Source organism: Aegilops tauschii, chromosome 3 (genome assembly GCF_002575655.3).
Source record: "Aegilops tauschii subsp. strangulata cultivar AL8/78 chromosome 3, Aet v6.0, whole genome shotgun sequence".
Taxonomy (NCBI): domain Eukaryota; kingdom Viridiplantae; phylum Streptophyta; class Magnoliopsida; order Poales; family Poaceae; genus Aegilops; species Aegilops tauschii.
The window spans coordinates 493,021,392-493,165,570 of record NC_053037.3 but is presented as its reverse complement, the minus strand read 5'-3'; positions in this window follow the sequence as shown (position 1 = coordinate 493,165,570).

Sequence of the window (144,179 nt, the reverse complement as noted above, 5' to 3'; positions counted from 1 at the left end):
CAACAAGAGGGGACTCGGGAGCCGGCGCACTACTTTTCTGACTTTAGGAAAAAACTTTCAATATAGCTCAAAGCGGCCAGTCCCCGGGCCGACTAGTCGAACCCGGTGCCGGACAAGAATTGAAAATGTAATAATACATTCATAGATATGACACTCGTCATTCATAGATAAATAAAAGGCAGTCCCCGAGTACTGTTCGGGGGGCCTGTTGTTTGTACTTAATACAAAAGGGGAGCATGATACATACTGCTTTTCAGCTGTAAAATCGTCTTAGGAGGTTTGCATTCCATGGTCGCTCCGACTCCTTGCCGGAGTCGTCTCTCTTGCGTGCTCTTGGTTTTTGCGCGTCGATCAAGTAGTAGGAGTCGTTGCCGAGTGCCTTGCTGACGACGAAGGGGCCTTCCCAAGGGGCCGAGAGCTTGTGCTGGCCGGCTGTTCGCTGGATCAGCCGGAGCACAAGGTCGCCCTCTTGGAAGGATCTTGGCTTGACCTTGCGGTTGTAGTAACGGCGCAGCCCTTGCTGGTAGATGGCGGACCGGCTGAGGGCTAACAGCCGGCCTTCTTCCAGCAGGTCGACGCCGTCTTCTCTTGCTTCTTTGGCTTCCTCCTCCGTGTACATGGTGATCCGAGGCGAGTCGAACTCGATGTCTGTTTGGGATGACAGCCTCGGCACCGTACACGAGGAAGAATGGAGTGAAGCCGGTTGACTTGTTGGGTGTAGTGCGCAGACTCCAGAGGACAGCCGGCAGCTCTTCGAGCCAGCAGCCGGCCGATTGCTCCAGTGGTACAACCAGTCGGGGCTTGATACCGGAGAGGATGAGTCCATTTGCTCGCTCGACCTGGCCGTTTGACTGCGGGTGGGCAACGGACGCTAAGTCCAGTCGGAAGCCCTGCGTCGTGCAGAAACGTGCCAGTGCTCCTTTGGCGAAGTTCGTGCCGTTGTCGGTGATGATGCTCTGTGGCACGCCGTACCGAGTGGTGATGTCGGTGATGAATGTTACGGCAGTCGGCCCATTGAGCTTCTTAATTGGCTTTGCTTCAATCCACTTTGTGAACTTGTCCACAGCAACAAGTAAATGTGTCAGGCCACCGCGGGCTGTCTTGAAAGGGCCCACCATGTCCAGTCCCCAGACGGCAAAAGGCCAAGTAAGGGGAATGGTCTTGAGGGCAGAAGCCGGCAGGTGTTGCTTGGAACTAAAAACTTGACATCCTCTGCAGCTCTTGACTATTTCTTTGGCATCCTCCAAGGCAGTCGGCCAGAAGAAACCGTGGCAGAAAGCTTTGGCCACGAGGGATCTTGAGGCTGCGTGATGGCCACATTCGCCTTGGTGGATGTCTTTGAGGATTGCCACTCCTTTTTCTGGCTCGACACAACGCTGGAAGACTCCGGTGGCGCTGCGCTTCACAAGCTCTCTGTTGATTATTGTGTATGCTGCGGCTCGTTGTTGCACTAGTCTTGTTGAGATCTCGTCAGCCGGCAGCTCTCTGCTGACTAGGAACTTGAGGATGGGCTGGGCCCATGAGGGAGCTGTGACTTCTTCTTCTGTTAATGTGGCCACCATGACTCGGGTGGGTGGGTTGGGTGTTGCATTGGAGTCGGCCACCGCTTCTTGTGTCGTTGCAGTCCCCGGGCCGACTGCTGCAGTCCCCGAGCCGGGTTCTGAAGTCCCCGGGCCGGGTGCGACTACGGCAGTCCCCGGGCCAGTCATCGAAGTCCCCGTGCCGCCTGCGGGATTTCTCCAGTCAGATCCGGCTGTTTCTGGCGCAGGCGGTACGAAGATGGAATCCGACTCTGGAGATGGCTTGATGGACGGCTTGAGGAGGCGCTGGAGGGAGATGCCAGTCGGTATGGCTTGTCGGGTGGAGCCGATCCGTGCTAGGGCATCTGCTTGGTCGTTGTCGGCCCTTGGCACGTGAAGGAACTCGCACCCTTCGAAGTATCCGCTTATCTGCTGGACGAGGAAACGGTAGCTCGCCATGTTCGCGTCCTTGGCGTCCCAGTCGCCAGATGATTGCTGGACCACCAAGTCTGAGTCGCCGTAGCACAGGATCCGGCGTATGCCGAGTTCTTTGGCTAGCCGGAGCCCGTGTACGAGTGCCTCGTACTCGGCGACGTTGTTGGAGGCGGCGAAGTGGATCTGCAGCGTGTACTTGAGCTTGTCGCCTTTGGGAGAGGTGAGGACGATGCCGGCTCCCAAGCCGGTGCGCATCTTGGACCCGTCAAAGTGCATCCGCCAATGGGTAGAGTCGGGAGCCGGCGGTAAGTACTGGGTCTCGGCCCAGTCGACGAGGAAGTCGGCCAATGCTTGCGACTTGATGGCAGTGCGGGGTTGATAGAAGATCGTGTAGGGCGCCAAGGCAATGGCCCATTTGGCCACCCGGCCGGATGCATCCCGGCTGCCTATGATCTCGGCGAGCGGGGCAGTGCACACGACCGTGATGGGGTGCTCTTGGAAGTAGGGCTTCAATTTCTTGGCAGCGAAGTACACCCCATAGCACATCTTCTGGTAGTGCGGGTAGTTTTGCTTTGAGCTGGACAGTACTTCGCTGAGATAGTAGACCGACCTCTGGACCAGCTGGGCTCGGCCTTCCTCCGGGCGCTGGACCACAACAACAGTGCTGACGACTCGGCTAGTCGCGGCGATGTAGAGGAGCATGGGCTCCTTCTCAGTCGGCGCAGCCAGGACATGCGGAGTGGTCAGCATTTTCTTCAACTCATGGAAGGCTTCGTCGGCTTGATCATTCCACTCAAAGTGAGTGGACTTCTTCATGAGTCGGTACAGGGGGAGAGCCTTTTCTCCTAGTCGGCTGATGAAACGATTCAGGGAGGCTAAGCAGCGAGTGAACTTCTGCACATCTCGCAGCTTGGTGGGAATCTCCATCCTCTCGATGGCCCTGATCTTGACGGGGTTGCACTCAATGCCGCGTTCGGAGACCAGGAAGCCTAGCAGCTGGCCGGCTGGCACTCCGAACACGCACTTCTCGGGATTGAGCTTGATTTGGAATCGGCGCAAGTTGGCAAATGTTTCTTTCAGGTCTTCCAGCAAGGTACCGCGCTTCTCTGTCTTCACCACAATGTCGTCTACATAGACGTGGGCATTTCTGCCGAGTTGTTTCAAGAGACATTTCTGCATGCAACGCTGAAAAGTGGCACCGGCATTTCTCAAGCCGAATGTCATTGTCAGGTAGCAGAAAGCTCCAAAGGGTGTGATGAAGGCAGTCTTCAGGCGGTCAGCCGGGTCCAACTTGATCTGATGATACCCTGAGTATGCATCCAAAAAACTTAACAGCTCGCATCCGGCTGTGGAGTCTATCACTTGGTCGATCCGTGGCAGAGCAACCGGATCCTTTGGGCAGGCCTTGTTCAAGCTCGTGTAGTCTATACACATACGCCACTTGTTATTCTTCTTCAGAACTAGAACTGGGTTGGCAAGCCACTCTGGAAAGAACACTTCCATGATGAAGCCGGCTGCAAGGAGCCGGGCTATCTCTTCTCCCACGATTCTTCGCTTTTCTTCAGATAGTCGGCGGAGGGGTTGCTTGACCGGCTTCGCATCAGCTCGGACGTGTAGCTTGTGCTCGGCGAAATCCTTCGGGACACCCGGCATGTCCTTTGGGGACCATGCAAAGATGTCTTGATTCTCACGGAGGAAGTCGACGAGCTCGCCTTCCTATTTACTGTCCAAGTTCGCCCCAATCACAGCAAACCTCTCCGGGTTCTCCGGGTCCAAAGGTATCTTCTTCGTTTATTTTGCAGGCTGGAAGGAGCCCTGCGCATCACAATCCTTGGGGTTGGGGGACAAGGCCGGCTACTTGCCGGCCATGGCCACAACCCGTTCCAACATCTTTTTCTCTTCTGCCACCACGAGGGACTCGGCCAGCCGGCTACTGGCCATGGCACACTCGATGGACTTCTTGTAGTCGCGGGCTACCGTGATGATCCCCTTCGAGCTCGGCATCTTAATCTTCAGGTAGGCGTAGTGGGGCACAGCCATGAACTTGGCCAAAGCAGGTCGGCCAAGTAGTGCATGATAGGGGCTCTCCAAATCCACTACCTCGAACCATATTGCTTCCCGGCGAAAATGATCTTTGTCTCCGAAGAGAACATCCATTTTGATCTTGCCGATTGGAGAGCAAGACAGGCCGGGTACGATACCATGGAAGACGGTGCGGCTCGGCATGAGCTGCTTCGCTTTGATGTTCAGCTTCTCCATGGTATCGCGGTACAGTATGTTGATACTGCTTCCGCCGTCTATCAGGACGCGGGAAAATCTGGCAGCTCGCCTCTCCGTCGCGAGGGTGACATCCAAGACCATCGCATAGGAGCCAGGCGAAGGCATCACCTCTGGGTGGTCGGCCTGGCTCCAGCTGATTGGCTTTTCTGACCAGTGCATGAACTCGGCGGTGCTAGAGGCAACTGCATTTACTTCTTGGTGCTGCCGGCGTCGGCTGCGCTTGTCGTCGGCTTGAATAGTGAAGACAACGTAGGCGGCGTGCTCTTCGGGGAATTCGTCTTGGATGGCGCCGACTGCCGGCCGAGCCGCCGGCTGCTGGGGGGCTGGAGGCGGCTAGCCGGGAGGCAGAGGCGGCAGCATTCCCTCACCCTTGGTGATGCGGGTGAGCCAGTGGCATTTCCGGGTTGTGTGGTTGGATGGCTTCGCGCCGCTATGGAACTTGCAGGGGGCATCGAGTGCTTGCTCGTAGGAGAAGGACGGCTGCCAAGGCGGCCGGCCACCCTTCTTCTTGGGAGCGGGCCGCTCTTCGGGCTGCTCGTCTTCGACTGTGGCCACCTGCCGACTGGAGGAAGTCGGCATGGGGCCCTTGCGCTTGTGGTCGTTCTGGTAGGGGCGCCGATTAGGGTCGCCAGCCGGCGTCTTGGGAGCCGGAGCAATTACTTTTCCCGAGGCGTCTACTCGCAGCTCGGTCTTCATCGAGGAGTCGGCGGTGGCGTACTTGTCGGCGGTGACCAGCAACTCATCGAGGGTAGCCGGCTCGTCGTAGAGGAGTCGGTGCTTGAGGAGGGTGCCCTCTCGGCACCCGGCGGTGAAGTACTCGATGGCCTGGACCTCGTGCACTCCCTCGCAGGAGTTCCGGATCTCGGCCCATCGCGTGAGGTAGTCGCGGGTCGACTCGTTGGGCCCTTGGACGCAGAGGGGGAGCTGGCGAGGCTTGGGAGGCCGCTTGTAAGTGCTGGTGAAGTTGCGGACGAAGACTTCGGTGAAGTCCAGCCAACTATTGATGCTGTAGGGCTTGAGGCTGTTGAGCCATGTGCGCGCAGTGTCTTGCATCATGAGGGGGACGTACTTTACGGCGACGCGCCGATTGCCGTTGGCTATGCTGACGGCCGTGGAGTAGTCGATGAGCCAATCTTCCGGCTTCACCGAGCCGTTGTACTTGGGCGTGTCTCTGGGGAGCGAGAACCCTTTGGGGAAGGGCTCGTCGCGGATGCGGGGTCCAAAGCATGGCGGGCCGACATCGTCTTCTTCTTCTAACGCCAAGGATCGAGCAAGGCGGTCGATCCTGTGGCGGGCGTCGTTCTCGCCGACTCCTTCTCGGCGGCCGAGTCGGTCGCCAAGAGTCGGGTGTGTGATAGGCGGCGGAGTGAGGCGTCTTTCTCTTCGAGGCGGGGGAGGAGGCAGATTTCCTTGGTGCTCTACAGCTCGAGGGCGGCCATCCGCGTCGCGCTCGATGGTGAGGCGAGTCCGGCTGCGGCTGGCAGCCGGCTCCTTGTCTTTCTTCAGGCGCGCGCCGCTCGCAGTCGGCGAGCGGGACGTCGCGGCGTGCTCCCGGCGCGGGGGATGACTATCAGCACGGGCGCCGGCTTCGTGCCGTTCTGCAGCCGCGTCGAGCAGCTGTTGGATCCGTCTCGTCATGTAGGGGAGCTCATCGGCTCCCAGCCCATTGAGCTCTTCTGCAGCCGCCTGAGCGGCTCGCAGATTCTCGAGCGGGGTGGCGTAGACGGGGCGATCGGCGCCCAGCATGCTAGCAATGGCCGCGCTTCTGGACGAAGCCGGCTCGGCTTGGGCCGCTAGGCGGCGCGGTCGACTTCGCGCTGGTGGGCCTCGGTGAGGCGTCTCATTGAGGCTATCTTCTGGCCCTCCGCGATGAGGGCAAGGCGGCGTGCCTCCAGGGTCTCGGCGTCGGCCGGGATGGGGACGGACAGGTCGTGCATCGCCGCTTGCTGAGCGTCGCGGGCATTCTCGCCCGAGTTGGAGACGTGGCTGATGACCAGCACTTCGGTGACAGCGCTGCTGCCGCTGTCAGATCGAGGGAGGGGGTCATCGAAGACCACCACGTCGGAGGGGTAGGCGTCAAGCGACGCGGTGTCGGAGTCGATGAGCATCGGATCGGTGGAGCCGACCGACTCCATGTCCGCAGCAGGCTCGCTGGAGACGTGAAGTTGGTCGAGGAGGCTGACGAGGCGGCTCTCGGGGTAGTCGGTGCCTGCGTCGGACGCAGGCTCGTCGGAGATGCGAGTCTCGCCGAGCAGATCGGCGAGGCGACTCGCTGCGCAGGCGTCGTCGATGCCTTGCAGCGCGTCGAGGCAAACGCCATCGGGTGCAGCAGGCTGGCTGCGCTGGCGGGGGAGGAAGAGGGTTCCCGTCCAGAACAGGTCTCCGGACGACGGTGCACCTGGCCCCACGGTGGGCGCCAAATGTCGGGTGGTTGGTGCGACATATGCCAAGGGATGGCTTATCATTGTGGGAGCCAATAAAACATCGCCGGTGCCTGGAAACGGGATGAGGCGAAGACATGCACGCCGGCGGATCTTACCCAGGTTCGGGGCTCTCCGAGGAGATAACACCCGTAGTCCTGCTCTGCGGGGTCTCCGCATGATCACTAGATCAATGAAAGGTAGCTACAATCGCTCCTAGAGCTGTTGGGATCAAGGGAGAAGAAGAACAAGGCTAGCTCTCGCTTCTCTCTATCTATGGTGTGTGTGCTATACTAAGAAGGCAACTCTATGCTCATAGGCCAACTATGCTTAGGTGCGAACCCTTTGCATGGGTGCTCCGGGGGGTTTATATAGGCCTACCCCCCGGGGGTACAATGGTAATCCGGCTGGACTCTGGTCCCAGCCGTCAGTGTCTACGCTCACCGGCTTCTCCGCCGGCTGCTGGGTCCTGCCGGCTGGTGGGTCCCGCCGGCTGCTGGCTACTTGGTCGACAGGCCGGCCCCACCACCTAGGGTCTTGTCGGCGGCTGCTTACTATTGCCTCGCCTGTGATGACGAGGGCTTTGTCGAGGTAAGCATGGCTAGAGTGGGCCGCCTCGGGGGCTATCACTGTAGCCTTACCTCGTCTTATCTCCTTAATGGGGCTCCTGCTTCGAGGAAGGGAGTTGCCGGCTTCTGGAGGCCGGCTACGCTCTTGGCCGACTGGGAAAGGCCGGGCCGCCTTCACGCCTGTCTCTAGCTGAAGGGGCCCGCCGCCCGCGGGCCGTACGGGAGTCGGTCGTGGGTGACGTCGAGGCTAGCATGGCTACAGTGCCGAGCCGCACGGGAGACGTCCGTCCCGTACGGCCTCCTGTAGCCACGCCCGCCTCGGGCTTCGGGGGTAGTGGGCCGCACTGTGGCCACACCCCGTCACGTCGCCGTTATGTGGGAGTGGTTTGGAGTGGTTGTGGTCTTGGCCGGCTCCTAGGAGTCGGCGTCCTTCTTGGCCGCCTTCTTGGAGTCGGCCACCCTGTAGTCGTCCTAGGGATGAGTTGGTGAGGCTGGGTCGCCTTCCGGGAGTCGGCTTCAGAGGTAGCCGGCCAGGGAAGGCGGCCCAATGCTCGGAGTGCTTGGAGGCCCAAAGGCCTGATAATTTTTCTGAAGAACCAGGGGTAGTCGGTTGGGCTACGTGGCCATTTACTCCGACATTCACAAGAAGAGTAGTTTAATGTACAAACATTGTCGACAAATGGAGATTTAATGAAGAAAAGGATGGGCTAGATATCATTGAAATATATGATGCCTGGTTTAACAGGATGGCATTGCACATTTCACATATATTATGGCTGGCTAAAAGACATGAGACTGCATAATTCCCATATATGATATTGAAACTAAACAGGTGGCATTACAGAACATGTCTAAACTAAGCAGATGACATATATGATGTCGAAAGTAGGCACTGCAAGACAACATATGCATGATATGACTAACATCATCATGCCAAGTTAGAGCAAACACCTTGGGGGTAAATAGGAGTGGTCAGATGTGTCCGAATCCGCCTCAGAACAGATATCTTCCTCTGGATTACAATCTGGAGAGGGAGGGGGAGGGTTTGCCATTGAACCCACCATGGAGCGATGTCTGGATGACATTGTATTGCCGCGCAAAACTCTTCTCTTTTTCTCTACATGTTCAGCATGACTGTGTACAATATCTGACATGCATACAAAAAAATATAGTGAGATTATGTAAGGACCAGTGGATGGACCCAAAATTATGATAGCAGGCTGATGATTGCTTTAATTTAATAAAAAACAGATGATGGTTGCTTTACTATTTGTTTGCCACCCAAGATGAACAAATAGGCATACCCTAGGTGAACCAGATATTAGACAGAGATACTATTCATTGTTGCCTCGATATGTGCCCCACAAATAATTTAGAACTCAAGTTTGAACATCAATTTGGACCTGACTTGGAGTGTAAGAGGTGAACAGGACAATAAAGTAGCAGGTAATATTAAGCAATGCATAACATAAGCAGAAACAAAAGAGTGCGACCTCTCTTGTGGACCCGTGTACTCCTCAGGTTCATCTGTTGAGTCGATGATGGTGATGCCATTGTGGTGGGTGCCGGCGGCAGGGAAGGAGATCTGAGGCGGTGAAAGACAGTCAGGAGTCGTGATGTCTGGTTTGGTGGATGCTTTTGTCAATGGAGCAGCTCAGGTGAGGTGGACGACATCGTGGCAGGAGCAGGACAAACCCAACAAAGTTTTCTTCGACACCTACCTGTAACTGAAGTAATTCTATAAGGGCTCATTTGGCTTGCATGATTCTAAAAACGCAGGGATAGGAGGAAAAACACCGGAATAGGATAGGAATGCACATGTGAAACAGAGCATTTGTGAACACAGGATTTCTGTCAACTTAGGTGTTTGGTTCACAGGAATTGGAGGAGCAGAGGAATGCAAAGAAACATGGCCAAAATAAAGTGAAACCATATGAAAGCGTGTACAGTTAGAATGTTATTGTTCCACTAATGCACTTGGTCTTGTTTTCATGCATAGGATTTTGAAAAGTAGGTCCAGGTGGAAGTTTTGCTCCATTCCTTTAATAAAATGCATGAATACTTGAATAGTAGAGTGCCATAGGAAAATTTCCTATTGCTATTTTTTCCGTTGAACCAAAATAGCCCTAATAGATCGACATGAATGTAGAGTAATAAGTGATGCGACAAGTGTACAACCCCTTTGCCATAGCCGTGTCGACCTTAGCATCATTGGGTTGGTCGCTGAAGAAGTGGAGGCAGAGGTGGCTGTCGGAGGTGTGGAGGAAGATCTGAGGAATCTGTAGACGGCGTCCAGGGCACTCCTCTGTTGTGATGGATTTTCCGTCATTGGAGCAGCTCCGGTGAGCCGTAAGACGTCAAGGCTGAAGCAGCACAAGATAGACATCATTAATCTCAAGTGGGATTCTAATAGAATCTCCAATAGATGTAAAATGCATTACCAAAAAGTGATAGATGTAAAATTTACATCACCAAAAACCACCTGACTACAACAGATGAGGTAAAAACTGTTGACTCTGAACTTAACTGTCGAAACTGAAATTTACTGTGGAATCTGAATGTTACTGTCGAAACTGAATGCAATGGTAGCAGAGAGGCACTTCACATGGCATAGTTTAGGGAGGGCCTGCAGTTCATCTTCAACCTGCACCCCCTGAGCCGCCAGCCACCACCGGCCGAATCCCGTGCCACCTCGCCGCCCCGAAACAACTCCCCACCGCCGGTCTGCCGCCACCTCAACGCCCCGAAACAACTCCCCACCACCGGTCCACCGCCGCCTCGCCGCCCCGAAACAACTCCCCACCGCCGGTCCGCCGCCGCCCCAGCTAGCCCTCTAGCCCCCCCCCCCCCCCCGCGCCGAGCTTTTTCTCCGGCGATCCCCATGCCACCGCCCCACCACCGTGCCCCCACCGCCGGCAAGCACTGCCCCCACCCAGAACCCTAAGATTGATAGTGGGATACCTCTCTGGCGAGCCATCCTCCTTGCTGTCGGTGGTTCTTCCTTAACTCCGGCGAGACCCCCCACCCCCTGAAGATCGACTGACCCAAAAGTCGATTCAGTCGACTGAGGTGTAGCTAAATCAGAGCAGAGTAGCAGCACGAGCGAGGGGGAGAGCAGCAGCAGCAGCCAGAGAGAGTGAGCAAAAGCTGGAGCAGCAACAGCAGCGCGAGCGAGCGAGCGAGAGCCAGAGCAGCAGCAGTAGCGCGAGCGAGCGAGAGCCAGAGCAGCAGCAGAAGATCCAGCTGGTATGGATGCTGCCGCCGAAGGGGTCTCACACTGGGGGAGAGCCGCTGTGGAGATGTCACCCAAGGCGCCGGCTTCGAGGTAGCCGCTCCATGGGGGTGCGGGATGGAGCACCATTGGCACCGGGAGGTCGAGTTAAGGAGAAGGTGCGATGTGATGAGTGTACAACCTCTTTGGTGGCGCCGATAGGCCTCGGCTCGTCCGCGGAGTCGGTGAGGATGCTGCGGTTCCGGTGGAGCAGGTTAAGGCGGCGCTGTGGGGATGGAGCAGCCGCGATAGACGAGGCGGTCATCGGAGCAGCACCTTGGAGGTGGAGGACGGGGCGGCTGAACCAGCGGGACGACGAGATGGACGACGGATCCTCATCCGGGGAGGTGGATGAGGGACGTCGAGCTGTTGTGGTGGATGACGTCGTCGGGGAAGAGGCTCCGGCTGGGCAGCGGTGAGGTTTCGGACAGAGGAGGGTGGGGTTTCGCGGCTGGAGTGGAGAGGTTATGGTAGCCAGATTTCAAATGGCGAAAAGGAGGCAATGGGAGGGGGGAACCATGACTTAGGGACGCGCTTGTCCAGAATGTAGGGTGTGTTACAAAAGTACCCCCACCAATTTGAACTAGCGGCTCTTTCGGCTCAGGGTTAGAAGGGGGATTTCACATGTCGGGATTTGACAGCTGGAGGGAGTTTTCGCGTGTGTTGTAATTTCGGGATAGCAAGGCGTGGGTTGTGAAGGCGCCAGTTTTGGGAGCACGATATCTGAATTTTCGGGATATAACAAGGCGCGGGTTGAATTTTAGGGACAAGCCTAACGTGTAATATTGTACTTGTACGTACCAAATCAATTCGCACTTCCCATAACAAAAAAAATGAAAAAAATAAAACTATTCACACCACACAAAGAGAGAGTCTAGTCCCGTTTTACTATACAAATGCTATTCAAAGCTACTCCCTCCTTCCTTCTATATAGGGCCTATTAAGTTTTTCGAGGCTAACTTTGACCAAATATTAGAGCAATTATATATGACATGCAACTTACACAAAGCACAACGTTAAATTCGTGTGTGAAAGGAGCTTTCAATGATATAATTTTCACATTGTGCATGTCATGTACTATTTATCTTGTCAATAGTCAAAGGCGGTCTTAAAAAATGCATTAGGCCCTATATAGATGGAAGGAGGGAGTATGAATCCATGTTATGTCCAATTAAATTTTTTCGCTGGCTGTATAATGCATGTAACCTACTCATACCAACATTTTAGTGCATTTGAAATGTTTATACTACCGCTGCAATTCGAACTGAATTGGAATTCGTTTCTCTATTGCATAAGAATCTACAATCATGATTGTTGGCAACTTCAACCATCATTCGTGTATTACCTTAACAACACACCACATGATTACTATATAGGTAAATATGGAATGTGTACTATATGAACTCGAATTCAATTTTTTGAATACACTTGATGTTGATTCCAAATAATAGTACATTTGATGTACTAACTATATATTCATAATCTAAACCATGTTCCATACGTACATCGTGTTTATCACACAAAGTATAGTGCCCCGCCCCCTACATTATGACAACTATTTAGCCCTGAGCTGCAAAAGCCACACATTAGCCCAAATTATAATCAATGTTCTATATATTATATGTAGTACTAGCAAGATGCCCATGCATTCCACGGAACATCAACATGATTAAGGGGAGGCCTTATTTGCAAATATGGAGAGGGGTGTGGGTATCTTTTTTCAAAATTTCCATAGTTTCCTTCCTATCCGTCAGATATAAATTGGATGGCCTATATTGCAGGATGGCAGGCACACCATCATCATCAACTCTGTTTTTAATAAGAGTAGAGATAAAATATATTATATGTAGTATAACATGTTCATAACCACACCATGTGTATCACATTTATATATATTCACGCATGCGTTGGTTTAAAACACTATGATAAATTCTTCAAATATCCAAATTCGCTTTTTATAATGAATTATGATCTCTATTCGTCTTTTACACCCACACAATCCTCTTATCTTTGCAGCTAGCGCTAACTTTCTCTTGTGCATGCACATGCCCGCATCCCTCTCACCCTCCCTCAGCATTCTCTAGCTCCATCACGCAAATTCGTCTCTTCACTTTAGGTCGTTCACCCATGGTGTGTGTAGCCCCCCAGCTCCTTCTTTATGGCACACATCGACCGATATGCCTCTCTAGCCAGGTGTGCCTACCACAAACACAAGCTTCCCCTCTTCTCTTCTCACCATCCATGCCTCACCCCCACCACTCTTTTCATCGATCTCGTACTCGCACACTCCGTCCCCCTCGATATAGTATGCCTCTCGCACCACCTCCTAGATGCATCCCTCTCTCCGCATCCTTCTCCCCGGGCCTTATTTGCTTCTAACACATACATGCATGTATACCGATCGAGCTCCCTACATATACCTAGGTCGAGTTTAACTATTTTCCCCCCACCCATCGATCGACGTACCTCACAATTTATGTCTCTCCTTTCTCTGACAAAGGACGATTGATCTTCATATGTAGTTACGTCTGCTTACCACAGCCATATCGTCCCCCCTCATCATTTGTGCATGCCTCCTGACCCGTCTCTCACACGCACGTGCACAGACAGACAGCCATCCCCTCTCTTGTTGATATTGCAGGCGTGCCCTCCGTTTGTCTAGCAAGCCTCTCCCACCATTTGTTAGAAGCAACTCCACTACCACCCCCTCCAACACTCTAGCTCTGTCTCTCTCCCAACCTTATTCCTCTCCTACACATATGCATGGATGCCGATCGAACTCCCTTAGTACATAAGGTAGGCCTCTCTCCTCCTCCACACATATACCAGCCATTGTACCTCTATAATTTATTAGGCCTCCCCCCACCACACACCGATAGTCGAGCACTGTAGATAGGTATCCATGCCACAGAGACAAACTGCACCTGTTGCCTCTCACGTTCCAGTAGGCCAACCACTCTATATCTTTGATGTGGGCACACACAAATTCGATGCCACTCTTTATCGATCGCGCGCGCGCACACACACACACATCATCCCTCTCTTTGATTCTATGGATACCTCAAGTCGATGATACCTCCACTCTCTTCTCATGGATCGCCCCCTCTATATATATGATATATCCAGGACTCTATTTCACATACATTGCATATGTTACATTTTTTGATTGACCCCCCCCCCCCCAAAAACACTCACGAACCCACACACTATATCTCTCTACGTTTGTATCTCTCTCACACAACCCCACGTAGGTGGTGTATGTACACGAAGACAATAGGTGCACGTACTCATGCTTCGTGCCCAGCCACACCCGCGCGGGTACATGGTGGAGCTCATTTCTGTACAAAATGGCAACCCACATGCTAATTTGAATGCGTGTAGCGGTTGTTTGCCTACGGAGGTCGTGTACCACGCGTGCACGAAACAAAGTTCGACTTGATGCGTTGGCGCATTATTTTTAAATAAAGTTATATCGCTCAATGGCATGTACATAGAATATAAACGATTTTTATGGAGAAAATGGTAGTCCGCTCCACTATATACAATGGAGCCTGCCTGCCTGGGTTTGTCTCTCTTCAGAGTATCTCACACAAGGCGGCGGTGGCCTCTCCTCTATCTCTCACCTTTGGTCACTGATCCGGCCGCACCCCGTCCGTGGCGGAAAGAGAGGATGTGCACCGTTTCTCCATTCAACGGCTCCGAGGCAGCACGTCCCGATCTGCGGTACCTGCCGTTCTTTCTGACCAAGCTCCGGCGTGGTAGGGCCTACGCCACCTGCTCGCTGCCGCAGTATGGGCAGACCCCGCCCGCCCTCGCTCACCTAGTTATATCCCGACGACCCCCAGGTATCCCCTCCGGCCTTGCTCCACTGCCCGTCTTTCCACGTCGCTACATGTGGAAAATCTTGCATGTGGATCTTCCATAGTTCTTTGCCGAAAACATAGCTCGTCCTGCGTACTTTCCATATTGCAATCTTGTCCTCACACCGTTTTAGACAAACACAACCGTGTTTTTATCTTCCCTTAGGACAAGGAATATGCTTCTTTTTTGTCGTCGTATGTGTCATCAACTGTTATTAGCCAGTAATTGTTTCCTTTCTACCTCTTTTTTGCAAACAGGGCTATCCATTTCACCTCGTTGCTATTGTGACCTTTTGGTGAACTGCACAAATCACTTTTTTCTTAAAAGTGTTTTGTGCAGTTGTACTAAAATGTCACACGGGCAACGTCTCTACATTTCAGTGCAACTGCACAAAGGGAGATTGGTTTTCCTCTATCCTCCTCATCCAACTCCGAGCCTAATCTTCTCCAACTATTTGCTTAATCTTCTCCAACTAGTTAGTCTTAAGAGAGACTGCAAAGGTGACCGGCTTCTATTTGTGTGTTTATTGTTTCATCAGCAGTCCTCTATTATATGTCGTAATCACACTTAATATCTTTGGAACAGGACGCTCAGCTCTATTTTAGTGGAACTGCACAAAATGATCGGAATGTTGCATGCTCCAGGCAGCTACTTTTTCCCAACATGCCTTGTTGATTTAGACAGAGCTGGGGGGATGTTGCTGCCAATGAAAGCATGGATCAATTTTAATTTAACACCTTCTCACAACTTTGTCTTCGGTTGTGATGTAAATATTAGCTCTGATCTGCTAATCATTGAGATACACTAGCAAGGAAGTTAGTTTTTTATTGTTTCCGAACGAGCATCGATGGCAAGACACATGAAACAAAAGCTGAAAGCTCAGAGAATTGTACAATTTCATGTGGGTGGAAAATTGTTTGTATAGTATGTCAATTATGTAAACAAATGCTGGAAGCTTGATAGCATTGCCAGAAGCCTCTTCAGCATCTGGGTCCATGTGCCATGCACAAAATTATACTCCTCCGTTCCTAAATATTTGTCTTTTTACAAATTTCAAATGGGCATATTTTAGAGTGTAGATTCACTCATTTTGCTTCGTATGTAGTCACTCATTGAAATCTCTAGAAAGACAAATACTCCGGAGTATATTTAAGAACCAAGGGAGTAGTGCACAACCGCATGGGAGACTCAGCCCGGTCGTTGCGCCACATTAATAGTGAGTAATGAGCAGTCAAATCATAAGCCCCACCTTTCCCACTTTAAGTTGCTTGGAAGAAGAAACCATCAATAAGCTCTTCTTCGAATCCGCTCATACTACTCCATCCGTCAGTGTTTATAGAGCGTGCTTCAAAAAAATCTCTGGGACCAAGGCGACTAGCGGTCGGCCTGAAAAATAGCATTGGTAGTTATAGAATGGTGTCTATTACTAGAGGAAATAATGCGTACACACATGCATGCAGTGCTTCCACCCCGGGTACACACATGCATGCACTTACTCCACTATGTAGTACATCGAGAGAAAATTGTGGACTTGATTGCGGTTATCACGCCCTAATTAATTGAGCATTAAACCAAACGCGTCTAAAGTCTCTCTGGTGGTGGAAATGCATTGAGAGAAATGAATCAGAATGTAGCGCGCCCTGTAAACTATGACGGAGGGAGGAGTAAGATGAAGGTGCAAAACCAAGTACGCATATGTCCAGTCGGTCAACTCACCTCCTCTTGGCATATCACTGACATGTGGGACCGTAGTGTGAGCAAACCGATCTCAATTGATGGCAAAATGGCCAACCCGCTGCTCCTTGAGAGAGACGAGGAGCGAGAACACAAAGACGGGCTCTCACGGAGGCCAAGATATATTCGAGCATGGTTGATCGATATCGTCATTACATGCTCGATGTTTTTTAATACTGTACTATTGGGCTGCCGTTTTCCGCCCTTCTCCCGAATAAATGTGTACTTTATCAGAGATTGAAATAAAATAAGAGTACAAACGCTCCACCATGCGGTTCTAGGAGTAGTACTACTCGTACTAGTAAACCTTTGTGACAGCCTGGATTTTTCCTTCTCTCTTTTTACCGGACTTGCCTTCTCTCTCTTTCCGAACTCGGTTTTCATCGTGGTTTTTGCCCTGATTTGATTTGGATTTTTGGATCAATTCAAATGGACTTGTCACTTGGGCATATCCTTGGCTTTCACCCAAGTGACCTACCTACCTTATTCCTCCCACAAATTCCCAAAATAATAAAATGAATATTTTTGCTAAAAGGAAAATATTCATTTTTCTCTCTTAAGCTCATTTAAGAACTTTGTGCTCCAAAGCAACCTCAATTTTTCATGCTCAGAAAAATCTGAGATAATTCCTAAATATTCTTAGGACCATGGCACATCTTCCCATGCAAAAATATTGCATCACTTTTTGTAATATTTTTGCTGTAGGAAATCTTTTCACTTCTGGACCAGAAATGCACTTTGTACAGCAAGTGCATTTTTCCGTGAGCTTTTGGCCTTGAGATTTCCTGAGCTTAAAGACCTTCCTAAGAAACCCTAAACCCCAGGAGATTAGCCCTAATGCCTTCTAGAAGGTGGCCAAACTTGGTGACCAAGTTTCTGACCAGAAACTTGCCAGCTTGGTAGAGTCCCGTCTGGTCGGCCTGGGTATGATCCATCACCTCTCCTAGACGTAGCACTGCACGGTCGAGATCGTAGACAAGGTTTGGCCACTCCTGGCTGTCATTTTGCCCGTGCCAGCTTGGTGACCGCGTGAGGACACGGCGCCTGGCAGCGTCTCGACGCGCTCTGGCTGGCGCTTTGCGTTCTGTTTCGCGTGTGTGCATGCAAGCGCTCGCCTCCGACTGCCGCAACGTGCCACAACCCTCGACCCATCACCCATGACCCCTCCCTGGTGCTCGCCAACGCCGGAGCCGCCGCAGCAGGCCCGGTCAATTCGCGGCCAAAATGGCACAGTGCGCGCGTGTGCTTGTCCCCATCTCAAACTGCCTCCTGTGCTCGTCCGCGAGCGTGGGCAAGCGCCGGCGTTGACGCTGCACCCTGTCCCCTCGTGTTGGAGCCTCTCGTTGACGTTCGCCGCGTGTCCAGAGCGCTCCGGCAGCCACAGGTCCCCCCCTCTGCTCCGGCTATATAAAGCCACCCTGCCTCCCTTGCTAGCCACGCACCACTCCACACCACCTCCACGAACACGTAGACGAGCAGAAGCCGGCCGGGCAGGCCTCTGGCCGTCGCCCCGACCAGAGGACTCCGGCGATCCCCGCAGGCCAGCTGCCGCTCTCCAGGGCCTCTCGATCACAAGCAGCTGCTTGGGCAGGGCCTTGGTGGTCCACTGGAGCTGCCTGGACCCCGCCAAGCCCTCGGAACTGCCTCTAGCCACCGTCTTCCACCTCTCCGGCGAACCCCGTCCGCCACCGAAGCTTGCGAGCTCGACTAGAACCAACTCCGTCCACCTTTCTCCAAGCCACGGGTACGGGCAGGTGCGCCGCGAGCCCCGCTTCCGATCTATCCCTCTAGCCTAGCCCCAAACCCCCTCGTCGCCGGCATGAGCTCCGGCGAAGCACCGCCTCCCCTCTGATCTCGATCCCCTTCCCTCTCTCCTGACTGGTGGGCCCCAGTGTCAGCCTCACCACCCGCGCCCAAAGCGGTGCGAGTGGAGGCGCACTCCCACTTTACGGCTTCGACGTCACCCCCCAGGATTTTCTATTTATTCAAATTTAATTCAGAAATTTGACTAAACTTTGACCAGCCACCATTTCTAAACCATAAGTCCAAATGAATTGATTCTTTTTGCATTGTCTTTGTTACAGAAAGCTCTAGCAGCACACTCGAAAGTGGATTTTTCCTTGCTGTCTAGAATTTCTGGTGATTTTCAGAATGTGTTTTGACATTTATTTTTGTGGTTTTAAAATATTTTCAGAAGGAGTATCTTGCCTTGAAGCTAACCAAGAGGAGTGTGACCCTCCTCTGCACTAAGGCAAGCCATAGCATCATTTGGATGGTGTTATTTCAATATCTATGATTTTCTACTTGAATATGAGTCTTTATTTGCATCTAAAATTTGAAAAATTAATATGGTTAATTGCTAGTGGTTTTATGATGCTTGATATGCTTATTTTAGCTTCAGGTTGAGTTCATAGAATTGTTTGGCTAAGTAGAGTAAGATTTTGCACTAGATATTTTGTTATGGAAAGTTATGGTAGCTATTTTTGCTAGTAATAGTTTTCAACTAAATGATGAACTAATAAAAATGTTGTTTGTAGATAAAAATGAGTTATAACCAGAGAAGTTTCTGATCTTAGTATTGCAAGATAGTTATGTTGCTTGTTTTGATCCATGCTTAAGAGTTGCTTGCTTAAAATGTTGTTAGTAATAAAAAAGTTTTTCTGAAAGTTAATACTTGATTAAGTTCAACCTGAATATGATGTTAATCACATCATGGTGCCACTGAATCGGGTTTTAATTCAGTGCGACCACATTTACCTAATGGGAAGGTATTGATTCGGTCCTTTGTCGTGGCTCTCACCGGTGCCTCCCGCGAGGGAAGGTTATGGGCGTGCATACCCTGGCCCGGTAGGCAGGCATAACCTTGTGTGCTCGTTTTGTTTTTATGGTACCTTGTCCCCATTTGGGACCGTTTTGCCACGGCGGTGGCCGTTGGTGTCTTTGGTAGACACGGGGCCACCCAAGACCTAGCCCTGAGAGGGAGATGGTCGGAGTGGCCGGGGAGAGTGCATGGCAAAGGGAGGGTTTCGTCGGAATATCTTGGTCCACCCGAATGGGAGTACGAGGCCAGGTATTCCGTAGTGTGGGTTAAGTGCACTACCTCTGCAGAGTGTATTTAATCTATCGATAGCCGCGCCCTCGGTTATGGGCAAGACTCGGGAGTAAGTCACACCATGGATCAACTTTTATAATTAATCTTGCAAACTAGTAATTGTTGTGATGCATTGTTTCATGGTGAACCTTGAACACTCGAGGTGTTCATGAGTGATTGGTTTCAGGTGTGACCCCGGTGTGGTGACCGTTTGGTTACGAGGTAACCGTCTGGTAAGCGAGTCCGTGTGACTCGGTGCGCTGTTTGGTTGCTTTGCATAGCTTTGCATTTCTAGTAATTTCTTGCATTAATTTAACTTGATTAATTATCATGATATTGTCTGTCATCATGCTTATGTTTGTTGTGAGCTTGCAAGTACATTCAATGTACTGACCTGGCGTGTCATGCCAGCTTTCAGGCAAGTTGATTCGCATCGGAGCGCATCTCGTGTCTAGGCCGTGTCCACGTCGGTGCCCCTGTGCCATGGAGTTCCGCTACGTCGTTCTTCCGCTGCAGCGTAGATTCGTGTGATCGAGGCCCCAGCCATGTTCATTAAATAATGTACATACTGTCCAGCAGCACCGTGTGTGCCGCTTGGCCTCGAATCTCGATGTAATATCAGACCTTTGTACCACGCTAGTATCAATAAAGCGGTTATTTCTGTACCATGTTGTTGTGTATTGCCAGAAGACTCGATCTCTGGGCTGGCAATGCAGGGTAAACCGGTTGCTCTGAGCCGGGGTGCCACAACCTTGCGCTTGGCTCGTCGCCTCTTCGTGAAGTCGAACAGTGATGGTACTCCGCATCTTGGATACTATAGTGTAAAGTTGTGGCATTAGTCTGACACCGAATGAACTGATGCATGTCCACCGCCTGGGCGAGGGTAGGTTGCATTAGTCAAAAGGCGTAAGCGAGCTTCACCTTGTCCTGCAAGCTTCTCTTCGTTCTGCGAGTTGACGGGATACACCAAAAAGTAGTGCTAGTCCATACTCCCTCCTTTCTGGTTAACATGGCTTAATCTTTTTTGCGGGTAAATGGGAGAGCTTTATTCATATATAAGCATTCTTAGGACGATCAGCCAAGAGACTGGTCACTAGGAAGTGAGGTACCCCGCAAAAAAGAAGAAGGAAGCGAGGTGTTTCATCAAGCCAGCTCTCGGCCACATTCAAAGTGCAGCAAGCACGGTTCGCGCAAAGATGCGCCGCAAGGTTTGCTGACCTATTTACATGTTGAATAACAAAAAAATAGGAAATATTACCGAGCGCTGCTATTTGTAACAGGATATGAGCCAAAATTAAGCGAGAATTGTGGCGAGTGTTCCATGCAATCAACTTCCATTATCACATGCGAGAACCCTCGAAGAGAACCAAATGTGTTGAAGATTGCTTTATCACATTTTTAAAATATAATAAGAGTGCAGACACTCCTCCATCCGGTTCCTAGTAGTATAGTACATACCTCTATAATAGTAGTACTAGTACTAGTAAACTTTGCGCTTGGCTGTTCACCTCTTCGGGAAGTCGAACAATAATAGTACTAGTATAGTGTATGCTTCTGGTACTCTGACACCGAATTAACTGTTGCACGTCCACCGCCTGAGCGAGGGAGAGCTTGCATTAGTCAAAAGTTTCTCCTTATCCTACGAGCCACCGCGCGCAAGCTTCTCCCATCCTGCAAGCTTCTCCTCGTTCGGCAAGTTGACGGGACACAGCAAAGTAATGCTAGTCGATACTGCCTCCTTTCCGGTTAATATGGCTTAATTTCAAACGAGACAAATACACTGTCTGTCACTATATATTTGTTAAAATACGATCAATGGACCTCATAATAAGCTCATTGTGCTCAATATATACATTTTCCGGTGTTTATACGGTCACTAGCTCACCCTGGCTGAGTATGTGTGTGCATGAACGTGTAGGTTGAGCACTTGAGCGTGACCGTGTGTGTTCCTCGTGTGCTCGGACATGCATGCATTAGGGAGTCGCGCGTGCTTTTGCGTCCATGTGTACGTGTGACTGTTGCATGCATGCACGAGGTTGTAGTCCCTCACATTCACATGTTCATAACTCAATGCTTTGTCAAAATGTTGCATGCAAGGTTTAATCATTCGTTGTTCACGCATGCATTCCCGATATCAATATGTTGGTAAAGACAATTTCTTGAGGAAAACGAGCCCATGAATTGAGTACAAAGGGGACCAATAAGCCAGGACAGAGGGAGTACCAGTAGTGAACTGGAAGGAGGGAGTAGGTACTAGTAGTACAGTACTACATAACAACGTGCAGTAACGAAATTCCTCTATGTGCATCCTGTCTACGTGTAATCCAAGAAAATAGAGATAAGTACAAGTGAGACTCAGGAACGGTCATACATGTAGGGGGAGTACGTGTAGGGCCACTAAGGAGAAGTCAAATCACACAGTAAGTTAATCGGAAGAAGCAACCATCGTTTCACTCTTCAATGACATGTACACAATATGGAGAGAAAAAGAAAACCACTATATATACACTAGCAGGAGCCTAAGCTACAAGCCTGCTTGCTTGGGTTGCTCTCTTCACAAGCATAGAATGACGATGGCCACACCGCTGGTCACATATCCGGCCTGATCCCGCCGCTGGGGGAAGGGAACAATGTTCTGCGTAGACGCGGTCGACATCGGCGAGGGAGAAAACCCATAGTCGGTGCGTCCCAATCGGGGGTCCCCGCGGTATGGGCTGATGCCGCGTCCCAACCGCAGCTCCCCACGTAGCTACAGCCCGACGTCCCAGGTATCTTCCTTTTGGAGCCGGCTTGCTCCACTACCGCAGCTCCCCATGTAGCTCCATCTTCATGTTGATCTTTCTTTACTTCTATCGGCTTCTATTTGTGATGAGTTTATGTCTCATGAACTAGTGCCAGTACTATTATTCTAATCACACTTCTTCAATATCTTTGCCATCAGGGATGCTCAGCTCAATTTTAGTGGAACTGCACAAAAGCATCGTATGATCCGAGGGTGCCAGCCGTCTTTCCTTCGACATGTTCTACCTAGAAAGGAAATTAAATCTTGTTTAGGGTTTAGGGTTTAAGTCGTAGTGACCCCATCAGTAGTTTTTCTTTTGTACACGCTCTCACAACTTTTGTCTTTAGTTGTGAGGTAAATATTGGCTATGATCTATGAATCATTGAGATGCATCAGCATGCGTGTTAGTTTTCCTTTGTATTTGATGGAATGTTGTAACGGGGCAACCTTGGAGTAGGAATGAAAATGGAGTGGAAAGTTTCCGTTTTTCCGGAGAAAAAATGGAAACGGAGAGAAACCAACGTTTCGTTTCGTTGGATTGTGCCATCGAGCAAAACCAATGTTTAAATCACGTCTGTCGTGTTCGTGTCTCACCCTCCTTCACGGCTCCACCCCACATGGTCGCTCGGCATGCCACTCACCGCAAACCGAGTATATGATAACTTTCCCGCCTGCTTGTCAATGGATCGCGCCATGGAGTACTAGCACTACTGGAAGAGATTGACGAGTTGGGGGATGACAGCTAGCTGTAGCACTGACTCCCAAGAATCTTTTACATGCATGTTGTGGCCGGCTATTGCAACCTTTGAACGCGGAGCAGTCGCATGCACCGGGAAGCGGCGCGGGCGACGCTCTCTCGGCCGGCGCACCGCTTCAATGCCGGCGCCAGTGAGAGATCGGGTCAGCTCTGACCGGGCATGAATGCGGCACTGACCGTTTCGGGTGGGAAGCACGCGCGGGTGATGAAGAGGGGTTCGGTTGGTCAGGAGCGGGCGTGGCAGCGGTCCGGATGCCCGCAAACAAGAGATGATGTACGTTAATATTGCTGCGTACATAATTAACAACGTAAATTATGTGCCAGTTGGACAAATAAGATTGGAGATGGAGATGGAATTTTACGTAAACACGGATATGCATGTCTATGTCTATGTGTGTGTGTGTGCGCGGCGACTCTCGCGACCTGGAAGTGGGGGCGTGTTTTTGATCGTGTTTTCTTTCTTGGTACGTTAAAAAATTGTCCGCCGGTTTTCGTTTCTTTTTTCCGGGAACACGTGTATTCTATTTGAAACCACTGCTATGGAGAGATTTTTTTACTCCATTGTATATATAGCCTCTTGTTTGATATTGTTTCTCGTGTCTCGCTCTCTCACCCTCTCCATATCAAAACAAGATGACAGTGTCCACTCTATCTCTCTCCTCACCGGTGGTCACACATCCGGCCGAATCCCATCCGCTGTGGGAGGTGAGGAGGTGCAGCATTGACATTGTCGCCATCGGCGATGGAGGAAGCCGATGCACACCGTCCTCTCGGAGCCGGCGCTGGCGCGGACGAAGGTCCTCCACACCCTTGTTCGCTGCCGTCGTGTGGGCAAATCCCCCCTGCCTAAGCGACATCTCGCCCACCTGTAACTTTTTGTACTAGTCCAGCTCCCCAGGTCGTTGCATGCGGGTTTTCTTCTATGCGACTACTCCCCAGCTCCCCATGTATAGTAGCTAGTGTTCGTTGGTTGGTCCAACATCACCTACTATTATAAAGGAAATAACACTCGAAAAGTTGTACTGATTTATGCCTCGGTGGAGGTATACATGTTGTTTCGACAAAAAGTACATGGTGGTTGTGCGGTCATTGTCCATATGCTCCTATTGCTGCTGCTAATCTAATACTATCACTGGTTAAATGAAGAAATGCATTTTTTCTCGGGTATCCTAGTTTAGTTCCCATCAAGATAATCATGATGCTTTTGTTTGTTGGTGTACTTTTCATTAATTCTTATTGACAATTGAGATGTCATTGTTAATCTTGTACCACTACCAAAACAAAGTAAAAACACTATATCCCTTTTTTATATGTTTGCAAACAGCGATGCGTATCTCCATACCCGGGCATGTCTTCCTCAATTTTAGTGGAACTGCACAAAATTGGATGGCCATTGTTGTTCCGCCTCACTGTCCTCTGCCACGTGGTTCTTCCTTCCTCGAGCTTGATTAATGAGAAGAAACAGACCACAGTGAGGATTTGTCGAACTTCATAGGTGCCTCGCCCAAACTTGATGCTAAAGGGATGATGCATCACGACGATGACCTATCGATGCTCATGGTTGCGCCTCATGGTTGCGTCGGCTGGTGAAGTTGATCGATTTTCCATGAAAAACAATCTGTCTTCCATCAGTGCTCTTTGCTTGTTACCCACAAAGATGATATCCTTCATCAGTTCACCTTGGTTGCGTTGGAGACGCAGTCGTCTTTCACGTTGGTGCAATTTTATCACACAATTGGCTATGAACCAAATGTTTCCTCGAAGAAGGATCGACGTTGGTACTAAGAGCATAAGTTTTGTATTGATTTCTAAGCCTTCTCACAACTTTGTCTTCAGCTCCCCTGTAATTTTATTTGTCCAGCTATTAAGTTTGATTAAAAAAATGGTGTGGACTAAAAACCCGGATGGACGTAGTAGCCCTCCATTTATATTTACTCCGCATATTAGATTTGACTGAAGTCAAACTTTGTCAAGTTTGACCAAGTTTAGGCCGAACACAACAAACCATAATTATTGAGAGAGGGCAAACTGTACATACTCTCAAACCTTTCCGATAATTGAAATTAAAATTCTTTATTTGTACACACTCCCACATGTTTCCGATAATTTGGCGCATGTGTGGTTGTTCACTTAAGGGAGGGTAGTGTACTGCACGTGAAGGACAGGAAGTGCGACCAGGACGTGTGGATCGTTAGTTCATCGGAAGTAGTAGTTTTCTTCACTGGTACGTTAAATAAAGAGTTTCGTTTCGTACTTACACAATTTAAAAAAATTGTTATGGAGAGAATAATAAAACCACTCCACTATATATTAGTAGTATACACGAGTACTATATGGACGCAGCTTCATTGGCTTAGTGGACCTGCCTTTGGGTGTATGACAGGTGGGCCCAAAATGTGGCTGGCCCACCTGTCATACAACCAAAAGCAGGTGCAGTTAAGGTACCAGAGCTCAGTCCGTAATACAGAGTATATGTAGTACACTATATAAGCTGGAGCCTCAGCGCTTGTTCGCTAGGGTTTGCACTCTCCACACTCTCGCCGCACTACATATAGATACACGTTGGAGGCTCAGCGTTCCCTTGCTAGGGTTTGCTATATTCACAGTCTCTCACCCTCTTCACCAGATCTAAACAAGAATGCGTTGGCCTATGTCTCTCTCTCCCCCTCACAGCTAGTGAAGGAGGGGTCCGGATCCCGTCGCACCGGGAAGGGGAAGAGGTGCATCGTTCACTCTATCACCTTCAGCGAGGGAGGCAATCCACTCCCGGCTGCGCTGTTCTCTTTCACCCAGCGCCTGTGCGGGAGGGCCACCGACCCCTTCTTCCTCGCTGTCGTACATAGTGTGGGCAGATCCGGCCTCTCGCCGCACGCCTTGCCACATCCCGACGACCCTAAGGTATACGTTTCTTTGAAACCGTCATTGCTCTAGCTGCATGCGGATCTTTTTCGATTCTGTAGTCGAATCTAGGACTTGGTTCAAAGAGGAAAGAAGGGTGCGGTGGGGTGGAGCATGAATCTAGGCGTGGTTCAATGAGGAAAGGAGGGAGGGAAAGTAGTATAGACTGGCTATCCAGCAGCTTTGTTGGTTGAAAAGGGAAAAAGGGGGTAACCCAGTACACACATCTGCAAGAAACTGATCTGTTTGTTGAAAAGGGAAAGAAACTGGGGGGTCGGGTAGTTTGTGCAGGACTAGATTTGCTGCCCTCACATAGGAAAAAGGTTCAAAGAGAACAAATATGGGACCAACACAGATATGCTGCTTGGCTACATACTCTGCATCACCCATTTATACGTGTGGACGCACATGGTGCTGGCATGTCCCATGTCCCATACAACTATTTTGCTGTTATTAATCTAAGAATGCTGCTGGAAAATTGAAGCAATGCCACTGTTAAAAGTAAATTACATTTTTAACGAATGTTGTTTTAAGAGAATGTTTCTATTAATATGAATCAATGCAACCATTTTAGAAATGCTACTAGATAACCCACAAGTATAGGGGATCGCAACAGTTTTCGAGGGTAGAGTATTCAACCCAAATTTATTGATTCGACACAAGGGGAGCCCAAAGAATATTCTCAAGTATTAGCAGTTGAGTTGTCCCTTCAACCACACCTGGAAAACTTAATATCTGCAGCAAAGTATTTAGTAGCAAAGTAGTATGGAAGTAACGGTAACGGTGGCAAAAGTAACAGTAGCAGCTTTGTAGTAATTGTAACAGTGGCAACAGTAAAGTAACTAAGCAAAGATCAATATGTGAAAAGCTCGTAGGCAATGGATCAGTGATGGATAATTATATCGGATGCGATTCCTCATGCAATAGTTATAACATAGGGTGACACGGAACTAGCTCAAGTTCATCAATGTAATGTAGGCATGTATTTCGAATATAGTCATATGTGCTTATGGAAAAGAACTTGCATGACATCTTTTGTCCTACCCTCCCGTGGCAGCGGGGTCCTATTGGAAACTAAGGGATATTAAGGCCTCCTTTTAATAGAGTACCGGACCAAAGCATTAACACTTAGTGAATACATGAACTCCAAAAACTACGGTCATCACCGGGAGTGGTCCCAATTATTGTCACTTTGGGGTTACCGGATCATAACACATAGTAGGTGACTATTGACTTGCAAGATAGGATCAAGAACTCACATATATTCATGAAAACATAATAGGTTCAGATCTGAATTCATGGCACTCGGGCCCTAGTGACAAGCATTAAGCATAGCAAAGTCATAGCAACATCAATCTCAGAACATAATGGATACTAGGGATCAAACCCTAACAAAACTAACTCAATTACATGATAAATATCATCCAACCCATCACCGTCCAGCAAGCCTGCGGTGGAATTACTCACGCACGGCGATGAGCATCATGAAATTGGTGATGGAGGATGGTAGATGATGACGACGGCGACGGATTCCCCTCCCCGTAGCCCCGAACAAATTCCAGATCAGCCCTCCCGAGAGAGATTAGGGCTTGGCGGCGGCTCCGTATCGTAAAACGCGATGAATCCTTCTCCTTGATTTTTTCTCCCTGAACGTGAATATATAGAGTTGGAGTTGAGGTCGGTGGAGCCTCAGGGGGCCCACGAGGAAGGGGGCGCGCCCCAGGGGGGTGGGTGCACCCTCCACCCTCGTGGACAGGGTGTGGGCCCCCTGATGTTGATTCTTTCGCCAGTATTTTTTATTAATTCCAAAATATTCTTCGTGAAGTTTCAGTTCATTCCGAGAACTTTTATTTCTGCACAAAAATAACACCATGGCAATTCTGCTGAAAACAGCGTCAGTCCGGGTTAGTTCCATTCAAATCATGCAAGTTAGAGTCCAAAACAAGGGCAAAAGTGTTTGGAAAAGTAGATACGATGGAGACGTATCACTACTGTCCTACTTTGTTTTCCATCGTGATAAGTTAGATGCTTCTTTTTGTCGCCGTTTGTTTCATCCTCCTTTATTGGCCAGTAATTGTTTCCTTTTTTGCCTCTGTTAAAACAGGGATATCTATTCAACTTGTTGTTATTGCGTCATTTTGCTTGGCTACGCGAAACACTTTTGTTTTAAGAGTCATTTTGTGCTGTTCAACATGAATGTCACACCGGCGACTTTGCTTAATTTTGGTTGAACTACACAAAACGAGACCGGATTCCCATTATGTGTTGAGAGATTTCGTTCAAATCCTCCTCGCGAGTTGTTTCAAATCTTGGTCGACTTTCATCCACATTATGGTGCAGAGTGCTTTGAGATGTTGTGCTACTTTTATTGGTACTATTTTGGATAAATATTGAATTGAAGCTATTGAACTGCTGTCTTTTACCATTAAGTGAGCAAAAATTGTTCCAACCCACACATGATGCTTGTTTCTTTGTTACAACGAACTCTGCATCACCCCCTTTATAAGTAGATGGAAGCACATGGTGTTGTTGTGCCCACTCTCCCCTGGAACTGTTTATGCTTTTTCTTAATCTAATGCCGCTAGTAAAATTAAGCAATGCCACTCTTAAAATTAACTACTGAACTATTTGAAGAAAATTTCTCTGTTAATATGAATCAATACAACCGTTTTATAAATGCTACTGTCCTATATTTTGTTTTCCATCAAGATAAGGTAGATGCTTCTTTTAGTGGCCACATGCTTCATCCTCCTTTATTGGCCAGTAATTGTTTCCTTTTTGCCTCTATTAAAATAGGGATATCTATTCAACTTGTTGCTATAGCAAATTTAAATGTCACACCGGCAACTTTGCTTGATTTCAGTGCAACTGCACAAAACGAGATTGGATTTCCTTTTCGTGTTGGTAGATTCGTATTTTATGTTGGTTGTCTCATGAAAGGTCAGTACAGGCCTTCAAACACATGATTGTGCAGTGTGCTTTGAGATGCTGTGCTACTTGTATTGGTACTATTTTAAATAAATTTTGAATTGAAGCTATTGTATTGCTGTATTTTCCCATTAAGTAGTGAACAAAAATGGGACCAACCCAGACATGATGCTTGTCGCTTTGTTACAACAAACTCTGCATCACCCCATTTATAAGTAGATGGAAGCACATGTTGTTGCGCCCACTCTCCCCTGGAATTGTTTATGCTTTTTGTTAATCTAATGCCGCTGGTAAAATTAAGCAATGCCACTCTCAGAATTAACTACTGAATCTTAGTTCAAAACTGCAACACTTTTTGCGGATTGGCGGGATCACCATTTTTATGGCCGTATGTTTCATCCTCCTTTATTGGCCGGTAATTGATTCCTTTTTTGCCTATGTTAAAACAGGGATATTAATTCAACTTGTTGCTATTGCGACATTTTGCTTCGCTACGCAAAACACTTATGTTTTAAGAGTGTTTTGTGAAGTTCAACATGAATGTCACACCGGCGACTTTGCTTAATTTTGGTGGAACTGCACAAAAGGAGATCATGGATTTTCATATATGTGTTGGGATTTCTTTCAAATCCTCCTCACCAGTTGTTTCAAATCTTGGTCAAGAAAGGTCAGTACCGACTTTCATCCACATGATGCTGCAGTGTGCTTTGAGATGTTGTGCTACTTGTATTGGTAATGTTTTCGATAAATGTTGAATTGAAGCTATTGAACTGCTGTCTTTTACCATTAAGTGGGCAAAAATTGTTCCAACCCAGACATGATGCTTGTTTCTTTGTTACAACAAAACTCTGCATCACCCCCTTTATAAGTAGATGGAAGCACATGCTGTTGTTGCGCCCACTCTCCCTTGCAACTGTTTATGCTTTTTGTTAATCTAATGCCGCTGGTAAAATCAAGCAATGTCACTCTCAGAATTAACTACTGAATCTTAGTTCAAAACTGCAACACTTGTTAGGGATTGGCGGGATTACCATTTTTGCGGCCGCATGTTTCATCCTACTTTATTGGCCAGTAATTGATTCCTTTTTTGCCTCTGTTAAAACAGGGATATCTATTCAACTTGTTGCTATTGCGACATTTTGCTTCTCTTAATTTGGGTGGAACTGCACAAAATGAGACCAGATTTCCATATATGTGTTGAGATCTCTCTCAGGTCTTCCTCACGAGTTGTTTCAAATCTTGGCCTTGAAAGGTCAGTACCGACTTTCCACAGAATTAACTACTGAATCTTAGTTCAAAACTGCAACACTTGTTAGGGATCGGCGGGAGTACCATTTCTCTTTGGGATCGGCCGGAGTACATGTTTAAGAAATGTATTGTTCAGATAATGTCTCTGTTAATATATATCAGTTACACCGTTTTACAAATGGTATTATCCTGCTTTATTGTCCTTTCTACATGTTTACCCAAGGTATTGTTAAGATAATGTCTCTTAAAATGAATCAGTCGCATTGTTTTAGGAATGGTACTTTTCTGCTTTGTCGTTCTTTATACATGTTGAAACAAGGCATTGTTAATATAATGTCTTGGTTAATATGAATGAATCACACTGATTGTGAATTGCTACTCTCCTGCTTTGTTTCCCATTAAGGTAAGTTAGATCAGTAGATGTTTTTCTTCTGGGAGTACAAGTCATCAACCGTTATTTCTCAGTAATTGTTTCCCTTATACCTATTGTTGCTTACAGGGATATCAAAATTAAAGCTCGGTTTTATTCCGACTTTGATTTTAGTTGAACTGCACAAAAAGGAGCCAATGTGTGTAAGGCAAACTGCTGCATTAGTGGGTCCAGTTTGTCTTACCACTTTGTAGAAAGAAGGAGCCACTGTTTGCACTACATTACACAAGGAATGATCAAGAAGCTTTACAGAGTATTAGTAGAGGGTGGTGACATGTCTAGTCTACAGAGATGTGACACCCAAGTTTTTATTTGGATTTTTTTTAAAGATTTTTATTTGACTTGAGGGGAGTGATTTAAATTTTTCTTCAAGAGAACTCTCACTCTCAAATAATTTTTCTTTATGGCAAAAGTTTTATTTGGATTCAACCAAGATCTGTCTTTGGTCTTGGAGGTTCTTGCTTTTCATTTGGACTCAAGACAAAACACTTTTCACTTGGGAAATTAACTTTTGAAAATCTTTTGCAAATGCACTATGGCTTTTGGAAAGTCCTTTGCCACTTTCAACAAATTCCTTCTTGCCATGGCCCTAGTGCAAATCCTCTCCCCTAACCCTTCCCTCACCTTTGGATCATGTTTTACACCTAATCCAGCAAGTTGAACGTCCCCATGTATCTATTTCCATTTAAATCTTATTCAAACAAATTTCTGCCTTCTCTTCTAGCACTTGGAGAGTTACAAAGGAACTCCATTTTCTGTTTTGATTTTTGCCACCAAACCAACTCTCCTCCCTAGTCCTTTGAACCCTCAACCAAGATCCATGAAGATCCACTGGTCTTCAGTTCAAAATTTTCAAACTACACCTGCTGCAAGTTTGGACCAGATTTGTCAAATTTGGTGAAATTCATTCAAAACCTTCTCCAAAAATTCCAAGTAAAATCAGGCAGCCTCTGGGTGCATTGAGTGGTCACCTCACCAAGTTACAGCTCCAGAAAAATTTATCTCATTGCAAAATCCTCCTGTCGAACACCTGCAGTGCACTATCTGTATCAAGTTCAGAAAAATTCAGAGATTCAGTCAGTGGCTTGCTGTCGTTTTCTTCAGAGAAGGACGTGGATCTCGCCAGTACCACTGCGTCGCCTTGCTCCTCGTCCCCGCCCTCTTGTTCCTGCACCGCACGAACGCCTGGCGCCTTGCGGGCGTCGGCGACGAGCAGCAGAAGGTGCGCCGCCCCGTGACCGACGCCGGCGGCGGCTTTGCTGACGCCAGCGGGAGACACGGCGCCGACGACGCCACCCAGCGCCGCCCAAACCACCGGAGCTCGCCGCGTGGCCTTCCACTCCCCCGAACACGCTGCCGCTCTCGTCGTGAACCGCAGGGCGCGGAGCGCACTCTCTGCCGCCGTTGAGCCCGTGCGGTCACCTCACCGTGGACCGACGCCATTACGCCAAGGCCATCTCCGTTTAGCTGTGAAACGACTCCAGTAACCTCCACTGACGCTACCTGGCCGCTCAAACCACCTGCCAATCCACTGCTCCGCCGTAATCGCTCGCCGGAGATTCTCCGTTCACGGCCACCCCGTCGATCTGCCTATAAATAGAGGCCCCGAGCTTCAACTCGAGCACCCACCATCCCTACACTCCCCCTAGAGCAAGCCTAGCCACTGGTAGAGCCCCGAGGAGGTCTCCTTCCTCGACTCCGGCCGCTGCGACCCGCCACGGGATCCAGCCCGATTCGCCCCCGTGTGCGCTCCTCCGCCTCCATTCTCTTGCCAGTAGCTTCACCTTGCATCCCTCATTCTGACCCGCGCCTCAATTCGTAGTTTGCAGCCCTCCACCGGAGTTCCCCATCCTCACCCGAGCCGCCGTCCGCCGGAGATAGTGTCGCCGTCGACGTGGTGCTCCCCGTTGGACGAGTCCACCACCCACCGACGCGGAAGAAGACGCTGAAGCTCTTGGTAACCTCCGTTTCTCCTAACTCGCCGTGGTTCGACGCCGGCGTTCACCGCAGTCTTCGGGCGCCGGCGAGCTTTTTAAACCTGACAGGTGGACCCCGCCTGTCAGCCTCTATTTGTAACGCCCACGATGCGGCTATATCTCCCACGTGTCGAGGCACGACTTAGAGGCATAACCGCAAAGTGGTTTTGTCGCAAGAAGGGTCATCTTCACACAATCCCATGTAATGAACAAGAATGGGATAAAGAGTTGGCTTACAATCGCCACTTCACACAATACATAAAATATCATCATACATCATCCAAAATACAATCATATAGACCGACTACGGTCAAAATCCAGATGAAAATAAGACAACCCCAAATGCTAGATCCCCGATCGTCCCAACTGGGCTCCACTACTGATCATCAGGAAAAGACACATAGTAACGACCACGTTCCTCGTCGAACTCCCACTTGAGATCGACGCCATCATCTGCACTGGCATCGTCGCCACCTGCAACTGTTTTGGTAGAATCTGTGAGTCACGGGGACTCAGCAATCTCACACCCGCGAGATCAAGACTATTTAAGCTTATAGGACAAGGAGGTGCAAGAGGTGGAGCTGCAGCGGCAAAAGCATCTATGGTGACTAACTTGCGCAAATGAGAGCGAGAAGAGAAGCAACGGAACGGACGTCATCTAGCAATGATCAAGAAGTGATCCTGAACACCTACTTACGTCATTCATAACACAGACCGTGTTCACTTCCCGGACTCCGCCGAGAAGAGACCATCACGGCTACACACGCAGTTGATGAGTTTTAATTGGGTCAAGTGACAAGTTATCTACAACCGGACAATAACAAATTCCCATCTGCCTCATAACCGCGGGCACGGCTTTCGAAAGATAATACCCTGCAGGGGTGTCCCAACTTAGCCCATCATAAGCTCTCACGGTCAACGAAGGATAAACCTTCTCCCGGAAAGACCCGATCAGTCTCGGAATCCCGGTTTACAAGACATCTCGACAATGGTAAAACAAGACCAGCAAAGCCACCCGAATGTGCCGACAAATCCCGATAGGAGCTGCACATATCTCGTTCTCAGGGCACACCGGATGAGACAGCCTACGAGTAAAACCAGACCTCGAGTTTCCAGGAGGGGGCCCTGCAGTCTGCTCAGTTCGGACCAACACTCGAAGGAGCACTGGCCCCGGGGGGTTAAATAAGATGACCCTCGGGCTCACGAAAACCCGGGGGAAAAGGTATAGGTCGCAAATGGTAAAACCAAGGTTGGGCCTTGCTGGAGGAGTTTTATTCAAGGCGAACTGTCAAGGGGGTCCCATAAATCACCCGACCGCGTAAGGAACGCAAACTCAAGGAACATAATCCCGGTATAACAGTAACTAGGGCGGCAAGAGTGGAACAAAACACCAGGCATAAGGCCGAGCCTTCCACCCTTTACCAAAATATATAGGTGCATTAATTAAATAAGAGATATTGTGATATCCCAACATAACCATGTTCCGACATGGAACAAACTTCAACTTCACCTGCAACTAGCAACGCTATAACAGGGGCTGAGCAAAAGCGGTAACTTAGCCAAACATCGGTTTGCTAGGAAAGGATGGTTAGGGCTGACATGGCTAAAATGGGAGACATGATATAGCAAAAGATAGGTAGCGGAGCATGGCAATAGAGCGAACAACTAGCAAAGCAAAGATAGAAGTGATTTCGAGGGGTGGTCATCTTGCCTGCAAGATTCTCAGAGTTGTCGAAAGCTTGATCCTCGTAAGCGTACTCGACAGGTTCCTCGTTCACGAACTCATCTCCCGGCTCTACCCAAGACAAGAACACAAACAAACGGAACCACAATCAACAACGAGAAATGCGCAAGCAACACAATGCAAAACATGTATGATATGCGAGATATGATATGCGATGCATATGCGTGCTCCGGAAGGAAAATGATGAACATGGCAGTAACTTGGCAAACCAAGCATGCCACTGGAAAGATGAGATGATTTCGGTCGAAATCGATATAAAGATCACCGGAATCGGATGCACGGTTTGCAAATGGCAAGCAAAACAAGAATGACACGAATCTGCGATTAACAGCAAGATAGCACTTAAAATGCAACAAGTAACAATGCTACAGCACCCCAACATAGCAACAAAGCACATGACAGTAAACTACAAGAGATGCTTGACAAAAGATGAACACTGAGCTACGGCTAGTTCACAATATATCAAGCTCAAACAAGCATGGCAAAAGTGCAAAAGATTACAGGTTCACAGACTAGGTGAAAAACTGGACATGGCAGAAATACAGTATCAGGTAGCAATGTTCAGAGCACGAAATCAACATGCTACAGGAACTCAAAATAGAAAATCAAGGCATGGAAGTGTTCTACTAAAAGCACATGACAAAAGTCCCTTACTGACCATAAGCCAAAAAGGACCAGAAGATATGATGGCAAGCATGTAAACATAGCAAGTTTCGTTATCAGGTTTCAGACTTAGCAGAAAACAAAGCATGGCAGAAATATTAATATGTAGGCCTCTTTGTGAGCTTGATGAACTCACTACAGAGCAATGCATGACAACCCAAGCATACCTACAGCAAGATGGCATGTTTATGAAACTATCCATGGCAAGAACAATTACATAGCATGTATGGAACAACTACAATAAGCTTGGCAAGATTGCAAATCTTGTAAAGAATCTGCCAGAAATATTTTATAGCAAAAGTAGAGCAATACTGAGTCATGCTATCTCACTCTATAATTGCAAAAAATTGCAGGAATGGATCAATTACAACTATAGTTACAAAACATCCTTACTGAACATCTCCAAAATATGCATGCATCTCTCTGTAGCATCAAGTTTACATGGCAACAAAGTTACAGCAGACGAGGACTTGGAGAAATCACCAAGTCCCTGAAATCAGAAATATTATGTGGCCTACTTTGCATGCTTGTGCTACTCACCACAAAGATCACAAAAATACATGGACTAATCCACTGGAAAGATGGCATGGCATACTTCAAAACACATGTAGAGCTCATGCTCAAAAGATGCACAGAATAAATGATACAAAAATGACAAATCTCCAAGTTCTGCTAAGAACCAGAGAATAACAGCAACTAGCCCTCTTCCAACGAAGCTTTAGGCATCAAGATGACCTCTAATGAACATGGTCCAATTGAACAAAATGAAGAGCATCACGAGGCGAACAATTTGACATATTATACGCGCGAATCGCAGCTACAAGCACAGAGTTATCGCATCTTGAATAGGAGCACATGCTGATGAAATTAAGGACTTAGAAGAAAAAACTGGATCGTGAGAAAAAGTCAACGTACGATGGAGTTGGATCTGGATCGAGCTGTTCGCTCGAGCTCGGGCTCGGGCCGATGGCACTCGGGCTCCGGTGGCCGGAGCTCGCCGGAGGGAGGAAGGAGGGCGGCGCGAGGGCGGCGGAGGAGGAGAGGACACCGCGGGGGAGCGGCGGCGCCGGCGGAGGCGCGGCGGCGGGCGGCGCGGGGCCAGTGGCGGCGGCGGCGGCGAACGGGCCGGCGGGCCCGCGGCGGGCTTCGGGCCGGCACAGTGGGAGGCCGGAGGCGGGCGGACGTTGTCCGGCGCGGACGGACGCGTTCGGCGGCGCGGTGGGAAAATCTCTAGGGTTCGTCTGCGAATCCGTTTTTCGGGATGCCCACATACAAATAGGTAGAGGGAGCTAGGAGACTCCAAATGAGGTGCGCTTTTCGCCCACACGATCGTGATCGAACGACCTAGATCATGGAAGAGAGTTTGGTGGGTTTTGGGCTGGTTTTAGAGGGGGGTTTTGCTGGACACTCAAATGGACTTTGCGGATGCCCGGTTAACCGTTGGAGTACCAAACGACCTCCGAATGGAACGAAACTTGACCGGTAGTCTCCGGGTGATATAAAAAGACCACTTGACAAGCCTCGGTCCATTCCGAGAAAGTTTGACACACGCACACGAAAGAAAACTAGAAGGGTGCACCGGAGGAGATAGGAGCGCCGGATTGGAAAACGGACAACGGGGAAAATGCTCGGATGCATGAGACGAACACGTATGCGAATGCAATGCACATGATGACATGATATGAAAATGCATGACATGACAAAATACAAAACGAAAGACAAAACCCAACAACGGAGGGAAAAACATATCACATAGCCGGAAATGGCAAGAGTCGGAGTTACAAATATGGCAAGTTAAATGCGGGGTGTTACAACACTCCACCAGTATGAGAGGATCTCGTCCCGAGATCTAGGACTGAAAGAACTCCGGATATTCGGAACGGAGATGGTCCTCGCGTTCCCAGGTGGCTTCCCGGTCGGAATGGTGCGACCACTTCACTTTCAGGAATTTGATAGACTTGTTGCGAGTCTTGCGCTCAGTTTCTTCAAGAATAGCAACGGGGTGCTCATGATAAGACAAATCTTCTTGGAGGTCAAACTCTTCGAAGTCGATAGTGCGCTCAGGCGTCTTGAAGCACTTGCGGAGCTGTGACACGTGGAACACATCGTGCACGTTCGCGAAGTTGGAAGGAAGTTCAAGTTGATACGCGAGGTCGCCTCTTTTGCCAATGATCTTGAAAGGACCCACGTATCTAGGGGCAAGCTTCCCTTTGATACCGAAGCGACGAGTGCCTTTCATTGGAGAGACGCGGAGGTAGACGTGGTCTCCGATCTCGAAAGCCAAATCACGATGCTTACTATCATAGTAACTCTTCTGGCGCTATTGCGCGGCTTTGAGATTATCACGGATGACTTTACACATTTCTTCAGCTTCAGTGATTAAGTCATTGCCAAGAAGTTGGCGTTCACCAGTCTCTGACCAATTAAGAGGAGTACGGCACTTTCTGCCATAGAGAATCTCGAATGGGGCCTTGCCCGAACTCGCTTGGAAGCTATTGTTGTAGGAGAATTCAGCATATGGAAGACAATCTTCCCATTTCATGCCAAAAGAAATGACACAAGCCCTGAGCATATCTTCAAGAATTTTATTGACTCGCTCGACTTGGCCACTAGTTTGAGGATGGAAAGCTGTGCTGAAGCGAATGTTTGTGCCCATGGCCTTCTGGAAGGAGTCCCAGAACTTAGAGGTGAAGATGCTTCCACGATCAGAAGAAATCAATTGTGGAATGCCGTGCAAAGAGACAATTCTGGAGGTGTAGAGCTCTGCCAGCTGAGCTGCTGTGATGGATTCTTTGATAGGAAGGAAATGAGCCACTTTAGAAAGCTTGTCAATGACAACAAAGATAGCATCATTTCCGCGCTTGGACTTGGGAAATCCAGTCACGAAGTCCATTTCGATATGATCAAACTTCCATTCTGGGATAGCAAGAGGTTGGAGGAGACCAGCTGGTCGTTGGTGTTCTGCTTTCACTCTTCGGCAGACATCACATTCATTCACGAATTGAGCAATTTCTCGCTTCATTCGAGTCCACCAATACGACTGCTTGAGGTCATGATACATCTTCGTACTTCCAGGATGAATGGAAAGGAGAGAATTGTGCGCCTCGTTCATTATGACTTTCCTTAGATCACCTTTCGGAACCACAATGCGGTCCTCGAAGAACAAAGTGTCTCTGTCATCAATGCGATAGCACTTGTATTTGGAAAGACCCTTGTCGATACCACGTTTCACCTTCTTCACCATGGCATCAAGGAGTTGTGCCTCACGAATCTGATCTTCCAAAGTAGGAGATACTATGAGGTTGGCAAGAAAGCCTTGAGGAACAACTTGGAGATTCAGCTTGCGGAAAACTTCACAAAGATCCGGTTGGAAAGGCTTGAGAATTAAGCTGTTGCAATAAGCTTTCCTGCTTAAAGCATCTGCAATGACATTTGCTTTGCCTGGAGTATATTCGATACTCGGATTGTACTCTTGAATCATTTCGACCCATCGAGTCTGCCTGAGGTTGAGGTTGGGCTGAGTGAAGATATACTTGAGACTCTTGTGATCAGTGAAAATGTCCACTTGTCTTCCCAACAAGAGATGTCTCCACGTAATCAATGCATGGACAACTGCCGCCAACTCAAGATCGTGAGTGGGGTAGTTCTTCTCGTTGGGCTTCAACTGCCGAGAGGTATAGGCCACAACTTTCTTCTCTTGCATTAACACAGCACCGAGACCTTGGAGAGAAGCATCACAGAAAACTTCATACGGCTTGGATTCATCAGGAGGAGTCAAGACAGGAGCTGTGACTAGTTTCTCTTTGAGAGTGTTGAAAGCAACGTCACACTCAGGAGACCAGACATACTTCACATGCTTCTGTAGGAGGTTCGAAAGAGGCTTTGCAATCTTGGAGAAATTCTCAATGAATCTTCGGCAATAGCTTGCAAGACCCAGAAAACTGCGGAGCTGCTTGACATTTTGAGGAGGTTCCCAATCCAGAACTGCGGACACCTTCTCGGGGTTAACAGCGATGCCTTTGGCAGAGATGATGTGACCAAGGAAAAGAACTTCATCGAGCGAAAACTCACATTTGGAGAACTTCGCATAGAATTGATACTCTCTGAGCTTGTCGAGCACCAATCGCAAATGTTTGGCATGATCCTGCTTATTCTTGGAGAAGACCAAGATATCGTCGAGATACACCAGAACGAATTCATTGGTATAGGGGTAGAAGATGAAATTCATCATCCGAGAGAACACCGGAGGAGCATTGACAAGGCCGAAAGACACGACAGTATATTCATAAGAACCAAGGCTCGTTCTGAATGCTGTCTTGGGAATATCTTCTTCACGAATACGAATCTGATGATAACCCATACGAAGGTCAAGCTTCGAGAATACTTTAGCGCCTTTGAGTTGCTCAAAAAGCTCATTGATGTTGGGAAGTGGATACTTGTTCTTGATTGTCTTCTTGTTCAATGGACGGTAGTCGACACAAAGTCGGTCCGTGCCATCCTTCTTCTTGACAAAAAGAACACCACAACCCCATGGAGAAGAACTCGGTCTGATCAAACCCAGACGCTCTTGTTCATCGAGCTGCTTCTTCAATTCCCTCAGCTCGTTAGGTCCAAGCTTGTATGGACGCTTGCAAACGGGTACAGTACCAGGCTCTAGTTCGATAACGAACTCAACTGGCCGGTGCGGAGGCATACCCGGAAGCTCTTCTGGAAAGACATCTTGATACTCGCAAACGACTGGAATTTGAGAGATGGCATCCAATTCGCCCTTCTCATTGAGAGAGTAAAACCGAATGGTTTCGTCATGAGCGGCAAAAATAATCACATCCTCAGACGAGTGTGTCAATTGAATTTCCCTGGCATTACAATCAAGTTGAGCCTTGTGCTTAGAAAGCCAGTCCATCCTGAGAATAAGATCAATATCCGAGTCACCAAGAACAATTGGAGAAGACTGGAATCTATAGTCGCCCATCTTGATGGAAACATCGGGAGCAACCAAACTAGAAGACAAAAGCTTTCCCGGAGAAACAACTTGCATAACTTTGGATAAAATCTCTGTGTCAACATTGTGCTTCGATGCAAATGGGTATGACAAGAAAGAATGCGATGCACCAGTATCAAAAAGAACTTTTGCAGGAATATCATTAACTGAGAGATTACCCATTATCACATCAGTAGATTCCTCCGCTTGAGCTGCATTCATCATGTTCACCTTTGCAAACTTTGGATTATGCTTGACCACTGCATTGCTGGAAGGTCTGACAGGAGGAGGAGGAGGAAGACGCCTCTGGTTGAAGCACTTATTAGCATAGTGACCTTTCTGCTGACATTTGTTGCAAGTCACCTCTGAGAGTGGACGGTGATAAGGAGCATTGGACTTTGGAGCTTGATTCTGAGACTTGTTCTGATAGCCAGAGTTGGAAGAGTTGTTAGAACCATGGCCACCTTTGTTCTTCTGCTGGTAAGGCTGACGAAACGGAGGAGGAGGCAACCAGAACTTCTGTTGCTTAGCTGTCACACGTGAGGAAGAAGAAGACTGAACTGCGTCTCTGACTCTCTTCTTAGAAGCCTCACACTTGAGCTGAGCAGCCTCTTGCTTCAGTGCCATATTGTAGAATTGATCAAACTGAGTAGGCTCAACAAGAACGAGAGCTAACTGCAGATCCTCTTTAAGGCCACCTCTGAAGTGATAGATCATACTCTTCTCATCAGGAACGTCTTGTTTAGCGAAGCGAGCAAGTTTCTGAAACTGAATGTTGTATTGATACACAGACATGTTTCCTTGCTTGAGATTGCGGAACTCCTCACGCTTGCTCTCAACAACACTTTGTGGAATGTGGTGCGCTTTGAAGTCCCGACAGAAGTCAGTCCAAGTAATCACACGACCTCCTCTGGAATCTTTGTATTGCTGAAACCAATCAGCAGCTTGGTCCTTGAGCTGGAAAGAAGCGAACTTGACAAAGTCCTCAGGTCTGACATTGCTACATTCAAAATGATTATTGATGTCCACGAGCCAATCATCGGCATCCGTGGCTCGGCACAGTAGCTGAAAGACTTGGGCTGATTTGCGAGAAACTGGTTGAGAGTGGCAAAGTGAAACTGATTGTTGCCTTGACCTTGATTGCCTTGATTGCCTTGCCCTTGAGTACGTTCTTGCAAGAGTTGCAGAATCATCTGAGCATTGGCGTTGGTGGCTGCCATGATTGCTTGCCATGCCTCCGGAGGTGGAGGTGGTGGCGGAGGGTTCGCTTGACTCCCTTCATTGCGATCCGGATTCTGACGCGTTGGCGGAGCCATCCTGAAGAGGGTGACATCCGTTAGCATCTTGATAGACAAAAGATAAGTAGAATCAACAGATAGAAATTGCAACATATAGTCTTCACAATAAACATTCGAACGAAAATGAACGAATGAATTCCATAGTAAATCATCACACTTCCATAAGTTGAGAAGCCACTTCAAAAAGATATGGAATGAACATATGAATTCGAAGTAACTCGAATACCACAATACAAAATAAAACAAAGTGTTGGCTTGCAGAATAAGCCGGAACAAACATATGATAGATATTTCGTCCGAAGTTTTCGTGGTGGGGCCCACACGGGCTCAATCGTACAGCACCATCATGTACAAGGCTGTGCACATGACATACGAAGCGTCCCCGAGTCGGCAAAGCCATGGACTCTTTAAGACACAACGAGACCACTGTAAAATCAACCGTATACAGGCGGACCACTAGACGTCGAACCCCAATCTCATATCATGCGTCTGTCGGAAAGATATCCTAAGGCTACTTGAATTCCCACTTATAAACTCCCGAAACTTTCTGGTTATGCAATCTGGTGTAAGGGATACAGGGGACGCAAAATATATCACCCAAACTAACAATCCCTAGATCCAGCTGTATCCATCCGTCAACACATAACCAAGAAATCTTCGGAAATCGTTTACCTCAACCTTCGAAAAACATCCGTTATACAAGTTATGGCAATACTCCCGAACTCCCGCCCCAGTACTGGGTGGCGTCGAGGTGATCTCACCAACAACTGCATAAAAGAGATTTCGATGTCGGCAAAACTCAGGTATTCCAGAACTGCAACGATAAAATTGTGACGACAACACCTCAGAGCTCAACTCCCCGGGACACTGCCACAACCCCTAAATGACAGGAGGCACCAAGAACAATGTTCTCGTCACAAATCGTTCGGAACGATTCCAAGATACCCGCGTGATCCTAAAATTTTTTTTTAGTGAAATTTGAGGAGAGAGTAGTCAAAACTTCTACGTCAGGAGACCTCACCAGAGCGACGAAGAGACTGAGGAGTAAAAAGAATCCTACTCTCCGATATATATAATCCTAAGACTCAAAACATTTTTATTCTAGACTCAACAACGCCAGCGATTCGATCAAGCAGGGGGCTCCTAAGTCGGGGAAGGCTCTGATTACCAACTTGTAACGCCCACGATGCGGCTATATCTCCCACGTGTCGAGGCACGACTTAGAGGCATAACCGCATAGTGGTTTTGTCGCAAGAAGGGTCATCTTCACACAATCCCATGTAATGAACAAGAATGGGATAAAGAGTTGGCTTACAATCGCCACTTCACACAATACATAAATATCATCATACATCATCCAAAATACAATCATATAGACCGACTACGGTCAAAATCCAGATGAAAATAAGACAACCCCAATTGCTAGATCCCCGATCGTCCCAACTGGGCTCCACTACTGATCATCAGGAAAAGACACATAGTAACGACCACGTTCCTCGTCGAACTCCCACTTGAGATCGACGCCATCATCTGCACTGGCATCGTCGGCACCTGCAACTGTTTTGGTAGAATCTGTGAGTCACGGGGACTCAGCAATCTCACACCCGCGAGATCAAGACTATTTAAGCTTATAGGACAAGGAGGTGCAAGAGGTGGAGCTGCAGCTGCAAAAGCATCTATGGTGACTAACTTGCGCAAATGAGAGCGAGAAGAGAAGCAACGGAACGGACGTCATCTAGCAATGATCAAGAAGTGATCCTGAACACCTACTTACGTCATTCATAACACAGACCGTGTTCACTTCCCGGACTCCGCCGAGAAGAGACCATCACGGCTACACACGCAGTTGATGAGTTTTAATTGGGTCAAGTGACAAGTTATCTACAACCGGACATTAACAAATTCCCATCTGCCTCATAACCGCGGGCACGGCTTTCGAAAGATAATACCCTGCAGGGGTGTCCCAACTTAGCCCATCATAAGCTCTCACGGTCAACGAAGGATAAACCTTCTCCCGGAAAGACCCGATCAGTCTCGGAATCCCGGTTTACAAGACATCTCGACAATGGTAAAACAAGACCAGCAAAGCCACCCGAATGTGCCGACAAATCCCGATAGGAGCTGCACATATCTCGTTCTCAGGGCACACCGGATGAGACATCCTATGAGTAAAACCAGACCTCGAGTTTCCAGGAGGGGGCTCCGCAGTCTGCTCAGTTCGGACCAACACTCGAAGGAGCACTGGCCCGGGGGGGTTAAATAAGATGACCCTCGGGCTCGCGAAAACCCGGGGGAAAAGGTATAGGTCGCAAATGGTAAAACCAAGGTTGGGCCTTGCTGGAGGAGTTTTATTCAAGGCGATCTGTCAAGGGGGTCCCATAAATCACCCGACCGCGTAAGGAACGCAAACTCAAGGAACATAATCCCGGTATAACAGTAACTAGGGCGGCAAGAGTGGAACAAAACACTAGGCATAAGGCCGAGCCTTCCACCCTTTACCAAAATATATAGGTGCATTAATTAAATAAGAGATATTGTGGTATCCCAACATAACCATGTTCCGACATGGAACAAACTTCAACTTCACCTACAACTAGCAACGCTATAAGAGGGGCTGAGCAAAAGCGGTAACTTAGCCAAACAACGGTTTGCTAGGAAAGGATGGTTAGGGCTGACATGGCTAAAATGGGAGACATGATATAGCAAAAGATAGGTAGCGGAGCATGGCAATAGAGCGAACAACTAGCAAAGCAAAGATAGAAGTGATTTCGAGGGGTGGTCATCTTGCCTGCAAGATTCTCAGAGTTGTCGAAAGCTTGATCCTCGTAAGCGTACTCGACAGGTTCCTCGTTCACGAACTCGTCTCCCGGCTCTACCCAAGACAAGAACACAAACAAACGGAACCACAATCAACAACGAGAAATGCGCCAGCAACATAATGCAAAACATGTATGATATGCGAGATATGATATGCGATGCATATGCGTGCTCCGGAAGGAAAATGATGAACATGGCAGTAACTTGGCAAACCAAGCATTCCACTGGAAAGATGAGATGATTTCGGTCGAAATCGATATAAAGATCACCGGAATCGGATGCACGGTTTGCAAATGGCAAGCAAAACAAGAATGACACGAATCTGCGATTAACAGCAAGATAGCACTTAAAATACAACAAGTAACAATGCTACAGCACCCCAACATAGCAACAAAGCAAATAACAGTAAACTACAAGAGATGCTTGACAAAAGATGAACACTGAGCTACGGCTAGTTCACAACATATCAAGCTCAAACAAGCATGGCAAAAGTGCAAAAGATTACAGGTTCACAGACTTGGTGAAAAACTGGACATGGCAGAAATACAGTATCAGGTACCAATGTTCAGAGCACGAAATCAACATGCTACAGGAACTAAAAATAGAAAATCAAGGCATGGAAGTGTTCTACTAAAAGCACATGACAAAAGTCCCTTACTGACCATAAGCCAAAAAGGACCAGAAGATATGATGGCAAGCATGTAAACATAGCAAGTTTCGTTATCAGGTTTCAGACAGCAGAAAACAGAGCATGGCAGAAATATTAATATGTAGGCCTCTTTGTGAGCTTGATGCACTCACTACAGAGCAATGCATGACAACCCAAGCATACCTAAATCAAGATGGCATGTTTATGAAACTATCCATGGCAAGAACAATTACATAGCATGTATGGAACAACTACAATAAGCTTGGCAAGATTGCAAATCTTGTAAAGAATCTGCCAGAAATATTTTATAGCAAAAGTAGAGCAATACTGAGTCATGCTATGGCACTCCACAATTGCAAACAATTGCAGTAATGGATCAATTACAACTATAGCTACAAAACATGCTTACTGAACATCTCCAAAATATCCATGCATCTCTCTGTAGCATCAAGTTTACATGGCAACAAAGTTACAGCAGACGAGGACTTGGAGAAATCACTAAGTCCCTGAAATCAGAAATATTACCGGGCCTACTTTGCATGCTTGTTCTAGTCATCAAAAAGATCAAAAAAATACATAGACTACACCGCTGGAAAGATGGCATGGCATACTTCAAAACACATGTAGAGCTCATGCTCAAAAGATGCACAGAATAAATGATACAAAAATGACAAATCTCCAAGTTCTGCTAAGAACCAGAGAATAACAGCAACTAGCCCTCTTCCAACGAAGATTTGGGCATCAAGATGACCTCTAATGAACATGGTCCAATCGAACAGAATGAAGAGCATCACGAGGCGAACAATTTGACATATTATACGCGCGAATCGGAGCTACATGCACAGAGTTATCGCATCTTGAATAGGAGCACATGCTGATGAAATTAAGGACTTATAAGAAAAAACTGGATCGCGAGAAAAAGACAACGTACGGTGGAGTTGGATCTGGATCGAGCTGTTCGCTCGAGCTCGGGCTTCGGTGGTCGGAGCTCGCCGGAGGGAGGAAGGAGGGCGGCGCGAGGGCGGCGGAGGAGGAGAGGACGCCGCGGGGGAGCGGCGGCGCCGGCGGAGGCGCGGCGGCGGGCGGCGCGGGGCCGGTGGCGGCGGCGGCCGGCGGCGGTGCGGGCTTCCGGCGGCGCGGGGTGGCGGCGAACGGGCCGGCGGGCCCGCGGCGGGCTTCGCGGGCCGGCGCGGTGGGAGGCCGGAGGCGGGCGGACGTTGTCCGGCGCGGACGGACGCGTCCGGCGGCGCGGTGGGAAAATCTCTAGGGTTCGTTTGCGAATCCGTTTTTCGGGATGCCCACATATAAATAGGTAGAGGGAGCTAGGAGACTTCAAATGATGTGCGGTTTTCGCCCACACGATCGTGATCGAACGACCTAGAGCATGGAAGAGAGTTTGTTGGGTTTTGGGCTGGTTTTAGAGGGGGTTTTTGCTGGACACTCAAATGGACTTTGCGGATGCCCGGTTAACCGTTGGAATACCAAACGACCTCCGAATGGAACGAAACTTGACCGGTAGTCTCCGGGTGGTATAAAAAGACCACTTGACAAGCTTCGGTCCATTCCGAGAAAGTTTGACACACGCACACGAAAGAAAACTCGAAGGGTGCACCAGAGGAGATAGGAGCGCCGGATTGGAAAACGGACAACGGGGAAAATGCTCGGATGCATGAGACGAACACGTATGCGAATGCAATGCACATGATGACATGATATGAAAATGCATGACATGACAAAATACAAAACGAAAGACAAAACCCAACAATGGAGGGAAAAACATATCACATAGCCGGAAATGGCAATAGTCGGAGTTACAAATATGGCAAGTTACATGCGGGGTGTTACACTATTCTATTCTCCTCCGAACCGTTTTCTGTTGGCGCCTTCGGGAAAATACGTTTTCTCCTTTGTGCTTACGCATTCCCAACCAAAGCGTTTTCTGTTTTCTCAGTTAAAACCCTGAAACTTTTCTGTTTCATTACAGATAAGTCCCTGGACAGAAACCTTTATAACTTTTTAATAAAAAGGAGTTTTTGACTGATTCTTTTTCTGACAATCTTAAAATTTTGTCTAGTTTTTTATGGGATTTATTGGAAAATTATTTGGAAAAGTTTCTGTGCAAGTGTTGGTTTTCACGTTAGTACCCGTTTCGTGATTGCCGTAGGTTCCGGAAGAGGTGAAGGAGCCGCGAACTTCGCCGAGCTAGACTCCGACTTCTCCGAACCAGGCAAGCATGTTTTGAACATTTGATATGACAGGTGTTTTGCATGTTCCCGTGAAAGTTTGTGCGTGGCATATGAGTGTCGGTAAATACCTCGTTGCTTGTAAGGCAACGACCCGGTTGTTCCAAAGTCGCGATGATCTCTGATGAGAGATGGCCTAATCATGTGGTGACATGAAGGGCAGCAAGGTGGTACTGTTGTAGCATACCAGCCTTGCGTCATCCGACTTTCTCCGACGTTAACGTGGTTGGAGCCACGTTATCGTTCCCTTCCCGCATGTTCCAAAGTTGCGATGATCTCTGATGAGAGATGGCCTAATCATGTGGTGACATGAAGGGCAGCAAGGTGGTACTGTTGTAGCATACCAGCCTTGCGTCATCCGACTTTCTCCGACGTTAAATTGGTTGGAGCCACGTTACCGTTCTTTCCCCTTTCCGTGCTACCACATGTCTCATTGCCAGGATGCGGTTTAGTAAGTTGGTAACCTCTTTCCGTGTACACACCAAACAGAGAGGCCGGGATGATGGTACCTTGGCCCAGGATTAAAGCCAGTCATCCGGTCAGGGGGCATGGGTGTTTCCGGTTGGGACCGAGAGGGGGGGCACCCCCTTAGAGCGCGCGTATAGAAATTTGATCCCATGCTACGCGAGGTTGTAGCCTCCCCATCTCAAGGTTTTTCTTGAATGTTGCCGAGGGTGATCCCTGGCTTCGGATGGTTGAATTGGGTGTGTACTGGTTAGACGTGTTTCTTCCAAAACACCGTAGACGGAACTAGTCCCCGTGACTACTGAAATCCGTTGGCTGTGGTTAAGTACAAACTCTGCAGAGTCAATTCTTTCCAAATCATCATATCCATGATCACGTAGTGTAAACATTATATCCATATCTATCCGTGTGAAAAACTTGTCCCCGGTGAACAAGCTCAAGTGGTAAATCCAGTTTTATTGTTATTCCTGTGGATGGACTAACTTTATATTTGTCGCATGCTTGTGATAATTTATGTTCCCGAACGATTGTATTATTGAGCTGTGATATAAGCCCTTTATGTGACGTCGCGCAGACGTCCGACTGTGGCGTGTACTTGTTTCTTACTTTAAATATAAGCCCTTTATGTGATGTCGCACAGACGTTCGACTGTGGCATGCACTGTCTTTATTTTCTGTTGCAAGCCCTTTATGTGGTGTCACCTCGACGCCCGACTGTGGCATTATTATTCTGCATTTTCCGCTCGAGGAGTCTTTCAGACACTCGTTTGGCACCCGCATTATTATTCCGCATTTCCGCTCGAGGAGTCTTTCAGACACTCGTTTGGCACCCGCATTATTATTCCGCATTTTCCGCTCGAGGAGTCTTTCAGACACTCGTTTGGCACCTGTATCATTATTCCGCATTTTCCGCTCGAGGAGTCTTTCAGACACTCGTTTGGCACCAGTATTACTATTCTGCAGTTTCCGCTCGAGGCGTCATTCATACCCTCGCTTGGCACCCAGTATTTATTATCTCTATGTCTGAACGCACGGGTTAACTTGTTCATATGCTTCATGTTTACATTTGTTATACCTTATGTCCGAACTGTCTTGCGAGTACTTTCATAGTACTCACCTGGCTTGTTGATTTGGCCAGATGTTGACGAAGGCGATCTCTTGGATGAAGAGTTTGATAGCGCGTCCGATGCCTAGAGGAGTCCCAGTCAGTCCTGCGCGATCCCGGATATTGGTCACTTGTATTGTATACGCTTCCGCCACCCGCAATAAGTCTTCTCGAGCCTCACTCCGACGCTCGAAGAGTTGTAGTCTTCTGGAATCATATCACTCGCTTCGCGATGATATTTCCACCACCGTTATCATCGTGAGTTAGTAGTTTGCCACCCTACCCGTCGTCTTGTTTTATCGGCGTGCATGTAATAAATTGTTGGGCAGTCTCTGCTCAACCTTGTATTATATTTAGTACTCCTGGTATTTTTCTTCTGTGACCCAGATATTGTCTACCAGTGAGAAGGAATTCTTCCTCTGGTCCGTAAAAGGGATTGGTCTCTCAATAATTATTTTATTGAAAAACCGGTCGTGACAAGCTTGGTATCAGAGCCAGGCTGACTGTAGGAAGCCACTAGGTGCGATCGCTAATCGGTTATTAGCGTTTTTGTGCTTTTTCAGCATTTTGCAATTGTAGCTATTTTCTGTTGGTCATCATAAATTTATGACATGACTACTCAGAATTTTTGCCTACTTTTGTAGATGGCTGGCAGCAGCTGTGAGAACCGAGTGTTCACCAACGTGCCCGAGGGGTTTGTCAAGCTCCTCATCTCCATCACCAAGCTCGCGATCGGGCCAGCAGCTCGCCCGGAGTTCACACTCTACCAGCACAAGCTCAGTGACGACGTGTCTATGCAGCAAGCTGTGGTGCAGTTCAAGGGAGGACGTTCTGCTGCTCGCCACTTCCGTTTTGTGGGAAGGGCCATGCCTACGGAGAGGCATGCCATGCAGATGGCTGCCCGTGAGGCGATAGCTCGCCTTCGGGACATCCTTCCTATGATGAAGACTCATCGCTACCGCTACCTCCCATGCCATGTGCCTTACACCAGCCACTATGCGTTTGCCTGCCATCGGGGAGAACGAGATGAAGCCATCGAGATGGTTGTGGAGTATCTCAAGGCTCTGGAGGAGTCTTTCGACAACCTCGTAGATGATCTTGTGGCTGCCCGCATGGACTTAGTCCGGGGCGGTCCTGCCAGCAGGAAGGAACTTCTCAACACGGCGCCGCCCCTGACATTCGTCTCGTCTTCAGCCTCTTATGCACCGGCCATTTTGGCCACTGCTCGCCGTCTGCCTACCACTGAGGAGTTCGACCGAGTCATCGCTCCTACTCCAGTCAGAGCCGCACCACCTGCCGCACACGCTCTACCACCAGTCGCCCCCGCACGATCACCGCAGCGCAGCGTCACGCGCCAGGAGCCAGCTAGAGAGGAGGTGGAGGTTGATTCTCCTGGACCGCTGAGCCTTGCCATCGGCAAGGGGAAGGAGATCTTCGCCATCTCCGACTGAGAGCGCCGAGTAGCCGCGTGTTATGCCTGCCTGTATGGTGTGTTGTTTTATCTGTACGCTAGTTTGTATTGGTGTGTTGGCTGCCTTCCGGAGTAGTACGCTAGTTTTTAATAACATGTCAGGATGTGTACGCGCATCCTGAGTGTTGTATCACGTGTTTGCTTTTCGCATGTAAGATTTATGTTAAGCACATCTTCTCTATAAAAAATCATTTGTGTTTCTTTGAAAACCTTGAAGCCTTTTGATTATTGCCTTTGCGAGATTTTTCTTGTGCTACACAGTTTTTCTCATGGGTTTTGCAAATAATACCCCAGACTGGAAAAATGTCTCGCCCGTGGACTCGCTCCATGCCCAATCAGCCAGAAGAGGTTTACGGGACACAGACCAGCAACAATTTCACTCAGGGTCAGTCCAGCCAACAAGACAGCGAAGCAGCACTGTCTCAAGTATGCCGTCTCTTCGAGCAAAGCCAGCAACAGCACCAAGAGATGATGAACCATGTCATCAATATGGGAAACCACCGTGAACCCTATCAACCACATTCCAAGTTATTCGAGTTACAGAAGACTCGCCCCTCAACTTTTGCTCACACCGATAGGCCGCTGGAAGCCGATGATTGGCTTCGTGAGATTGAAAGGAAACTGATTATTGCTCAGTGCTCAGATCATGAGAAGGTGCTTTATGCACGACACTACCTTACTGGAGCAGCCGCAGCATGGTGGGAAAACTTCCTACACATGCATCCCAGGGAACACAACATCACCTGGGAAGAGTTCAAGGAAGGCTTCCGTGGGGCACACATCCCCAGAAGCATCCTAAAGATCAAGAAGAGAGAGTTCGATGACCTGAAGCAGAGAGGCATGTCAGTCACAGAATACAACGGTCAGTTCACCCAGCTGTCTCGTTATGCCTACGACGAGCACATGACAGAAAGCAAGAAGATGGAAAAATTCCTGGACGGCCTGGCACCAGCACTGAGATGCCAACTGATTGTGCACACCTTTCCGGATTTTAAGACGCTGGTGGACAAGGCCATCACCTTGGAGAATGAGCGCCGTCGTCTGGAAGATATCCGTAAGCGGAAGAGGGACAAGACGACTCTTGCCCGCAGCAACCGAGGCAAGACTGAGGTCCCAAGGACAGACGCAAGGAGATCCACGACTACTGAGCCAAGGCCCGTCGGACAGTTTCATGCCAGGGACAAGGAGTTCACATACCGTCCAGGGGTCACCTGCTATGCTTGTGGTCAACAAGGGCATTATGCTAAACAGTGCCCGAAGCCAAGAGACTCGGCACCCAAGCCGAACAATGGTGGAAACAATCCAGCCCCCAAGCGCAACAACTTCAACCCCAGCAACAACCACAGGAAGGGTCACCTGAACCATGTGACCAGGGAAGAAGCGCAGAATGCCCCAGACATCGTGCGCGGTACGTTCCCTGTCAACACAGTACCTGCCACGGTTATGTTTGATTTTGGAGCTTCCCATTTGTTCGTTTCGAAGAGTTTTGTTTCGCAACATGATTTTCCGATACTTCCCTTGGAAAAATCTATGATCATCAAGTCCCCCGGAAATAAGCAAATCGCTTAGGGTTACTGCCAAGGAGTGGTCATTGAGTTCGAAGGACTACAATTCCAAGCGAATCTCATCGTGTTGGAAAGTAAAGGACTGGATGTCATTTTAGGGATGGACTGGTTGACCACCTGTTGGGGAACGTAGTAATTTCAAAAATTTCCTACGCACACGCAAGATCATGGTGATGCATAGCAACGAGAGGGGAGAGTGTTGTCCACGTACCCTCGTAGACCGACAGCGGAAGCGTTATCACAACGCGGTTGATGTAGTCGTACGTCTTCACGATCTGACCGATCAAGTACCGAACGTACGGCACCTCCAAGTTCTACACACGTTCAGCTCGATGACGTCCCTCGAACTCCGATCCAGCCGAGTGTTGAGGGAGAGTTTCGTCAGCACGACGGCGTGGTGACGATGATGATGTTCCACCGACGCAGGGCTTCGCCTAAGCTCCGCGACGGTATTATCGAGGTGTAATCTGGTGGAGGGGGGCACCGCACACGGCTAAAATATCGTATATCAAGTGTGTATAGAGGTGCCCCCCTACCCCCGTATATAAAGGAGCAAGGGGGAGGCCGGCTGCCTATGGGCGCGCCAAGGAGAGGGGGGGAGTCCTCCTCCTAGTAGGAGTAGGACTCCCCTTTCCTAGTCCTACTAGGAAAAGAAGGGGGGAAGGAAAGAGAGGGAGAGGGAGAGGGAAAGGGGGCTGCGCCCCCTCTCCTAGTCCAACTAGGACTCCTCCTGGGAGGGGGCGCACCACCTCCTGGCTGCTGCCCTCTCTCTCCCCTCAAGGCCCACTAAGGCCCAATACTTCCCCGGGGGGTTCCGGTAACCCTCCGGCACTCCGGTTTAATCCGAAACTTCTCCGGAACACTTCCGGTGTCCGAATATAGTCGTCCAATATATCAATCTTTACGTCTCGACCATTTCGAGACTCCTCGTCATGTCCGTGATCACATCCGGGACTCCGAACAACCTTCGGTACATCAAAACATATAAACTCATAATAAAACTGTCATCGTAACTTTAAGCGTGCGGACCCTTTGGGTTCGAGAACTATGTAGACATGACCGAGACACCTCTCCGGTCAATAACCAATAGTGGGACCTAGATGCCCATATTGGCTCCCACATATTCTACGAAGATCTTTATCGGTCAGACCGCATAACAACATATGTTGTTCGCTTTGTCATCGGTATGTTACTTGCCCGAGATTCGATCGTCGGTATCTCGATACCTAGTTCAATCTCGTTACCGGCAAGTCTCTTTACTCGTTCCGTAATACATCATCCCGCAACTAACTCATTAGTCACAATGCTTGCAAGGCTTATAGTGATGTGCATTACCGAGTGGGCCCAGAGATACCTCTCCGACAATCGGAGTGACAAATCCTAATCTCGATATACGCCAACCCAACAAGTACCTTTGGAGACACGTGTAGAGCACCTTTATAATCACCCAGTTACGTTGTGACATTTGGTAGCACACAAAGTGTTCCTCCGGTAAACGGGAGTTGCATAATCTCATAGTCATCGGAACATGTATAAGTCATGAAGAAAGCAATAGCAACATACTAAACGATCGGGTGCTAAGCTAACGTAATGGGTCATGTCAATCACGTCATTCTCCAATGAGGTGATCCCGTTAATCAAATGACAACTCATGTCTATGGCTAGGAAACATAACCATCTTTGATTAACAAGCTAGTCTAGCAGAGGCATACTAGTGACACTCTGTTTGTCTATGTATTCACACATGTATTATGTTTCCGGTTAATACAATTCTAGCATGAATAATAAACATTTATCATGATATAAGGAAATATATAATACTTTATTATTGCCTCTAGGGCATATTTCCTTCAGTCTCCCACTTGCACTAGAGTCAATAATCTAGATTACATAGTAATGATTCTTACACCCATGGAGTCTTGGTGCTGATCATGTTTTGCTCGTGGAAGAGGCTTAGTCAACGGATCTGCTACATTCAGATCCGTATGTATCTTGCAAATTTCTATGTCTCCCACCTGGACTAAATCCCGGATGGAATTGAAGCGTCTTCTGATGTGCTTGGTTCTCTTGTGAAATCTGGATTCCTTTGCTAAGGCAATTGCACCAGTATTATCACAAAAGATTTTCATTGGTCCCGATGTACTAGGTATGACACCTAGATCGGATATGAACTCCTTCATCCAGACTCCTTCATTCGCTGCTTCCGAAGCAGCTATGTATTCCGCTTCACACGTAGATCCCGCCACGACACTTTGCTTGGAACTGCACCAACTGACAGCTCCACCGTTCAATGTAAATACGTATCCGGTTTGCGATTTCGAATCGTCCGGATCAGTGTCAAAGCTTGCATCAACGTAACCTCTTACGATGAGCTCTTTGTCACCTCCATATACGAGAAACATATCCTTAGTCCTTTTCAGGTATTTCAGGATGTTCTTGACCGCTGTCCAGTGATCCACTCCTGGATTACTTTGGTACCTCCCTGCTAAACTTATAGCTAGGGACACATCAGGTCTGGTACACAGCATTGCATACATGATAGAGCCTATGGCTGAAGCATAGGGAACATCTTTCATCTTCTCTCTATCTTCTGCAGTGGTCGGGCATTGAGTCTTACTCAATCTCACACCTTGTAGTACAGGCAAGAACTCTTTCTTTGCTTGATCCATTTTGAACTTCTTCAAAACTTTGTCAAGGTATGTGCTTTGTGAAAGTCCAATTAAGCGTCTTGATCTATCTCTATAGATCTTAATGCCTAATATATATGCAGCTTCACCGAGGTCTTTCATTGAAAAACTCTTATTCAAGTATCCCTTTATGCTATCCAGAAATTCTATATCATTTCCAATCAGTAATATGTCATCCACATATAATATCAGAAATGCTATCGAGCTCCCACTCACTTTCTTGTAAATACAGGCTTCTCCAAAAGTCTGTATAAAACCAAATGCTTTGATCACACTATCAAAGCGTTTATTCCAACTCCGAGAGGCTTGCACCAGTCCATAAATGGATCGCTAGAGCTTGCACACTTTGTTAGCTCCCTTTGGGTCGACAAAACCTTCCGGTTGCATCATATACAACTCTTCTTCCAGAAATCCATTCAGGAACGCAGTTTCGACATCTATTTGCCAAATTTCATAATCATAAAATGCGGCAATTGCTAACATGATTCGGACAGACTTAAGCATCGCTACGGGTGAGAAGGTCGCATCGTAGTCAATTCCTTGAACTTGTCGAAAACCTTTCGCAACAAGTCGAGCTTTATAGATAGTAACATTACCATCAGCGTCAGTCTTCTTCTTGAAGATCCATTTGTTTTCAATGGCTTGCCGACCATCGGGCAAGTCAACCAAAGTCCATACTTTGTTCTCATGCATGGATCCCATCTCGGATTTCATGGCTTCAAGCCATTTTGCGGAATCTGGGCTCACCATCGCTTCTTCATAGTTCGTAGGTTCGCCATGGTCTAGTAACATGACCTCTAGAACAGGATTACCGTACCATTCTGGTGCGGATCTTGATCTAGTTGACCTACGAAGTTCAGTAATAACTTGATCTGAAATTTCATGATCATTATCATTAACTTCCTCACTACTTGGTGTAGGTGTCGCAGAAACTGATTTCTGCGATGATCTACTTTCCAATAAGGGAGCAGGTACAGTTACCTCATCAAGTTCTACTTTCCTCCCACTCACATCTTTCGAGAGAAACTCCTTCTCTAGAAAGGATCCATTTCTAGCAACAAATATCTTGCCTTCGGATCTGTGATAGAAGGTGTACCCAACGGTCTCCTTTGGGTATCCTATGAAGACACATTTCTCCGATTTAGGCTCGAGCTTATCAGGTTGAAGTTTCTTCACATAAGCATCGCAACCCCAAACTTTAAGATACGACAACTTTGGTTTCTTGCCAAACCATAGTTCAAAAGGCGTCGTCTCAACGGATTTTGATGGTGTCCTATTTAGAGTGAATGCAGCTGTCTCTAAAGCATAACCCCAAAACGATAGCGGTAAATTAGTAAGAAACATCATTGTTCGCACCATATCCAATAAAGTACGATTACGACGTTCAGACACACCATTACGGTGTGGTGTTCCGGGTGGCGTGAGTTGCGAAACTATTCCGCATTGTTTCAAATGTAGACCAAACTCGTAACTCAAATATTCTCCTCCACGATCAGATCATAGGAATTTTATTTTCTTGTTACGATGATTTTCAACTTCACTCTGAAATTCTTTGAACTTTTCAAATGTTTCAGACTTATGTTTCATTAAGTAGATATACCCATATCTGCTCAAATCATCTGTGAAGGTGAGAAAATAACGATATCCGCCACGAGCTTCAATATTCATCGGACCACATACATCTGTATGTATGATTTCCAACAAATCTGTTGCTCTCTCCATAGTTCCGGAGAACGGTGTTTTGGTCATCTTGCCCATAAGGCACGGTTCGCAAGTACCAAGTGATTCAAAATCAAGTGATTCCAAAATTCCATCAGTATGGAGTTTCTTCATGCGCTTTACACCGATATGACCCAAACGGTAGTGCCACAAATAAGTTGCACTGTCATTATTAACTCTGCATCTTTTGGCTTCAACATTATGAATATGTGTATCACTACTATCGAGATTCATTAAAAATAGACCACTCTTCTAGGGTGCATGACCATAAAAGATATTATTCATATAAATAGAACAACCATTATTCTCTGATTTAAATGAATAACCGTCTCGCATTAAACAAGATCCAGATATAATGTTCATGCTCAACGCTGGCACCAAATAACAATTATTTAGGTCTAAAACTAATCCCGAAGGTAGATGTAGAGGTAGCGTGCCGACGGAGATCACATCGACTTTGGAACCATTTCCCACGCGCATCGTCACCTCGTCCTTAGCCAAACTTCGCTTAATTCGTAGCCCCTCTTTCGAGTTGCAAATATTAGCAACAGAACCAGTATCAAATACCCAGGTGCTACTGCGAGTATTAGTAAGGTACACATCAATAACATGTATATCACATATATCTTTGTTAACCTTGCCATCCTTCTTATCCGCCAAATACTTGGGGCAGTTCCGCTTCCAGTGGACAGTCTGCTTACAGTAGAAGCACTCAGTTTCAGGCTTAGGTCCAGACTTGGATTTCTTCTCCTGAACAACAACTTGCTTGCTGTTCTTCTTGAAGTTCCCTTTCTTCTTCCCTTTGCCCTTTTTCTTGAAACTAGTGGTTTTACTGACCATCAACACTTGATGCTCCTTTTTGATTTCTACCTCCGCTGCCTTTAGCATTGCGAAGAGCTCGGGAATCGTCTTATCCATCCCTTGCATGTTATAGTTCATCACGAAGCTCTTGTAGCTTGGTGGCAGTGATTGAAGAATTCTGTCAATGACGCAATCATCCAGAAGTTGAACTCCCAGTTGAATCAAGTGATTATTATACCCAGACATTCTGAGTATATGCTCACTGACAGAACTATTCTCTTCCATCTTGCAACTATAGAACTTATTGGAGACTTCATATCTCTCAATCCCGGGCATTTGCTTGAAATATTAACTTCAACTCCTGGAACATCTCATATGCTCCATGACGTTCAAAACGTCGTTGAAGTCCCGGTTCTAAGCCGTAAAGCATGGCACACTGAACTATTGAGTAGTCATCAGCTTTGCTTTGCCAGACGTTCATAACTTCTGGCGTAGCTCTTGCAGGAGGCCTGGCACCTAGCGGTGCTTCCAGGACGTAATTCTTCTGTGCAGCAATGAGGATAATCCTCAAGTTACGGACCCAGTCCGTGTAATTGCTACCATCATCTTTCAACTTAGCTTTCTCAAGGAACACATTAAAATTCAACGGAACAACAGCACGGGCCATATATCTACAATTAACATAGACAAGCAAGATACTATCAGGTACCAAGTTCATGATAAATTTATGTTCAATTAATCATATTACTTAAGAACTCCCACTTAGATAGACATCTCTCTAATCATCTAAGTGATTACGTGATCCAAAGCAACTAAACCATGTCCGATTAACACGTGAGATGGAGTAGTTTCAATGGTGAACATCACTATGTTGATCATATCTACTATATGATTCACGCTCGACCTTTCGGTCTCTGTGTTCCGAGGCCATATCTGTACATATGCTAGGCTCATCAAGTTTAACCTGAGTATTCCGCGTGTGCAACTGTTTTGCACCCGTTGTATTTGAACGTAGAGCCTATCACACCCGATTAACACGTGGTGTCTCAGCACGAAGAACTTTTGCAACGGTGCATACTCAGGGAGAACACTTTTATCTTGAAATTTTAGTGAGAGATCATCTTATAATGCTACCGTCAATCAAAGCAAGATAAGATGCATAAAGGATTAACATCACATGCAATCAATATAAGTGATATGATATGGCCATCATCATCTTGTGCTTGTGATCTCCATCTCCGAAGCACCGCCATGATCACCATCGTCACCGGCTCGACACCTTGATCTCCATCGTAGTATCGTTGTCGTCTCGCCAACTTATTGCTTTTACAACTATCGCTACCGCTTAGTGATAAAGTAAAACTATTACATGGCGATTGCATCTCATACAATAAAGCGACAACCATATGGCTCCTGCCAGTTGCCGATAACTCGGTTACAAAACATGATCATCTCATACAACACATTATATCACATCATGTCTTGACCATATCACATCACAACATGCCCTGCAAAAACAAGTTAGACGTCCTCTACTTTGTTGTTGCATGTTTTACGTGGCTGCTACGGGCTTAGCAAGAACCGTTCTTACCTACGCATCAAAACCACAACGATAGTTTGTCAAGTTGGTGCTGTTTTAACCTTTGCAAGGACCGGGCGTAGCCACACTCGGTTCAACTAAAGTGAGAGAGACAGACACCCGCCAGTCACCTTTAAGCAACGAGTGCTCCGAACGGTGAAACCAGTCTCGCGTAAGCGTACGCGTAATGTCGGTCCGGGCCGCTTCATCTCACAATACCGCTGAACCAAAGTATGACATGCTGGTAAGCAGTATGACTTATATCGCCCACAACTCACTTGTGTTCTACTCGTGCATAGCATCAACGCATAAAACCAGGCTCGGATGCCACTGTAGGGGAACGTAGTAATTTCAAAAATTTCCTACGCACACGCAAGATCATGGTGATGCATAGCAACGAGAGGGGAGAGTGTTGTCCACGTACCCTCATAGACCGACAGCGGAAGCGTTATCACAACGCGGTTGATGTAGTCGTACGTCTTCACGATCTGACCGATCAAGTACCGAACGTACGGCACCTCCAAGTTCTACACACGTTCAGCTCGATGACGTCCCTCGAACTCCGATCCAGCCGAGTGTTGAGGGAGAGTTTCGTCAGCACGACGGCGTGGTGACGATGATGATGTTCCACCGACGCAGGGCTTCGCCTAAGCTCCGCGACGGTATTATCGAGGTGTAATCTGGTGGAGGGGGCACCGCACACGACTAAAATATCGTATATCAAGTGTGTATAGAGGTGCCCCCCTACCCCCGTATATAAAGGAGCAAGGGGGAGGCCGGCTGCCTATGGGCGCGCCAAGGAGAGGGGGGGAGTCCTCCTCCTAGTAGGAGTAGGACTCCCCTTTCCTAGTCCTAGTAGGAAAAGAAGGGGGAAGGAAAGAGAGGGAGAGGGAGAGGGAAAGGGGGCTGCGCCCCCTCTCCTAGTCCAACTAGGACTCCTCCTGGGAGGGGGCTGCGCCCCCTCTCCTAGTCCAACTAGGACTCCTCCTGGGAGGGGGCGCGCCACCTCCTGGCTGCTGCCCTCTCTCTCCCCTCAAGGCCCACTAAGGCCCAATACTTCCCCGGGGGGTTCCGGTAACCCTCCGGCACTCCGGTTTAATCCGAAACTTCTCCGGAACACTTCCGGTGTCCGAATATAGTCGTCCAATATATCAATCTTTACGTCTCGACCATTTTGAGACTCCTCGTCATGTCCGTGATCACATCCGGGACTCCGAACAACCTTCGGTACATCAAAACATATAAACTCATAATAAAACTGTCATCGTAACTTTAAGTGTGCGGACCCTTTGGGTTCGAGAACTATGTAGACATGACCGAGACACCTCTCCGGTCAATAACCAATAGCGGGATCTGGATGCCCATATTGGCTCCCACATATTCTACGAAGATCTTTATCGGTCAGACCGCATAACAACATACGTTGTTCCCTTTGTCATCGGTATGTTACTTGCCCGAGATTCGATCGTCGGTATCTCGATACCTAGTTCAATCTCGTTACCGGCAAGTCTCTTTACTCGTTCCGTAATACATCATCCCGCAACTAACTCATTAGTCACAATGCTTGCAAGGCTTATAGTGATGTGCATTACCGAGTGGGCCCAGAGATACCTCTTCGACAATCGGAGTGACAAATCCTAATCTCGATATACGCCAACCCAACAAGTACCTTTGGAGACACCTGTAGAGCACCTTTATAATCACCCAGTTACGTTGTGACGTTTGGTAGCACACAAAGTGTTCCTCCGGTAAACGGGAGTTGCATAATCTCATAGTCATCGGAACATGTATAAGTCATGAAGAAAGCAATAGCAACATACTAAACGATCGGGTGCTAAGCTAACGTAATGGGTCATGTCAATCACGTCATTCTCCTAATGAGGTGATCCCGTTAATCAAATGACAACTCATGTCTATGGCTAGGAAACATAACCATCTTTGATTAATGAGCTAGTCTAGCAGAGGCATACTAGTGACACTCTGTTTGTCTATGTATTCACACATGTATTATGTTTCCGGTAATACAATTCTAGCATGAATAATAAACATTTATCATGATATGAGGAAATATATAATACTTTATTATTGCCTCTAGGGCATATTTCCTTCAGTCTCCCACTTGCACTAGAGTCAATAATCTAGATTACATAGTAATGATTCTTACACCCATGGAGTCTTGGTGCTGATCATGTTTTGCTCGTGGAAGAGGCTTAGTCAACGGATCTGCTACATTCAGATCCGTATGTATCTTGCAAATTTCTATGTCTCCCACCTGGACTAAATCCCGGATGGAATTGAAGCGTCTTCTGATGTGCTTGGTTCTCTTGTGAAATCTGGATTCCTTTGCTAAGGCAATTGCACCAGTATTATCACAAAAGATTTTCATTGGTCCCGATGTACTAGGTATGACACCTAGATCGGATATGAACTCCTTCATCCAGACTCCTTCATTCGCTGCTTCCGAAGCAGCTATGTATTCCGCTTCACACGTAGATCCCGCCACGACACTTTGCTTGGAACTGCACCAACTGACAGCTCCACCGTTCAATGTAAATACGTATCCGGTTTGCGATTTCGAATCGTCCGGATCAGTGTCAAAGCTTGCATCAACGTAACCTCTTACGATGAGCTCTTTGTCACCTCCATATACGAGAAACATATCCTTAGTCCTTTTCAGGTATTTCAGGATGTTCTTGACCGCTGTCCAGTGATCCACTCCTGGATTACTTTGGTACCTCCCTGCTAAACTTATAGCTAGGGACACATCATGTCTGGTACACAGCATTGCATACATGATAGAGCCTATGGCTGAAGCATAGGGAACATCTTTCATCTTCTCTCTATCTTCTGCAGTGGTCGGGCATTGAGTCTTACTCAATCTCACACCTTGTAGTACAGGCAAGAACCCTTTCTTTGCTTGATCCATTTTGAACTTCTTCAAAACTTTGTCAAGGTATGTGCTTTGTGAAAGTCCAATTAAGCGTCTTGATCTATCTCTATAGATCTTAATGCCTAATATATATGCAGCTTCACCGAGGTCTTTCATTGAAAAACTCTTATTCAAGTATCCCTTTATGCTATCCAGAAATTCTATATCATTTCCAATCAATAATATGTCATCCACATATAATATCAGAAATGCTATCGAGCTCCCACTCACTTTCTTGTAAATACAGGCTTCTCCAAAAGTCTGTATAAAACCAAATGCTTTGATCACACTATCAAAGCGTTTATTCCAACTCCGAGAGGCTTGCACCAGTCCATAAATGGATCGCTGGAGCTTGCACACTTTGTTAGCTCCCTTTGGGTCGACAAAACCTTCCGGTTGCATCATATACAACTCTTCTTCCAGAAATCCATTCAGGAACGCAGTTTTGACATCCATTTGCCAAATTTCATAATCATAAAATGCGGCAATTGCTAACATGATTCGGACAGACTTAAGCATCGCTACGGGTGAGAAGGTCTCATCGTAGTCAATTCCTTGAACTTGTCGAAAACCTTTCGCAACAAGTCGAGCTTTATAGATAGTAACATTACCATCAGCATCAGTCTTCTTCTTGAAGATCCATTTATTTTCAATGGCTTGCCGACCATCGGGCAAGTCAACCGAAGTCCATACTTTGTTCTCATACATGGATCCCATCTCGGATTTCATGGCTTCAAGCCATTTTGCGGAATCTGGGCTCACCATCGCTTCTTCATAGTTCGTAGGTTCGCCATGGTCTAGTAACATGACCTCCAGAACAGGATTACCGTACCATTCTGGTGCGGATCTTGATCTAGTTGACCTACGAAGTTCAGTAATAACTTGATCTGAAGTTTCATGATCATTATCATTAACTTCCTCACTACTTGGTGTAGGTGTCGCAGAAACTGATTTCTGCGATGATCTACTTTCCAATAAGGGAGCAGGTACAGTTACCTCATCAAGTTCTACTTTCCTCCCACTCACATCTTTCGAGAGAAACTCCTTCTCTAGAAAGGATCCATTTCTAGCAACAAATATCTTGCCTTCGGATCTGTGATAGAAGGTGTACCCAACGGTCTCCTTTGGGTATCCTATGAAGACACATTTCTCCGATTTAGGCTCGAGCTTATCAGGTTGATGTTTCTTCACATAAGCATCGCAACCCCAAACTTTAAGATACGACAACTTTGGTTTCTTGCCAAACCATAGTTCAAAAGGCGTCGTCTCAACGGATTTCGATGGTGTCCTATTTAGAGTGAATGCAGCTGTCTCTAAAGCATAACCCCAAAACGATAGCGGTAAATCAGTAAGAAACATCATTGTTCGCACCATATCCAATAAAGTACGATTACGACGTTCAGACACACCATTACGGTGTGGTGTTCCGGGTGGCGTGAGTTGCGAAACTATTCCGCATTGTTTCAAATGTAGACCAAACTCGTAACTCAAATATTCTCCTCCACGATCAGATCGTAGGAATTTTATTTTCTTGTTACGATGATTTTCAACTTCACTCTGAAATTCTTTGAACTTTTCAAATGTTTCAGACTTATGTTTCATTAAGTAGATATACCCATATCTGCTCAAATCATCTGTGAAGGTGAGAAAATAACGATATCCGCCACGAGCTTCAATATTCATCGGACCACATACATCTGTATGTATGATTTCCAACAAATCTGTTGCTCTCTCCATAGTTCCGGAGAACGGTGTTTTGGTCATCTTGCCCATAAGGCACGGTTCGCAAGTACCAAGTGATTCAAAATCAAGTGATTCCAAAATTCCATCAGTATGGAGTTTCTTCATGCGCTTTACACCGATATGACCCAAACGGTAGTGCCACAAATAAGGTGCACTGTCATTATTAACTCTGCATCTTTTGGCTTCAACATTATGAATATGTGTATCACTACTATCGAGATTCATTAAAAATAGACCACTCTTCTAGGGTGCATGACCATAAAAGATATTATTCATATAAATAGAACAACCATTATTCTCTGATTTAAATGAATAACCGTCTCGCATTAAACAAGATCCAGATATAATGTTCATGCTCAACGCTGGCACCAAATAACAATTATTTAGGTCTAAAACTAATCCCGAAGGTAGATGTAGAGGTAGCGTGCCGACGGCGATCACATCGACTTTGGAACCATTTCCCACGCGCATCGTCACCTCGTCCTTAGCCAAACTTCGCTTAATTCGTAGCCCCTCTTTCGAGTTGCAAATATTAGCAACAGAACCAGTATCAAATACCCAGGTGCTACTGCGAGTATTAGTAAGGTACACATCAATAACATGTATATCACATATATCTTTGTTAACCTTGCCATCCTTCTTATCCGCCAAATACTTGGGGCAGTTCCGCTTCCAGTGGCCAGTCTGCTTACAGTAGAAGCACTCAGTTTCAGGCTTAGGTCCAGACTTGGATTTCTTCTCCTGAACAACAACTTGCTTGCTGTTCTTCTTGAAGTTCCCTTTCTTCTTCCCTTTGCCCTTTTTCTTGAAACTAGTGGTTTTACTGACCATCAACACTTGATGCTCCTTTTTGATTTCTACCTCCGCTGCCTTTAGCATTGCGAAGAGCTCGGGAATCGTCTTATCCATCCCTTGCATGTTATAGTTCATCACGAAGCTCTTGTAGCTTGGTGGCAGTGATTGAAGAATTCTGTCAATGACGCAATCATCCAGAAGTTGAACTCCCAGTTGAATCAAGTGATTATTATACCCAGACATTCTGAGTATATGCTCACTGACAGAACTATTCTCTTCCATCTTGCAGCTATAGAACTTATTGGAGACTTCATATCTCTCAATCCCGGGCATTTGCTTGAAATATTAACTTCAACTCCTGGAACATCTCATATGCTCCATGACGTTCAAAACGTCGTTGAAGTCCCGGTTCTAAGCCGTAAAGCATGGCACACTGAACTATTGAGTAGTCATCAGCTTTGCTTTGCCAGACGTTCATAACTTCTGGCGTCGCTCTTGCAGGAGGCCTGGCACCTAGCGGTGCTTCCAGGACGTAATTCTTCTGTGCAGCAATGAGGATAATCCTCAAGTTACGGACCCAGTCCGTGTAATTGCTACCATCATCATTCAACTTAGCTTTCTCAAGGAACACATTAAAATTCAATGGAACAACAGCACGGGCCATATATCTACAATTAACATAGACAAGCAAGATACTATCAGGTACTAAGTTCATGATAAATTTAAGTTCAATTAATCATATTACTTAAGAACTCCCACTTAGATAGACATCTCTCTAATCATCTAAGTGATTACGTGATCCAAAGCAACTAAACCATGTCCGATTAACATGTGAGATGGAGTAGTTTCAATGGTGAACATCACTATGTTGATCATATCTACTATATGATTCACGCTCGACCTTTCGGTCTCTGTGTTCCGAGGCCATATCTGTACATATGCTAGGCTCGTCAAGTTTAACCTGAGTATTCCGCGTGTGCAACTGTTTTGCACCCGTTGTATTTGAACGTAGAGCCTATCACACCCGATTAACACGTGGTGTCTCAGCACGAAGAACTTTTGCAACGGTGCATACTCAGGGAGAACACTTTTATCTTGAAATTTTAGTGAGAGATCATCTTATAATGCTACCGTCAATCAAAGCAAGATAAGATGCATAAAGGATTAACATCACATGCAATCAATATAAGTGATATGATATGGCCATCATCATCTTGTGCTTGTGATCTCCATCTCCGAAGCACCGCCATGATCACCATCGTCACCGGCTCGACACCTTGATCTCCATCGTAGTATCGTTGTCGTCTCGCCAACTTATTGCTTTTACGACTATCGCTACCGCTTAGTGATAAAGTAAAACTATTACATGGCGATTGCATCTCATACAATAAAGCGACAACCATATGGCTCCTGCCAGTTGCCGATAACTCGGTTACAAAACATGATCATCTCATACAACACATTATATCACATCATGTCTTGACCATATCACATCACAACATGCCCTGCAAAAACAAGTTAGACGTCCTCTACTTTGTTGTTGCATGTTTTACGTGGCTGCTACGGGCTTAGCAAGAACCGTTCTTACCTACGCATCAAAACCACAACGATAGTTTGTCAAGTTGGTGCTGTTTTAACCTTCGCAAGGACCGGGCGTAGCCACACTCGGTTCAACTAAAGTGAGAGAGACAGACACCCGCTAGTCACCTTTAAGCAACGAGTGCTCCGAACGGTGAAACCAGTCTCGCGTAAGCGTACGCGTAATGTCGGTCCGGGCCGCTTCATCTCACAATACCGCTGAACCAAAGTATGACATGCTGGTAAGCAGTATGACTTATATCGCCCACAACTCACTTGTGTTCTACTCGTGCATAGCATCAACGCATAAAACCAGGCTCGGATGCCACTGTAGGGGAACGTAGTAATTTCAAAAATTTCCTACGCACACGCAAGATCATGGTGATGCATAGCAATGAGAGGGGAGAGTGTTGTCCACGTACCCTCATAGACCGACAGCGGAAGCGTTATCACAACGCGGTTGATGTAGTCGTACGTCTTCACGATCTGACCGATCAAGTACCGAACGTACGGCACCTCCAAGTTCTACACACGTTCAGCTCGATGACATCCCTCGAACTCCGATCCAGCCGAGTGTTGAGGGAGAGTTTCATCAGCACGACGGCGTGGTGACGATGATGATGTTCCACCGACGCAGGGCTTCGCCTAAGCTCCGCGACGGTATTATCGAGGTGTAATCTGGTGGAGGGGGGCACCGCACACGGCTAAAATATCGTATATCAAGTGTGTATAGAGGTGCCCCCCTACCCCCGTATATAAAGGAGCAAGGGGGAGGCCGGCTGCCTATGGGCGCGCCAAGGAGAGGGGGGGAGTCCTCCTCCTAGTAGGAGTAGGACTCCCCTTTCCTAGTCCTACTAGGAAAAGAAGGGGGGAAGGAAAGAGAGGGAGAGGGAGAGGGAAAGGGGGCTGCGCCCCCTCTCCTAGTCCAACTAGGACTCCTCCTGGGAGGGGGCGCACCACCTCCTGGCTGCTGCCCTCTCTCTCCCCTCAAGGCCCACTAAGGCCCAATACTTCCCCGGGGGGTTCCGGTAACCCTCCGGCACTCCGGTTTAATCCGAAACTTCTCCGGAACACTTCCGGTGTCCGAATATAGTCGTCCAATATATCAATCTTTACGTCTCGACCATTTTGAGACTCCTCGTCATGTCCGTGATCACATCCGGGACTCCGAACAACCTTCGGTACATCAAAACATATAAACTCATAATAAAACTGTCATCGTAACTTTAAGCGTGCGGACCCTTTGGGTTCGAGAACTATGTAGACATGACCGAGACACCTCTCCGGTCAATAACCAATAGCGGGATCTGGATGCCCATATTGGCTCCCACATATTCTACGAAGATCTTTATCGGTCAGACCGCATAACAACATACGTTGTTCCCTTTGTCATCGGTATGTTACTTGCCCGAGATTCGATCGTCGGTATCTCGATACCTAGTTCAATCTCGTTACCGGCAAGTCTCTTTACTCGTTCCGTAATACATCATCCCGCAACTAACTCATTAGTCACAATGCTTGCAAGGCTTATAGTGATGTGCATTACCGAGTGGGCCCAGAGATACCTCTCCGACAATCGGAGTGACAAATCCTAATCTCGATATACGCCAACCCAACAAGTACCTTTGGAGACACCTGTAGAGCACCTTTATAATCACCCAGTTACGTTGTGACGTTTGGTAGCACACAAAGTGTTCCTCCGGTAAACGGGAGTTGCATAATCTCATAGTCATCGGAACATGTATAAGTCATGAAGAAAGCAATAGCAACATACTAAACGATCGGGTGCTAAGCTAACGTAATGGGTCATGTCAATCACGTCATTCTCCTAATGAGGTGATCCCGTTAATCAAATGACAACTCATGTCTATGGCTAGGAAACATAACCATCTTTGATTAATGAGCTAGTCTAGCAGAGGCATACTAGTGACACTCTGTTTGTCTATGTATTCACACATGTATTATGTTTCCGGTAATACAATTCTAGCATGAATAATAAACATTTATCATGATATAAGGAAATATATAATACTTTATTATTGCCTCTAGGGCATATTTCCTTCAGTCTCCCACTTGCACTAGAGTCAATAATCTAGATTACATAGTAATGATTCTTACACCCATGGAGTCTTGGTGCTGATCATGTTTTGCTCGTGGAAGAGGCTTAGTCAACGGATCTGCTACATTCAGATCCGTATGTATCTTGCAAATTTCTATGTCTCCCACCTGGACTAAATCCCGGATGGAATTGAAGCGTCTTCTGATGTGCTTGGTTCTCTTGTGAAATCTGGATTCCTTTGCTAAGGCAATTGCACCAGTATTATCACAAAAGATTTTCATTGGTCCCGATGTACTAGGTATGACACCTAGATCGGATATGAACTCCTTCATCCAGACTCCTTCATTCGCTGCTTCCGAAGCAGCTATGTATTCCGCTTCACACGTAGATCCCGCCACGACACTTTGCTTGGAACTGCACCAACTGACAGCTCCACCGTTCAATGTAAATACGTATCCGGTTTGCGATTTCGAATCGTCCGGATCAGTGTCAAAGCTTGCATCAACGTAACCTCTTACGATGAGCTCTTTGTCACCTCCATATACGAGAAACATATCCTTAGTCCTTTTCAGGTATTTCAGGATGTTCTTGACCGCTGTCCAGTGATCCACTCCTGGATTACTTTGGTACCTCCCTGCTAAACTTATAGCTAGGGACACATCAGGTCTGGTACACAGCATTGCATACATGATAGAGCCTATGGCTGAAGCATAGGGAACATCTTTCATCTTCTCTCTATCTTCTGCAGTGGTCGGGCATTGAGTCTTACTCAATCTCACACCTTGTAGTACAGGCAAGAACCCTTTCTTTGCTTGATCCATTTTGAACTTCTTCAAAACTTTGTCAAGGTATGTGCTTTGTGAAAGTCCAATTAAGCGTCTTGATCTATCTCTATAGATCTTAATGCCTAATATATATGCAGCTTCACCGCGGTCTTTCATTGAAAAACTCTTATTCAAGTATCCCTTTATGCTATCCAGAAATTCTATATCATTTCCAATCAGTAATATGTCATCCACATATAATATCAGAAATGCTATCGAGCTCCCACTCACTTTCTTGTAAATACAGGCTTCTCCAAAAGTCTGTATAAAACCAAATGCTTTGATCACACTATCAAAGCGTTTATTCCAACTCCGAGAGGCTTGCACCAGTCCATAAATGGATCGCTGGAGCTTGCACACTTTGTTAGCTCCCTTTGGGTCGACAAAACCTTCCGGTTGCATCATATACAACTCTTCTTCCAGAAATCCATTCAGGAACGCAGTTTTGACATCCATTTGCCAAATTTCATAATCATAAAATGCGGCAATTGCTAACATGATTCGGACAGACTTAAGCATCGCTACGGGTGAGAAGGTCTCATCGTAGTCAATTCCTTGAACTTGTCGAAAACCTTTCGCAACAAGTCGAGCTTTATAGATAGTAACATTACCATCAGCGTCAGTCTTCTTCTTGAAGATCCATTTATTTTCAATGGCTTGCCGACCATCGGGCAAGTCAACCAAAGTCCATACTTTGTTCTCATACATGGATCCCATCTCGGATTTCATGGCTTCAAGCCATTTTGCGGAATCTGGGCTCACCATCGCTTCTTCATAGTTCGTAGGTTCTCCATGGTCTAGTAACATGACCTCCAGAACAGGATTACCGTACCATTCTGGTGCGGATCTTGATCTAGTTGACCTACGAAGTTCAGTAATAACTTGATCTAAAGTTTCATGATCATTATCATTAACTTCCTCACTACTTGGTGTAGGTGTCGCAGAAACTGATTTCTGCGATGATCTACTTTCCAATAAGGGAGCAGGTACAGTTACCTCATGAAGTTCTACTTTCCTCCCACTCACAACTTTCGAGAGAAACTCCTTCTCTAGAAAGGATCCATTTCTAGCAACAAATATCTTGCCTTCGGATCTGTGATAGAAGGTGTACCCAACGGTCTCCTTTGGGTATCCTATGAAGACACATTTCTCCGATTTAGGCTCGAGCTTATCAGGTTGATGTTTCTTCACATAAGCATCGCAACCCCAAACTTTAAGATACGACAACTTTGGTTTCTTGCCAAACCATAGTTCAAAAGGCGTCGTCTCAACGGATTTCGATGGTGTCCTATTTAGAGTGAATGCAGCTGTCTCTAAAGCATAACCCCAAAACGATAGCGGTAAATCAGTAAGAAACATCATTGTTCGCACCATATCCAATAAAGTACGATTACGACGTTCAGACACACCATTACGGTGTGGTGTTCCGGGTGGCGTGAGTTGCGAAACTATTCCGCATTGTTTCAAATGTAGACCAAACTCGTAACTCAAATATTCTCCTCCACGATCAGATCGTAGGAATTTTATTTTCTTGTTACGATGATTTTCAACTTCACTCTGAAATTCTTTGAACTTTTCAAATGTTTCAGACTTATGTTTCATTAAGTAGATATACCCATATCTGCTCAAATCATCTGTGAAGGTGAGAAAATAACGATATCCGCCACGAGCTTCAATATTCATCGGACCACATACATCTGTATGTATGATTTCCAACAAATCTGTAGCTCTCTCCATAGTTCCGGAGAACGGTGTTTTGGTCATCTTGCCCATAAGGCACGGTTCGCAAGTACCAAGTGATTCAAAATCAAGTGATTCCAAAATTCCATCAGTATGGAGTTTCTTCATGCGCTTTACACCGATATGACCCAAACGGTAGTGCCACAAATAAGTTGCACTGTCATTATTAACTCTGCATCTTTTGGCTTCAACATTATGAATATGTGTATCACTACTATCGAGATTCATTAAAAATAGACCACTCTTCTAGGGTGCATGACCATAAAAGATATTATTCATATAAATAGAACAACCATTATTCTCTGATTTAAATGAATAACCGTCTCGCATTAAACAAGATCCAGATATAATGTTCATGCTCAACGCTGGCACCAAATAACAATTATTTAGGTCTAAAACTAATCCCGAAGGTAGATGTAGAGGTAGCGTGCCGACGGCGATCACATCGACTTTGGAACCATTTCCCACGCGCATCGTCACCTCGTCCTTAGCCAAACTTCGCTTAATTCGTAGCCCCTCTTTCGAGTTGCAAATATTAGCAACAGAACCAGTATCAAATACCCAGGTGCTACTGCGAGTATTAGTAAGGTACACATCAATAACATGTATATCACATATATCTTTGTTAACCTTGCCATCCTTCTTATCCGCCAAATACTTGGGGCAGTTCCGCTTCCAGTGGCCAGTCTGCTTACAGTAGAAGCACTCAGTTTCAGGCTTAGGTCCAGACTTGGATTTCTTCTCCTGAACAACAACTTGCTTGCTGTTCTTCTTGAAGTTCCCTTTCTTCTTCCCTTTGCCCTTTTTCTTGAAACTAGTGGTTTTACTGACCATCAACACTTGATGCTCCTTTTTGATTTCTACCTCCGCTGCCTTTAGCATTGCGAAGAGCTCGGGAATCGTCTTATCCATCCCTTGCATGTTATAGTTCATCACGAAGCTCTTGTAGCTTGGTGGCAGTGATTGAAGAATTCTGTCAATGACGCAATCATCCAGAAGTTGAACTCCCAGTTGAATCAAGTGATTATTATACCCAGACATTCTGAGTATATGCTCACTGACAGAACTATTCTCTTTCATCTTGCAGCTATAGAACTTATTGGAGACTTCATATCTCTCAATCCCGGGCATTTGCTTGAAATATTAACTTCAACTCCTGGAACATCTCATATGCTCCATGACGTTCAAAACGTCGTTGAAGTCCCGGTTCTAAGCCGTAAAGCATGGCACACTGAACTATTGAGTAGTCATCAGCTTTGCTTTGCCAGACGTTCATAACTTCTGGCGTAGCTCTTGCAGGAGGCCTGGCACCTAGCGGTGCTTCCAGGACGTAATTCTTCTATGCAGCAATGAGGATAATCCTCAAGTTACGGACCCAGTCCGTGTAATTGCTACCATCATCATTCAACTTAGCTTTCTCAAGGAACACATTAAAATTCAATGGAACAACAGCACGGGCCATATATCTACAATTAACATAGACAAGCAAGATACTATCAGGTACTAAGTTCATGATAAATTTAAGTTCAATTAATCATATTACTTAAGAACTCCCACTTAGATAGACATCTCTCTAATCATCTAAGTGATTACGTGATCCAAAGCAACTAAACCATGTCCGATTAACATGTGAGATGGAGTAGTTTCAATGGTGAACATCACTATGTTGATCATATCTACTATATGATTCACGCTCGACCTTTCGGTCTCTGTGTTCCGAGGCCATATCTGTACATATGCTAGGCTCGTCAAGTTTAACCTGAGTATTCCGCGTGTGCAACTGTTTTGCACCCGTTGTATTTGAACGTAGAGCCTATCACACCCGATTAACACGTGGTGTCTCAGCACGAAGAACTTTTGCAACGGTGCATACTCAGGGAGAACACTTTTATCTTGAAATTTTAGTGAGAGATCATCTTATAATGCTACCGTCAATCAAAGCAAGATAAGATGCATAAAGGATTAACATCACATGCAATAAATATAAGTGATATGATATGGCCATCATCATCTTGTGCTTGTGATCTCCATCTCCGAAGCACCGCCATGATCACCATCGTCACCGGCTCGACACCTTGATCTCCATCGTAGTATCGTTGTCGTCTCGCCAACTTATTGCTTTTACGACTATCGCTACCGCTTAGTGATAAAGTAAAACTATTACATGGCGATTGCATCTCATACAATAAAGCGACAACCATATGGCTCCTGCCAGTTGCCGATAACTCGGTTACAAAACATGATCATCTCATACAACACATTATATCACATCATGTCTTGACCATATCACATCACAACATGCCCTGCAAAAACAAGTTAGACGTCCTCTACTTTGTTGTTGCATGTTTTACGTGGCTGCTACGGGCTTAGCAAGAACCGTTCTTACCTACGCATCAAAACCACAACGATAGTTTGTCAAGTTGGTGCTGTTTTAACCTTTGCAAGGACCGGGCGTAGCCACACTCGGTTCAACTAAAGTGAGAGAGACAGACACCCGCCAGTCACCTTTAAGCAACGAGTGCTCCGAACGGTGAAACCAGTCTCGCGTAAGCGTACGCGTAATGTCGGTCCGGGCCGCTTCATCTCACAATACCGCTGAACCAAAGTATGACATGCTGGTAAGCAGTATGACTTATATCGCCCACAACTCACTTGTGTTCTACTCGTGCATAGCATCAACGCATAAAACCAGGCTCGGATGCCACTGTAGGGGAACGTAGTAATTTCAAAAATTTCCTACGCACACGCAAGATCATGGTGATGCATAGCAACGAGAGGGGAGAGTGTTGTCCACGTACCCTCGTAGACCGACAGCGGAAGCGTTATCACAACGCGGTTGATGTAGTCGTACGTCTTCACGATCTGACCGATCAAGTACCGAACGTACGGCACCTCCAAGTTCTACACACGTTCAGCTCGATGACGTCCCTCGAACTCCGATCCAGCCGAGTGTTGAGGGAGAGTTTCGTCAGCACGACGGCGTGGTGACGATGATGATGTTCCACCGACGCAGGGCTTCGCCTAAGCTCCGCGACGGTATTATCGAGGTGTAATCTGGTGGAGGGGGGCACCGCACACGGCTAAAATATCGTATATCAAGTGTGTATAGAGGTGCCCCCCAGCCCCCGTATATAAAGGAGCAAGGGGGAGGCCGGCTGCCTATGGGCGCGCCAAGGAGAGGGGGGGAGTCCTCCTCCTACTAGGAGTAGGACTCCCCTTTCCTAGTCCTACTAGGAAAAGAAGGGGGGAAGGAAAGAGAGGGAGAGGGAGAGGGAAAGGGGGCTGCGCCCCCTCTCCTAGTCCAACTAGGACTCCTCCTGGGAGGGGGCGCACCACCTCCTGGCTGCTGCCCTCTCTCTCCCCTCAAGGCCCACTAAGGCCCAATACTTCCCCGGGGGGTTCTGGTAACCCTCCGGCACTCCGGTTTAATCCGAAACTTCTCCGGAACACTTCCGGTGTCCGAATATAGTCATCCAATATATCAATCTTTACGTCTCGACCATTTCGAGACTCCTCGTCATCTCCGTGATCACATCCGGGACTCCGAACAACCTTCGGTACATCAAAACATATAAACTCTTAATAAAACTATCATCGTAACTTTAAGCGTGCGGACCCTTTGGGTTCGAGAACTATGTAGACATGACCGAGACACCTCTCCGGTCAATAACCAATAGCGGGATCTGGATGCCCATATTGGCTCCCACATATTCTACGAAGATCTTTATCGGTCAGACCGCATAACAACATACATTGTTCCCTTTGTCATCGGTATGTTACTTGCCCGAGATTCGATCGTCGGTATCTCGATACCTAGTTCAATCTCGTTACCGGCAAGTCTCTTTACTCGTTCCGTAATACATCATCCCGCCACTAACTCATTAGTCACAATGCTTGCAAGGCTTATAGTGATGTGCATTACCGAGTGGGCCCAGAGATACCTCTCCGACAATCGGAGTGACAAATCCTAATCTCGATATACGCCAACCCAACAAGTACCTTTGGAGACACCTGTAGAGCACCTTTATAATCACCCAGTTACGTTGTGACGTTTGGTAGCACACAAAGTGTTCCTCCGGTAAACGGGGTTGCATAATCTCATAGTCATCGGAACATGTATAAGTCATGAAGAAAGCAATAGCAACATACTAAACGATCGGGTGCTAAGCTAACGTAATGGGTCATGTCAATCACGTCATTCTCCTAATGAGGTGATCCCGTTAATCAAATGACAACTGATGTCTTTGGCTAGGAAACATAACCATCTTTGATTAACGAGCTAGTCTAGCAGAGGCATACTAGTGACACTCTGTTTGTCTATGTATTCACACATGTATTATGTTTCCGGTTAATACAATTCTAGCATGAATAATAAACATTTATCATGATATAAGGAAATATATAATACTTTATTATTGCCTCTAGGGCATATTTCCTTCAGTCTCCCACTTGCACTAGAGTCAATAATCTAGATTACATAGTAATGATTCTTACACCCATGGAGTCTTGGTGCTGATCATGTTTTGCTCGTGGAAGAGGCTTAGTCAACGGATCTGCTACATTCAGATCCGTATGTATCTTGCAAATTTCTGTGTCTCCCACCTGGACTAAATCCCGGATGGAATTGAAGCGTCTTCTGATGTGCTTGGTTCTCTTGTGAAATCTGGATTCCTTTGCTAAGGCAATTGCACCAGTATTATCACAAAAGATTTTCATTGGTCCCGATGTACTAGGTATGACACCTAGATCGGATATGAACTCCTTCATCCAGACTCCTTCATTCGCTGCTTCCGAAGCAGCTATGTATTCCGCTTCACACGTAGATCCCGCCACGACACTTTGCTTGGAACTGCACCAACTGACAGCTCCACCGTTCAATGTAAATACGTATCCGGTTTGCGATTTCGAATCGTCCGGATCAGTGTCAAAGCTTGCATCAACGTAACCTCTTACGATGAGCTCTTTGTCACCTCCATATACGAGAAACATATCCTTAGTCCTTTTCAGGTATTTCAGGATGTTCTTGACCGCTGTCCAGTGATCCACTCCTGGATTACTTTGGTACCTCCCTGCTAAACTTATAGCTAGGGACACATCAGGTCTGGTACACAGCATTGCATACATGATAGAGCCTATGGCTGAAGCATAGGGAACATCTTTCATCTTCTCTCTATCTTCTGCAGTGGTCGGGCATTGAGTCTTACTCAATCTCACACCTTGTAGTACAGGCAAGAACCCTTTCTTTGCTTGATCCATTTTGAACTTCTGTGCGGAGTTTCCTGGGAATGGCCGGGTATTACAGAAGATTTATTGAAGGGTTCTCCACTGTGGCGAAACCTATAACCCAGTTACTCAAGAAGGACAAGAAATTTGTATGGACGGAAGCATGCGAGCAGAGCTTCCAAGAACTCAAGAAGAAGCTGACAACCGCACCAGTCTTAACTGTGCCAGACATACACAAGAGCTTTGAAGTGTATTGTGACGCGTCCCAAAAAGGTCTCGGATGCGTGCTAATGCAGGATGGCAAAGTTGTCGCATATGCCTCCAGGCAGCTGCGAAAACATGAGGAAAATTACCCAACACATGACTTGGAGCTAGCAGCAGTCATACATGCACTCAAGGAGTGGAGGCACTTTCTGTTGGGAAATCGCTGTGAAATATATACGGACCATAAGAGCCTCAAATATATTTTCACACAGCCAGAGCTGAATTTACGCCAACGACGCTAGTTGGAACTGGTCAAGGACTATGACGTCGGTATTCACTACCATCCAGGGAAAGCTAATGTAGTGGCCGATGCCCTTAGTCGAAACCCCAGCCCGGACAATGACGGTCCGCAAAACTTGAGGCCTGAGTTTCAGCGAGAGTTCGCTAGGCTCAACATGATGTTAGTCTCCAAGGGCACCGTATCGAACCTGGAGATACAACCCACCCTGGTGGAACAAATTAAGAAGGCTCAACAGGGACATCCCAGCATCGAAGGCATAAAGAAGAAAATGAATCTTCGTAAGACTTCCGAGTTCGTCGCCGACAGTGAAGGAACATTATGGTACCGAGACAGACTTTGCGTGCCTAACATTGAGGAACTCAAGCAACAGATCTTGACGGAAAGCCACACCGCTCCATACTCGATTCATCCTGGAGGAACCAAAATGTACAAGGACATTCAGGAAAGATTTTGGTGGCACGGTATGAAAAGAGATATAGCCACATTTATTGCTTGTTGCGATTCATGTCAGCGCATCAAGGCCGAGCATCAAAAGCCAGCAGGGCTACTCCAACCAAACAGAATACCGGAGTGGAAATGGGATGAAATAGGAATGGATTTCATCGTCGGACTACCCCGATCACAGCGTGGGAATGATGCCATATGGGTCATCACAGACCGACTAACCAAAGTTGCTCATTTCATTCCCGTGAAGACTACCTACTCCACACAAAGACTGGCAAAACTTTATCTCTCCCGTATAGTTTGTTTGCACGGAGTCCCAAAGACTATAATATCAGACCGAGGCACCCAATTCGTCTCCAAATTTTGGGATCACCTACAACAAGCTCTGGGCACGCAACTAGCCTTCAGTACAGCATACCACCCTCAGACTGATGGACAAACGAAACGTGTGAACCAAATCCTAGAGGATATGCTAAGAGCCTGTGTGCTCACCTATGGATCCAGTTGGGAAGAGAGTTTGCCGTATGCCGAATTTGCTTACAACAACAGTTACCAAGCCAGCTTGCAAATGGCACCCTTTGAAGCATTGTACGGACGGAGGTGTCGTACCCCACTGAATTGGTCAGAAACAGGTGACAGCCGTATCTTCGGCCTAGACATGCTTAAAGAGGCCGAGGAGAAAGTTAAACAAATCCGGGACAGACTCAAGACAGCACAGAGCCGCCAAAAGAGCTACTATGATCAGAAGCACCGTGAGGTCAGCTTTGAACCCGGTGATTCCGTATACCTCCGAGTATCTCCTATGAGGGGTCTGCAACGGTTCAAAATAAAGGGGAAGCTAGCCCCAAGATTCATTGGACCATTTTGTGTAAAGGCACGAAGAGGCACGGTAGCCTACCAACTAGACCTACCCAAGGAGCTGTCAGACGTCCATGACGTGTTCCACGTCTCACAGTTAAGAAAATGTGTGAGCAACCCAGAAAAGCATGTACCTCATGAGGACATTGATATGCAACCAGATCTCACCTACAGAGAAAGGCCAGTAAAGATTTTAGAAGAGTCTGAACGGAGGACCCGTCAAAAAACGACAAAGTTTTTCAAGGTTCAGTGGAGCAACCACACTGAGGATGAAGCTACATGGGAAAGGGAAGATTTTCTCCGGGCAGAGTATCCATATCTATTTGAGGATCAGCAGAAATCTCGAGGACGAGATTTTTCCTAAGGGGGTAGGTGTTGTGACACCCAAGTTTTTATTTGGATTTTTTTAAAGATTTTTATTTGACTTGAGGGGAGTGATTTAAATTTTTCTTCAAGAGAACTCTCACTCTCAAATAATTTTTCTTTATGGCAAAAGTTTTATTTGGATTCAACCAAGATCTGTCTTTGGTCTTGGAGGTTCTTGCTTTTCATTTGGACTCAAGACAAAACACTTTTCACTTGGGAAATTAACTTTTGAAAATCTTTTGCAAATGCACTATGGCTTTTGGAAAGTCCTTTGCCACTTTCAACAAATTCCTTCTTGCCATGGCCCTAGTGCAAATCCTCTCCCCTAACCCTTCCCTCACCTTTGGATCATGTTTTACACCTAATCCAGCAAGTTGAACCTCCCCATGTATCTATTTCCATTTAAATCTTATTCAAACAAATTTCTGCCTTCTCTTCTAGCACTTGGAGAGTTACAAAGGAACTCCATTTTCTGTTTTGATTTTTGCCACCAAACCAACTCTCCTCCCTAGTCCTTTGAACCCTCAACCAAGATCCATGAAGATCCACTGGTCTTCAGTTCAAAATTTTCAAACTACACCTGCTGCAAGTTTGGACCAGATTTGTCAAATTTGGTGAAATTCATTCAAAACCTTCTCCAAAAATTCCAAGTAAAATCAGGCAGCCTCTGGGTGCATTGAGTGGTCACCTCACCAAGTTACACCTCCAGAAAAATTTATCTCATTGCAAAATCCTCCTGTCGAACACCTGTAGTGCACTGTCTGTATCAAGTTCAGAAAAATTCAGAGACTCAGTCAGTGGCTTGCTGTCGTTTTCTTCAAAGAAGGACGTCGATCTCGCCAGTACCACTGCGTCGCCTTGCTCCTCATCCCCGCCCTCTTGTTCCTGCACCGCCCGAACGCCTGGCGCCTTGCGGGCGTCGGCGACGAGCAGCAGAAGGTGCGCCGCCCCGTGACCGACGCCGGCGGCGGCTTTGCGGACGCCAGCGGGAGACACGGCGCCGACGACGCCACCCAGCGCCGCCCAAACCACCGGAGCTCGCCGCGTGGCCATCCACTCCCCCGAACGCGCTGCCGCTCTCGTCGTGAACCGCAGGGCGCGGAGCGCGCTCTCTGCCGCCGTTGAGCCCGTGCGGTCACCTCACCGTGGACCGACGCCATTACGCCAAGGCCATCTCCGTTTAGCTGTGAAACGACTCCAGTAACCTCCACTGACGCTACCTGGCCGCTCAAACCACCTGCCAATCCACTGCTCCGCCGTAATCGCTCGCCGGAGATTCTCCGTTCACGGCCACCCCGTCGATCTGCCTATAAATAGAGGCCCCGAGCTTCAACTCGAGCACCCACCATCCCTGCACTCCCCCTAGAGCAAGCCTAGCCACTGGTAGAGCCCCGAGGAGGTCTCCTTCCTCGACTCCGGCCGCCGCGACCCGCCACGGGATCCAGCCCGATTCGCCCCCGTGTGCGCTCCTCCGCCTCCATTCTCTTGCCAGTAGCTTCACCTTGCATCCCTCGTTCTGACCCGTGCCTCAGTTCGTAGTTTGCAGCCCTCCACCGGAGTTCCCCATCCTCACCCGAGCCGCCGTCCGCCGGAGATAGTGTCGCCGTCGACGTGGTGCTCCCCGTTGGACGAGTCCACCAACCACCGACGCGGAAGAAGACGCTGAAGCTCTTGGTACCCTCCGTTTCTCCTAACTCGCCGTGGTTCGACGCCGGCGTCCACCGCAGTCTTCGGGCGCCAGCGAGCTTTTTAAACCTGACAGGTGGACCCCGCCTGTCAGCCTCTATTCTATTCTCCTCCAAACCGTTTTCTGTTGGCGCCTTCGGGCAAATACGTTTTCTCCTTTGCGCTTACGCATTCCCAACCGAAGCGTTTTCTGTTTTCTCAGTTAAAACCCTGGAACTTTTCTGTTTCATTACAGATAAGTCCCTGGACAGAAACCTTTATAACTTTTTAATAAAAAGGAATTTTTGAGTGATTCGTTTTCTGACAATCTTCAAATTTTGTCTAGTTTTTTATGGGATTTATTTGAAAATTATTTGGAAAAGTTTCTGTGCAAGTGTTGGTTTTCACGTTAGTACCCGTTTCGTGATTGCCGTAGGTTCCGGAAGAGGTGAAGGAGCCGCGAACTTCGCCGAGCTTGACTCCGACTTCTCCGAACCAGGCAAGCATGTTTTGAACATTTGATATGACAGGTGTTTTGCATGTTCGCGTGAAAGTTTGTGCGTGGCATATGAGTGTTGGTAAATACCACGTTGCTTGTAAGGCAACGACCCGGTTGTTCCAAAGTCGCGATGATCTCTGATGAGAGATGGCCTAATCATGTGGTGACATGAAGGGCAGCAAGGTGGTACTGTTGTAGCATACCAGCCTTGCGTCATCCGACTTTCTCCGACGTTAACGTGGTTGGAGCCACGTTATCGTTCCCTTCCCGCATGTTCCAAAGTTGCGATGATCTCTGATGAGAGATGGCCTAATCATGTGGTGACATGAAGGGCAGCAAGGTGGTACTGTTGTAGCATACCAGCCTTGCGTCATCCGACTTTCTCCGACGTTAAAGTGGTTGGAGCCACGTTACCGTTCTTTCCCCTTTCCGTGCTACCACATGTCTCATTGCCAGGATGCGGTTTAGTAAGTTGGTAACCTCTTTCCGTGTACACACCAAACAGAGAGGCCGGGATGATGGTACCTTGGCCCAAGATTAAAGCCAGTCATCCGGTCAGGGGGCATGGGTGTTTCCGGTTGGGACCGAGAGGGGGGGCACCCCCTTAGAGCGCGCGTATAGAAATTTGATCCCATGCTACGCGAGGTTGTAGCCTCCCCGTCTCAAGGTTTTTCTTGAATGTTGCCGAGGGTGATCCCTGGCTTCGGATGGTTGAATTGGGTGTGTACTGGTTAGACGTGTTTCTTCCAAAACACCGTAGACGGAACTAGTCCCCGTGACTACTGAAATCCGTTGGCTGTGGTTAAGTACAAACTCTGCAGAGTCAATTCTTTCCAAATCATCGTATCCATGATCACGTAGTGTAAACATTATATCCATATCTATCCATGTGAAAAACTTGTCCCCGGTGAACAAGCTCAAGTGGTAAATCCAGTTTTATTGTTATTCCTGTGGATGGACTAACTTTATATTTGTCGCATGCTTGTGATAATTTATGTTCCCGAACGATTGTATTATTGAGCTGTGATATAAGCCCTTTATGTGACGTCGCGCAGACATCCGACTGTGGCGTGTACTTGTTTCTTACTTTAAATATAAGCCCTTTATGTGATGTCGCACAGACGTCCGACTGTGGCATGCACTGTCTTTATTTTCTGTTGCAAGCCCTTTATGTGGTGTCGCCTCGACGCCCGACTGTGGCATTATTATTCCGCATTTTCCGCTCGAGGAGTCTTTCAGACACTCGTTTGGCACCCGCATTATTATTCCGCATTTCCGCTCGAGGAGTCTTTGAGACACTCGTTTGGCACCTGTATCATTATTCCGCATTTTCCGCTCGAGGAGTCTTTCAGACACTCGTTTGGCACCAGTATTACTATTCTGCAGTTTCCGCTCGAGGCGTCATTCAGACCCTCGCTTGGCACCCAGTATTTATTATCTCTATGTCTGAACGCACGGGTTAACTTGTTCATATGCTTCATGTTTACATTTGTTATACCTTATGTCCGAACTGTCTTGCGAGTACTTTCATAGTACTCACCTGGCTTGTTGATTTGGCCAGATGTTGACGAAGGCGATCTCTTGGATGAAGAGTTTGATAGCGCGTCCGATGCCTAGAGGAGTCCCAGTCAGTCCTGCGCGATCCCGGATATTGGTCACTTGTATTGTATACGCTTCCGCCACCCGCAATAAGTCTTCTCGAGCCTCACTCCGACGCTCGAAGAGTTGTAGTCTCTGGAATCATATCACTCGCTTCGCGATAATATTTCCACCACCGTTATCATCGTGAGTTAGTAGTTTGCCACCCTACCCGCCGTCTTGTTTTATCGGCGTGCATGTAATAAATTGTTGGGCAGTCTCTGCTCAACCTTGTATTATATTTAGTACTCCTGGTATTTTTCTTCTATGACCAAGATATTGTCTACCAGTGAGAAGGAATTCTTCCTCGCTGGTCCGTAAAAGGGATTGGTCTCTCAATAATTATTTTATTGAAAAACCGGTCGTGACAAGAGAGCATAGGCAACTCTACAACACGTGGAGTGCACTGGGCAAAAAGTGCCCAAACAAGTACAAGAAGCCATGACAGGACTCCAAGTCTGTCAATGTGATTCTAAGCAACAATGATGGGGCATCTGGGTATGGTAATCTATTTACCGTACTTTCAGTTTGTTAGTCCACCGATTGGTGGGTTGACTCTGGGGCCAATATTCATGTGTGTGCTGATGTGTCTTTGTTTTCTTGCAGCATATAAATACGAAATCCACAGGGATGCTCAACTTGATTTTAGTAGAATTGCACAAAATGTTCAGATGGTTTGTGTCCTCCATAATACTTCATCATGCACAATACATCAAATGGTTCTCTAATAATTCGTTGTCACCTTGAGCCACCGGACTATCAGTTGACAAACTGATGACAAACCCTGCCTGTTCCATAATCATAGGCATTACATATTTTGAATGGGAAAAGCTTGTCAAAGTTTAATCATTGATGTTAGCAAGAAGACATTAGTTTAATATATTGTATTGGAAAACCTTGTCAAATTTTGCTCATTGATGTTAGCCAGAAGATATGCATTTGATATTTTTGAGTGGGACGCCCTTTGCTGTGAGCAACGTTAATCATTTTTTCCTATTCCTGTCTTCAGTTCAGAAATATTTACTCTGCTGAGATGCATAGTCACATGAATGTTCAATTATGTAAGGTAGTTTAAGAGTTTGTTCTGAATGTTCTCTATGTAATGCCAGGCCTTGTGAGTTTGATTGCAAAGTTGAGCTTGAAATGCTGTGGCATGCGGCATCACGAGCTGTTCACCGTGCCTCCTGAGAATAATGCTTCATATTGTTTTGCATGTTGAGCTAATGCCTATGATTTGCGTGTTATGAAGATCATCCTCTTCTGTTGTTTCTGTGCTTAAGAAGTTCATTGTCTTATGTTTCATTCATAGCCTATACGACAACTCGGGTAGGTTAGAGGTGAAACCATATGATCTTCCGACCAACTCATCATCTTAGGCCGTGATTGGATCGTCGTTTTCCAACCAAAACCGCTGGTAAAACTGACGCTTGTAAATAAAAGCAGATGGTCTCGAGCGAAGCGCTTGGTTGGTCGATTTTCGACTAGTAAAATATACACTGGTCTCTCAAATTACACGTGTAACCCGCCGATTTTACTTACAGACCTCGGGCCCTCGATTTCATTACGCCTGTATTTTACGCGTTGTTTCTGATGACGAGTAAATTACACTTGTATCTTAATACAAGTGTGAAATAAACCAGAGCTCCCATGCGCGGCCTTACCGTTTCATGCCGTCTCAGTCTCTCAAAGGTGCTCATAGGTGTCCGATGATCCTGGCTTCCTGAATGAGCAGTGGGCGCTGTATCAAACCATCCGTAGGGCCCATGAGGCCCTCTTCATTGTCCTTCGAGTTGTTGCGCTCGCTGTGGCATCGAGCATTGTCAACATGGTCAACGAACATGAGGATTCAGGAGATGACTTTATTTTGACTGGATGACAATAGGGACCCACTAGGGCCATAGCCGTACGTACGCAAGTGCCTCCTTATTATGTACAACTATATTTTTGTTTGCTTCCTCCTGGTTTCCTGACATCACAGTTCCACACTGATGGTAGCTGGAACTACGTCGGTATTTCCCAGGAGAGGGAGGGATGATGTAGCACAGTGACGGTAGGTATTTCCCTAAGTTATGAAACCAAGGTATCGAACCAGTAGGAGAACCAAGCAACACAACGTAAGCAGCACCTGCACACAAACAACAACACCACGCAACCCGACGTGTTAAAGGGGTTGTCAATCCCTTCCGGGGTACGGCACCAGAAATTGGCGAGGAGACGCGAGCAAATTGTGATAGATTGAAATAGTAGATCGCAAATAAAATAAATAGAAATAAAATGCAGCGAGGTATTTTTGTATTTTTCAATTAATAGATCTGAATAAAAATGCAAAGGAAAAGTTGATCGCAAGGCAAATATATGAGAAAGAAGACCCGGGGGCCGTAGGTTTCACTAGTGGCTTCTCTCAAGAAAAATAGCAAACGGTGGGTAAACAAATTACTGTTGGGCAATTGATAGAACTTCAATAATCATGATGATATCCAGGCAATGATCATTACATAGGCATCACGTCCAAGATTAGTAGACCGACTCCTGCCTGCATCTACTACTATTACTCCACACATCGACCGCTATCCAGCATGCATCTAGTGTATTAAGTTCAAGGAAAAATGAAGTAATGCAATAAGAACGATGACATGATGTAGACAAGATCCATTTATCTATATGGCGGTAGATATAGATCTCGTCTTTTTATCCTTAGTAGCAACGATACATACGTGTCGGTTCCCCTTCTCTCACTGGGTTCAAGCACCGTAAGATCGAACCCACTACCGGGCTCCTCTTCCCATTGCAAGATAAATAGATCAAGTTGCCAAACAAAACCCAAATATCGGAGAAGAAATATGAGGCTATAAGAGATCATGCATATAAGAGGTCAAAGAAAATCAAATAACTTTCACGGATATAAAAAGATATAACTGATCATAAACTCGAAGTTCATCAGATCCCAACAAACACACCGCAAAAGAGTTACATCATATGGATCTCCAAGAGACCATTGTATTGAGAATTCAGCGAGAGAGAGAAACCCATCCAGCTACTAACTACGGACCTGAAGGTCTACAAAGAACTACTCACGCATCATCGGAGAGGCACCAATGGAAGTGGTGAACCCCTCCGTGATGGTGCCTAGATTGGATCTGGTGGTTCTGGACTCTGGGGCGACTGGATGAATATTACGTCGACTCCCCTAGGGTTTGTGGGTTTTTGGGGTATTTATAGAGCAAGAGGCGGTCCTTGGGCACCCGAGGTTGGTGGGGGAGTCCTGGACTAAGGGGTCCTCCGGCGTCCGATCTATTAGACATGGGCCGGGCTGATGGGCTGTGAAGATACAAAGACCGAAGACTCTACCCGTGTCCGGATGGGACTCTCCTTAGCGTGGAAGGCAAGCTTGGCGTCCAAATATGAAGATTCCCTTCTCTGTAACCGACTTTGTACAACCCTAAATCCCCTCCGGTGTCTATATAAACTGGAGGGCTTAGTCCGGAATAATCATCATCGTAGTCATACATGCTAGACTTCTAGGGTTTAGCCATTACGATCTCGTGGTAGATCAACTCTTGTAATACTCATATTCATCAAGATCAATCAAGCAGGAAGTAGGGTATTACCTCCATAGAGAGGGCCCGAACCTGGGTAAACATCGTCTCCCCTGTCTCCTGTTACCATCAACCTTAGACGCACAGTTCGGGACCCCCTTCCCGAGATCCGCCGGTTTTGACACCGACATTGGTGCTTTCATTGAGAGTTCCACTGTGCCGTCGTCAAAAGGTTTAATGGCTCCTTCGATCATCTACAATGATGATGTCGAAGGGGAAATCTTCCTCCCCGGACAGATATTCATATTCGGCGGCTTCGCACTGCGGGCCAAATCGCTTGGCCATTTGGAGCAGATCGAAAGCTACGCCCCCGGCCGTCAGGTCAGATTTGGAAACTTGAACTACGTCGCGGATATCCGCGAAGACTTGATCTTCGACGGATTCAAGACCACAGCAGCCGCTCCCTGCCACCACGATGAAGATGACATAGATCTGTCATCGGACCATACCCAGGAGATAGCACCTGTAGCTGCTCTGGCCTTAGATCCGGAGCAGATCGCGCCATCCGAGGACGGGAAACTCAACCCCGCCACAAAAGCCGCAGATTCAGCGGCGTTGGAGCCACACACAGACCTAACTTCAAGTGACATCTGTGTCACTGGAACCATGGAATCGTCTCCGGTCACAGGTTCCGAACCATGTGCGTCTGCATACGTCGAGCTTGATCGGACATCTATTGTCGAATTTAGCTCCACGGATATCTCCTGGCACTCGCCCCTAGGCGACATGCTAAACTCATTAAAAAATCTATCCTTAGCAAGGGACTCACAGCCGAATTATATCCGGTTCGAACGGGAGGCTGATGACGGAGAATTTTGTTTCCCACCCACCGCCCACTTCATAGCCACTGTCGAGGACCTAACCGACACGGTCGATTACGGCTCCGAAGACATCGACGGTATGGACGACGATGCTGGAGAAGAGGAGGCCCAAAACCCGCCGTTCACCAGACAATGGGCGACCACCTCCTCATATGACGTATACATGGTGGATGCACCAAAAGATAATAGCGGCGATGACAAGGAAAATCCAGCTGAGGATGAGCCTCCTAAGACACAACCAAAGCGCCGGCGTCAGCGGCGCCGCTCTGAATCACGCCACAGGAAAGACAGCAACACTGGCACAGGAGACGATAACACTCTGGACGGTGCCGAAGACAGAGAAGATCCCGACGAACAAACTGCCGAACAGGACGATCGGGAAGATGGGCAAGTTAGCCCTGATGAACAGGCCATAAACGAAGACTCAGAGGACAGTAATTATGTTCCGCTCTCCGAGCAGGAGGTTAGCCTCGGCAATGAGGATTTCATCGTGCCTAAGGAACCTCTCGAGCAGGAGCGCTTTAAGCGCCAGCTAATAGCCACTGCAAGGAGCGTGAAAAAGAAGCAACAGCAGCTTCAAGCTGATCAAGATCTGCTAAACGATAGATGGACTGATGCCCTGGCAGCCGAGGAATATGGCCTCAAGCGCCCAGCCAAAAGTTACCCGAAGCGCAAATTACTACCTCTCAGTTCGATGATGAGGCGCTGGAGCCCGTACCGTCATCGCGCAATGCGGCTGACCGACCACCACGCGGTCGGGAAAAAGCGGCAACTCAAGCCGAACACCAGCCTGCTCCACCTCACCGTAAAGGCAGAGATAAAACAGCTCGGGGACATACCTACGACCTGCGGTAGGGCTTGGACAATAGAGCAGGTCAGAACAGATCGATCTACGGATCACGGGGACGCGCCCCGACATGCGACAACGGCTATCTAGCCGGACGCAACAATCATACTCACGCCCGGCCCGAGAACCACAGACGGCCTCCATCCGAGCTACTTCGCGACGTGGCCCGATACAGAGGCGCCGCACACCCCCTTGATGGATCACGAATTCCCAGAAGGGTTCAAACCCGTAAACATCGAATCATATGATGAGACCACAGACCCCACGGTATGGATCGAGGATTTTCTTCTCCATATTCATATGGCCCGCGGTGATGATCTCCACGCCATCAAATACCTCCCACTAAAACTCAAAGGACCAGCTCGGTACTGGTTGAACAGTCTGCCCGAAAACTCCATTGGCAGATGGGAAGACTTGGAAGAATCCTTCCTCGACAACTTCCAAGGAACATATTTCCGACCTTCGGATGCAGATGACTTAAGTCGTATAGTCCAACAGCCCGGAGAGTCAGCCAGGAAATTCTGGACTAGGTTCTTAACTAAAAAGAACCAGATCGTCGACTGTGCGGATGCCGAAGCCCTAGTGGCCTTTAAGCATAGCATCCGCCACGAATGGCTCGCCCGACATCTCGGGCAAGAAAAGCCGAAGTCCATGGCAGCCCTTACGGCCCTTATGACCCGCTTCTGTGCGGGCGAAGATAGTTGGCTAGCCCATTGCAGTAATAATGCAAGCAAACCTGGCACCTCCGAAGCCAAGGACAGCAACTGCAAGCCCCGACGGAACAGACATAAGTGTCAAAACAATGGCAACAATACCGATGACACGGTGGTCAACGTCGGATTCAGTGGCTCCTAGTCCAGTCAGCGAAAGAAGCCATACAACAGGAACAACTCGGGCCCATCCAGCCTGGACCGCATACTCGATCGACCATGCCAAATCCACGGCACTCCTGACAAACCAGCCAATCATACCAATAGAGACTGTTGGGTTTTCAAGCAGGCCGGCAAGTTAAATGCCGAAAACAAGGAGAAGGGATCACAAAGCGAGGACGATGACGATGAGCCCCGGCCACCGAACAATAGAGGACAGAAGAAGTTCCCTCCCCAAGTTAAAACGGTGAACATGATATATGCCACACACATTCCCAAGAGGGAGCGCAAGCGAGCGCTCAGGGACGTCTATGCGATAGAGCCAGTCGCCCCAAAATTTAATCCATGGTCGTCATGCCCGATCACCTTTGATCGTCGGGATCATCCGACCAGTATCCGTCAAGGCGGTTCAGCCGCACTAGTCCTCGACCCAATCATTGATGGATTTCACCGGACGCGAGTCCTCATGGATGGTGGCAACAGCCTCAATATGCTCTATCAGGATACAGTGCGCAAAATGGGCATTAATCCATCACGGATCAAGACCACAAAGACTACCTTTAAAGGAGTAATACCAGGTGTAGAGGCAAGCTGTACGGGTTCAATCACACTGGAGGTTGTCTTCGGATCTCCGGACAACTTCCGAAGCGAGGAGTTAATCTTCGATATCGACCCTTTCGCAGTGGATATCACGCACTGCTTGGACGATCTGCATTCGCTCGATTCAACGCGGTGCCGCACTATGCCTATCTCAAACTCAAGATGCCCGGACCATGCGGTGTCATAACATTTAATGGAATCACGGAACGCTCCCTCCATACCGAAGAACACACCGCTGCCCTAGCAGCAGAAGCACAGAGCGGCCTTTTGAAGTAGAACCTTAATTCGGTGGCCGAGCTCGCAGACACCGTCAAGAGAGTCCGGACTATTCTGCAGCAGGACAGCTCAGCTCGTCAAGAGCTCGACTTCCCGGTCCCGACCAAGTACGATGACGACTCTACCTGTTTTCAGGACCCGCACACAGCTCTCCCTTGGTTATGGCATGTTAAATAGCCTTTTTGCTTTTTTGCACTAATTGTATGAATGCGCTTTGACGTATTACCAAATTATAATGAAAACAGTTTGCGGCCCAAATTTCGCGGCCCTAGCTTACTACCCTTTCTTCTTTCCTGTTTTCCTTTTCTGTTGATAACTTTATCAAACAACACCCGTACACTTTGGGACGTTTCAATTTGCCAGGGGCTTTATTGCTACCCATAATACGGCAATAAAGTCCGAACACTTTTTACAGTATAGTTGGACACCCCAAATTTAGCATTATATGCATTGGCTCCGAATCATGTCTTTGGTCAATAGTTGGGTTGCCCGTCTCCTGTGCTTGCTACCTTACGTTCCGTTATATCGGCTAGGGTATTAAAGGGAGAACTACTGCGATTGTGCCCTGGTTTACCAGGATGAGCACCTCAGTAGAGAAAGCCGAAAACTGACTCTCATGATGCAGCGAGAGCCGGTCAGCTCTTCGGAGGTTTCAATTCTTTAGAGATTTTTTCCGCATTACGTGAGGGATCGGTACTTACCCGATCTGGTGTTTACAACATCCTAGTTCGGATACTAGGGGTTGCGCCTATATTTTTATTGTCAAACTCCTATGGCTAAGTGAGGGCGCTAAAGCCGAATAGTCCGATTGCCTGGTTCGTTGCGCTAAACACCTCCTTCAAGGACCAAACAATTGGATCAAGAGTGTTTAGATTACATCCCGAACACCCCCGTACTACCTACGTGGGGGCAAAAGCCGACGACTGGCCAACTCTCAGATTTCATATACACGGCCGCACAGGAGGTAAAATATTAAACAAACATTTGTCTTACATAAATTAACTTGTTCCATAATACAGGGCAAGATAGTACAAATGTACTTAGTCAAAGATTACATCTTTGGCGCACTGCGCCGACACAATGCGGGATCCGTCCAGGGCATTGTCAAAATATAGTTCGGGTGTGCGGTGCTCCTTGCCCTCAGGCGGTCCCTCGATCACAAGCTTGACGGCGTCCATCTTCGCCCACCACACCTTGACGCGGGCGAAGGCCATGCACGCGCCCTCGATGCAGACCGACCACTTGACGACGTCCAGCCGAGGGCAGGCATCCACCAGCCGCTTCACGAGCCCGAAGTAGGTGATGGGTATAGCTTCGGCAGGCCACAGCCAGATTATTAAATCCTTCATGGCCAGTTAGGCCACCCTATGCAGCTCGACCAACTATTTAACTGATCGCTAAATGGCACTGAATGTTCTGGCGCAAGATATTGCGACCAGAACAGCTTCTCCGTTGAGCTCCCTTCTTCGGCTCGGAAGAACTCCGCAGCGTCAAACACACTGCGCGGCAGATCCGCAAACGCCCCTGGAGAACTCCGAATCCGGGTTAGTAAGAGATACTTCTTCTTCACATACTTGCTTTGCATACTAAACGCCTTACCTGCCACAATTTTCTTGGCCTCCTGGATCTTCTGGAGGGCACCCTAGGCCTCGACCCGGGCCTCTTGTGTGCTTTGGCGAGCCTTCGCGAGTTCGGCATCTCGAGCCGAAACATCACGCTCCAAGGATTCACATTTTTTCACGGCATCCTGGAGCTCTTGCTGGACCTCATCAAGCCCGGCCTCGTACTTCTCACGGGCGGCTTTTTCCTGGCAGCTTTCTCCTCGGCCTTGGCCAGGGACTTTTTAAGGACCTCGACCTCGGTCGCCGCTCCTACACATATCATGGCACTACGGTCAATACACATCATTTATTCTTTCTGAATATACAGCAAGTCATTACATACCTTGCTTGTCTTCTAGCTGCTTCCTCGCTTGGTCGAGCTCCTTCTTGGCCCACTCCAGTCTCTGCTTTAGTCCGGAGACTTCGGCAGCGTGTGAGGTCGCGGCCAGCAACGACGCCTGCTTATTCATATAAGCCATATTTAGTTAATTTCCTGCAAAAATGAATTGATCCTCTGTCCGGCCTTTCTTTCCGAACACCGGACAGTGTCTCAAGGGCTATTGCCTATATTGGGACTTTCTCTTTTGTGTTGCTTACCTCAAAACCTGTCAGCAGGCTACTGCAGGCTTTGGTTAGTCCACTCTTGATGGACTGAACCCTCTCAATCACCGTACCCATAAGGATACGGTGTTCATCCACAATGGAAGCGCCTCGTAGCGCTTCCAGCAGATTATCCGGTGCCTCTAGTTGGACAGAGGTCACCAGCGGAATAGGCACACCCCCTTCTTTCGAAGGAGGTTGCTCGCCGGATTCCGGAGCCATATAGGTCTCCGGAATCGTATTCGGCTGGGGGCTGAACTAAGCATGGCCCCCATCGCTAGTCTCCATGGGGGCTTCCTCCCCCCCCCCCCCCCCCCGCATGTCCGGCGGCCGAAGAGTCATCCTCCGGCGCCGCCTTGACGACCTCCTGAACCTCTCCCTGGCTGGGGAAGGTCATTCGAGACAGCACCTCGGCGTCACCCTTGGCCTGGGGAGAGTGAGCCGCCGGCGGTGACTCGCTGGCCATCGCCTTCGAATCCAATGAACCTCCTGATGAGGATCGCTGGGAGCTGTCATGGGCCGGACTGCAATAGCATAATTTAACATATTAATACCATGAAGCAGGGAGGCCGGATACATGGACATATGCGGGTTTTTAGTACTCACGATGCGGCTAGGGGCTTGTTTCGGGGGCGTCGCTCCGGGCTGCTGTCAACGTCCCACGCGGAGTTATCCGCAAGGGGGCCCTCCCCCCTCTTGGGCGCCTCCGCCTCCAGATTTGTGCAGGCCGCCCTCTTCTTCCTCCCCCATCAAGGGGAGAGGTGTTTTCTTCCTCCTCCTCCTCATCGTCTTCAGCAGCGGAGGAGTGAGTCTTGTATTCGGACAAGACGTCCGAAGCTCCCTTGCGGCAGGGGCCACTCCGAACCCCCTTGGCCTTCTTCAACGGCGCCTGATAGGGCACCGGGACCAGCATCTTCACCAGGAGCGGGATGACTGGTTCCTCGGGCAGCGGAGCCGAACATCGAATCTGCTCCGCTTTCTCTGTCCATACCTGAAAAAATAAAATAGTGAGGTTTAGGTATCTTCATTGAATAAGCAAGTAGAGGATGCGCCTTGAGACATGAAAGACTTACCGCACTGGCAGGATGGGCAAGATCGTGCCCGCGGTCCGAATCTGTGGCCGGTGGCGTCTCATTGCCCTTAAAGAGCAACTTCCAGGCATCTTTGTGAGTGGTTCCGAAGAGCCTTTCCAAGGTTTGATGCTTCTCTGGATCGAATTCCCATAAAGGGCGGGCTCGGCTTTGGCATGGGAGGATCTGGCGAACTAGCATCACCTGGATCACGTCGATGAGCTTGATGTTTTTATCCACCATGCTTTGGATGCGTGTTTGCAGCGCTATCAGTTCGTCCGACGAAGACCAATTTGGGCCCTTCTCTATCTAGGAGGTGAGCCGCATTGGAGCTCCGGACTTGAATTCGGAAGCTGCGGCCTAGGTGGTGTCGTGGGGCTCTGTGATATAGAACCACAGCTTCTGCCACTCCTTGACGGTCTCCACAAAAGTACCTTTGGGCCATGTGACATTGGGCAGCTTGCTCACCATGTCGCCTCCGCACTCCGCGTGCTGGCCATCCACCACCTTCGGCTTCACGTTGAAGATCTTGAGCCACAGTCCGAAGTGGGGTTGGATGCGGAGGAAGGCCTCGCACACGACAATGAATGCCGAGATGTTGAGGAAAGATTTCGGGGCTAGATCGTGGAAATCTAGCCCGTAATAGAACATAAGTCCGCGGACGAAAGGGTGGAGAGGAAACCCTAACCCACGGACGAGTGGGGGATGAACACCACCCTCTCGTTGGGCTTCGGGGTGGGGACGATTTGCCCCTTGGCTGGAAGCCGATGGGCGATTTCTTTCGCCAGATACCCGGCCTCCTAAAGCTTGGTGATGTCCTTCTCCTTAACGGAGGAGGCCATCCACTTGCCTTGCCCTCCAGATCCATACATGCTTGAGTGCTTCCTTGAGGCGGAAAAGATGAGGACTAGGGCGTTGCAGCTCGAGAATGGAAGGGCAGAGAAAGAGAGAAGGCGTGGGTGAAGAAAGGGAATCCTAATCTCCTTATAAAGGCAGTGAATATCAAGTGCCTCCCCACTCGCGTTAAAACTCGCCTGTTCCCAAGGGATGTGTAAACGGCACGGTTAGATTACCCACGCCCATATTGATGAGAATCCCGCAATAAAGGGACACGATATCTGCTTCGACAAGACGTGCCAATGAAAACCGCGTCTCGAAACACGGAACGGCAAACGAAAATGGTTCGAAATGATGACCAGATAGACGTGATGTCACCTTACAAAAAATAAAAGGGACAATTGCATTTTTACCCCTAGTTGGTTCCTACCCACGGGTTTTGCCCTTACTTTTCAAGCTTGCTCAGTTTTGCCCATACTTTTTCCGTCGAGGTCCCTCGAATGCCCTTTGATCGTTTGACCAAAGCTTTGAAAATTCATAACTAATTCATATGAACTCAGAAAAATGCAAATAAGATATCAAAATGTTCAGATAAACATTACCTTTATGTGCATATCATTTGCATTTAGGACAAAAGCACCCTTTAAACTTCCTGAGGTAATTAATGTTATTAACATTATTAAAAATAAAAAGGTATAAACAATATTTTTTTCATGAATACAAATTACATGCAAATGTAGGTGATGTTTTCTGAACATCTTGATATCTTATTTGCATTTCTCCGAGTTCGTATCAACTTGTTATGAAGTTTCCAAATAATGGTCAAAGTCGTTAGAACATTCCTAACAAGATGATACGAACTCAGAAAAATGCAAATAAGATATCTGGATGTTCAGAAAACATCACCTACATTTGCATGTAATTTTTATTCATGAAAAAAATATTGTTTATACCTTTTTATTTTTAATAATGTTAATAACATTAATTACCTTAGGTAGTTTAAAGGATGCTTTTGTCCAGAATGCAAATGATATGCACATAAAGGTAATGTTTATCTGAACATTTTGATATCTTATTTTCATTTTTCTGAGTTCTTATGAATTAGTTATGAATTTTCAAAGTTTTGGTCAAATGGTCAAAGGGCATTCGAGGGACCACGACGGAAAAAGTAAGGGCAAAACTGAGCAAGCTCGAAAAGTAAGGGCAAAACCCGTGGGTAGGAACCAACTAGGGGTAAAAATGCAATTGTCCCTACAAAAAAGTTGTCAGTGGATTGGACTCGTGCAATATTATACTCTCTGCGGTTGTGTGTGGTACTTGTGTTGCAGATCCGGACACGTTCGTTACATCCGAAGACCATCTTGGAGTATTCGGAAAGGGGAACCCACCTTGCAATGCCGAAGACAATCTGCACACCGGACACCTCGTAATTGAAGCCTGGTTCAGGGGCTACTGAGGGAGTCCTGGACTAAGGGGTCCTTGGGCGTCCGACCTATTAGACATGGGCCGGACTGATGGGTTGTGAAGATACAAACACCGAAGACTCTACCCATGTCCGGATGGTACTCTCCTTGGCGTGGAAGGCAAGCTTGACGTCCAAATATGAATATTCCCTTCTCTATAACCGACTTTGTACAACCCTAAATCCCCTCCGGTGTCTATATAAACCGGAGGGCTCAGTCCGGAATAATCATCATCGTAGTCATACAGGCTAGACTTCTAGGGTTTAGCCATTACGATCTCGTGGTAGATCAACTCTTGTAATACTCATATTCATCAAGATCAATCAAGCAGGAAGTAGGGTATTACCTCCATAGAGAGGGCCCGAACCTATGTAAACATCGTGTCCCCTGTCTCCTGTTACCATCAACCTTAAACGCACAGTTCGGGACCCCCTACCCGAGATCCTCCGGTTTTGACACCGATAGTGGGCACAACCCTCCAGGGCGCACCTGGGCCTCCTGGTGCGCCCTGGTGGGTTGTCGCCCCCTCGGGGCACCACCCAGGTGCAACCAGGGCCCATTGCCTTCCTTTTGGCCCATAAAAAATTATCGTGGAGTTTCGTGGCATTTGGACTCCGTTTGATATTGATTTCCTGCGATGTAAAAAACATGGAAAACAGCAACTGGCACTTGGCACTATGTCAATAGGTTAGTACCAAAAAATGATATAATATGATTATAAAACATCCAAGATTGATAATAAAACAGCATGGAACAATCAAAAATTATAGATACATTGGAGATGTATCAGCATCCCCAAGCTTAACTCCTACTCGTCCTCGAGTAGGTAAGTGATAAAAACAGAATTTTTGATGTGGAGTGTTGTTCATCAAGTCATATCATATTCTTTTCTTTATAGCATGGACAATTGGTCTTTTATGTGATTCAAAGCAATAGTCTAGTTTTGACATAGTAATTTAGATACTCAAGCATATTAACAAGCAACCATGTCTTTCAAAATATCAATGCTAAAACAAGTTATCCCTAGCCCATCATGCTCAAACATTGATCCATTCATGAAACACACTCGAATATTAGCTACACCCAATACTTAAGTACGATCATATTGCCTCTTAGTTGGTGCTTTTGTAAGAGAAGATGGAGACTCAAAATAAAAATTGCATAAAGTAAAGAAAGGCCCTTCGCAGAGGGACGTAGGGATTTGTAGAGGTGCTAGAGCTCAAAGCAAAAACTTTGAGATAAAAAAAATTTGGGAGGTGTATCCATCCCACCAACAAAAACGATGTAGAGCTACAAATACTTTCCATGCTAGATATGCCATAGGCGGTTCCCAAACAGAAAATAAAGTTTATTCCTTTTTCCACCATACTTTCACTTTCCATGGCTAGCCGTATCCATGGGTGCCTTCCATACCAACACTTTCCAAGGAATTTATTATTTGACAACATAATGTAAATTCATCTTTGCATTTCGGGACTGGGAATCCCTAAAACCTTTGCCTTACTCTCGTGCAATGACAAGTTAATAAACACTCATCTTGAGAATAACACATCCAGCATGGAAAATATTAGCCACCCGTTACCGTTCCGCGAGCGAAACAAATACACAAAAGAGAAATTTATTTTGAAAATTTGAGATGGCACATACAAATTTGCTTAGAACGGCAAAAGAATACCGCATATAGGTAGATGTAGTGGACGCATGTGGCAAAACTGGTTTAAAGGATTTTGGAAGCACAAGTAGAGGTCATACTTGGTGCAAAATGAAGGCTAGCAAAAAGATTGAGAACTGACCAACAAAGAAACAAATAATTTCGTGAAGCAAGCATTAAGCATAAGTAACTCCGAATAATGCACCACAAGTAGGATATAATTTTCATTGCATGATTATTGACTTTTGTGCATGCATAGGGAATCACAAACCTTAGCACCAATATTCTTACTAAAGCACAATTACTCATCAACATAACTCACATATCACATCATCATATCTTAAAACTATTACTGAGAATCAAGTTTAGTTTGTCCAATGATCTTCATGACATTTTTTTACTTTATCCTTCTTGGATATCTATCACTTTGGGACTAATTTTCATGTATTGCTTTTCATAAGCTCAAACAAATATAAGTGAAGATCATGAGCGTAACAAATTTTCTTTCTCTCAAAATAATTTAAGAGAAGCAAGAGAGAATTTCTTCAAAATTTTAGTAACTCTCAAATAAATCTAAGTGAAGCAAGAGAGCATTTCTTCAAAAATAACAAGCACACCGTGCTCAAAAAGATATAAGTGAAGCACTAGAGCAAGTCCTAGCTCATGAAAGATTAAAGTGAAGCACAGAGCTAACAAGTCATGATATAATTTTGGCTCTCTAAAATAGTTGTGTCCAGCAAGGATTGATGACTTAAAACACAAAATAAAGCAAGCAAAGACACGTATCATACAAGACGCTCCAAGCAAAACACATATCATGTGACGAATAAAAATATAGTCTCGAGTAAAATACCGATAGTTGTTGGAAGAAAGTGGGGATGCCACTCGGGGGCATCCCCAAGCTTAGTTGGTTGCTCATTTTTGGATAATATCTTGGGATGCCGGGGCATCCCCAAGCTTAGGCTCTTACATGCTTCCTTCATCCATCGTAAGATAACCCAAAACTTGAAAACTTCAATCATACAAAACTCAGCAAAACTTTCATGAGATCCGTTAGTATAAGAAAGCAAACCACTACTATAAGTGATGTATCAAACCAATTCATATTTTATTTTTGTATTATATATACTGTATTCCAACTTTTCTATGGCAAAAACTCATCAAAGAAAATCATAGAGCCATCAAAATAAGCACACAACACAAAGAAAACAGAATCTGTCAAAACATAACAGTCTGGAGTAATCTAACTTTGGCGAATACTTCTATAACTCAAACAATTCTACCAAAATAGGAAGACCTGGGTAATTTGTATATTAATATTCTTCAAAAAGAATTGGCATTTTATCACGTTCTGGTGATTTTTTAAAAAAACATTCGGGAGCACAAAGTTTCTGTCTTTTTCAGCAAGATCAAACAACTATCACCCAAGAAGATCCTATAGGCTTTACTTGGCACAAACACTAATTAAAACATAAAAAGCACAATCATACCAGTAGCATAATTGTGTAAACACACAAGAATAGAAAGCAAAAAGCAAAAATAAATTTTATTCACTGGGTTGTCTCCCAACAAGCGCTATAGTTTTACGCCCTTAGCTAGGCATAAAATTTTATTGTTGCTCACAAGAAAGATAAAAAAACTGGAACACAAAGAGAGCATCATGAAACATATGACAAACACATTTAAGTCTAACATACTTCCTATGAATAGGAATTTTATAAGCAAACAAATTATCATGGCAAGCAAAAACTAGCATATGCAAGGAATAAGAAAGAAACAATAGCAATCTGAACATAACGAGGGGCAATCTAGTAACATGAAATTTTCTACAACCATATTTTCCTCTCTCATAATAATTCCATGTAAGATCATAATCAAATTCAAGAATATAGCCATCACATAAAATATTCTCTTCATGATCCACATGCATGCAAAGTTGACACTCTTCCAAAATAGTGGGATTATCATCAAATAAAGTCATGACCTCTCCAAGCCCACTTTTATCAAACATTTCATAAGATTGAACACTCTCCAAATAAGTGGGATTATTTTTAGCTAAAGTTCACACTCTTCCAAACCCACTTTCAATATTATTGCAAATAACATATTCATCAAGAGGCTTAAATAAATTTTCAAGATCATAAGAAGAATCACCCCAATCATGATCATTACAATAAGTAGTGGACATAGCAAAACTAGCATCCCCAAGCTTGGGGTTTTGCGTATTATTAGCACAATTGACATTAATAGAATTTATAGTAAAATCATTGCAATTTCATTCAAGGAGCTATCATGAACCACTTCACAAATTTCTTCTTTTAGCACTTCATCAAAGTTTTTAGATTCACGAATCTCAAGCAAAACTTCATAAAGATAATCAAGTGCACTCAAATCACTAGCAACTGGTTCAACATAATTAGATCTCGTAAAAACATTAGCTAGTGGATGAGGATTCATATCAATAGATTTTTAGCAAGCAAATAGAACACACATGGCAACACAAGGAAACATGAGATCTGACAAGAAAACGGCGAACGGAAAAGAGAGGCGAATAAAACGGCTAATTTTTGTGAAGTGGGGCAGAGGAAAACGAGAGGCAAATGGCAAATAATGTAAATTGCGAGGAGATGAGATTTGTGATTAGGAACCTGGTTATGTTGAAGATCCTCCCCGGCAATGGCACTAGAAATTCTCCTTGATGGTAGCTGGAACTACATCGGTATTTCCCTGGAGAGGGAGGGATGATGTAGCACAGCGACAGTAGGTATTTCCCTCAGTTATGAAACCAAGGTATCGAACCAGTAGGAGAACCAAGCAACACAACATAAGTAGCTCCTGCACACAAACAACAACACCTCGCAACCCAACGTGTTAAAGTGGTTGTCAATCCCTTTCGGGGTACGGCACCAGAAATTGGCGAGGAGACGGGAGAAATTTGTGACAGATTGAAATAGTAGATCGCAAATAAAATAAATAGAAATAAAATGCTGCAAGGTATTTTTGTAATTTTGGATTAATATATCTGAATAAAAATGCAAAGGAAAAGTAGATCGCAAGGCAAATATATGAGAAAGAAGACCCAGGGGCCGTAGGTTTCACTAGTGGCTTCTCTGGAGAAAAATAGCAAGCGGTGGGTAAACAAATTAATGTTGAGCAATTGATAGAACTTCAAATAATCATGACGATATCCAGGCAATGATCATTACATAGGCATCACGTCCATGATTAGTAGACCGACTCCTACCTGCAACTACTACTATTACTCCACACATTGACCGCTATCCAGCATGCATCTAGTGTATTACACTACTAGAAAAATGGCTATAGCTGATATGGACATTAATGGCGCACCATGTATGTGGTGCGCCATTAGTGTCCTCATTACTAATAGCGCACCAGACACACGGTGAGCCATTACTAGCAAATTTTAGTTTTTTTATTTTTCCAAATGTATTAATGGCGCACCAGGGCACAGTGCGCCATTACTAGTTTTAACTAGTAATTGCGCACCACACGCTCCGTGCGCCACTACTAACAAATTTTTTTTACTTTTTTTTAAACTAGTAATGGCGCACCAGGGTACAGTGTGCCATTACTAGTTCAAACTAATAATGGCGCACTGTCCATGGTGCACCATTACTATATGAGCCATACCAAAAAAATCACCAAATGCACCCCCACCCGGTGGACCGCCTTTTCAGTTTCAAAAAAATAAAACAAAATGGTAGAAATGTCAAAAAAATAAAAGAAAATAAGATTCCCATGTGATATGTGGTCTAGTTGTTAGCAAAATTTACAAAGATGAATTTTCGACTTTTTTGCAAAATCTCTCGAGAATTTGTAAAATGGGCATAACTTTTGCATACGAACTCCGATGAAAAAGTTTTTTATATGAAAAATCATCTACTCGAAAAGTTACATCCAAATTGAAACAGGGGAACATAGTTCAAGATTTTCAGAATCCCCAAAAACCTAACAGAATAAAAGATACGGGGCTTTTAAGATCTAGAGGGGGAAAATGGAAAAAAAATTCAAACTTACTAGTGGCGCACCATTTCCTAGGTGCGCCACTAGTAACAGAAAAAAAGTTAGTAATGGCGCACCTGCCCACGGTGCGCCATTAGTATGTCGTATATATGGCTGGGCGGGGTCCTCTCCTCCTTACCTCCTCATTGTTCTCCTCCAGTCCACCTCTCCTCCACTCGATCTCCTCCTCTCCTCCACTCCATCTCCCCTCCTCTCCTCCACCATACTCCCCTCCTCCTCTCCGGCGACCTCCTCCTCCTCCTCCTCTCCGGCGACCTCCTCCTCCTCCTCTCCGGCGACCTCCTCCTCCCTCCTCTCCTCCCCTCCCTCACGGTTTCTCCTCCCTCCTCTCCGGTGAGCTCCTCCTCCCTCCTCTCGCTAATCTCCTCCTCCCTCCTCTCTGGTGATCTCCTCCTCCCTCCTCTCCGGTGAGCTCCTCCTCCCTCCTCTCCTCCCCTCCCCTCATGGTTTATCCTTCCTCCTCTCCGGTGCTCCAGTGAACTCCTCTCCGGCGACCTCCTCCTCCTCTTCGGCGATGTAGGCGAGCTCCTCTCCGGTGACCTCCTCCTCCTCCTCTCCGGTGACCTCGGCCCTCCTCTCCGGCAAAAGAACGCGGCAAAAGAACATACAAAAAAACGAGAACAACATTGGAAAAAATATCGTGCAAAAAAATGAGCAAAAAAAAGGGCAAAAAAATCGCGATCCAGATCCAAATTCAAAATTCAAAAATAGCAATGGCGCACGGTAGGGGTTAGACGGTGCGCCACTACTATTTTCCCGCCTTCAAAGTTCAGAAAAAATCAAAACAATTCAAAAAAAAAGTTACTAGTGGCGCACCTGTAGCAATAGTAATGGCGCACTACAAGGTGCGCCACTATTACCTGCAATACTAATGGCGCACCAGTGGTGCGCCATTAGTATTAGTTACTAATGGCGTGATGATAGTGGCGCACCTTTAGTGCGCCATTAATGGCCAAAATAGGTGCGCCACTAACAGGCCTTTTCCTAGTAGTGTTAAGTTCATGGAAGAACGGAGTAATGCAATAAGAACGATGACATGATGTAGACAAGATCTGTTTATCTATATGGCGGTACATATAGATCTCGTCTTATTATCCTTAGTAGCAATGAGATATACGTGTCGGTTCCCCTTCTGTCACTGGGATCAAGGACCGTAAGATCAAACCCACTACCGGGCACCTCTTCCCATTGCAAGATAAATAGATCAAGTTGGCCAAACAAAACCCAAATATTATAGAAGAAATACGAGGCTATAAGAGATCATGCATATAAGAGGTCAAAGAAACTCAAATGACTTTCATGGATATAAAAAGATATAATTGATCATAAACTCGAAGTTCATCAGATCCCAACAAACACACCGCAAAAGAGTTACATCATATGGATCTCCAAGAGACCATTGTATTGGGAATTCAGCGAGAGAGAGAAAGCCATCTAGCTACTAACTACGGACCCGAAGGTCTACAAAGAACTACTCACACATCATCGGAGAGGCTCCAATGGACGTGGTGAACCCCTCCGTGATGGTGTGTAGATTGGATCTGGTGGTTCTGGACTCTGCGGCGGCTGGATGAATATTTCGTCGACTCCCCTAGGGTTTGTGGATTTTTGGGGTATTTATAGAGCAAAGAGGTGGTCCGGGGGGCACTCGAGGTGGGCACAACCCACCAGGGCGCACCTGGGCCTCCTGGCGTGCCCTGGTGGGTTGTGCCCCCTCGGGGCACCCCCAGGTGCAACCAGGGCCTATTGCCTTCCTTCTGGCCCATAAAAAATCATTGTGGAGTTTCTTGGCATTTGGACTCCATTTGATATTGATTTCCTGCGATGTAAAAAGCATGGAAAAAACAACAACTAGCACTTGGCACTATGTCAATAGGTTAGTACCAAAAGTTATATAAAATGACTAAAATGATTATAAAACATCCAGGATTGATAATAAAACAGCATGGAACAATCAAAAATTATAGATACGTTTGAGACGTATCACACACCATTGTCAAGCTATGTAGTCAATAAACAAGAGAATTGCACAAGGAGCGGCCGACAGCCGGGACCAAGCAGCTCGATCAGTATTTGTGTTTTTGAGGTGTGAGCACTGCAGAGTTTTTCTTGAGCAATGTTTTCGTTGTTGTTCAAAGGAGAGCAGGGTATTAACTGGGTGGGTTGTGGCCCATCTAGCCCAGACCAGATATCCAGCCCAGATATTAATTTTTTTCAAGCTGAAGATGGCTAGCCCAGCTATACTTTTTTTGAGGAATACCCAGGCAAGGTCAACTTGTTATTCTCCACCTTGCTGGGCTGCAAATCTTTCCTTGGAGGGATGCATTAGGCTTAACAGGAAAATGGGCTTTAAGAAATATTAAATGAGATGTAATTATAAAAACTGGGCAGTAACTATAAAAAATGCACCAAACACGTAATTAGTTTATAAAATATTATTTTTGGATTTTGAAAATTTTAATTTCATTAATTTTTGCGCGCGTAATGTTTGTTGGATTTTTACGTAATACAAATTTATAGTGAAATTGTATTTAATCTGACTAGAAATTTAGGGATAAAAGTATTTCAGATCCCATCAAAATGTGGGAAATTTTATTTATTTCTGTTTTGAACGGTTGGTTGAAATTATTAATGATTGTCCTAGCTAGAAAATGGGTTGTACTTTTAACAAACTGTAAATGGGTTGTAGTAAATTCCATTAGAAATAAAAAAATGGGATATACATTCTTACAAATCGCAGGGCTATAAGTTCTCTGCCACACACTTGTGGGCCTACTAAGTTGATGCATCCCCTAAAAACAGTAAGTTGACGCGTATGCATGACTTTGTCAAATTATAGTCAACACACGGTTCTAGCAGTAGTGGCCGTTGGATGTCCATCCAACGGATGTCGTGCTTCTTCTTCAATCTCGGATAATCTAGCTTCAGCCACCCAAAAAATGATTCCTCCCCCTGACATCTAGGGCGCACCGTTTCGGAGGCTGACCTGTGGGCCTACTAAGTTGACGCGTACCAAGGGCTTTGTCAACTTAGTCAATATAAAGGATTCTTGCTGCAGTGAGCGTACGATGTCCATCCAACGGCCGTCGTGCTTCTTCAACCTCTGGTCTTCTTGCTCCAGCCACCCAAAGCAGCGCCAGTCGTGCTGCCTACTCCTGCCTCTCGTGGTCATCTGTGCTGCCGCAGAGGCCTCACCGCCCCCTACTACTCCCACCGCTGGCCAGGCCATCCCTCTACTCAACCACACCCCCTGTTATTCTACGGCGACAGCAGCCTCACACCGCAGTCGAACCAGTGAACCCTCGTACTCCTCTTCGTGTGGGCATCCACTGCCGCGTCTTCCCCGGCTTCGCGTCATCCCCTTACTAAGCCTCGCCGTCGTCCACCGCCCTGGTGCTCTCGGCGCGGAGTGGTCAACGTGGTCAACGAACAACATCCATCGGACGTGGACTGTACGTGGAGAGGCTGACAGCTGGGTCCACGGCCGCACACAAGGAAATGCCTCCTTATTATGCACAAAATAATGATTCCTCCACCTGACATCTGGGACCCACCGGAAGGGCCTCTGTATTTCACGAAAAAATGTTGCTCCCGCTGACAGGTCGGACCCACCAGCTACATCTTCGCACGCAAGGAAGTGCCTCCTTATTACGCACAAAAAATGAATACTCCCCCTGCTTGCTGGGACCCAGTATAGTGGGAGGCTGACTTGTGGGCCTACTAAGTTGACGGGGACGGAGGGCTATTCAACTTAGTCAATATGAACGATTCTAGGTCCAGTGACCGTACGATATCCATCCAATGGCCGTGGTGCTTCTTCAACCACTGGTCTTCTTGCTCCAGCCGCCCAAAGCAGCGCCGGTGGTGCCGCCTACTCCTGCCTCCCGTGGCCGGCTGTGCTGCCGCGGAGGCCTCACCGCCCCCTACTACTCCTACTGCTGGCCAGGCCAGCCATCCACTCACCCACACCCCCTGTTATTCTGTGGCGATGCCAGCCTCACACCGAAGCTGAACCAGTGAACCCTTCATGGGCATCCACTGCCGCGTCTTCCCTGGCTCCGCGTCGTCCCCTTCCTAGGCCTCGCCGTCGTCCACCGCCCTGGTGCTCTCGGCGCGACGTGGTCAACGTGGTCAAGGAATGACTTCCATCGGAAGAGTACTGTACGTGGAGAGGCTGACAGCTGGGTCCACGGCCGCAGCAAGGAAGTGCCTCCTTATTACGCGGAAAATAATGATTCCTCCACCTGACAGCAGGGACCCATCGGGCGGGCCACCGTTTTCACGAAAAAAACGGTTCCCCCTGACTGTTGGGACCCACCAGCTACATCTTCGCATGCAAGGAAGTGCCTGACAGTCGGGACCCACCTGGTCGAAGCATACGTAGCGTTGTCATTCTGGTCGCGAACGTGTACGTACATACGATCGGTCTGTTCGCAAGATACAACGATGAATCATGGCCGTGTAAGGAAGGGCACGTGTCATAGTAGAGGCGCGCACGTAGCATGTACACGTATGTACAGCAGCCAAGGTAGAAGAAAGTAAATACGGCCACATACGTACATACGGGCGGGGTCTCAAACGCCTACTCGCGCATACGTACGGCCAGGGCTCGTGTACATGGCTGGGTCGGAACGGACAAACTGCGTTGCCGTCGTGTTCATGGGGAGGCAACGGAATGCGTAGTGTTCATCGGGAGGCAATGGAACATGTGCTTTTCATCGGGTGCCAACCGGCTTGGATGGAACAGCCGATGGAAACGAGGCCTGGTGTACCATGGAATGGAGGAAGCGGCCTTGTGTTCGACCGGCCACTGTCGAAACGGGATCATGTTCATCGAGAGGGGTCTGGCGTACCGCAAAACGGAGGAAACAGACTTCTCTTGGACCTCCTACGGTCGAAATGGAGTCTTGTTGGTCGGGAGGGGTGTGGTGTACCGCAGAACGGAGGAAACGGACTTGTGTTGGAGCGCTACGGTCGAAATGGGGGTCCTGTTCATCGGGAGGGGTGTGGCGTACCGCAAAATGGGACTCCACGGGATACTGTTCATCTCCACTGTCGACCTCCTCCAGCCTCCAGGGGCTACTGTTCATCCACCGTCGACCTCCTCCAGCCTCCACTTGCGACTGTTCATCCACGGGCTCCTGTTCATCTAGCCTCCACTGCGCGCTCCTCCACCGGCTACTGTTCAACCAGCCCTCTCCACGGGGTCTTGTTCAACCACCCCTCCACGGGCTACTGTTCATCCAGCCCTCCACCGGCTACTGTTCAACCAGCCCTGCACGGGGTACTGTTCATCCAGCCCTCCAACGGGTCCTGTTCATCCAGCCCTCCACCGGCTCGATCGATCGGGGTACTGTTCATCCAGCGGCAATGGCCTCTACTACCACGGGGTCCTGTTCATCCAACCCCCCACCAGGAACTGTTCATCCAAACCCCCCAACAACACTCACTATTCATCAAGGGAAGGAGGCAGCAGTGTTCGATCGGCTTCAGTTAGCAGCAGTAGTGAAGGAATCGCTCGATCGGGTTCAGTTAACAGCCATCGATCGATCGCTCGAGTTCCGTAACGCGTAGCCTGCAGTACAATCGCTCGGGTTCAGTTAGAGCCCAACGCCTCACACCCACGCGCCTACATGTACGAGAGAAACACGCATCACTCGGCCCCCGACCACCCACCGTAACCGGGAACTCCCCGATATTTTCCTCGCCCTCCCTTCTACCACGGTTTTTTCCATCATGCAAGACCCAAAGAATGTCATGCAGCTGCGTCTCCGGCCCGCCCAGGACGAAAAGTCCATTTTCTGTCATGACTTTTTGTCAAAGAAGTAGGAGCCCACCACATCTATGATGATACCGGGTTTTGTCACAATTATCGTCATAGAAGTGTCATAAGCATGATAGAAAAAAATCGTTTGGCCCAAAATGTCACGGATGTGTCTTTTTTTGTAGTGTAGGGCAAAAATATAGTTACAACAGTGAAGCGAGCAAGACAAACTATTTTGTACATGGCAAAACAAGACTAGCAATAATGTTACACGTCATGAAGCATAAGTAGGTGATATTTAAAAAATTACAAAAATGGTAGTCTATGCAGCCCGCATACTAAAATCTCTCTTAGCTCACCAGAGTAGCATGATATTGGGGCCAAATACAAAACACAGACAGGTTACAAATTTAGACAGCACGTTGCGTATAAGTAAGCAAGCAATTGGCCATTCTGTAGGTCAATTAAAGTCTTAGGGAGCATAATGAATAGTAGAGGGATTCATACAAACCTACTACAGCAAGCAAAACTATGCAATCATTAGCCTAGTATAAACTAGATTGTGAGCCTCATGCAGTAATAGTTGGTTAATATACTTCAAAGCTTCAGGCACACTTCACCAGAGTAATTAAATGGTAAGGCCTTTAATTATGTCAACTAATAGTTATACAAGTACCCAACATCAGGCATCATTGTTTGGGCATCTCATTAACCGAGGACAAATAAAGGAGTTGAAAAGAGCAAATTAACTATGCCTGAAACAAACAAGCAAATGAACTGTTGAGTTGGATAGAATGACTTACCTTAACTGGTTGAACAGGCTTAGCGCTGCTCCTTCTCTTGCAAGGCTCCTTCCTAACATCTGTACTTGGAAATCCTCAATCTTATCTTCATTGCAGCCCCGCTACAAGGTGACACAAACAAGTTACTCGTCTCCTTGGAAGATAAATATGCATACTTTCCAGTCTGCGAACAACACAAACGGATGAGATTATAATAAAACAACACCACATAATGAAACATGCCACATCTCTTGCACTTGCACACAATGAAATGAGCATCTACTATGTGTGCACTATGTAAAAACTAGGCATACCTTCAAACTGGATCTCCAGGTAATCTTGGAGAGCCTACTTTAGTGTACAGCCAAACCTTTATGTCACCTATGAGTTAGACAAGCCCCCACTACAGCAGCCCTTAGTGTTTAAATCGTTGACAAGCTCTGTTAGAGTGTTAGGTCAAGAAGAACAAGTAATCAAAACAAATAGTCCTAGTATGGCTGGCTGATACAAACAAGCAATTGAACAAACGTGTGAGCAAATCTTACATATCAAGAAAAGAAGCAAAGAAGGAGGCTTAAAGACAATCACTTGACTCACCAGATTTAAGGGGCATTTAAACATCATGTGCAACATATGAACTAACATAAACATTGCATATTCCAGATTCTACAATGGAATGCACATGTATTAGGTTATGCCATGTATGATGATGCCTAAATGTACACTATAGCAGGCAGGAGTGATTCATCATTACACGCACAATTGAATTGCAGGTTAATGGCCAGTTATATTCCGCCTTTTCAGAGCTTATTGTCAAAATAAGCCATAAAAGATGTAAAGAAGTCATTTATGAGTTATGGGCTTGGGCTTAACTTATTTCGCTTTGGAGGGGGTGTTTCAGGTAGAAGCTGACTCAAAATTGAAGGGAAGGGGAATAGTGAAATGACTATGTTGTTTGCCTATATTACACTCAAAATGCCACTGCTCACGCCTGCGTCACACCTGGCCCTCAAGTAAAAACAAACACGCAAGTGTTCATTGCCCTGCCCACTTGCATCTCCTCTCCCCTTTCCCTCTACCTCGATCCCCTGCCTGCAGCGCTTGGGTTCCTCCAGCGAGCCATCGCCACTGGTCCCATCTGGCCTGGTCCTCGACGATGCTCTTTCCAGCTAGGCTACATGGCCGGTGGGTAGGGCCAAATCTTCCAGGATGCTCCTCCCTCTGGCGCCGCCCCTCATTCTCATGGTCTTCAGCAGCTGATCCACTGTGGTCCGTCGAACGCACTACTCCGGCGGGCGCCGCACAACTACAACCAATGCCACACTCCGGCAGAAGGCACCTTATCCCCCTGATACGTCTCCAACGTATCTATAATTTTTGATTGTTCCATGCTATTATATTATCTGTTTTGGATGCTTAATGGGCTTTATTATGCACTTTTATATTATTTTTGGGACTAACCTACTAACCAAAGGCCCAGTGCAAATTGCAATTTTTTTGCCTATTTCAGTGTTTCGCAGAAAAGGAATATCAAACGGAATCCAAACGGAATGAAACCTTTGCAAGGATCGTTTTTGGAACGAATGCAATCCAGGAGACTTGGAGTGGACGTCAAGGAAGCAACAAGGCGGCCACGAGGTAGGATGGCGCGCCCAGGGGGGTAGGCGCACCCCCACCCTCGTGGGCCCCTCATAGCTCCATCGACCTACTTCTTTCGCCTATATATACTCATATACCCCAAAAACATCCAGGAGCACCACGAAACACTTTTTCCACCACCGCAACCTTCTATACCCGTGAGATCCCATCTTGGGGCCTTTTCCGGTGCTCCGCTAGAGGGGAAATCGATCATGGAGGGCTTGTACATCAACACCATAGCCTCTCCGATGATGTGTGAGTAGTTTACCACATACCTTCGGGTCCATAGTTATTAGCTAGATGGCTTCTTCTCTCTCTTTGGATCTCAATACAAAGTTCTCCTCGATTCTCTTGGAGATCTATTCGATGTAATACTTTTTGTGGTGTGTTTGTCGAGATTCGATGAATTGTGGGTTTATGATCAAGATTATCTATGAACAATATTTGGTTCTTCTCTGAATTCTTATATGCATGATTTAATATCTTTGCAAGTCTCTTCGAATTAGCGGTTTAATTTGGCCTACTAGATTGATCTTTCTTACAATGGGGGAAGTGCTTAGCTTTGGGTTCAATCTTGCGGTGTCCTTTCCCAGTGACAGCAGGGGCAGCAAGGTACGTATTGTATTGCTGCCATCGAGGATAAAAAGATGGGGTTTCTATCATATTGCTTGAGTTTATCCCTCTACATCATGTCATCTTGCTTAATGTGTTACTCTGTTCTTATGAACTTAATACTCTAGATGCATGCTGGATAGCGGTCGATGTGTGGAGTAATAGTAGTAGATGCAGAATCGTTTCGGTCAACTTGTCGCGGACGTGATGCCTATATACATGATCATGCCTAGATATTCTCATAACTATGCGCTTTTCTATCAATTGCTCGACAGTAATTTGTTCACCCACCGTAGAATTTGCTCTCTTGAGAGAAGCCACTAGTGAAATCCATGGCCCCCGGGTCTATTTTCCATCATATAAGTTTCCGATCTATTTTATTTTGCAATCTTTACTTTCCAATCTACACCATAAAAATACCAAAAATATGTATCTTATTATCTCTATCAGATCTCACTTTTGCAAGTGGCCGTGAAGGGATTGACAACCCCTTTATCGCGTTGGTTGCAAGGTTCTTATTTTTTTGTGCAGGTACTAGGCGACTTGCGTATAACCTCCCACTACTAGGAAAAGGGCTATAGATAATATGGACACTAATGGCACACCACACATGTGGTGCGCCACTACTATATACTAATGGCGCACCATATTTTGGTACGCCATTAGTGTCCAAATACTAATGGCGCACCACATCCATGGTGCGCCACTACTAACAATTTTTTATTTGTTTTTTCAAAACTAGTAATGGCGCACCAGGGGATAGTACGCCATTACTAGTTTAACTAGTAATGGCGCACCACACCCTCGGTGCGCCACTACTAACAATTTTTTTTATTTTTTGTCAAAACTAGTAATGGCGCACCAGGGGACAGTGCGCCATTACTAGTTTTAACTAGTAATGGCGCACCACACCCTCGGTGCGCCACTACTAACAATTTTTTTCAAAGTTAGTAATGGCGCACCGTGGGTGTGGTGCGCCATTACTAGTTCTTTGCCCAAAAATTCAACCGAATGCACCCCCCCCCCGCCCCCCCTCGTGGACCGCCTTTTCAGTTTTAGAAATAATTAAAGAAAATGATGGAAATGTCAAAAAAATAAAATGAAATAAGTTTCCCATGTGATTTGTGGTCTAGTTGTTGGGAAAATTTAGAAATTTGAATTTCGACTTTATTTGCAAAATCTCTCTGGAATTTGTAAAATGGGCATAACTTTTGCATACGAACTCGGATTAAAAAGTTTTTTATATGAAAAATCATCTTGCTTAATGTGTTACTCTAATCTTATGAAGTTAATACTCTAGATGCATGATGGATAGCGGTCGATGTGTGGAGTAATAGTAGTAGATGCAAAATCATTTCGGCCTACTTGCCGCGGACGTGATGCCTATATACATGATCTTGCCTAGACATTCTCATAACTATGCGCTTTTCTATCAATTGGTCGATAGTAATTTGTTCACCCACCGTAGAATTTGCTCTCTTGAGAGAAGCCACTAGTGAAACCTATGGCCCCGGGTCTATTTTCCATCATATAAGTTTCCAATCTATTTAATTTTGCAATCTTTACTTTCCAATCTATACCATAAAAATACCAAAAATATTCATCTTATTATCTCTATCAGATCTCACTTTTGCAAGTGGCCGTGAAGGGATTGGCAACCCCTTTACTGCATTGGTTGCAAGGTTCTTATTTGTTTGTGCAGGTACTCGGCGACTTGCGTGTAACCTCCCAGTACTAGGAAAAGGGCTATAGATAATATGGACACTAATGGCGCACCACAGATGTGGTGCGCCACTACTATATACTAATGGCGCACCATGTGTTGGTACGCCATTAATGTCCAAATACTAATGGCGCACCACATCCACGATGCGCCACTACTAACAATTTTTTTATTTGTTTTTTCAAAACTAGTAATGGCGTACCAGGGGATAGTATGCCATTACTAGTTTAACTAGTAATGGTGGACCACACCCTCTGTGCGCCACTACTAACAATATTTTTTATTTTTTTGTCAAAACTAGTAATGGCGCACCAGGGGACACTCCGCCATTACTAGTTTTAACTAGTAATGGCGCACCACACCCTCGGTGCGCCACCACTAACAATTTTTTTTCAAAGTTAGTAATGGCGCACCGTGGGTATGGTGCGCCATTACTAGTTAAACTAGTAATGGCGCACCACACCCACAGTGCGCCATTACTAACTTTGCCCAAAAATTCCAACGAATGCACACCCCCCCCGTTGACCGCCTTTTTAGTTTTAGAAAAAAATAAAAGAAAATGATGGAAATGTCAAAAAAAATAAAAAAAAAAGTTTCCCATGTGATATGTGGTCTAGTTGTTGGGAAAATTTACAAATATGAATTTCGACTTCATTTGCAAAATCTCTCTGGTATTTGTAAAATGGGCATAACTTTTGCATACGAACTCGGATTAAAAAGTTTTTTATATGAAAAATCATCTTTATTAATGTGTTACTCTGTTCTTATGAACTTAATACTCTGGATGCATGATGGATAGCGGTCGATGTGTGGAGTAATAGTAGTAGATGCAGAATCGTTTCGGTCAACTTGTCGCGGACGTGATGCCTATATACATGATCATGCCTAGATATTCTCATAACTATGCGCTTTTCTATCAATTGCTCGACAGTAATTTGTTCACCCACCGTAGAATTTGCTCTCTTGAGAGAAGCCACTAGTGAAACCTATGGCCCCCGGGTCTATTTTCCATCATATAAGTTTCCGATCTATTTTATTTTGCAATCTTTACTTTCAATTTTACACCATAAAAATACCAAAAATATGTATCTTATTATCTCTATCAGATCTCACTTTTGCAAGTGGCCCTGAAGGGATTGACAACCCCTTTATCGCGTTGGTGGCAAGGTTCTTATTTGTTTGTGCAGGTACTAGGCGACTTGCGTATAACCTCCCACTACTAGGAAAAGGGCTATAGATAATATGGATACTAATGGCACACCACACATGTGGTGCGCCACTACTATATACTAATGGCGCACCATATTTTGGTACGCCACTACTAACAATTTTTTATTTGTTTTTTCAAAACTATTAATGGCGCACCAGGGGATAGTACGCCATTACTAGTTTAACTAGTAATGGCGCACCACACCCTCGGTGCGCCAGTACTAACAAATTTTTTTATTTTTTGTCAAAACTAGTAATGGCGCACCAGGGACAGTGCGCCATTACTAGTTTTAACTAGTAATGGCGCACCACACCCTCGGTGCGCCACTACTAACAATTTTTTTTCAAAGTTAGTAATGGCGCACCGTGGGTGTGGTGCGCCATTACTAGTTCTTTGCCCAAAAAATCAACCGAATGCACCCCCCCAAGTGGACCGCCTTTTCAGTTTTAGAAAAATAAAAGAAAATGATGGAAATGTCAAAAAAATAAAATGAAATAAGTTTCCCATGTGATATGTGGTCTAGTTGTTGGGAAAATTGAGAAATTTGAATTTCGACTTTATTTGCAAAATCTCTCTGGAATTTGTAAAATGGGCATAACTTTTGCATACGAACTCGGATTAAAAAGTTTTTTATATGAAAAATCATCTTGCTTAATGTGTTACTCTGTTCTTATGAACATAATACTCTAGATGCATGCTGGATAGCCGTCGATGTGTGGAGTAATAGTAGCAGATGCAGAATCGTTTCGGCCTACTTGCCGCGGACGTGATGCCTATATACATGATCTTGCCTAGATATTCTCATAACTATGCACTTTTCTATCAATTGGTCGATAGTAATTTGTTCACCCACCATAGAATTTGCTCTCTTGAGAGAAGCCACTAGTGAAACCTATGGCCCCCGGGTCTATTTTCCATCATATAAGTTTCCGATCTATTTTATTTTGCAATCTTTACTTTCCAATCTATACCATAAAAATACCAAAAATATTTATCTTATTATCTCTATCAGATCTCACTTTTGCAAGTGGCCGTGAAGGGACTGGCAACCCCTTTACCGCATTGGTTGCAAGGTTCTTATTTGTTTGTGCAGGTACTCGGCGACTTGCGTGTAACCTCCCACTACTAGGAAAAGGGCTATAGATAATATGGACACTAATGGCGCACCACACATATGGTGCGCCACTACTAGATACTAATGGCGCACCATGTGTTGGTACGCCATTAATGTCCAAATACTAATGGCGCACCACATCCACGGTGCGCCACTACTAACAAGTTTTTTTATTTTTTTTTCAAAACTAGTAATGGCGCACCAGGGGATAGTACGCCATTACTAGTTTAACTAGTAATGGCGGACCACACCCTCTGTGCGCCACTACTAACTTTTTTTTATTTTTTTGTCAAAACTAGTAATGGCGCACCAGGGGACACTCCGCCATTACTAGTTTTAACTAGTAATGGCGCACCACACCCTCGGTGCGCCACTACTAACAATTTTTTTATTTTTTTCCAAAGTTAGTAATGGTGCACCGTGGGTGTGGTGCGCCATTACTAACTTTGCCCAAAAATTCCACCGAATGAACCCCCCCCCCCCGCGTGGACCGCCTTTTCGGTTTTAGAAAAATAAAAGAAAATGATGGAAATGTCAGAAAAATAAAATAAAATAAGTTTCCCATGTGATATGTGGTCTAGTTGTTGGGAAAATTTACAAATATGAATTTCGACTTTATTTGCAAAATCTCTCTGGAATTTGTAAAATGGGCATAACTTTTGCATACGAACTCGGATTAAAAAGTTTTTATATGAAAAATCATCTTGCTTAATGTGTTACTCTGTTCTTATGAAATTAATACTCTAGATGCATGCTGGATAGCGGTCGATGTGTGGAGTAATAGTAGTAGATGCAGAATTGTTTCGGTCTACTTGTCGCGGACGTGATGCCTATATATATGATCATGCCTACATATTCTCATAACTATGCGCTTTTCTATCAATTGCTCGACAGTAATTTGTTCACCCACCGTAAAATTTGCTCTCTTGAGAGAAGCCACTAGTGAAACCTATGGCCGCCGGGTCTATTTTCCATCATATAAGTTTCCGATATATTTTATTTTGCAATCTTTACTTTCCAATCTATACCATAAAAATACCATTAATATTTATCTTATTATCTCTATCAGATCTCACTTTTGCAAGTGGCCGTGAAGGGATTGACAACCCCTTTATCGCGTTGGTTGCAAGGTTCTTATTTGTTTGTGCAGGTACTAGACAACTTGCGTGTAACCTCCCACTACTAGTTAAAGGGCTATAGATAACCGGGCCAGGGGACAGTGCGCCATTACTAGTTTTAACTAGTAATGGCGCACCACACCCACGGTGCGCCATTACTAACTTTGAAAAAAAATAAAAAATATTGTTAGTAGTGGCGCGCCGAGGGTGTGGTGCGCCATTACTAGTTAAACTATTAATGGCGCACTATCCCCTGGTGCGCAAATACTAGTTTTGGAAAAAATAATAAAAAAATGTTAGTAGTGGCGCACTGTTGATGTAGTGCGCCATTAGTATTTGGACACTAATGGCGTACCAACACATGGTGCGCCATTAGTATATAGTAGTGGCGCACCACATTTGTGGTGCGCCATTAGTGTCCATATTATCTATAGCCCTTTTCATAGTAGTGGGAGGTTACACGCAAGTCACCTAGTACCTGCACAAGCAAATAAGAACCTTGCAACCAACGCGATAAAGGGGTTGTCAATCCCTTCACGGCCACTTGCAAAAGTGAGATCTGATAGAGATAATAAGATAAATATTTTTGGTATTTTTATGGTATAGAGTGGAAAGTAAAGATTGCAAAATAAAATAGACCGGAAACTTATATGCTGGAAAATAGACCCGGGGCCATAGGTTTCACTAGTGGCTTCTCTCAAGAGAGCAAATTCTACGGTGGGTGAAAAAATTACTGTCGAGCAATTGATAGAAAAGCGCATAGTTATGAGAATATCTAGGCATGATCATGTATATAGGCATCACGTCCGCGACAAGTAGACCGAAACGATTCTACATCTACTAATATTACTCCACACATGGACCGCTATCCAGCATGCATCTAGAGTATTAAGTTCATAAGAACAGAGTAACACATTAAGCAAGACGATTTTTCATATAAAAAGCTTTTTAATTTGAGTTCTTATGCAAAAGTTATGCCCATTTTACAAATTCCAGAGAGATTTTGCAAATAAAGCCGAAACTCATATTTGTAAATTTTCCCAACAACTAGACCACATATCACATGGGAAACTTATATTATTTTATTTTTTGACATTTCCATCATTTTCATTTATTTTTTCTAAAACTGAAAAGGCGGTCCATGGGGGGGTGCATTCGATGCAATTTTTGGGCAAAGTTATTAATGGCGCACCGTGGGTGTGGTGCGCCATTATTAGTTTAACTAGTAATGGCGCACCACACCCACGGTGCGCCATTACTAACTTTGAAAAAAAATAAAAAAAAATTGTTAGTAGTGGTGCACCGAGGGTGTGGTGCGCCATTTTTAGTAATGGCGCACTGTCCCCTGGCGCGCCATTACTAGTTTTGACAAAAAAATAAAAAAATTGTTAGTAGTGGCGCACCGAGGGTGTGGTGCGCCATTACTAGTTAAACTAGTAATGGCGCACTATCCCCTGGTGCGCCATTACTAGTTTTGAAAAAAACATAAAAAAATTGTTAGTAGTGGCGCACCGTGGATGTGGTGCGCCATTAGTATTTGGACACTAATGGCGTACCAACACATGGTGCGCCATTAGTATATAGTAGTGGCGCACCACATGTGTGGTGCGCCATTAGTGTCCATATTATCTATTGCCCTTTTCCTAGTAGTGGGAGGTTACACGCAAGTCGCCTAGTACCTGCACAAACACATAAGAACCTTGCAACCAACGAGATAAAGGGGTTGTCAAACCCTTCACGGCCACTTGCAAAAGTGAGATCTGATAGAGATAATAAGATAAATCTTTTTGGTATTTTTATGGTATAGATTGGAAAGTAAAGATTGCAAAATAAAATAGATCGGAAACTTATATGATGGAAAATAGACCCGGGGGCCATAGGTTTCACTACTGGCTTCTCTCAAGAGAGCAAATTCTACGGTGGGTGAAAAAATTACTGTCGAGCAATTGATAGAAAAGCGCATAGTTATGAGAATATCTAGGGATGCTCATGTATATAGGCATCACGTCCGCGACAAGTAGACCGAAACGATTCTGCATCTACTACTATTACTCCACACATCGACCGCTATCCAACATGCATCTAGAGTATTAAGTTCATAAGAACAGAGTAACACATTAAGCAAGATGATTTTTCATATAAAAACCTTTTTAATCCGAGTTCGTATGCAAAAGTTATGCCCATTTTACAAATTCCAGAGAGATTTCGCAAATAAAGTCGAAATTCATATTTGTAAATTTTCCCAACAACTAGACCACATATCACATGGGAAACTTATTTGATTTTATTTTTTTGACATTTCCATCATTTTCTTTTATTTTTTCTAAAACTGAAAAGGCGGTCTACCGGGGGGTGCATTCGATGGAATTTTTGGGCAAAGTTTGTAATGGTGCGCCGTGGGTGTGGTACGCCATTACTAGTTTAACTAGTAATGGCAAACTAGTAATGGCGCACCACACCCACGGTGCGCCATTACTAATTTTGAAAAATAAAAATAAAAAAAATTGTTAGTAGTGGCGCACCGAGGGTGTGGTGCGCCATTACTAGTTGAACTAGTAATGGCGCACTATCCCCTGGTGCGCCATTACTAGTTTTGAAAAAAAAATAAAAAAATTTGTTAGTAGTGGCGCACCGTGGATGTGGTGCGCCATTAGTATGTGGACACTAATGTCGTACCAACACATGGTGCGCCATTAGTATATAGTAGTGGCGCACCACATGTGTGGTGCGCCATTAGTGTCCATATTATCTATAGCCCTTTTCTTAGTAGTATGAGGTTACACGCAAGTCGCCTAGTACCTGCACAAACAAATAAGAACCTTGCAACCAACGCGATAAAGGGGTTGTCAATCCCTTCACGGCCACTTGCAAAAGTGAGATCGGATATAGATAATAAGATAAATATTTTTGGTATTTTTATGGTATAGATTGGAAAGTAAAGATTGCAAAATAAAATAGACCGGAAACTTATATGATGGAAAATAGACCCGGGGGCCATAGGTTTGACTAGTGGCTTCTCTCAAGAGAGCAAATTCTACGGTGGGTGAACAAATTACTGTCGAGCAATTGATAGAGAAGCGCATAGTTATGAGAATATCTAGGCATGATCATGTATATAGGCATCACGTCCGCGACAAGTAGACCGAACCGATTCTGCATCTACTACTATTACTCCACACATCGACCGCTATCCAGCATGCATCTAGAGTATTAAGTTCATAAGAACAGAGTAACACATTAAGCAAAATGATTTTTCATATAAAAACCTTTTTAATCCGAGTTCGTATGCAAAAGTTATGCCCATTTTACAAATTCCAGAGAGATTTCGCAAATAAAGTCGAAATTCATATTTGTAAATTTTCCCAACAACTAGACCACATATCACATGGGAAACTTATTTGATTTTATTTTTTTGACATTTCCATCATTTTCTTTTATTTTTTCTAAAACTGAAAAGGCGGTCTACCGAGGGGGTGCATTCGATGGAATTTTTGGGCAAAGTTAGTAATGGCGCGCCGTGGGTGTGGTACGCCATTACTAGTTTAACTAGTAATGGCAAACTAGTAATGGCGCACCACACCCACGGTGCGCCATTACTAATTTAAAAAAACATAAAAAAATTGTTAGTAGTGGCGCACCGAGGGTGTGGTGCGCCATTACTAGTTAAACTAGTAATGGCGCACACTATCCCCTGGTGCGCCATTACTAGTTTTGAAAAAAAATAAAAAAAATTGTTAGTAGTGGCGCACCGTGGATGTGGTGCGCAATTAGTATTTGGACACTAATGGCGTACCAACCCATGGTGCGCCATTAGTATATAGTAGTGGCGCACCACATGTGTGGTGCGCCATTTGTGTCCATATTATCTATAGCCCTTTTCCTAGTAGTATGAGGTTACACGCAAGTCGCCTAGTACCTGCACAAACAAATAAGAACCTTGCAACCAACGCGATAAAGGGGTTGTCAATCCCTTCACGGCCACTTGCAAAAGTGAGATCGGATAGAGATAATAAGATAAATATTTTTGGTATTTTTATTGTATAGATTGGAAAGTAAAGATTGCAAAATAAAATAGACCGGAAACTTATATGAAGGAAAATAGACCCGGGGGCCATAGGTTTCACTAGTGGCTTCTCTCAAGAGAGCAAATTCTACGGTGGGTGAAAAAATTACTGTCGAGCAATTGATAGAAAAGCGCATAGTTATGAGAATATCTAGGCATGATCATGTATATAGGCATCACGTCCACGACAAGTAGACCGAAACGATTCTGCATCTACTAATATTACTCCATACATCGACCGCCATCCAGCATGCATCTAGAGTATTAAGTTTATAAGAACAGAGTAACACATTAAGCAAGACGATTTTTCATACAAAAAACTTTTTAATCCGAGTTCGTATGCAAAAGTTATGCCCATTTTACAAATTCCAGAGAGATTTTGCAAATAAAGTCGAAAGTCATATTTGTAAATTTTCCAAACAACTAGACCACATATCACTTGGAAACATATTTTATTTTATTTTTTAACATTTCCATCATTTTCTTTTATTTTTTCTAAAACTGAAAAGGCGGTCCATGGGGGGGTGCATTCGATGGAATTTTTGGGCAAAGTTAGTAATGGCGCACCGTGGGTGTGGTGCGCCATTACTAACTTTGAAAGAAAATAGAAAAATTTGTTAGTAGTGGCACACCGAGGGTGTGGTGCGCCATTACTAGTTAAAATTAGTAATGGCGCACTGTCCCCTGGTGCGCCATTACTAGTTTTGACAAAAAAATAAAAAAATTTGTTAGTAGTGGCGCACCGAGGGTGTGGTGCGCCATTACTAGTTAAACTAGTAATACTAGTAATGGCGCACTATCCCCTAGTGCGCCATTACTAGTTTTGAAAAAAAAATTGTTAGTAGTGGCGCACCGTGGATGTGGTGCGCCATTAGTATTTGCACACTAATGGCGTACCAACACATGGTGCGCCATTAGTATATAGTAGTGGCGCACGATATGTGTGGTGCGCCATTAGTGTCCATATTATCTATTGCCCTTTTCCTAGTAGTGGGAGGTTACACGCAAGTCGCCTAGTATCTGCACAAACAAATAAGAACCTTGCAACCAACGCGATAGAGGGGTTGTCAATCCCTTCACGGCCACTTGCAAAAGTGAGATCTGATAGAGATAATAAGATAAATATTTTTGGTATTTTTATGGTATAGATTGGAAAGTAAAGATTGCAAAATAAAATAGATCGGAAACTTATATGATGGAAAATAGACCCTTGGGCCATAGGTTTCACTAGTGGCTTCTCTCAAGAGAGCAAATTCTACGGTGGGTGAAAAAATTACTGTCGAGCAATTGATAGAAAAGCGCATAGTTATGAGAATATCTAGGCATGATCATGTATATAGGCATCATGTCCGCGACAAGTAGACCGAAACGATTCTGCATCTACTAATATTACTCCACACATCGACCGCTATCCAGCATGCATCTAGAGTATTAAGTTCATAAGAACAGAGTAACACATTAAGCAAGACGATTTTTCATATAAAAAACTTTTTAATCCGAGTTCGTATGCAATAGTTATGCCCATTTTATAAATTCCAGAGAGATTTTACAAATAAAGTCGATACTCATATTTGTAAATTTTCCCAACAACTAGACCACATATTACATGGGAAACTTATTTTATTTTATTTTTTGACATTTCCATCATTTTCTTTTATTTTTTCTAAAACTGAAAAGGCGGTCCATGGGGGGTGCATTCGATGGAATTTTTGGACAAAGTTAGTAATGGCGCACCGTGGGCGTGGTGCGCCATTACTAGTTAAACTAGTAATGGCGCACCACGCCCACGGTGCGCCATTACTAACTTTGCCCAAAAATTCACCGAATGCACCCCCTCGATGGACCGCCTAGCGCTGCACGCGCTGGCGCCCGCCTAGCGCCCGCCTGAGCTTGATCGTCATAGCTCACGTCACGAGAACCTCGTGAGGTTTGCCTTGCCTTGATCTCTCCGCCCCTCCTGGGCCAACCTGGTGAGGCCGCTCCTGAGGAGGTCTTGTGTCGTCCGCCTCGCGAGGCTTGGCCCCTCGCGAGGGTCTTGAACGCCTTGTTGATGAAGATGGGCAGTACGGGCCCACGCGCAGAGCCACGCCGTGGTCCGCAGGCAGGCAAGTCTGACGACCCCCGTTCCCAAAATGCCGACAGTAGCCCCCTGGGCCCAAGGCGCGCTCGGGCTTGGCTTCGAGGCGAAGCCAAAGGTCAAGTGCGGAGCGCCACGGGCCCCAATAGCCTGCGGCCTTGGTCGATGCGTGGCGGTTGATTGGACGTGGGCATCTCCGCTTCCCCACGCTACCTCGGCAACAGCCCGACCTGAAAAAAGGCTGGCGTGAACAGCGCTTGTCTTCCCTGCTTCCCTTTGCCTTGCTCAGATCCCCTTTCTTGCGCCCTGCCTCCGAAATCCCCAGATCTGCTTCCATCCTCCTTCGCACCAGCGACCAATGGTGCCGCGCAAGGTCAAGCCCTCCTCGCCGCCGGCTTGGTACGAACCAGCTCTCGACGCGCCCAATGTCTCGGAGAATAACCTCTCCGCCACGTGCTTGCTGACGGCGGGGGAGAGCAACGAGAGGGGGAAGACGGAGCTCCGGGTCGCCTTCGACGTGCCGGAGCCAGAGGGAAGCACCTTCTTCCACTTCTTCACGAGCAGTATCGCCGCAGGGTTGGTTCCCCCCTTCTCTGACTTCTTCTATGAGGTCCTCGGCCACTACGGGCTGCAGGCGCTCCAACTTCATCCAAACTCCATCCTTCTCTTGTCCATCTTCACGTACTATTGCGAGGCGTATCTGGGTGTGATGTCGTTCGTGGCTCTGCTGCGCCACTTCTTCTTCCTCCGCGTTTGCGAGGGCCATATCTCTAGGTGCGCCAATTTCATTGCGGCCGGAAAGGCCAACTCAATCTCGAACACCGGGAAGAAGGCCGATAACCGTAGGGCCAAATGGGTCATGATGGGCGCCAAGTGTGTCCACCCGCGCTTGGCGCTGCCGACGGAGATGCCCCAGTCCGACAAGGGGTGGTCTTGCGCGAAGCTCACTGGTGAGCGGGCATCATCGGTGTTGGAGCAGATGCAGACCGACCTGAAGCCGGGCAACGCGAAGGCGGCGAAGGTGACAGGGGCCATGCTCCCGAGGGAATTCCTGATGCTGTGCATCGCTCCTCTTCAGGCGCGTGCGCGCCCCTTGTGGAGGCTCAGGGATGAAGAGGACAAGATTCACCTAAGCCTGGAGGCCTTGCCTGACGATGAGCTGTCTGTAGTTTTGCGCCTCTTGGTCGGGGACAACCAAGACTACCCGCCGAGTGCCTTCGTTCCCTTGTTCCGCCGCAAGGACTGGGAGCAGATCGTGGCCACCAGGCCTACCTTCGACGGGCACGGGCTGGTGCCGCCTGCGCCCTCCGGAGCCTCCACAGCGCCGAAGCCGGTGGAGCTGTCTTCTGACGAGTCCCGTGGGAAGGAAGAAGAGGAGGAGGAATTGGAGGTGATCCCCGAAGGGATGGGGGAAACCTCCCCCTTGAGCAAAGCTGACATCCTCCGCGCCCTTCCAGACGACGCCAAGGCCGACGCCCGCCAGGAAAGGGGGAGCTGCCCGTCATCCCGGCAAGGGGCAGATCGTCGCTGGTCTCTCGAGATGGCGCCCCCGCCTTGGCGCCGTCTGAAGCTGCTTCCAGTCCCTCTGCCGCGCCGCTTTCTGCTCCCGGAGCCTGTGTGCCCATACCTCAGGCCTCGAGGCTCTCGGGCTTCAAGCTCCCCAAGTGGAAGGTGGACTATGCCGCGGTTGACCAGTAAGTGCTCGAGCTCCATCTTGTTCTTGCTTATACTGCTGCCTCCTGACATTCGTCCTTGGTTGACAAGGCCGCTGCCTTTGGCGAAGAAGACGAAGGAGGATGCAGCGGCCGCGTCCCCTTCCGCGGGGAAAGGAGGCGACAGCACTCGCACCTCCCTGGCCCGGTCCCCCTCGCGAGACCAGGGGAGCATCGTCACGAGGAGTCAGCCCCCGAGGCCCCGCTGGCTCCGGAAGTGCCGATGTCCGGCTCAGCCACCGAGGTCCCAAAGGCTCAGGAGCCCTTGGTCTCCCAGGCACTGGCCTCCTTCTCCTACCGCGCCATTGTTCCCAGGTTCTTCTGCCTCCACTGTTGTCTTGGAGCGTGCCCTTTCAGAGATGACCCAGCTGCGGGAAGATCTTCGGGGCGAGGATCTGCGCCTGGTGGCCGGGCGCCTGGAGCTGGCATCTGGCTGGCTTCAATCTGACGCGGCGGTCCGAGCGACGCTGAACCAGGCCGCAACGGCCTCCGAGAAGGAGAAGCGAGCCGCCTCGCAGGCTGCGGCCGATCGTGAGGCAGCGCTGAAGGACGCCAAGGCCGCCCACGACCGCTACCATGCATTGGAGAACGAGCTGAAGGGCCTGTGCGATGAGCATGCAGAAGAAGCTCGTGGCCGCCGAGAGAAGGAGGAGGAGATGAGGGCTCGGGAGGATGCCATCAAGAACCGCTACGCCGAGCTAGGGGAGCTGGCGAAGACGCAGGCCGCTGAACGCGGCCGGCTGGAGGAGCTAGAGCGGAAGGTGGAGGCGGAGAAGGTCGATCTTGTCGTGAAGGCGAAGGTCCTGGCTGAGGACCACGCGACCTTCGCACTTCTCGAGAAGAGGTCTCGCGTGGCTCTAAAGTCACTTTATGAAAAAGGCTTGGAGAGGCCGCTGACCACCGATGAGGACGGCCCCGCCCAGCTGCTTCCCTACTTGGTGAGGGCGCTCGAGGAAGTCGTGGAGGGCATCGGTCTGATGGCAGAGGTAGAGGCTCGTGTCCTTTCTTCATCTGCACTGACGCGTGTCTTCAGCAATCTGCACCTTCATGACCCCAGCGCTCGTCTTGGCGAGCTGCTGGAGCATGTGGCTGATGAACACTGCACAGTTGTCGCCGCAGCGGTGAGGGGTCAGGTGGAGGCCCTGCTGAAGAAGTTCCGTGGCTTCGCTTCCGCACCTTCGGCCGGAGGCGCCGCCACTCCTGCAGCTCCGGCCGGTGAACAAGACGAAGGCGACATCATCAAGGGAGGAGTGCCTCTCGCGGGCGTCGATGGCGTTCAGGGGTGACCTGCGGCTCCTTTCCTATTTTATTCCTGCGGCATGCATCGTGCCTCGCGGAGGCATTAAACTTGCATTTGATATTGTGAGAACAATATGTCTTGTAATATTTGTTTTGAGATTTTGCGATTTTCCTTCCTATTTGCTCTGTGTTCTGCGTCGGCAGTGCCAGGCCCCGCGCATACCTCAACCGCTGTTGGGCCGACCGGAGACCAGGACGGACCAAGGAGTGAGGGGCTACGTGTCCAGTTAGGCTCCTGAGTCGTGATGCTCAGGAGTCCCCCTTGACATGCAAACATCTAATAGGAAGGAGATGCGAGGATAGGTTAATGTTCTACGTCGGCAGGGCCCGGCCCCGCGCATACCTCAACCGCCATTGGGCCGACCGGAGACCAGGACGGACCAAGGAGTGAGGGGCTACGTGACCAGTTAGGCTCCTGAGTCGCGATGCTCAGGAGTCCCCCTTGGTGCACAAACAATTTCCATACCTTTGCCCTCGCTGAGGAGGGATGCGCGACGACCAGGTCCGGGAGACCTGTTTGGGCAGTGTACGCTTGGGCAAGACCCGAGCGCAGCCCCCGTGCCCAGCCCCCTCGCGCGACTCTCCCGAGGGGAGGCGTTGTGGTGAGGCCAGACACTGAGCTTTGGGGCTCCCTGAGGTTGGTACGGCCGCGAGGCCACCCCCAGTTGTCTATCACCAGCGCGGAGCATAGTGCTTCCGCTTGGGCACAGGCATAGCCGGTCCTCGGCAGTGTCGATTGCCAACATGGAGCATGGAGCTTCCACTGGTACGTGGGAGGGGGACTACCTACTGTGGAGAGTGTTGGTGAACGTAGCAATTTCAAAATTTCCTACGCACACGCAAGATCTTGGTGATGCATAGCAACGAGAGGGGAGAGTGTTGTCTACGTCCCCTTTGGCCCAGATAAAGTGTTCTCGTGCCCAAACATTTCGGGAAACATCCGGAACCCCTTCCGATGGATTCCGGAACATTTCCGGAGATCAAACACTACTATCCACATATCAATCATTACTTCCGGACCATTCCGGAGTTCCTCGTCATATCCGTGATCTAATCCAAAACTCCGAACAACATTCGGTCACCAACATACATAACTCATAGTACTATATTGTCAACGAACGTTAAGCGTGCGGACCCTACGGGTTCGAGAACTATGTAGACATAACCGAGACACCTCTCTTGTCAATAACCAATAGCGGGACCTGGATGCCCATATTGGCTCCTACATATTCTACGAAGATCTTGATCGGTCAGACCGCATAACAACATATGTTGTTCCCTTTGTCATCGGTATGTTACTTGCCCGAGATTCGATCGTAGGTATCTCAATACCTAGTTCAATCTTGTTACCGGCAAATCTCTTTCCTCGTTCCGTAATACATCATCCCACAACTAACTCATTAGTTGCAATGCTTGCAAGGCTTATAGTGATGTGCATTACCGAGTGGTCCCAGAGATACCTCTCCGACAATCGGAGTGACAAATCCTAATCTCAAAATACGCCAACCCAACAAGTACCGTTGGAGACACCTGTAGAGCACCTTTATAATCACACAGTTACGTTGTGACGTTTGGTAGCACACAAAGTGTTCCTCCGGTAAACGGGAGTTGCATAATTTCATAGTCATAGGAACATGTATAAGTCATGAAGAAAGTAATAGCAACATACTAAACGATCGAGTGCTAAGCTAACGGAATGGGTCAAGTCAATCACATCATTCTCCTAATGATGCGATCCCGTTAATCAAATGACAACTCTTTGTCCATGGCTAGGAAACATAACCATCTTTGATCAACGAGCTAGTCAAGTAGAGGCATACTAGTGACACTCTGTTTGTCTATGTATTCACACATGTATCATGTTTCCGGTTAATACAATTCTAGCATGAATAATAAACATTTATCATGATATAAGGAAATCAATAATAACTTTATTATTGCCTCTTGGGCATATTTCCTTCAGTCTCCCACTTGCACTAGAGTCAATAATCTAGTTCACATCACCATGTGATTAACACCCATAGTTCACATCGTCATGTGACCAACACCCAAAGGGTTTACTAGAGTCAATAATCTAGTTCAGATCGCTATGTGATTAACACCCAAAGAGTACTAAGGTGTGATCATGTTTTGCTTGTGAGAGAAGTTTAGTCAACGGGTCTGCCACATTCAGATCCGTATGTATTTTGCAAATTTCTATGTCAACAATGCTCTGCACGGAGCTACTCTAGCTAATTGCTCCCACTTTCAATATGTATCCAGATTGAGACTTATAGTCATCTAGATCAGTATCAAAATTTGCATCGATGTAACCCTTTACGACGAACCTTTTTGTCACCTCCATAATCGAGAAACATATCCTTATTCCACTAAGGATAATTTTGACCGCTGTACAGTGATCTACTCCTAGATCACTATTGTACTCCCTTGCAAAAATCAGTGTAGGGTATACAATAGATCTAGCACACAACATGGCATACTTTATAGAACCTATGGCCAAGGCATAGGGAATGAGTTTCATTCTCTTTCTATCTTCTGCCGTGGTCGGGCTTTGAGTCTTACTAAATTTCACACCTTGTAACACAGGCATGAACTCTTTCTTTGACTGTTCCATTTTGAACTACTTCAAAATCTTGTCAAGGTATGTACTCATTGAAAAAACTTATCAAGCGTTTTGATCTATCTCTATAGATCTTGATGCTCAATATGTAAGCAGCTTCACGGAGGTCTTTCTTTGAAAAACTCCTTTCAAACACTCCTTTATGCTTTGCAGAATAATTCTACATTATTTCCGATCAACAATATGTCATTCACATATACTTATCAAAAATGTTGTAGTGCTCCCACTCACTTTCTTGTAAATACAGGCTTCACGACAAGTCTGTATAAAACTATATGCTTTAATCAACTCATCAAAGCGTATATTCCAACTCCGAGATGCTTGCACCAGTCCATAGATGGATCGCTGGAGCTTGCACATTTTGTTAACACCTTTAGGATCGATAAAACCTTCTGGTTGCATCATATACAACTCTTCTTCAATAAATCCATTTAGGAATGCAGTTTTGTTTATCCATTTGCCAGATTTCATAAAATGCGGCAACTGCTAACATGATTCGGATAGACTTAAGCATAGATACGAGTGAGTAACTCTCATCGTAGTCAACACCTTGAACTTGTTAAAAAACCTTTTGCGACAATTCTAGCTTTGTAGATAGTAACACTACTATCAGCGTCCGTCTTCCTCTTGAAGATCCATTTATTCTCGATGAACTGCCGATCATCGGGCAAGTCAACCAAAGTCCACACTTTGTTCTCATACATGGATTTCATCTCAGATTTCATGGCCTCAAGCCATTTTGTGGAATCTGAGCTCACCACCGCTTCCTCATAGTTCGTAGGTTCGTCATGGTCAAGTAACATGACCTCCAGAATAGGATTACCGTACCACTCTGGTGCGGATCTCACTCTGGTTGACCTACGAGGTTCGGTAGTAACTTGATTCGAAGCTTCATGATCATCATCATTAACTTCCTCACTAATTGGTGTAAGCATCACTAGAACTGATTTCAGTGATGATCTACTTTCCAATTTGGGAGAAGGTACAGTTACCTCATCAAGTTCTACATTCCTCCCACTCACTTCTTTCGAGAGAAACTCCTTCTCTAGAAAAGATCCATTCTTAGCAACGAATATCTTGCCTTCGGATCTGTGATAGAAGGTGTACCTAATAGTAACTTTTGGGTATCCTATGAAGATGCACTTTTCCGATTTGGGTTTGAGCTTATCAGGATGAAACTTTTTACATAAGCATCGCAACCCCAAACTTTAAGAAACGACAGCTTAGGTTTCTTGCTAAACCACAGTTCATACGGTGACGTCTCACCGGATTTAGATGGTGCCCTTTTTAACGTGAATGCAGCTGTCTCTAATGCATAACCCCAAAACGATAGTGGTAAATCGGTAACAAACATCATAGATTGCACTATATCCAATAAAGTACGATTATGACGTTTGGACACACCATTATGCTGTGGTGTTCCAGGTGGCATGAGTTTGTGAAACTATTCCACATTGTTTTAATTGAAGGCCAAACTCATAACTCAAATATTTTTCCTCTGCGATCATATCGTAGAAACTTTTATTTTCTTGTTTATGATGATTCTCTACTTCACTCTGAAATTTTTTGAACTTTTCAAATGTTTCAGACTCGTGTTTTATCAAGTAGATATACTCATATCTGCTCAAATCATCTGTGAAGGTCAGAAAATAATGATACTTGCCGTGAGCCTCAACACTCATCGGATGGTATACATCAGTATGTATTATTTCCAATAAGTCAGTTGCTCCCTCCATTGTTCCGGAGAACGGAGTTTTTATTCATCTTGCCCATAAGGCATGGTTCACAAGCATCAAGTGATTCATAATCAATTGATTCCAAAATCCCATCAGCATGGAGTTTCTTCATGCGCTTTACACCAATATGACTTAAACAGCAGTGCCACAAAAAAGTTGCACTATCATAATTAACTTTACATCTTTTGGTTTCAATATTATGAATATGTGTATCACTACGATCAAGATCCAACAAACCATTTTCGTTGGTGTGTATGACCATAGAAGGTTTTATTCCTGTAAACAGAACAACAATTATTCTCTAACTTAAATGAATAATCGTATTGCAATAAACATGATCAAATCATATTCATGCTCAAGGCAAACACCAAATAACACTTATTTAGGTTCAACACTAGTCCTGAAAGTATAGGGAGTGTGCGATGATGATCATATCAATCTTGGAACCACTTCCAACACACATCATCACTTCACCTTTAACTAGTCTCTGTTCATTCTGCAACTCCCATTTTGAGTTACTACTTTTAGCAACTGAACCAGTATCAAATACCGAGGGGTTGCTATAAACACTAGTAAAGTACACATCAATAACATGTATATCAAATATACTTATGTTCACTTTGCCATCCTTCTTATCCGCCAATTACTTGGGGTAGTTCCGCTTCCAGTGACCAGTCCCTTTGCAGTAGAAGCACTTAGTCTCAGGCTTAGGTCCAGACTTGGGTTTCTTCACTCGAGCAGCAACTTGCTTGCCGTTCTTCTTGAAGTTCCCCTTCTTCCCTTTGCCCCTTTTCTTGAAACTAGTGGTATTGTCAACCATCAACACTTGATGTTTTTCTTGATTTCTACCTTCGCCGATTTTAGCATCACGAAGAGCTTGGGAATTGTTTTTCGTCATCCCTTGCACATTATAGTTCATCACGAAGTTCTAGTAACTTGGTGATAGTGACTAGAGAACTTTGTCAATTACTATCTTATCTGGAAGATTAACTCCCACTTGATTCAAGCAATTGTAGTACCCAGACAATCTGAGCACATGCTCACTGGTTGAGCTATTCTCCTCCATCTTTTAGGCAAAGTACTATTAGAGGTCTCATACCTCTCGACACGGGCATGAGTCTGAAATACTAATTTCAACTTCTTGGAACATCTCATATGCTCCATGGCGTTTCAAAAACGTCTTTGAAGTCCCGATTCTAAGCCGCAAAGCATGGTGCACTAAACTATCAAGTAGTCATCATATTAAGCTAGCCAAACGTTCATAACGTCTGCATCTGCTCCTGCAATAGGTCTGTCACCTAGCGGTGCATCAAGGACATAATTCTTCTGTGCAGCAATGAGGATAATCATTAGATCACGGATCCAATCCGCATCATTGCTACTAACATTTTTCAACTTAGTTTTCTCTAGGAACATATCAAAAAATAATACAGGGGAGCTAAACGCGAGCTATTGATCTACAACATAGATATGCTAATACTACCAGGACTAAGTTCATGATAAATTAAAGTTCAATTAATCATATTACTTAAGAACTCCCACTTAGATAGACATCCCTCTAATCATCTAAGTGATCACGTGATCCAAATCAACTAAACCATAACCGATCATCACGTGAAATGGAGTAGTTTTCAATGGTAAACATCACTATGTTGATCATATCTTCTATATGATTCACGCTCGACCTTTCGGCCTCAGTGTTCCGAGGCCATATCTGCATATGCTAGGCTCGTCAAGTTTAACCTGAGTATTCCGCGTGTGCAAAACTGTCTTGCACCCGTTGTAGATGGACGTAGAGCTTATCACACCCGATCATCACGTGGTGTCTGGGCACGACGAACTTTGGCAACGGTGCATACTCAGGGAGAACACTTTTATCTTGAAATTTAGTGAGAGATCATCTTATAATGCTACCGTCAATCAAAGCAAGATAAGATGCATAAAAGATAAAGATCACATGCAATCAATATAAGTGATATGATATGGCCATCATCATCTTGTGCTTGTGATCTCCATCTCCGAAGCACCGTCATGATCACCATCGTCACCGGCGCGACACCTTGATCTCCATCGTAGCATCGTTGTCGTCTCGCCAACTATTGCTTCTACGAATATTGCTACCGCTTAGTGATAAAGTAAAGCAATTACAGGGCGATTGCATTGCATACAATAAAGCGACAACCATATGGCTCCTGCCAGTTGCCGATAACTCGGTTAAAAACATGATCATCTCATACAATAAAATATAGCATCATGCCTTGACCATATCACATCACAACATGCCCTGCAAAAACAAGTTAGACGTCCTCTACTTTGTTGTTGCAAGTTTTACGTGGCTGCTACGAGCTAAGAAAGAACCGTTCTTACCTACGCATCAAAAACCATAATGATAGTTCATCAAGTTAGTGCTATTTTAACCTTCTCAAGGACCGGGCATAGCCACACTCGGTTCAACTAAAGTTGGAGAAACTGACACCCGCCAGCCACCTGTGTGCAAAGCACATCGATAGAACCAGTCTCGCGTAAGCGTACGCGTAATGTTGGTCCGGGCCGCTTCATCCAACAATACCGCCGAACCAAAGTATGACATGCTGGTAAGCAGTATGACTTATATCGCCCACAACTCACTTGTGTTCTACTCGTGCATATGACATCTACGCATAAAACCTGGCTCGGATGCCACTGTTGGTGAACGTAGTAATTTAAAAATTTCCTACGCACACGCAAGATCATGGTGATGCATAGCAACGAGAGGGGAGAGTATTGTCTACGTACCCTCGTAGACCGTAAGCGGAAGTGTTATATCAACACGGTTGATGTAGTCGTACGTCTTCACGATCCGACCGATCCAAGTACCGAAAGCACGGCACCTCCGAGTTCTGCACACGTTCAGCTCGGTGACGTCCTCGCCTTCTCGATCCAGCAAGAGGGGCGAAGTAGTAGATGAGTTCCGGCAGCACGACGGCGTGGTGACGGTGTTGGTGAAGAACAATCTTCGCAGGGCTTCGCCTAAGCACTACGAAAACTATGACGGAGGATAAACTAGAGGAGACGGGGTTGCCGGCGCACGACTTGGTGTTTCTTGATGTGTCTTGGGTGCTAGCACTACCCCTCTATTTATATGTTGAGCCTTGGGGTCGAAACTTGGAGTAAAAGCCTCCACAAAGTTGGTTTCACCCAAAAGGCAAGAGTCCTTCTCGGACTCCAGGGCCAGACGCCAGGGTTCCCGGCGTATGGACCCAGACGCCAGGGACCCTGGCGTCTGGCCCCTGGACTCCGCAAAACTTCCTTTTGCGCTTTCCAAAAACCTTGTGGGCTTTCCCCTTTGGCCCAGATAAAGTGTTCTCGTGCCCAAACATTTCGGGAAACATCCGGAACCCCTTCCGATGGATTCCGGAACATTTCCGGAGATCAAACACTACTATCCACATATCAATCATTACTGCCGGACCATTCCGGAGTTCCTCGTCATATCCGTGATCTAATCCAAAACTCCGAACAACATTCGGTCACCAACATACATAACTCATAGTACTATATTGTCAACGAACGTTAAGCGTGCGGACCCTACGGGTTCGAGAACTATGTAGACATAACCGAGACACCTCTCTTGTCAATAACCAATAGCGGGACCTGGATGCCCATATTGGCTCCTACATATTCTACGAAGATCTTGATCGGTCAGACCGCATAACAACATATGTTGTTCCCTTTGTCATCGGTATGTTACTTGCCCGAGATTCGATCGTAGGTATCTCAATACCTAGTTCAATCTTGTTACCGGCAAGTCTATTTACTCGTTCCGTAATACATCATCCCGCAACTAACTCATTAGTTGCAATGCTTGCAAGGCTTATAGTGATGTGCATTACCGAGTGGTCCCAGAGATACCTCTCCGACAATCGGAGTGACAAATCCTAATCTCGAAATACGCCAACCCAACAAGTACCTTTGGAGACACCTATAGATCACCTTTATAATCATCCAGTTATGTTGTGACGTTTGGTAGCACACAAAGTGTTCCTCCGGTAAACGGGAGTTGCATAATCTCATAGTCATAGGAACATGTATAAGTCATGAAGAAAGCAATAGCAACATACTAAACGATCGAGTGCTAAGCTAATGGAATGGGTCAAGTCAATCACATCATTCTCCTAATGATGTGATCCCGTTAATCAAATGACAACTCTTTGTCCATGGCTAGGAAAGATAACCATCTTTGATCAACGAGCTAGTCAAGTAGAGGCATACTAGTGACACTCTGTTTGTCTATGTATTCACACATGTATCATGTTTCCGGTTAATACAATTCTAGCATGAATAATAAACATTTATCATGATATAAGGAAATAAATAATAACTTTATTATTGCCTCTAGGGCATATTTCCTTCAGAGATCCCCCGCGGCGTGTACAGCCCCGCCCTAACACGTGGCTTGCACGGCAGGGCTAGACGAGGTGTATCTGGGCACTCGTGAGCCAGCGCGGGACTCACGAGGCCCTTCCACAAGGCGGGTTGTGCCTGGTCTTGGTTCTTGTTCGCTGTGCTGGTCCTGCGAGGTGGTCAGACAACCTGCGCCGAACAAATCTCCTGAGATTATCGCGTGAGAGGGCCAAGCACCAACGGCCACAGGAGGTGACGTGAATTGGGCCGGCCTGCCAGACAGAGCTCAGCCATTGGATTTTTTGACGCTGCAGGGACGGGCCCGAGCACAGACGCCGTGCTTAACCTACTCACACGAAGGATCCTAAAGAAAGACTGCCGGCGCGCGGCTCCCATGATGGGTGACGATCAAGCAGGTAATAGTCATAGGTAGATTAGGCATGGAAAGCAAACTGGCTTAGGTAAAGGCAGGGAAGATACACGCCACTTGGTCAGGCCTGAGCGGCTTGGGGATGATGCAGCCCGAGGGGCGCCCCCAGCAAGGTAAGCTAAAGACATAAGAAAAGGGGTACATGCCATAGGGACGGACCCACGCGGCCTGGGAATGATGCAGCCCGAGGGGCGCTCCTAGCTAAATAAACTTGGAAAATGTCACCTGGTTCTGTCGATGAAGAGATGTCTGAGCAGCTGGAGGTACGCGGTGAAGGGGTTGCTCCTCATGAGCCACCGGGGCCCTGAGCCTCGGGAGGCTCTGGGGGTCCAGGCGGTTCCTTGAGGACCTTCTCCATCTCCGTCAGGACGGCGTGATGCCTGGCCTCCTGAGTCGCCAGGATGCACTGCAAGTTGCGCTGATAGGCGGACGACACGCTCGGCGGGCCTTGCAGCGGCCCACGCACGAAGTCCAGAAGGGCTCCTGAGATGCAGCCCTGTTGAGCCCTGGGACGTCGATGCAGAGGCGCAGCCCAGCATCTTCGCCTGGATGGGGAGCTGTGCCTCGCGAGCGGGGGTCGCTGCGCATGGCCCTTGCGTCTTGCAGTTCTTGAGTGGTCCTGGTGATGAACTCCTGAGCGGTGGGCGCTCCTCGCCCTATGTTCTCCTGAGGGAAACGTTCTGTGAAGCACGCCTCCAGGTGGTGCCCGAGCGCCTCCCTCGTGATGTTGGCATGGTCTATGGCCCTCCAGAAGAGAGCCCCCGAGCCTTGCCCGAGAAGGGCGCCGGGCGCGCCTTCCTATGCAATGGAGGGAGGCGCCCCTGGCGCGGGTGCTGATCCTGACGAGGTTCCAGTCGCGACGCCACCCTCCTGAGGTCCTGCACAGCGCAACTGCTTCTTCTTCTTGGGGGTGGCCTCAGGAGGGCACTCGCCCTTGCTGTCGGGGTCGTCGATTGCTGTAGCTTGGAAGGCACGCTCTAGGGAGCACACCGCATCTCTTTCTTTGCATGGGACCGTGATGATTCCGCCGCTTCCCAGCATCTTGAGGACATTGAAGCCGTGATGGGTCACCGCCATGAACTTGGCCAGGGCTGGATACCCGAGGATGGCATTGTACGGCAGACGGATGTGCGCGACATCAAAGTCGATGAGTTCGGTGCGGCCGTCCTGTCACACCGAGGGGTGCAACGAGGACGCTTGCTGCTCGTTCCCCACCGGGCGGTGGCGGCAGGCGACGGAGAGCGATGGGGTGGCCCGCCGACAGGGGCCGTCTGAGCAACGCGGGTGGCGAGGGTAGCCCGGCGCTCGGCGCGGGCGCGGCGTGCGTCCACCATGGGGACGATGAAGCGACGTGACGCGGAGCGACGGAAGGGAAGCTTCGGCGCACCCCTACCTGGCGCGCCAAATGTCGGATCACGGGTTCTGGCAAAACCCTTAAGGTTCCAACTCTGGGGTGCGCGTGAAGTTCTCCCCCTGCCGATCCACGTCCTAGCTTGCTAAGATCTCAAGGGCAAACTCAACGAACTGACAACACGAGGGACACAAGATTTATACTGGTTCGGGCTACCGTTGTGGTGTAATACCCTACTCCAGTGTGGTGGTGGTGGATTGCCTCTTGGGCTATGGATGAACAGTTACAAGGGGAAGAACAGCCTCCTGAGGTTGAGGTGTTCTTGCGCTCTGTGTGTGGGTGAGGATTCTTCTCTGTGGGTGAGGATTACTCTCTCGGTCCCCCTCCTACCGTGGTGGCTGGTCCTATTTATAGGGGCCCTGGTCCTCTCCCCAAATATTGAGCGGGAAGGGAGCCAACAACGGCCAATTTGAAAGGGGGCAACTAGTACAGCTTATCCTGACAAAAGCGGTCTTCGCCTGCAAAAGGCTCTGGTGGTGACGCCGCCTCAGGCTCCATGGTGACCTCCATCTTGCAGTCCTGCTGGTCTTGGTCTCGTTGCACCGATATGGAAACCTTGGCTTGACGCCTCAGTACTCCGCGCCTGCGCTCGCTTCCTTAGCACCAAAGGGGAAACAAGGACACTGCGCGCGCTGGTGCCGGCCTGGCGCCCGCATGAAATTGATCGTCATGGCTCACGTCACGAGAACCTCGCAAGGTTTGCCTTCCCTTGATCTCTCCGCCCCTCGCGAGCCAACCTGGTGAGGCCGCTCCTAAGGAGGTCTTGTGTCATCCGCCTTGCGAGGCTTGGCCCCTCGCGAGGCTCTTGAACGCCTTGTTGATGAAGATGGGCCGTACAGTCCCACGCGCAGAGCCACGCCGTGGGCCGTAGGCAGGCAAGTCTGGGGACCCCCATTCCCAGAACGTCGACAGGTGGTTTGTTTTATTTCGCTAACGGAGCTCATGAGATTTTCTGTTGAGTTTTGTGTTGTGAAGTTTTCAAGTTTTTGGGTAAAGATTTGATGGATTTTGGAACAAGGAGTGGCAAGAGCCTAAGCTTGGGGATGCCCAAGGCACCCCAAGGAAAAATTCAAGGACAACCAAAAGCCTAAGCTTGGGGATGCCCCGGAAGGCATCCCCTCTTTCGTCTTCGTCTATCGGTAACTTTACTTGAGGCTATTTTTTATTCACCACATGATATGTGTTTTGCTTGGAGCGTGTTGTATGATTTGAGTCTTTGCTTTTTAGTCTACCACAATCATCCTTGCTGTACAAACCTTTTGGAGAGACACCCATGATTCGGAATTTATTAGAATACTCTATGTGCTTCACTTATATCTTTTGAGCTAGATAATTTTGCTCTAGTGCTTCACTTATATCTTTTAGAGCACGGTGGTGGTTTTATTTTATAGAAACTATTGATCTCTCATGCTTCACTTATATTATTTTGAGAGTCCTTTAGAACAACATGGTAATTTGCTTTGGCTATAAAATTAGTCCTAATATGATAGGAATCCAATATGTGTATAATAAAAACTTTCATATAGAGCACATTGAATACTATGAAAAGTTTGATACTTGATGACTGTTTTGAGACATGAAGATGGTGATATTAGAGTTGTGCTAGTTTAGTAATTGTGAATTTGAAAAATACTTGTGTTGAAGTTTGCAAGGCCCGTAGCATGCACGTATGGTAACCGTCGTGTAACAAATTTGAAACATGAGGTGTTCTTTGATTGTCATCCTTATGAGTGGCGGTCGGGGACGAGCGATGGTCTTTTCCTACCAATCTATCCCCCTAGGAGCATGCGCGTAATGCTTGGTTTTTGATGACTTGTAGATTTTGGCAATAAGTATGTGAGTTCTTTATGACTAATGTTGAGTCCAAACTTGCGAGATATATTGGTGCAAACTTCGCCGGTGCATCCAAACCCCGTGATATGATACGCTCTATCACACATAAACCTCCTTATATCTTCCTCAAAACAGCCACCATACCTACCTATTATGGCATTTCCATAGCCATTGCGAGATATACTGCCATGCAACTTTCCACTGTTCCGTTTATTATGACACGCTTCATCATTGTCATATTGCCTTGCATGATCATGTAGTTGACATCGTATTTGTGGCAAAGCCACCATGCATAATTTATCATACATGTCACTCTTGATTCATTGCCTATTTCGGTACACCGCCGGAGGCATTCATATAGTCATATTTTGTTCTAGTATCGAGTTGTAAATAAATAGAAGTGTGATGATCATCATTAATAGAGCATTGTCCCATAAAAAAGCAAACAAATAAAAAATAGAAAGGCCCAAAAAAGAGAAAAAGAAACAAAAGGGACAATGCTACTATCCTTTTTCCACACTTGTGCTTCAAAGTAGCACCATGATCTTTATGATAGAGAGTCTCTTATTTTGTCACTTTCATATACTAGTGGGAATTTTTCACTATAGAACTTGGCTTGTATATTCCAACAATGGGCTTCCTCAAATGCCCTAGGTCTTCGTGAGCAACCAAGTTGGATGCACACCCACTTAGTTTCTTTTGTTGAGCTTTCATACATTTATAGCTCTAGTGCATCCGTTGCATGGCAATCCCTACTCCTTGCATTGACATCAATTGATGGGCATCTCCCTAGCCCGTTGATTAGCCACGCCAATGTGAGACTTTCTCCTTTTTTGTCTTCTCCACACAACCCCCATCATTATATTCTATTCCACCCATAGTGCTATGTCCATGGCTCACGCTCATGTATTGCATGAAACTTGAAAAGGTTTGAGAAATACTGAAGTATGAAACAATTGCTTGGCTTGTCATCGGGGTTGTGCATGATGAGGGCATTTTTGTGTGACGAAAATGAAGCATGACCAAACTATATGATTTTGTAGGGATGAGCTTTCTTTTGCCATGTTCTTTTGAGAGGACATAATTGCTTAGTTAGTATGCTTGATGTATTTTTATTTTTATGTCAATATTAAACTTTTATCTTGAATCTTTCGGATCTAAACATTCATGCCACAACAAAGAAAATTACATTGAAAATTATGTTAGGTAGCATTCCACATCAAAAATTCTGTTTTTATCATTTACCTACTCGAGGACAGCAGGAATTAAGCTTGGGGATGCTTGATACGTCTCCAACGTATCTATAATTTTTTATTGTTCCATGCTATTATATTATCTGTTTTGGATGCTTAATGGGCTTTATTATGAACTTTTATATCATTTTCGGGACTAACCTACTAACCAAAGGCCCAGTGCAAATTGCTGTTTTTTTGCCTATTTGAGTGTTTCGCAGAAAAGGAATATCAAACGGAATCCAAACGGAATGAAACCTTCGCGAGGATCGTTTTTGGAACAAACGCAATCCAGGAGACTTGGAGTGGACGTCAAGGAAGCAACGAGGCGACCACGAGGTAGGAGGGCGCGCCCAGGGGGGTAGGCGCGCCCCCACCCTCGTGGGCCCCTCGTAGCTCCACCGGCCTACTTCTTTCGCCTATATATACTCATATATGCCGAAAACATCCAGGAGCACCACAAAACACTTTTTCCACCGCCGCAACCTTCTGTACCCGTGAGATCCCATCTTGGGGCCTTTTCCGGTGCTCCGCCGTAGGGGGAATCGATCACGGAGGGCTTCTACATCAACACCATAGCCTCTCCGATGATGTGTGAGTAGTTTACCACAGACCTTCGGGTCCATAGTTATTATCTAGATGGCTTGTTCTCTCTCTTTGGATCTCAATACAAAGTTCTCCTCGATTCTCTTGGAGATCTATTCGATGTAATACTTTTTGCGGGGTGTTTATCAAGATCCGATGAATTGTGGGTTTATGATCAAGATTATCTATGAAGAATATTTGGTTCTTCTCTGAATTCTTATATGCATGATTTGATATCATTGCAAGTCCCTTCGAATTATCGGTTTAGTTTGGCCTACTAGATTGATCTTTCTTGCAATGGGAGAAGTGCTTAACTTTGGGTTCAATCCTGCTGTGTCCTTTCCCAGTGACAGTAGGGGCAGCAAGGCACGTATTGTATTGTTACCATCGAGGATAAAAAATATGGGGTTTATATCATATTGCTTGAGTTTATCCCTCTACATCATGTCATCTTGCTTAATGTGTTACTCTGTTCTTATGAACTTGATACTCTAGATGCATGCTGGATAGCGGTTGATGTGTGGAGTAATAGTAGTAGATGCAGAATTGTTTCGGTCTACTTGTCGCGGACGTTATGCCTATATACATGATCATGCCTAGATATTCTCATAAATATGCACTTTTCTATCAATGCTCGACAGTAATTTGTTCACCCACCGTAGAATTTGCTCTCTTGAGAGAAGCCACGAGTGAAACCTATGGCCCCCGGGTCTTTTTTCCATCATATAAGTTTCCGATCTATTTTATTTTGAAATCTTTACTTTCCAATCTATACCATAAAAATACCAAAAATATTTATCTTATTATCTCTATCAGATCTCACTTTTGCAAGTGGTCGTGAAGGGATTGACAACCCCTTTATCGCGTTGGTTGCAAGGTTCTTATTTGTTTGTGCAGGTACTAGGCGACTTGCATGTAACCTCCTACTGGATTGATACCTTGGTTCTCAAAAACTGAGGGAAATACTTACGCTACTTTGTTGCATCACCCTTTCCTCTTCAAGGGAAAACCAACGCATGCTCAAGAGGTAGCACCCCCTCCCCTCCTCCCAGGACGTGGCCTTGAGGTGCTGTTGAAGTATGAGCTCATCCAATAAGGTGAGGATCTCCTCTGATTTTTTGCCAAATATTCATTATGATTCGCTATATGATGAATTGCTATGAGCTACTTCTGCTGCTGCTATATGATGCATTACTATGAGCTGCTCCTGCTGCTACCATATGATGAATTGTTATGAGCTTCTGCTGCTATATGATTAATTACTACAATGGGTTCAATTTGTGATGTTTGCGAGTCATATTAATTTTCATATGGGCAGCAAAATGAAAAAAATATAATGCAATCTAGACTTTTCATTGATCATACCAAAGATAAGCTGAAAAGGAAGGCAATGAAAAGAACTGGTTGGCATATTACCTGAGCTTATACTCACAGGTGCTTATTTTAGGATAACTCATAATAATTGTCCCTAAAAAACTTGGCCAATAGAACTGACATACAAATAACATGTCACGATGATTGCAATGGAGGAGTGACCTACCATAGCACACTGTATAGGCTCACCGTTGCCTCTCCTTTCTTTGCGATGTTCCATGAAATTGCCACATACATCTTGCACTTTTTCATTGCGTAACCCTATCTGGAAGTTGGCACGGCTAATTTCAGACATCTCTACATGATAATACATTACATATCCCTTGCGCATATTTAAACCACCAATTAACGATTGTGTGCGTAGCATAAATTAGCCGTGACTCTGTGTGCTGGACTAGCAGGCACTCTAAGGGAGCCTAATGTAGTGCACTGGAATTCCTACATGCCACCTACGATTTTGTGTAATGTACTACCTCTGTTCCTAAATATATGTCTTTGTGGAGATTCTAGTATGGACCACATATAGATGTATATAGATCACTGTTCAAGAAATCTATCGATTCAGCGATTAATCTTCCCATTTATCGCTAATCGGTGGGTGACCGATAAGATAATGCCTTATCTTCATCGTTTATCTTTTGGACCGATTTATCGCTCTGACAAGTGATTTATCAGGAATCTACTGATAAATCCGACCTATTCATAGCATTATGTTTGCAAAAACTATGTTTATTTATGTTTTGTGGACATTCTTACGCAAATATGTATTGTTGTCCTATTTTGTTTGTCATTATAGGAGGATTCAAAGGCTAGGAAGCAAGGTAACACTTAAGGCAAATATTGTTTTGGTGTTGAATATAGCGTATTTTAGTGTTGGAAACCAGAGATTTGCAAAAAAATCCGATTAATAGTCTACCGATAAAATCGATTAATCGGCTGATTTCCGATTAATCTCTAACCCCTAGCTGACCGAGACGATAACGATAAGCGATATCCTCAACATTGATATAGATGCATTTTCGAGTGTAGATTCACTCATTTTGCTCTGTATGTAGCCTATAGTGGAATCTCTAGAAAGACTTATATTTAGGAACGGAGGTAGTATCATGTATGACATCTACATATCTAATTTATCAGCCAGTAGTAGAAATCATTGTCTACACAAAGGGATTATTGGTCAAAAATCCTAGCAAAGCACGCTGGCAGGCACACAACAATACAAGAGAGAGAGACACACACACTTACAAGATCATAGCAATGCCTCAGTCCAGGAACTTGGTTGGCCAAGCTGTTAGATCCAGAAGAAACATCGTCCTTGTAGTTTTTGCCAGCTCCATAACATGTAACAGCGACCTGTTAGTATATTTGATGTACATCGGGCAGGTGATGCTGGACGGGTTTAAAGGTGACAAGTACCTAGGCCATGGCGGGTGCTTGGCATCTTGCCAAATGGTGGGAATCAGGTTAGAAACGTCAAGGTTGATGACACTGCACTAGCTGTTGGGGTCCGGTAAGGAGATCTAGAACCGTCGAGTAGGGTGTTTATGGAGTGGCTCCAGTAGGGTGGACTACGGTGTGGGCGAAGCGGATCTGAGGCCGTGGACGAGGGCGTCGGTGAAGCTACTCCAGTGGTTGGGTTCAGGATGGTGTCGACGATGCGGATCTGCGGCTGTGGACGGGGTGTCAGAAGCTGTTGCGGTAGGTTGGACGAGGGTGCGACGAAGCGTATCTGAGGCCGTGGACTTGTGAGTTGACAAAGCGGCCCCGATAGGGTTGAGAATGGTATAGGCAAAGCTACTCCGGTAGGGTTGACGATGGTGTCGGCGAAGCGGCTCCTGTAGGGTTCAGGAAGGTGTCGGCGAAGAGGATCAGAGGCTGTCGACGGGGGCGTCGGTGGGGTGGCTCTGGGGTGTGTGGACGAAGCGTCTCCGGTGGGGAGTATGAAGGAGCCGCTGTAGATGCACTACGGTTGACGAGAGTACCGGCGAAGCAGATCCGGTGCCGTGGACAAGGCCGGCACCGAATGGGCTGTGGTACAGTGGTGGATGAGTAGTCTACTTGTTTCTAGGGGAGGTGGGAGGGGTAGATGCGGCCGCAGAAGAAGATCCGGTGAGGTGGATGCCGCTGGCAGTGAATGGGTTCTGGTACGCTGGTGGATGAGCAGTCTAGGGTTTCGAGAAGGGAGGGGTAGAAAGGCCGATGAAGTATGGACGGCGTGATGTAAGATGCTCTGGTGCTGTGTGGTTAGTCGTTTTTGCGGGGGGGGGGGGGGGCAGAGGAAATGGGGGTGCCGTGTGGTGGGGGAACCGGAAGTTACCAAAACAGCCCCAACCTATTATCTAGATGAGGGCAGTATTGTAACTGTTGTTCTCCGTGCACCAAGGACAAAAGGGCAATTTCGCATGCTAAAGACTAGGTGGCAGAAATTTTAGAAGGAGGCGGGAGATTTTGCCGCCCGCGGGATCGTTCTTTCTACTAATTTTGGACAGTGCTAGTGGGAAGGTCATGCGAGACTATGTACATGGGGCACGCGTCAATAGTTAATAACTGGTGTGAAGTCCACCCCAGAAAAAAGACAATAACTCGGGATGATGCACCGATAACTTGGACGTTCACACGGGCGCAGCCAATCGTACGGGTGTAGAGGCGCATTCACAAAAAGGGATCAAATGATGAGCCTATGTATTTCCCGTGTAAATAGATAACTTAGTGCCATTGGTTATTTACTTTTAACATAATCCATTGACGTGTTATTGTACAGGCGCACAAAAAGAAATTGATATTGTAGTCCCAAAAAAAATGGATATTGTTGTCCACTACTTAAAAGTGTTACCTCATATGATTACATAGCCTCCATTTCATAAATTGCGTACCCATTGAATTCATATATGAATATTACATATATTACATCATAATAGAACCTTAAATCATTCAAGACTAATAAATTTGAATGCAAGACTAACAATGGTGCATGTACATGATAGCTACATTGGTTGTTTGAAGAAACATCACTGTAACTTTGGCATGCATAACTGAAAAGGATTATTTAGAAAGAAAAAATGTGATATGTGAGTGTCCAATCTTTATAGCGGTGAATCGATATTGTATCTTTGGCTGCGATACGAAGTAGATATTGATTTATGTTCAAGCGATGCACGTCCACGATCGCTAGATAGTGATACGTGAATGAATTGTGCAATCTCTCTCACATGCATACATATCTCATTTCTCCGTGGGCATCGGAATCACACACACGCACTTCCTGTATTTCTCTCCCTCCGTCAAGGTTAGAATTCGTCTTTCTACCCCGTCCTACAAGTCTCTCACACAGAAACACACACGCTCTCTCTGTCGAACACGCCCACCCCTTTAATTCCGCCCACCCACCGCCACTAATGTTTCAAAGTATAGTTATGTCTCTCACACATATGCCTAAGGTTAACTCGAGTTCCGGAACCATATGAATACATACAATGGGATTCCAGCAGAGCACCTTTTGTTTTGAGATTTCGCTCTCTCTCTCTCACACACACAGACACACGCACGCGCGTAGACATTGTTTGTCGCTTCATTTTTTCCGGCACTTGCATGCACACCGTTTGTTTATCTCCATGACGCATTAAGTATGCCTCACACACATGCTATCTACCTATTCCTTAATATAGATATGTGTCACACAAACTCCCTATATCTAAGTGTCACTGCCCCCCCCCCCCCCACACCCACACACACACACTTCCCGACACCGAAGGAGTAGGGTGACACCTCAATTTTGATACTAATCTATCTACTGGCTTCTCTCTCAAACACACACACACACACTACCTGACACCGAAGGAGTAGGGTGGCACCTCGATCTTGATAGTAATCTATCTATTACTTCTCTCTCAAACATACACACATACACACACACTCGCTAGTTGTGCCTACCGCGCACACTTTTGATGCGTCTTTCTCTCCCCCTCCCCACCCCCCAACAATGACAGCAGAAGGGTGACAACTCGATCTGATCTTAATCTATCAATTGGGTTCTCCCTCAAACATTATGTCTCTGTGCCTCGCTCAGACACACTCGATACGTCTTTCTCTCCGTAGCCCCCTCGATATGTAGACTTCTCGCGCGCACAGCTGTAGTGGTGATGACGCTGAACCCAGTGTGCCTCATTTTTACCGACCTCATGTGATAGTTTTCACCCTGTTTTCTGTTAATTAACAAGGCAACCTTATCTTTGTTACTACGAGTGAATCTGAGATCATTCAGGACAGACATAAAATATATCCTTCAACCCAATTATCGTACTAACTATTTTAAAAGAAACTAGCTAGACGCCTGTGCGTTGCACGGAACATCAAGATGCATCTGTATGAGTAGTTTATCTTGTGAGAGAAAAGGATGAACGAGGGAAAGCCTTATTTGCAAATGTGGAGAGGGGTGTGGGTATCTTTTTGCAAAATTGCCATAGTTTCCTTCCTATCCGTTAGATATAAATCCGACGGCCTATATTGCAGGATGGCACGCACACCATCATCACCAACTTGTTTTCTACTCCCTCTGTTCCTAAATATTTATCTTTTTAGAGATTTCAACAAGTGACTACATACGGAGCAAAATGAGTGAATCTACACTCTAAAATATGTCTACATACACATCCGTATGTGGTAGTCCATTTGAAATCTGAAAAAGACAAATATTTAGGAACGGAGGGAGTATAAGAGTAGGAAAGGAGATATATCTCCAGCATGTTGCACAACAAAAATGTGCTGGACTGGTTAGCGCCGCATGCTCGCAACGCGATGACCTGAGTTCGAATTATGTCTTTAACTTTAGATTTTTACATTATATATTATTTAATATATACTTCTTTCGCTACTATACTGGCAGTGGAACCCAGAGAGTACTTAGAATACAAGATTAAGGATGGACTTGTTTCTTTTTAACTTTCTGTATGAAGCTGTAGCCACCCTGCAAGTCACGTGTACACTGTACATGCAATTAACTTTTTATAGAGGGAGAATCATACACGCAATTAACTCAAATGGATTGGATGTGACTCTATTATTTCCACCATAAGAGCATCTCCAACGGCAGCCGGCAAATTTCCTCCCGCTTCCTTCCGCAGAGGACGACATCAAACGCTAGCGGCATACATTTTCACAACTCTAACTAACTAGAGGAAATTCGTGCAAACACGGATTGATTTCTTATAAAAAAAGCCGGATCTTTATATAAACATGATGGATTTCATTACATTTACATGAACTAAGCGGTGCTAATCCGGCTCTCGTGGTATAATTAATATAGTCCCTAATCTAAATGGCCGCCTGCGGATCGCTTTGTCTTCCTCATGTCCGGCAGACACTTGCGGGGTCGACGAAGGTTCTCGGAAGAGACGAAGCAGCAAAGAAACCACCTGAATACACAGTCGTCGCCTCAGCGGTGGCCTTCATGGGACTCAAGTGGCGGTGGCCTCCCGTGTTCTACTTGTCCTCGATGATGTCGGCGGACACGGAGAAGCCGGCCACCGGCTCATCGCTCTCCATGCACCTGGCTTCTATCTCTGCCTGCATGGCGCTGCCGCAGGCACGGGAGGCGCGCCCACAGACACGGGAGGTGCGGCCACCACAGACACTGGTGGCGCGGAACGACGCGGCAGCGACGACGCCCGTGCCGCCGTGCTCGCCACCGTGCCGGCATGGAGCAACTCGCCACTCCTCATCGAGCTGAACTGGAGCGGCGAGTTGCTGAACCAAGCGCCGGCTTGGGGCGGCAACTGGCTCTGTCGGGCCAAGCGAGGTTGGTGAAGCACCAAGCCGCCTCGCCTGTATCCGGAGGGATCGACGGGGCACCTAGCCGGGTAGTATGCCAGAGAACGGCTCCTCGGAAGCCATCGAAAGAGTGGAGAAAATGGTGAAGGAGGTGATGGGGTAGCGGCGGAGGGGTGCGGTTCTTGCCCGTTGTTTGTCTGGCCTCATTTAAATAGAGGGCGGACGGTAGGAGCTTGGCCGGCGTCTGGCCTCATTTAAACTGGGGGGTAGATGGGAGGAGCTCGGCTGGCGTTGCATTTAATTCTGGCCCGCTCATGAACGGGCGTGTGGCCGGAGTAGGTTTCTCGGTTTGCATGTGGGTTTAAGGGAGGCGTTTGATGGAGGCGAGGAGGCGTGTTCAGCCGGGCGTGCAGCGGGCGGCGCAGTACTATTCTGTTTGACAGCGGGCGGCGTAGTTCCCGATACGACTTTAATGCAGACGAGGGAGAGGGTAGCGGTTCCCGAAATGTTGAAGGACCAATGATGCATCCTCCTTCAATTAGCATCATGAATGCATTCGGGAAGTAA